Source organism: Rhinichthys klamathensis, unplaced genomic scaffold (genome assembly GCF_029890125.1).
Source record: "Rhinichthys klamathensis goyatoka isolate OS25496 unplaced genomic scaffold, OSU_Roscu_1.1 h1tg000305l_1, whole genome shotgun sequence".
NCBI classification, from domain to species: Eukaryota; Metazoa; Chordata; class Actinopteri; order Cypriniformes; family Leuciscidae; genus Rhinichthys; species Rhinichthys klamathensis.
In genome coordinates this window covers 533170-677348 of record NW_026606824.1, presented here as the reverse complement: position 1 = coordinate 677348, position 144179 = coordinate 533170, and the positions used below count along the sequence as shown (strand labels likewise).

Genomic DNA, 144179 nt, shown 5'->3' with positions numbered 1-144179 from the left:
AATAGGAATGATACATGCGTCAGTGTACAAAGTCATTTGCGCCGGGTGCAAGATAGGGCCCTCAAAGTTTTAGCTGACTTTGATTCCAGTTTCCTTGCTTCAATTTTATCTCTCAAATTCTGTAACAGAGATTCTTTATCCGAACAGGCCGCTGTTTGTTGACAGAAGGAGAGGACAGCCAGTCGGTCACCATATGATTTGATATACTTTGCCATTTGCTCATCAGTCATGACAGAGAGCACAGACTTGTCCATCTGAAAGTGCAAAGATCTAATTTTATAGATTGGTTCTTGAAAGAACAAATGCACTCATGATATGTTAACACAGTCTAGATTTATTAATCTGTTTTCTTTTTACAGTAAAAGACACAACTCTTTATCTACATGCCATCCTGGTTCCCATTCAGGGACTACCTGTCACAGTGTTGTGTTATGTTCCCTGGTGTCCACTTGAGGTCCCCTTCCCCCACGGTGTCATTCTCATTAGGAACTACATTCCCCATAATCCCCATCTGCACTTATCACAGTTCATTACACTCAGCTGTTCCCTGTCATCATTTGTCCCAGCTGTTTCTTGTCTAGATCATTGGTGTCTGTGTATTTATACCCTGTCTGTCTTATGGCGCTTTTCCATTACCAGTACCAGCTCGACTCGCCTTGGCTCGCCTTGACTCGGCTCGCTTTTCGCTCCGTTTTCCATTGCAGAAAGTACCGCCACAAATAGTACCCGGTCGTCATAGCGACGCATTTCGTTCCTCGTTGCCCCATCAAGCTCTCGCTGGATCCTCTCTTCGGCAACCAAACAAAGGAATGTCTGCACCTCCTCGTTTGACCACGGCGTATTCTTCCGAGTTGCCATAATAATAGTAGTAAGTTTAGTAACTATCTCTGGCCAAACTATTTAAAAATGGCGGGGTTATTCTGGATACTCCATCTGGCGCGTGCAATGATGACGCAGATTCTCTGTGACCAATCAGCAGTCGGCATTGTTTTCACGTCACATTTTAGTATCGGCTTAGCTCGCCTCAGCTCGCTTAGAACCTCGCCGGAGGTGGTACGAAAAAAAGTACCCGAAAGCAGGTACAGGTACAACTTTTACACAGTGGAAAACCAAACAAAGGCGAGTCGAGTCGAGCCGAGCCAAGCCGAGCCGAGGCGAGCTGGTACTGTGTAGTGGAAAAGCGCCATTAGTGTTTGTCACGGAGTCCTTGTTTTATGTCCCACACTTCGGATGTTGGCTCTGTTTCTTGTTTCTCGGATTGCCTTTGTTTGGATTTTGACCTTTGCCTGGACTGATTGTGAGTACGGATTACCCATTAAAATATACTGCACTTGGATCTACATGTCTTGTGTGTGTGTCGTGACAGAAGGACTCCGACACAAATGTATAGATCCAGCAGTTCGGGATTCCGTAACTCTCCTCCTATGAATGGGGGAGGAAGGGGACCACAGAGAGGAGGTTTGCAGACCGAGGAGGAAGCGCCCTGGTTAAACATCTTTCAATGTTTTGCTTTATGGGCCCGTCAAACTGAGGAAGCTGCGGCGGCAAAATCTCCAGTGACCACGTCCGTTAGAGATGGTGAGTCGTTCGAGGGGACTCGTCTGGCCAAGTTCTCCGGAGCTCGGGGAGGTTGCAGGGGAGGAGGTGGTCGACAAATTCCACGACATCGTCCTCCGCCTTGCCATGTTCCTGATCCGGAGCCGCTGGTCTGGTCCAGCACAATACCTTCGCCACTGGTTCTGCCCCGCACAAATCCATCACCGCGGGTCTCATCTAGCACAAAGCCCTCACCACTAGTCCCGTCCAGTACAAGATCCTCGCCGCTGGTTCCGCCCAGCACAAGATCCTCAACGCTGGTTCAGCCTAGCACGAGGTCATCGCCGCTGGTCCCGTCCATCATAAAGCCCTCGCCGCTGGTCCCGCCCAGCACAGGGCCATCATTGCGGGTTCCGTCCTGCACAAAGCCCCCGTTGCTGGTTTCGTCCAGCCCAAGGTCTTCACCGCTGGTACCGCCAAGTCCAAAGTCCTCGCTGCTGGTCTCATCCAGTACCGAGTCTGCACCTCGCCATCAAGGACGGAGGAGAAGGAGAAGGAGAAGGACTTCTTACCTCCCCAACGCCCCGGTGGTCGTTCCCGAACAGCCTGCTGCCGATCCTGAGACTGTTCACGTCACGTCTGCCCAGCCAGAGACTGTTCACGTCACGTCTGCCCAGCCAGAGACTGTTCACGTCACGTCTGCCCAGCCAGAGACTGTTCACGTCACGTCTGCCCAGCCAGAGACTGTTCACGTCACGTCTGCCCAGCCAGAGACTGTTCACGTCACGTCTGCCCAGCCAGACTGTTCACGTCACGTCTGCCCAGCCAGAGACTGTTCACGTCACGTCTGCCCAGCCTGAGACTGTTCACGTCACGTCTGCCCAGCCTGAGACTGTTCACGTCACGTCTGCCCAGCCTGAGACTGTTCACGTCACGTCTGCCCAGCCTGAGACTGTTCACGTCACGTCTGCCCAGCCTGAGACTGTTCACGTCACGTCTGCCCAGCCTGAGACTGTTCACGTCACGTCTGCCCAGTCTGAGACTGTTCACGTCACGTCTGCCCAGCCTGAGACTGTTCACGTCACGTCTACCCAGCCAGAGACGGATCAGGAGAGACCCATTCTCGCAGCCGGGGGTATACTTATGGACTATTTGGAATGTATGGCTCGGATCCTGGACATGTCAGTATCTGCTGTTCCAGAGCCGGAGCCAGTGCCTGTTCCAGAGCCGGAGCCAGTGCCTGTTCCAGAGCCAGAGCCAGTGTTTGTTTCTGTGTTTGTGTCTGTTCTTGTGGCTGTTACAGTTATGGTGTCTGCTGTTCCTGAGCCGGTGTCTGCTGCTCCTGAGCCGGTGTCTGCTGCTCCTGAGCCGGTGTCTGCTGCTCCGGAGCCGGTGTCTGCTGCAGTTCCTGAGCCGGTGCATGTTGCTGTTCCTGAGCCGGTGTCTGCTCCTGTTCCTCCGCCCTGGCTGCCCGAGGGGTCTTCACCGCCCTGGCCGCCCGAGGGGCCTTCACCGCCCTGGCCGCCCGAGGGGCTGTCTGCTTCGCCCTGGCCGCCCGATGGACTATCTGTTTCGCCCTGGCCGCCCGATGAACTTTTTGTTTCACCCTGGTTCCCGGTTAAACCCTCACCCTCTGTTTCTGTTCCCCTCCATGGACCTGGTCCCCCATCCCGCCCCTTGGTCCTCCACCATTCCATCCCCCGCCTGGACTCTTGTGTTGTTGATGTCTAGTCTTTGTAACGCTTTGACCAGGATAGCTCTCACGAAGTCAATAGAAGAAAGAGTTTAGAGGCGTAAAGGCTGTATCACGCACATTTAATGGCAGGTAACACAGGCAACGCGATCCTCTCACACATGAGAGATTACTCTTTCAGCGTCACAAAATAAAACTAGTGAAACAATCAGTCTCTTAAAGGGGCACACCACAAAATAATGTGATGCATGTAAATACACAGTTTCGTTCGTTACAGATTCCCCCCGGAAAGAAAAAGGCTGTCCCCAGCAGTACACAACATAAGGACAACATACACATCCAGCCCCATACATGGAAACATGGAAAACCCATTAACCAAACTATGTTTCACATACAGAAGCCAATAACTGGCATACATGTCAGTATGAGCTACACATAACACTGTATGCACCACAAAGACATCTCAAAAACAAAAACCTGTGAAAACCAAGCCATGTGTACAAAATACAATTTCTTGTTTTTCTTTTTAACATAACGTACGAAAACTTAAGAACCAAACTTAAATGTACAAGTTCTTATTCTCTTGTCAGAAAATAATATCTCAGAAGAACCTTTAAACACAGATGTTCAAACCAATAAACTCAACATCACTTTAGGTCTAATCTGTCAGTATGATACTCATTAGTCCATCCACTATCTGACCAACCTGACGTGATTCTAGGAGCCAACCTAGGTCTGAGATTGTAACGAGGGCCCTGAGGGACAAAGTCAAGGTCAGGGAGGTCTGTACTACCTGTAGACACGTCAATGTCAGCGTCAGAGATGTGAGTACAACTCGTGTATTCTCTGGACATGTCATGAGCATTTTCATTGAAATCGTCACAATCAACAATAGTCTCATCAGGCAGAGCAGCGCATGTCTCCTGAGATATATCTTCATTCAACTGTGTTGTTTCCAGACAGTCCTCAAATGGATCATAGGGCGTTTCAGACGCATCCTGAGGCACACTTATATTACTGCCGCACGAGTTCCAAGTGTGAAAAGGCTGCATATTGACCACATGAAAGACTCCAGCATCCTCACCAGTGTCCAACTTCGCAAGTCTATAGTTCACACTAGACAAGACTTGAGTGACACGATATGGGCCAGAGTACAGGGGCGCTAATTTAGCAGTAAAGTTGGCCAAAGCATCCAATTTAGGATGAGTCCTCACTCTGACAAGGTCACCAGTGTTATAAGTAGCCGATCGGCGTCTTTTATCATAGTGCAGCTTTCTTTTGTCATGACTGGCTTCCAGAGCTGCCTTAGCATGATCATGTGCTTCACGCAGTGACAACCTCAAACGCTCGAAGTATGGGACTTCAGTCTCCTCCATCCCATCCCAGACAGGCTGAGTGACCAGATCCAGAGAAGTGTCCAACTCCCTCCCGTACAACATCCAGTAGCGCGGGAAGGGGGGTGCTGCGGGGGCTGCAGACCCCCTCCTCATAGCCACAGCCCCCTTGGTGGGGGCTGTGGACTAACATAATATTGTACTAAAAAACGTGGGGGAAAAAATGAAAATAGACATGCTGTGTTTGAGTGTTCAAGCTACGGAGAAAATGAAATAAAGTTTGAATTTGTCATGCTTAGTTTGTTCCGATCAGAGCATGTGAGCGGAGAGCGCATTTCTGAATCCCTCCGCTCGCTCATTCCGCTCAGGGTCGCGCGCTCAACCCAGAATGGCCTGTTGGTTCGAAAATATGTGGAATAAGGGCTGCCTCCGACTAAAGTTTTCTTCTAGTCGATTAGTAGTTGTTCATTTTAGCCACTGTGGACACATCGCCCCTTTATATTGATTTAATTACTTAAATAGGCTACAGGATGAGCGTTTACGTAGCCTAATATAGCCGCACTCAAGCGCACGCCCGCACTCATAAACCTTGCCACAAAGAACCGGCGAAAGTAATGATTATTAATGTGTCAAAAATAGCAAGGAGACATTTAATTGTTTATTAATAAACAGGTGTTTTCTGTGTCGCTGCAAAAAGATGAAGTTATGCGGACTCGCCATGAACGCCAGAGAGAAATGCACATTTGATTACATAATCAGAGAGTAGGCCTAGTCTATTTCTTTTCGTTTTGAATAGTTTCGTTTAAAAGAAGACATTTCAAGCTAATAGATATCCTATATTTATAAAATCTGTGAGGCACAAGCTGAGTTTCGGCGCCCTCCAGTTTACGTGCAATGCAAGTGATCGCCGGCGCCTTACATTGTCTGATATATTTGCTTCTTATTTAGCTATTAAATACAGGCAATTGTTTGATAAAACATATCAAAATTAAGATACAATTTATACTAAACGAAAATATTTTTAAAAGAGTCTTTCTACAACAACAACAATAAAAAAACTTAGTGAAGGTAAAAATCATGTCTTACCCACTCCTCGTGACATGTCTCCAGACATTTTGGGTATTTCATGATCTCATGTATCATGTCTTTCTCACGCTGCGCGCTCACTTTCATAATCAACATTGATTAAAAAAAAATAATAATATTTAAACATAAATATGAAACTAAATATGTTTTCTTTAATGGCTACAACATATACAGAGAAATGTCATGTCTTGTCGTCAGCCATAACACAATGACGTCACATATTTTCCAACCCAGCCCTCAGCCCCCCTCGCATGAAACAGCTTCCAGCGCGCCTGACAACATCATAGACGGTGTTTGACCCGTGCTTTCATGTGGCGCAGTCCGTAGTGCAAAGCAGATTTGTGGGATATATCGGTCCCATGAGGTGTGCTTTTCATCCACGTACGCTCGAATGGCCGTCTTGAGAGTACGGTTAACCCTCTGTTGCATTCGTCTGTGGGTGATACGCCGTGGTTAACCGATGTTCAGTTCCCAGGGCAGTAAGCATCTGTCCAAACAGCTCACTCACAAAAGGGGAACCTCTGTCTGAAATTAAGTAAGTGGGGGCCCCATGACGGGAAAAAACTTCACTCAGCAGTTTGCCGGCTGCCACATGAGCTGTGGCTTCTCTTACTGCCACGATCTCAACCCACTTAGAAAAGTAGTCGACAAATACCAAAATGTGAGCATTTCCCCTGGAGGTACGAGGCAAAGGGCCCACAAAATCAACACCAACATACTCCCAAGGTTTCTGAGGTCGAATCGGGACCATTAGACCGGCAGGCTTTCTTTGGCTTGGTTTTGTCAGTTGGCAAACTGTGCAAGAGGTCACGTATTCTTTATCTCAGATGCCATTTTAGGCCAGAAAAACCTGAGTTTCAGTCGGGCTAAAGTCTTAGTTATTCCCAGGTGACCCGCAGTTGGATGATCGTGATAATACCTCAGCAAGGTACCTTTGAGAGACTCAGGAGCATACAGCTTTAATCCTTTCAAAGGATGGATACCGCAAGCAGGTTTGGGGTCGTTGAAGTACAATAGACCATCTTGAATGCAATACTGAGAGCATCCTTCAACTTCATCCTCCTGTTGAAGCGCGGCCTCCATTTTTCGGAGAAGGTCACCCGTAACTGGATCATCGAGCTGTAGTTGTCTGACATGAGAACGGTCCGTGAGAGTCACAGAAGAAAGCGTACGGAGGTCAAGACCACCAATCACAGCGAACTCAGGAAGTATGTCCATTGGCGGTGACTCAACTGTTAGAGGATTCCTCGACAGAGCATCAGGCACCGTGTTTCGAGCACCAGGCTTGTGGACAATGTCGAAATCGAAGTCCTGAAGGCGGAGAGACCATCGAGCGAGACGGCCAGTGGGATTCGGGCGGGACATCAACCACTTAAGTCCACTGTGGTCAGTGAAGATTGTGACGTGGAGACCCTCAACATAAGGCCTAAAGTGCTCCAGGGCCCAGATGACAGCAAGGCACTCTTTCTCGGGCGTGGAATAAGGTTTCTCAGCTTTATGCAGGGCCCGACTAGCATATGCCACAGCCACATCTCTACCCTTCTGATCTCTCTGCATCAACGCAGCTCCAAGACCTGCGTCACAGGCATCAGCATGAAAGAAGAACGGAAGAGTAAAGTCGGGGAAACTCAACACAGGTGCCGAAGTTAACTTTCCTTTAAGCAGGTCCATAGCCTCCTGGCAAGCCGTGTCCCAGACAAAAGGAACGTCGTTTTTAGTGAGGTTGAAGAGTGGCTCAGCAAGGCGAGCATAGTCTTGCATAAAACTACGATAATAGCCTGTCAAGCATAGGCGGAGTTTGGGGGGGGCTAGGGGGGGCACTGCCCCCCCAGACCAGAGCCAATTAATGCCTGCCTTGTGCTTTGAAAAAAAAAAAAAAAATACTGTATTCATATTTTCTCATTTTATTTGTCTTATCTTATCATTTTTGCGGGTATAATGAGTAAGTTAAGGCTAAATTATTTTTAATTACTGTATTGAAAAAGAAGCTAATTTTCTCACGACTGGCGGATCTCAAAGTATCGCGGTAAGTGAGGAATTTCCTGTGTGTTTTTCGCGTACAGACACGTCCGTTCACATGGATCCCCAAAAACGACTAAAACCGCTGTATTATTCATGCCAGGCCGACTCTCCATGAGAGGATAAAGAACAGGCTGCGGTTGACGATGGGAGCAGCCAGGTTTTCTTCTCTTGCGATCCTTCACATCGAAAGCGACATTACGGCCAAGCTCTCACCTGAGACCATTATCGACGCAGGACGCAAAAAAACGAAAATTACTGTTGCACTAGTCTGAGCAATATCTAGGTCTGTAAGTTTTATTTCTCTGCCAAATAACTGCTTAAGATGGAGAAAAACTCAACACACTGCTTTCAATATGCTGTTCAATATGTTTCAAAAGTGGAGAGTAGGCTATGTGACCGTTAATTTTTCCCGTGTCTCAATGTTTTAAATGTTTCATGAAATGGCTACAACAAAATGCGAAATAACTTTTTTTTTTTTAATCGCTCTCATTGCCACAATTGTGTTTCAAACGTGGAGAGTAGGCTATTGTGTGACTGTTCATTTTTCCCGTGTCTCAAAATGTTTTAAATGTTTCATGAAGTACAATAAAATGCGAAATATAACTTTAATCACTCTCATTGCCACAATGTGTTTTGAAAAAAGGAAAGAAAAGAAAAACTAAAAATCTTTTTGTTTTGGTTGAAGATAATATTTTAACAGTGCAAAAGTGGTCCACATTTCATTTATCCTAATTGTGTCCGAACGACAATGATTGCTACATGAATGAATGAATGAATGCTACAATGATTTTTTTTTTTTTTGCCCCCCCTGGCTCGAATGTCAAACTCCGCCTATGCTGTCAAGCCTAGGAACTGCCTCACTTGCTTCACATTGACAGGGGGGTTAAAGTCCGTCACAGCCTTTACTTTGTCTTGTTCCGGCAGGATTCCACTTGCACAAACCCGATATCCTAAGAAGGTAAGCTCTTTGCGACAGAACTGGCATTTGGCTAGTTTAATGGTCAACCCGGCGGACTGAAGCCTTGAAAACACTTCCTTGAGATCATCAAGATGTTGTTTGAAGGTGGGCGAAGCCACAACAATGTCGTCCAGGTAGACCGCACAGGACTTATATATAAGCCCAGCCAAGACGCTGTTCATAAGTCTTTGAAAGGTCGCCGGTGCATTACACAGACCAAATGGAAGCACTCAGAACTGAAACAGCCCACAATGTGAAACAAAAGCAGTCTTCGGTTTTGAGCTTTCTGCCATGGAGACTTGCCAGTATCCCCGAGCAAGGTCAATTGTGGTTAAAAATTTTCCTCGGGAAAGGAAGTCAAGGGACTCATCGACTCTCGGCAATGGGTAAGAGTCCTTTGTGGTGAGCTGGTTTAACCCACGATAGTCCACGCAAAAACGTGGTTCACCACAAGGTTTCTGCACAATCACAACCGGGGCAGCCCAAGGACCAGCCGCAGGTTCAATGATTCCTTCGTGCAACATTTTCCCTGTTTGGTCCTCGATCAACCGTTTTTTTTGCTGGAGAAGTTCGATAAGGAGGAAGGTGAACTGGTTTGCCATTTCCAGTGTCTATGGAGTGCTCGGCTAGAGTAGTACGGCCCAGGTGACCATCGAAGAGGTCCGGGAAGCTTCCAAGTAGTTCTGACAACTGTTCCTTTTCGACAACACTCAGACATGCATCTTCTATTTTTTCTCGAAGTGCTGAAGATGGAATTTCCATGAACAACAAACTGTTATCCAACTCAAGCCCTGCTCCGCCATCCAATTCCTCCATGAACAAAGGATTTTCACCCATGACGACAGTTCTAGATGGGACGTGAATCGTAATGGACGCACGCAACATGAAGTCCATTCCCAAGACTACTGTTGAGGGAAGGCGTGGGACAATAGCAAAACGGTGGTAAAAACGCTGTCCCATAAAGCCAAAAGCCAGCCACGTAAGCCCCACGGGCAGGCATGCTCCACCGTCTGCCAGTTGTATAGGGGAAGAGGTCCATGGTTGAATCTTAGCCTTCAATCGGTCATGATTTTGAATGATGTCTGCCTGCACTGCAGAAAATGATGCGCCAGTGTCAAGTGTAGCATCCACCACCTGGCCACATAGGTTAATTTTAACTCTAAATGGGGTGTTCCAACAGGACGGGGATGTGGGATCTTCCACATGACAAAGGACAGGTTGTGCAGGAACAGTCAGTTGAGGCGAATTCATCTTCTGGAGGGAGGATTGCCTCTGCGAATCATCCTCCCCCTCTGTAGTTTCCCCTCTGTGCGACAAAAGGAATGTTTTCCCCTCCATTACTGCTTTCGCCGTTGTTTGTATCCTTTGTATCAGGATTCTGTCCTGAATGCACATCAGGGGACTCGCTTCGTTGTGAGCTCCTTCTGGGAATTGGGTTGCAATCCGGGCATGTGCGAGAAGTGAAGTCAGGACGTGAGCACTTGTAACAGTAAGTTCCTTTGTCAATTTTAGCTTTACTCTGCCCTGAAGTTGGGAAACAATTACTTGGTCCAAGAACCACATGGAGCTCATGAGCCCTCATGAGGAGATCCATGACTGAGGAAACAGAGGTTCCATAGAGTGCAACTCTGTATTTCTCAAGAGCATGTTTAGAAATAAGGTCGATTTGTTCTTGCTCGGGTGGGGGGGTTTTCAGCTTCCTGAACTCACTTAGCATCTGGGCCACAAAAGTAGGGAGGGGCTCTTCAGGACTCTGTATACGGTCTATGATTCCCCTCATTATTTGTTCTTGACTATTGGAGGGAAGGAAGACTGTCCTGAAGAAATCACAGAACTGGGCCCATGTGACGACATGAGAGTCAAGGACTGTGAACCATTTTTTCGGTTCCTTTGCCAAAAATCGAGGCAGCTCGAGGAGAATTTGGGCATCGGTTAAGTCAAGTGAGGTCCTGTAAACATTGACTGACTGGAGCCAGTCCTCTGGGCTTACACGTCCATCTCCTGCAAATACAGGTGGCTCAAGCCTTGACTGGTGCAGTACGGATGCAAGGATTCTACTAGTATTACTCACATCAGAAGAATTAGCCTGTGGTGAGAATGTCACATTTCTGAGGGAAACATTATCAGTAGATGTACCTTGTAGTGGCACCTGGCTTGGTGAAACACGGATGTGTGGCGTAGAACTGGCCATAGAAGGCAGCTGGTCGTGTGGCGCTGCAAGGGTGACCACATTCTGAGGTCCAAACCTTCTTAATATGCTCTGCTGCAACTGGAGAGAGTCATTGAGACACTGTTGTAGCACCGATACTTCAGCTTGTAGAAGTTCCACTTGCGTCTCCAGACTCACTGTAGCAGGCTGCGCTGACTTTTGTCTCCGCCTGGGAACAGAGTCTGGCAATGAGTAGGTCAAGTCAGTCTTAAAGTCTGGGTAGTAAGCCATCACAGTAACTGTGCATTCACATAAACAGCGGTACAACAACTGTAAAATTCACAATGTAACCCGGAAAAATAAATTGACATTAAAATGCACACACCATCTGTGAAACTTTAAGAGAAAAAAAAATCCTACATTTAACTGAAATAGCGAATGTCACCAAAAACATACAGATTTACTCCCTTTTATAGGAGTTCAGTTATTATATTGTCCATCAGTATACCCAGAGCAAAGGAACACGCTTTTTCAAAGTGAATATAATGTTCTCAAAGTCACTTGATCATCCAAATGAGTGCAAAACGTTAGAAATCGACCAGTTCGCGCAAGCAGTTCAGTTCACAATGACTTAGGAAAGAAAACTCCCAAGAAAACTGTTCCAAAAGAAATGTTCATTTCTTCGTGCTCACAAATTCAGTTCAGACAAAAAAAAAATGTTTTTTTTTTCTTCGTTTGTGCAGAAATTACATTCAAGTTCCAAGCACGCAAAGCAAAAAAAAAAATGATATCCGTGCTCACAAATTCACAGAAAGGTAAAGGTCCAAAATGTCAGTCTGCGTTTGAAAACAGTGAGGAAAAAGTTGGATCACTTCCAAAAAATGATGGGGAAAAATTATAATCCTCCGTTCCCAATCGATCTATCTCACTCAGTCCTTTACCATCGGCAAAAAAATAAAAATAAAAATCTGACGAAGCACACAGTCTTTTTTATCAAATTAAGCAGCTGTCACTTCCAAGAAAAATATCAGGTTGAAGTGGAGAAAAGGAGAGAAGAGAGAATTTTCCTTTTTTTTTTTTTTTTATCGCTCAGCTGTCATTGCACGCGGTCCACGCACACGTGTCACCCAGCGTTAGCAAGCTAATCTCACCAGTCTCTGCCATGCCAGTTGAACACTTCCAAAGATCTCCACACACGATCGGAGTTGTAAATTATCAGGTTCCAAGTAGATGACGGATCCAGATTCAAGTTGTTCGGGCGCCAATTGTAACGCTTTGACCAGGATAGCTCTCACGAAGTCAATAGAAGAAAGAGTTTAGAGGCGTAAAGGCTGTATCACGCACATTTAATGGCAGGTAACACAGGCAACGCGATCCTCTCACACATGAGAGATTACTCTTTCAGCGTCACAAAATAAAACTAATGAAACAAAAGTATATAAAGATGTAGAGCACGCTTAGCATCTACGGTGGATCTCACTCACACTCAACTCAACAGCGTCATCACGCATAGCGCATTCATGAATGACGTGATCAGTCTCTTAAAGGGGCACACCACAAAACAATGTGATGCATGTAAATACACAGTTTCGTTCGTTACATCTTGGAGCGTCTGGTACCCGCTCCGTAGAGGGGGGTTATGTCACAGTGTTGTGTTATGTTCCCTGGTGTCCACTTGAGGTCCCCTTCCCCCACGGTGTCATTCTCATTAGGAACTACATTCCCCATAATCCCCATCTGCACTTATCACGGTTCATTACACTCAGAGCCATAGAGAGAAAGAGTTGCGACGCGCTTTGATGTCGCCGCGACGGCTGTCACTTGGTTCATGTAAGCCCCAATAGTTCCAAAACATACGCGGGCTGTCATGTTCTTCTATGGACAGACAGCAGTGATTGCATTATTAAACGGTAAATATAAAATAAAACACACACCCAAGTACTTTTTCAGCTGTTATTGCATTTTGTTAATGTCAGTTTTGCATTTGGAGAGGCAGGGTACAACTTAGATCAGTTTAAGGCTATATTTTTGGAGGGAAACGCTAGTGTTCATGTTGGCATGGGTAGTATCACTGGCTTTAGCGGCTCTAACTTAACTTTTCCATGTCATTCATCTGATGATGGACATCTCATGATATTTATTTTAGCAGAACTGGGCTGTATTAGGCTATTGATTCCCGTGATCTTGCTTATAAATTCCGCTTCGTGATCACGCAAAGAGGTCTGCAGTCCGTTCAGAATTCCAACCAACATAAAATATAAATAATTACGCTGTGCATGTACAAATGAATGATTTAGGAGGGAAATAGACTGCTCCCATAACGTGGAAAGCAACGACTATATACAGCAATGTTCGGTAAATATTTAACCGAAAAGTATTTTTCATAAAATTAAACCGGAGAGATAGTTAATGAGTGAACTAACTATGTTCCTAAATACATATAAGCACATACACTCACCGGCCACTTTATTAGGTACCCCATGCTAGTAACGGGTTGGACCCCCTTTTGCCTTCAGAACTGCCTCAATTCTTTGTGGCATAGATTCAACAAGGTGCTGAAAGCATTCCTCAGGGAGTTTGGTCCATATTGACATGATGGCATCACACAGTTGCCGCAGATTTGTCGGCTGCACATCCATGATGCGAATCTCCCGTTCCACCACATCCCAAAGATGCTCTATTGGGTTGAGATCTGGTGACTGTGGAGGCCATTTTAGTACAGTGAACTCATTGTCATGTTCAAGAAACCAATTTGAAATGATTAGAGCTTTGTGACATGGTGGAAGTAGCCATCAGAGGATGGGTACATGGTGGCCATAAAGGGATGGACATGGTCAGAAACAATGCTCAGGTAGGCCGTGGCATTTAAACGATGCCCAATTGGCACTAAGGGGCCTAAAGTGTGCCAGGAAAACATCCCCCACACCATTACACCACCACCACCAGCCTGCACAGTGGTAACAAGGCATGATGGTTCCATGTTCTCATTCTGTTTACGCCAAATTCTGACTCTAACATCTGAATGTCTCAACAGAAATCGAGACTCATCAGACCAGGCAACATTTTTCCAGTCTTCAACTGTTCAATTTTGGTGAGCTCTTGCAAATTGTAGCCTCTTTTTCCTATTTGTAGTGGAGATGAGTGGTACCCGGTGGAGTCTTCTGCTGTTGTAGCCCATCCGCCTCAAGGTTGTGCGTGTTGTGGCTTCACAAATGCTTTGCTGCATACCTCGGTTGTAACGAGTGGTTATTTCAGTCACTGTTGCCCTTCTATCAGCTCGAACCAGTCTGGCCATTCTCCTCTGACCTCTGGCATCAACAAGGCATTTCCGCCCACAGAACTGCCGCTCACTGGATGTTTTTTCTTTTTCGGACCATTCTCTGTAAACCCTAGAGATGGTTGTGCGTGAAAATCCCAGTAGATTAGCAGTTTCTGAAATACTCAGACCAGCCCTTCTGGCACCAACAATCATGCCACGTTCAAAGTCACTCAAATCACCTTTCTTCCCCATACTGATGCTCGGTTTGAACTGCAGGAGATTGTCTTGACCATGTCTACATGCCTAAATGCACTGAGTTGCCGCCATGTGATTGGCTGCTTAGAAATTAAGTGTTAACGAGCAGTTGGACAGGTGTACCTAATAAAGTGGCCGGTGAGTGTATATGCATAACCCTAACCCATTTAAATAAATGAATTGTGTGTGTGTGTATGTATATAATATTATATATAGGCTATATATATATATACATACATATAAAATCTTATTAAAAATATATTATATACATCAGTTACCGTAAGTCAGCTAACGTTAGTGAAGTGTTGGTCACGTAAGCTTTAGCTGCAATTAACCTATTATCTTACAATAAACATTTAAACAAACTGGCTACATAAAATATAACTACAGACTAGATTCACGAGAGGTCGGCTAATGTGTGTAAAAGTAAAAAAAATACAGTAATTTCATTAATTTACCAGCGAGCGTACTTCGGAAGCACTGAAAATGAATGGGGTTCAATGGAGAAATCTCAGTGTTTGGAACTATTGGCCGCTCCACGACACGCGTTACTTCCGCATTCCAAAGTTCCTATGGCGGTCTATGGGAGTGTCGCAACTCTTTCTCTCTATGGCTCTGATTACACTCAGCTGTTCCCTGTCACCATTTGTCCCAGCTGTTTCTTGTCTAGATAGTTGGTGTCTGTGTATTTATACCCTGTCTGTCTTAGTGTTTTTCACGGAGTCCTTGTTTTATGTCCCACACTTCGGATGTTGGTTCTGTTTCTTGTTTCTCGGATTGCCTTTGAATGGATTTTGACCTTTGCCTGGACTGATTGTGAGTACGGATTACCCATAAAAATATACTGCACTTGGATCTACGTGTCTTGTGTGTGTGTCGTGACACTACCACTGCGTGTAATCGCAATGGGAACGCCCCCCAGCGCAACGCGTCTGAAGCATGAATGAAATCAGTCAATGGAGAAATGGAGCGTCACAGCAAGTGACGTCATCAACCAGGAAGCTATAAATATCCCCTGAATACACAAGCCGCCAGCTTCTGTTACTTCAGCAAGCGCTCTGTGTGTCTGAAATCTTTCGATTGTGTTTGTCTGTTCTGTCAGGAGTTTATCACTATATATATATATTTATTATATATTAAAAAACCAATATGAGCGAGCAGTATAGGAAGTGTGTTCCCCCCTGTACACGATACATCACGGGTAGGGATTCACACGAGCTATGTGTGGCTTGTTTGGGAGTGCAGCATGCCCAGTCGGCTCTCGAGGGAGTCGATTGTGAGCATTGCGAGCGCTTTCCTCTGAGAACTCTGCGCTTGCGGTGATCGCTCTTCGAGGAGGGTGGTAAAAAGTCGAAAAAGTCCTGACGGGCTGAACGTCAGGACTCTGAGGGTGGTCCCCATCGAGAAAGACTTGAGTTCACCGCACAAAAACACGGTGCCCTGTCTTTCTCGATGCCCTCAGGGGTCTGTTCTACTAACCCTGCCTATACAGGGCGTAGAGAGACTCGGCGAGCGATTTCCCGAGGGACGCTCGCCCCCTCCGAGGAGGGTTGTGGAGTGCTCAGACCAGCTGTTTCCTGCCAGTATGTTACAGGGTGCTGTGTCTGTCACTCGGGATGTTCATCCAGAGGCCAGCCTCGAGAGGCTGGTTCCCTTAGTAGAGTTCCTGGCGGAATGGGAAATGCTTCCCAATGTTTCTCAGTGGGTCCTGAACATTATAAAGAATGGGTACGCTATTCAATTCAGAACGCGTCCACCTCGGTTCAGAGGGGTTCTGCCCACTGTGGTGGGCCCCGAGCAGGCTCTGGTATTAGAACAGGAGGTAAAAACTCTGCTGCAAAAAGGGGCTATAGAACGGGTTCCTCCACCCAGCAGGGAGTTAGGATACTACAGCCGGTACTTCATCGTTCCGAAAAAAGATGGAGGGCTGCGTCCCATTCTAGATCTGCGTCTCTTAAATCGCACTGTAGGGAAGCTCAAATTCAAAATGCTCACTCTCAAGCAGATCGTGTCACAAATCAGATCCGAGGACTGGTTTGTCACGATAGATCTAAAGGACGCTTACTTCCATGTATCTATCCTCCCTCAACACAGGAACGCCAAGAAGAGTGTTCTTTCTCCATTACAGAGAACCACTTTTCTCTGTGTATTGTGGGATTCAACGACGATGCAGGCACAATTGTCACCTGCTCGTGTTGCTTCGATTCTCACCGCAGTAGATCAAATCAAGCTAGGCTGGTCATCCCTTGTAAAACAGTTCCAGAGACTGTTAGGTCTCATGGCAGCTGCGTCCAACGTGATACCTTTTGGCCTCCTGCACATGAGACCGTTACAGTGGTGGCTCAGAACCAAGGGATTCTCCCCGAGGGGAAATGTTCGTGTGTTGAAAACACGACACCGATCGTGCGTGAACATGTTGTTAATTTAAAATCTTACTAAATTACTGAAGTTGAAAAACATTCTGTTCCTTTAAAAGTGTATAAATTAAAATATATCATATATAAATAGTTTACTAATTTAACTAAAGTTGAAAAGCATGTTGTTCATTTAAAATCTTACTAAATTACTGAAGTTGAAAAGCATTCTGTTTATTTAAAATAAATATTTTACAAATTTACTGTAGCAATTATGTTAGATAAAAATAAAATCATCTTACATTTTTACCAGGGTTGAAGTAGCTCCTAGCACATAGATGTCCATATTGACCATTTCAAGTTGAAAAGAACCCCCAGATTATTTCTCTTTCTCACACCAGCGTTTGACAGTCAGAGGGGTGTGTTCAGTGATCAGAATGAGACTGTGAATGTTTTGCTAAATTTATTTTCATAGTGTATAAGCATTAAAAGTTTGAAATAGACCTTTTTAAAAATATGATTTTAATTAAATTCATAAAAAACAAATATGCTATATCGATGGTCTCTGGCGAAAACTTGACTATATATTTTTATTTATCAGGCTGCATGTAAAGAACTTTGAAATTTGTGGCTCTCACAACTTATCACACACATTGGGCCCTATTTTAACGATCTGAAACGCAAGTGTCAAAGCGTAAAGCGCAAGTAACTTTGTGGGCGGATCCCGGCGCTGTTGCTATTTTCCCGGCGGGATAAATGCCTCTTGCGCCTGGCGCAAATCTAAAAGGGGTTGGTCTGAAGTAGCTTCATTATTCATAGGTGTGGTTTGGGCGTAACGTGAAATAAACCAATCAGAGCGTCATCTCACATTCCCTTTAAGAGCAGGCGCGCTTGTTCTAAAGCGGATTCCTATTATAACGGCGGATTTGCCAGGCGCGCGCCAGGAGCGGTTCACAGCCGAGGAGAGCAACGTTCTCCCGTAAAACACAGAGAAGTGACATTGGGGATGGAGAAACCCACCCAAATTAACTTCTGTTAAATAGGCGTATGATAATTTGGGTAAATGTGTAAGCTACATGCTTTTATAATAAATTGTCTATCTATCTATCTATCTATCTATCTATCTATCTATCTATCTATCTATCTATCTATCTATCTATCTATCTATCTATCTATCTATCTATCGTAATAATGTATGATTTGCAAAAATGAAAACTGCTGCTTAGATGAGAGAATCAACGTGTATGCATTGATTACATTGATTATGGCCAAGCATGCGCCCTTAAAATAGCATAATGAACAACGCGCAACGCGCCACTGACTTTAGACTAGTTTTTTTCTGGTCAGTGGCGCAATTGTTTTATAGAACAGCAAAATAGCATGAGGGAAAGTTTGCGCCGGAACACGCCTCCTCTTTGCGCTGAACCGCCCCGGGGAGTGCAAGTGTATTTCTTAGTTAACCGACGTGTGTCTCTGGAGGGAAAAGTCCGCTTTGCGCGGGTGCAAAATAGGAATGATACATGCGTCAGTGTACAAAGTCATTTGCGCCGAGTGCAAGATAGGGCCCATTATGTGAAATGTTTAATAATTCCTCAAGTAGTATCTGTGAGAAAATCCTCACATAGGCCTATCTGTAGTGAGAGAGCCGCATTGATAGCCTGCTTATAAGCTCCTTCCGATCCCCAGCACATCTTCAGAGAAATACGTTACTTTACAATAATGTTAGCTTCAGGATATAGGGTGACAGAGCAGATGAGCCTCTGTGCATCATGTAATGTTAGTCTGCTAAAGCCTTTCCAGAGCCAAAGTTTTGTTCGTACTAAATTTATTTCAAAGCATAATCGTAAAAGTTTAAATATGATCTTTTAAAAATGAAAAGATTGTTTAAATTAAATCTTTATAGTTTTAATACATTCGTATCTTTTACAAGATTACTGTAATGATTTTGTTTAACGGCGACCTAAAGTATAATTGTTATTAATATAGCCATAATGATTTTTGAACTGTAACAGTATATTCTACCCCGTACACCTAAACACGACCATCACAGAAAACTGCATTTTTACATTGTTTTTTACATACTGTTTTGCACTAAGTTGGTTCCATAAAATCAAATAAAGTATATAACTCAATGTATAATGACAAATGTATTCAAACAATTTAACCTTAGTTTTAGCTAAGTTAATATAGCCTATATACAAATTATATATATAAATATAAAATATAAAAACTCCTTACATTTTCATAGAACTGAAGAAGTAGTAGAAACTAACAATTAGTTTTAGATGTCATAAACAAAAACCCTCTCAGATCCTTCAGGGATAAACTACAGGGTGAGATGAAGCTTCACACCGTCACAGAGACGAGAGGAGTGACAGTCCAGATGAGCCTCTGGGGTCACAATGCCCCAGCATATGCAATGCTAGTCTGCTTTTCAGAGGTTTATTCATATTAAACTCGTTTAAAAGCATAATCTTAAAAGTTTAAATTAGATCTTTTAAAATTAAAAGACTGTTTAAATCAAATCTTTAAAGTTTTATTAAAACCGTATCTTCTATTTATCTTACAAGATATTCAACTTCTCTACTTCTGTATGATATAAATGATTTGCATAAATTTAACCTAAGGTATTATTTTTTACAAAACATCGTTTGTTCAAAAATAAAATCAAAAATGTTATAAATCAAGAACTGTGCTTTGGAGTCTTAGATCTCATTTCAAATAGTTTTTTTTTGTACATGTTTAAACATGTTGTAAGGACTGGGCCAGGGTGAATCTGAATAACTAAATACCTTCGTGCTAAAATCCCAAAGCCTTTAGCCCCAAAAGGCCTGGAACTTGAAAAAACACACACAAACACACACACACACCTCCCCCACAGCTGACACCCACACTCAGGACAGAGCGTGGTGTCCGCTTACAAGACATTAAGACATTTTATGACATTTTTGGAATGTCCCAAAGGAACTTCTTTTCTTTAAAAGACATTCAACCAGATATATTTGATGTGTTTTTATGTGTGTCCATTTGCCCATGTCACATTGGAATAACTGTGACTTTATCATTATGCATTTTTACATTTAACTGTCTATTCCCAGTATTGTTATACGTCGTTCTTGGTCTTGTTTTAATTCTCATGATCCAGCGGAATTAATCAGATACAAGAAATTACAGTAAAAGTTATGATTCTATGTGCACCAGCTTTTGGGGACAGTAAGAACCAAAACTTAACATACTGTCAGAGCCTGGGGTCTTAGATAACAGCATTTACGACCGCACCAGGAATGTCAGAGAAGTATGTCTCTCTCTCTCTCTCTCTGAATTCTAACCAAGGAGGAGAAATGAATCCTGTATACATATATATATGCTATTATATATCCACTTGAGAATTGTATGAACGATGTATCTAAGTTCCCTATTTCATGAGTTGCCTTTCTGTGGTTTGGTCTATGTTTCTCGACAACTCTTAATTGGATAATGTTTCAAACTTTGCCAACTAATGTTTAACCAAATCCATTTGTGGCAAGTTTGGTCTCGATAAACTCCAATCTTCGTTCCCCATTTGTTAATTGACATTACATTTTGCTAAACTTTGTGACACATTAGTATTATAAGAATTGTGAAGATTCTTCTCTTAAACAACCGACGAGATTAGGGTTTCAGATGTCTCTCTCTGGAGACAAAGGGCCATAAACCCAAAGTCCCGCCTGTAAACTTCCAACCCTCTAATTGGCCAAGCCAACAGGAAGAGGCTGGATTTCTCCGAAAGTGATAAATGACGCTTCTCCCCTTCGCTCGCTCTCTTCCTCCCGTGTCCTCGTGTCATGATGTAACGTCTCGCCTCCGGGCGAGCTCTTCGCCTTTCTTTTATTTGTTTCTAGTTTAGTTTGTGTTTTTCAGTTGTAGATAAGTCTCTGTGTTTAATTCCAATCGACGATTGAAAAGAAAACCCCGTGACATATCTCTTCAGCAAATCCATCCACAAGGGACCTTTAAACGAGCGCGCGCTCGCTTTGAAGGAGAAACACGCGCACGTGACCGCGTGACGCGCCGGACCGAGCGAAGCACGCGCTTCTTCGCCAGCCATGCACAGATGGAACATTAACTCCTCGTGATTCCTCCGTTCTACGAAGTGAAACGAACTCAGCCGAACTATTTCCCTTTGGTAATGTTACCCCAAAGACTGTGAACCTCCGTTCAACACGCGCGCCAAGCAGCCCACGTGATGCTTCCTCACACACATAGGAATCCTCTCACGCACGCGGCCAGACAAGGCCGCGCAGGATTGCCGCGATACAGAGAGACCAAGAAACTTGCGCAAGTATATCTCTTTATAGAGCTTCTAAGAAGTTTTAAGATGATGTTTCGTGTTGTTATCAGAGAGGTGAATGTCTTCCTGCCAATGAAATTCTCCCAATTTCTCTGTTCTCTCTCTCCCCATCCCCTTTCCTCTCTCTCTTACTCGCTCACGCGTGTACGTTATCCATTGTCCAAACTTTATGCATTTCTCGTTCATTGATGTCTTATTGTATTGTTCATTGTTGTCTATGTGTTTGTAAATACATATATCCCATGTAACCGTAGTAAATACATAAGTAGTCATGCCTTTATTAAATCCATTATATTCATTTTGATTGATGTTACTGTGTCTGCTCATACTCCAGGTCTCTGAAATGAATAGATCAAGCTACGGCTTTATAAATTAAAAATACTTTAAAGAGTATGTGTTTATAGGGCAGAAAACCCAGTTCTTCTGGCCAGAGAATTGCGTTTCCTGAAATCCTATGAAGTAAGATGATATGTGGGATTCCCCCAATATTAATCTGACAATTGAGCTAATTAAATTTTACCTGTCTGTAAAACGTGATCTATGCAATCAACTTGTAGTTAAAATGCAAGGATACACGTATGCATGCAGGTAAAATGATAGATCCTCCCTTAGAGGGAGAGTAAATTCAATGTAAGATTGATCTAATCCAAACATGTATGAATAATTATTAATTACCAATTATTAATTAATTTATGCAAATTCCCCACGGATTAGATCCGCCCTGAATCCTTACAATGTTGTCAAAGTTTGTCACAATGTTTTTGTTTTAAAAGAAATCCCAGGACTCTACATTGCTCTTATTTAGATTAAGGTGTATCATTTAGAAAATCACCACACATTTTCAGAGATGCGATGTGCCTCTGTGCTCCATGACGCAGCATAAGTTTGTCTTGAGCGAATATTTAATTTTACTCGTCTTAATTCAAAGCATGATCTTACTTTTTCTGCGGTAGCTATGACCTATTGTACGTATAAGATATATCATTTTTACTTTTCTTGCATCTCTCAAACTATCCTAATTCATTGTGGAAGCACACAGGGTGAAACCCTTCACTGAGAATATACTATCGGTTATCTACTCAAAATATATGTAGAAGTTTAAAATGTTAGCATTTGTTGATGCGACAGGCCACATGAACAGACTTTGGGGAGAGCTGATGATACTATAGCAGGAAACATGCCCCTTTAACCTCCTCCATTTTTGTAGGCTTTTTGTTAAATACCCTATAGCTTAGTCCTTAAAAGGTACGCTGTGTAGGAATTCCCCCATCTAGCGGTGAAATTGTATTTTGCATTCAAACGCATAGTGCTCTCTAGCACTTCGCTTTTTCAAATGCATGTTGCAACTACGGTAACCGCTACGTGCCAAGAAGCTACAACATGTCGTCTAATTGCACTTCATCAAGTTTAACTATACACATTCTACCGTTATGTTGCCTATATAATGAATTACACAACCACGGAATGAAAAAGCTTGTAATTTAGGCCATAACACTGACTTAACTGTCGACAAGAAAGCAGGACTTCAGTGTCCCTTTCAAAGTCTTTCTCCTTCATTAGCTCTATCCACCTGGGAAAAGCTATCCCGGTATTTACCCTCGTTTTGAATTTGCCGGACACGTTTCACTTTAAATTAATTTTTAAAGTTTTATCATGGCTACGGGGATTGCATTATGAAGTGCCGTGCAATCTTTCAAATTTGCAGGGGTAGTGACAAGCGCCTCTCACTGACCTTCTTGTGTCCGTTTCAGATGGTTTCAGTCAGCCGGCTCTGAATGAAAACGTGTTGTAGAAACGTGTTGAGGTAGCCTAGTGCTTTTTTGTCCCCCTTTCCGCTATTATAGTTTTTCAAGATGGCGGAACGACATGGAGGCCTCCATGGACTCCATGGACAACGGTCCCCCCAAAATCAAATACTTTATACGATTTGTATTACACTTTTCAAAGGGTAATCAAAGTTTGAACAAAAATGTAAAAGCACTTCTTCATGTTTGCTGCGTTCTGACACAATGTCATTAATTGGTACTTTTTTCCTTTAAACTTCTTTTAAAATATACTTTTCTTATTTATACAAGGGTTTAATTTCAATTCTTTTCAAAGCAAGTATAAAGAAAAAATATGATATATGATATGTCTGATGTAAAGTTTTTTTGCAAAAGAAATATGTGCTGCAAAACACCAAACAGTTCAACTCAGACGTAGACTAAAAATTCCCTTGGCTAGAAAAAAATCTCTACAAAAGATCGTTTCTTCCTATGGCAGTCGTACAGTGGAGGTGAATCGTACAGTGTTTTAATTGAAACAATTGTCACAACCACGCCAGGCTCCACCCTCACACAATCACAGCGCACTCCCTCTCCTGAGTACTGATTACACACCTGCTCATCACACACCTGCACATCATCAGTACTGCAATCACCTCCTGCATTTAAACCTCACTCTCGCTCTCAATCTTTGTCCGGTATCGTTTGCATCAAGACGCTAACGCTGTGCTTACCTCTTGGACCCCAATATCTGCAATCCAGTCTCCGTTGGGGTTTCTCCGAGTCTTCATTGATCCTAAACTCCTGAGTCTCCTTGAATCCCAGTTTGTCTTCAACTATTCATCAACTGCAAGTATTCGAACTGTGATTATCCAAAGTAGATCATCTGGATCTCTTATCATCATCTACCCATCACCAGCACTGCCGAACTTTCACCTGATTGTTTAATAAACATACTTTCACTTGCATCCTTGTTTCAGTCCCTTCTGTCTTGTAACAGAATACCGGACCAAAAAACAAGATGGAGTTTGAGTTCATCGCCCTAGCTCAGAAGAGCCAGGAATTTTTGTCTTTCACCACAAACTTCTTTTACCTTGCAGTCACCAGCCCCCTCGACGACGAAACCCTGAAGACCCTGTTCTGGATCGGGGCAAACTTCCACAATCCGATCGACCTCCCAGACACCTCGAACCTGAACTGGAAGGAGGCCATCATCAGGTGTCTGGAGAGCGTTGCAGCCCGATCCAGAACACAGCCAGACCCAGAGCCCGGATTACCACCCTCGACCGCGGAGATCCTGTGCGTGCCCCCCACAGACGGAGAGCTACCACCCGCCGCGACGCGTCAGCCAGAGCCTGAGAAGAAGAGGACAGAGCTGACCCTCGCCCTGGAGGAGGAGCTCCAACAGGAGTCTGACCAGGGGTGTGAGCCCACAACATCTGCGGACGAGGGGACCCAATCTATGGAACAAGAGGACTGGCTGATGAACTTCAGTGACGAAGCTACTTTTCCCGCCCTATCCCACCCGTCATCTGCATCTTCGTCGTCTTCCGATTTGTCCAGAGACTGTATCTGCCCTGTCATCTGTCAGTTCAATACCATCTTGACACCCATATCAGTCAGTCCTCCAGCCCCGCCGCTGCTGGATGTGCTCTGCCCTGCACCGTCTCCGAGGAGTTCCCCCGACGTTGAGCTGCAGGTCAGCCCACCATCCGCAGCGCCTGTACATGAGGATCCTATGGCTTCGCCTCCAGCCTCGGTCCTCTGCACTCCATCTTGGCCTGTCGACCTGCCGGCTTCGTCTTGGCTCCTCCCACCTACGCTTCCACCAGAGACCCTCGAACCATCGGCTGCAGCGGGTTCCCTCGTCCTGCCGGCTCCCCCTTGGTCAGCCGTCACTCTGCCTTCGCCACGGACTTACGGTCCGTCCGCTACGCTCCATCCCTCCACCCCTTTGGCTTCAGCGGGCTCCTCCTTCCCTTCGGCGTCACCTCTGTCCTCCCTCACTCCACCTCCGCCTCTGCTCTCAGGCACTCTGGCTCCATCTCCAGCACTCGTCGCCGCGATGTCGCCGGGGTCTCCTAATCCTGCGACGTCGTTGGAGTCCACTGGCTCTCTGTCTGCACCTAGGGATCCTGCCGTCGAGTCTCCGTCGGTCATTCCCCAGCTACCGTCAGTCTCCTCGCCATCTGGTCTCTTCCCTCCATCTACTCTGCCGTGGGCTGTCAGTACTGGACGGCTCTGGGTCTGCGCCACCAGGCCATCTCCATCTGTGCCGTCAGGGAATCGTCGTTGTCCCTTCACCACCCTGTCAATCCAGCCTCTCTCCTGCACTTCCTCATAGTCTCGTCCACCACCAGAACCTCCTCCGGTCCCCCCTCCGTCATTTTGTTACGGCGCGAGGACGCGCCTTGCCGGAGGGGGGCGTTATGTCACAACCACGCCAGGCTCCACCCTCACACAATCACAGCGCACTCCCTCTCCTGAGTACTGATTACACACCTGCTCATCACACACCTGCACATCATCAGTACTGCAATCACCTCCTGCATTTAAACCTCACTCTCGCTCTTAATCTTTGTCCGGTATCGTTTGCATCAAGACGCTAACGCTGTGCTTACCTCTTGGACCCCAATATCTGCAATCCAGTCTCCGTTGGGGTTTCTCCGAGTCTTCATTGATCCTAAACTCCTGAGTCTCCTTGAATCCCAGTTTGTCTTCAACTATTCATCAACTGCAAGTATTCGAACTGTGATTATCCAAAGTAGATCGTCTGGATCTCTTATCATCATCTACCCATCACCAGCACTGCCGAACTTTCACCTGATTGTTTAATAAACATACTTTCACTTGCATCCTTGTTTCAGTCCCTTCTGTCTTGTAACAACAATAGAGCGACTGGTAATATTTTTTAATTTTTCTTTTTTACAGTGTTTAACTATATTATTTTTTGTATTTGTGTTGTTGATATGTGATGTGTCTTATGTTACAGTGTCAAAGAAAAAATTTCCGCTCTGTGAAAACAGACTGGACAATAAAGTTCAATCAATCAAACGTAAGGTGGTTTTTCAGATTTTCCACCAAAAATCAAATACTGTATTAACCTTTTCAAAGATTAATCTAGCTTTTAAAGTTAGAATAAAAAACCAAACATATACCTGTTGTGTTCTGACACAAGGACATTAACCGGTTCTTTTTTCTTTTATAAATTTACTGTCTAAAAATATCAGCCTGATAAATATGTACTTAATACACGATTAAACGAGGCTACCAAATACGTCTGACACAATGTTTTTAAGAAAAAGCAGTGTTTAAAACCAGATGATTTTTCTTTTGACAGACCTACAGAAATGCCTGTTGATTACTAAGTTTCAGGCATAGCTCAACCATGCAATGTTTGAGAAAGCCAATATTGTTGTAATCTTTTCTCGGTCTCACCCTCACGTTGATCCAGGCATAGCTTTTTACTAAAAGAAAATATTATGGAAGTCATTATCAAACTATTTTATTTATTAATAGGGTTTCGTGATTTAAAGTTTTTGTTTGTTATTAACTAATACCTATATTTTTTTACATCCAGGACAATTTTTTTTTTATTTTTTTTATTGTTCTCTGACCCCAAATAAACAGATAATGGAATGTTCACAAGCTACAGTTAGATATTATTCTGCTTAGTATGTGTGTAAATAGTTGTGCTTAAATGTTTGGATGTATTTTTACACGCCAACATATTTTGTCACACCGTAGTGATGCAAAGTTCCACACTCTTGTAAAGACTATGGTCTAACTTTAAAACATAATCTTTATAGGCCTACATGAATTCAAAAAGACCAAATCACTAAGAAAAGCACCGTTTATAATAATAAATATACAAAAGTTCACAAATGATGGTTTTATAACTATTACTATTCAGATAGCAGACGACACTGGTTCACATTTTGAAGAAGTAGCTCCTAACAAACAGATGTCCATACAATACATGAATGGGGTACAAAAAAATGCAATGAGTTTAAAGTTGAAAAGATCCCATGTTTCTCCCCCCACACAAGCGTTTGACAGTCTCTGAGTCAGAGGTGAGGGGGAGAGTGTGTGTCTGTGTGTTCAGAGATCAGGACGAGACATTGTGAATGTTTTGTTAGTGGTAAAAAAAAATTTCAGAATAATAATCTTAAAAGTTTAAATTATATCTTTTAAAGATAAAAGATGTTTTAAATTAAATTCAATGAATTATTTAAAGTCTTAATAAAACCGAATATGCTACATTGATGGTCTGTGGAAAAACTTGACTTGAACTTAAAGTATTTTTAAGTAATTATATATATATATATATATATATATATATATATATATATATATATATATACACTCACCGGCCACTTTATTAGGTACCCCATGCTAGTAACGGGTTGGACCCCCTTTTGCCTTCAGAACTGCCTCAATTCTTCGTGGCATAGATTCAACAAGGTGCTGGAAGCATTCCTCAGGGACTTTGGTCCATATTGACATGATGGCATCACACAGTTCCCGCAGATTTGTCGGCTGCACATCCATGATGCGAATCTCCCGTTCCACCACATCCCAAAGATGCTCTATTGGGTTGAGATCTGGTGACTGTGGAGGCCATTTTAGTACAGTGAACTCATTGTCATGTTTAAGAAACCAATTTGAAATGATTAGAGCTTTGTGACATGGTGGAAGTAGCCATCAGAGGATGGGTACATGGTGGCCATAAAGGGATGGACATGGTCAGAAACAATGCTCAGGTAGGCCGTGGCATTTAAACGATGCCCAATTGGCACTAAGGGGCCTAAAGTGTGCCAGGAAAACATCCCCCACACCATTACACCACCACCACCAGCCTGCACAGTGGTAACAAGGCATGATGGTTCCATGTTCTCATTCTGTTTACGCCAAATTCTGACTCTAACATCTGAATGTCTCAACAGAAATCGAGACTCATCAGACAAGGCAACATTTTTCCAGTCTTCAACTGTTCAATTTTGGTGAGCTCTTGCAAATTGTAGCCTCTTTTTCCTATTTGTAGTGGAGATGAGTGGTACCCGGTGGAGTCTTCTGCTGTTGTAGCCCATCCGCCTCAAGGTTGTGCGTGTTGTGGCTTCACAAATGCTTTGCTGCATACCTCGGTTGTAACGAGTGGTTATTTCAGTCACTGTTGCCCTTCTATCAGCTTGAACCAGTCTGGCCATTCTCCTCTGACCTCTGGCATCAACAAGGCATTTCCGCCCACAGAACTGCCGCTCACTGGATGTTTTTTCTTTTTCGGACCATTCTCTGTAAACCCTAGAGATGGTTGTGCGTGAAAATCCCAGTAGATTAGCAGTTTCTGAAATACTCAGACCAGCCCTTCTGGCACCAACAATCATGCCACGTTCAAAGTCACTCAAATCAACTTTCTTCCCCATACTGATGCTCGGTTTGAACTGCAGGAGATTGTCTTGACCATGTCTACATGCCTAAATGCACTGAGTTGCCGCCATGTGATTGGCTGCTTAGAAATTAAGTGTTAACGAGCAGTTGGACAGGTGTACCTAATAAAGTGGCCGGTGAGTGTATATGTATATATGTATATATAATATGGTTTAAATTCAATGAATTATTATAAGTCTTAATAAAAACAAATATTATACATCGATGGTCTGTGGAAAAACTTGACTTGAACTTAAAGTATATATTTTATTTATCACGGTGTATGTAAAGAACTTTGAAATGTGGGCGTCTCACACGTCATCACACACATGTGAATATATATGTTCAATATACAGTGTTGTGCAAGTTACTTCCAAACTGTAATACATTATATATTACTTGTTACTGTTATTTAAAAGTAATTCATTACCTTACAATATTACTGTCTCAGAATTGTAATGCGTTACATTACTCCTGTATTACTTTTGAGTTACTTTCACCAAAATAACTATACAGAAGTAGAACTTAACATTCTAAATGACTAGGGCTGTAACGATATGCGATATGAAACCGAAATCGCGACACTCAGATCCACGAACCTGCAGAATCGCGACACACCCCTTTCAACTCCCAGCGTTATCCATACCGTCCAGATCCAATGCTACCACATCTTTAAGGTATGAAGTTTTTTTGTTCAAGAATTTGTTTTAAAAATATGTCATTTTGGTGCAATTTCAAATGTTAATTAAAGCTTTTGTTATATTTAAGACTTTATATGACCTTAAATTTGCAAAAGGTGACCTACTTCTTATTCACACACATAGCCTATTCCTAAATACATTTTACAAAATGCTTACACTGTTAATAGTCGGGGAGCCAAAGTCTCAAAAATGGGTTGACCCTGACATGGTCTGCCACACTTTTTATTTGTGTTTTTTCTGTTAACTTTGACCCTAAGAACCAATAATTGGAGGGTCTGCTCTGCCGGAAATATCGCAAAAATATTGCCGCTTCACTTTGAGGATAACTTCTTATTCATCCGTATTTAAGGGTGTTTGTAAGCTCTCATAGTATTCTAAGAATGGGCTCCAAACCTTCCTGAATGTTTGCAAGGAGCCTGTAAGGGTATACCTGATCTTCTCCAGCTTCAGGAAATGCATCACATCCTTAACCCATCTAGTGAAGCTGGGGGGTTTTTGCTCCTTCCAGGAGAGCAGAATGAGACGTCTGGCAATCAGAGAAGTGAATGCTGTAATGGGGCATGTTTGGGGGTGATTTTCAGAGGTAAATCCAAATAGGGCACATACTGGGTTGGGGGTAATGTTTTTTTGAAGTATCTTAGAGTAAGCGCTAAAGATGTTGGCCCAGAAAGTATAAAGTTTAGGGCAGGACCAGAACATGTGTATGTAATCCGCTGGTTGGCCTTTACAGCGAGGGCACGTAGGGTCTATATCAGGGAAGATTTTCACCAGCCTTGTCTTGGTCAAGTGTGCTCTCAGAACTATTTTAAGTTGTATCACATTATGTCTGGCACACGGAGAAGATTTATAAACTGAATCAAGTACAGCCTTCCAATGATCGTCTGTAAATTCCTCCCCAAGATCGTCCTCCCAAAGTCTCTTGACCTCCTGCAAAGAATGCGGGGAGACATTGCCTATACTATTATAGAGATTTGAGATTAAACCTTTGTGTGATGGGGATAGTGAAAGGATATAGTCAACTATATTGCTCGCTGGAAAATCTGGAAAGGAGGTTATACTTTTCTGGACAAAGTGTTTAATTTGGAGAAATCTAAAGAAGTGAGACATGGGTAAATCGAAAAGTTGAGAGAGTTGGGCAAATTATCCAAACTTGCCATCTACATAAAGATTGGAAATAGACTTAATACCCTTCGAGGACCAAGTACTAAAGGTAGAGTCTGAGAGAGAAGGTGGGAAATTATAATTTTCCTTTATGGGAGAATGCACCGACATTGTCTGCAACTTAAAATGTCTTCTAAATTGAGACCAAATTCTAATAGAGTGATAGACCACTGGGTTAGTGCAGAATTGGCTTCGAGGGGGAGGAGAAGGGGCACAGAGCATGGAGCCTAGGTCAAATGAGCTAGAGGCAAACTCCATTTGCATCCAGGCCTCGCTCCCACTGGAGCCCCCTCTTCCCATCCAGTGTAACATTGTCTTTATATTGCATGCCCAATAATAGTAAATAAAATTAGGTAGAGCTAGGCCAGCTAGCTTTTTAGGTCTTTGGAGGGCGCTTCTTTTGATTCTGGGTGGTTTACCGTTCCAGATGAAGGAAGATATACTACTCTCTAATGAGCTGAAAAACGATTTTTTTATCAGGATGGGAATATTTTGGAAGAAGTAAAGAAATTTTGGTAACACGACCATTTTAATAAGATTAACTCGGCCTGCTAGAGACAGCGGAAGATTCATCCATCTAGCCATATCTTTTTTACATTTTTCGAACAAAATATTAAAATTCTTAGTGAAGAGGGACAAAAAAGCAGGAGTAATCTCTACCCCAAGATATTTAAAGCCCTTGTTGACAATTCTAAATGGGAAATGTGATGCAGAGATTGAAGTGGCTGCTTGATTGACTGGAAACATCTCGCTTTTTTCAAAATTGATTTTATAGCCAGAAAGGCTTCCAAATTGTTTTAGGATATTGAGAATGGAGGGAACAGAACTTAGTGGGTCTGATACATATAGCAGAATGTCGTCTGCATATAGGGATAATTTGTGTGTGAGGCCCCAACGCTCTATGCCCTGGAAATCCCCTGATTGTCTAAGAGCAATGGCTAGCGGTTCAATGGCAATAGCGAAAAGCAGTGGAGACAAACTGCAGCCTTGGCGTGTGCCTCTGCCAAGAGAGAAATACTCTGATTGCTGTCCATTAGTAATTACTGTGGCTGTAGGATGAGAGTAGAGGAGTTTTATCCAGGAGATGAAGGTATCTCCAAATCCGAATTTTTTTAAGGTTGCAAACAAATATTGCCATTCAACTCGGTCGAACGCTTTTTCAGCGTCCAAAGATATAACCATTTCCGGGGAGCAGGATGAAGGGGAATAAACAATATTGAAAAGTTTTCTAAAATTTGAACTAGAGTGCCTATTTAGGATAAAGCCTGTTTGGTCTGCTGCAATAATTTGTGGAATAACGGTCTCCAACCTAGCCGCCAGAACTTTGGATAAAATTTTATAATCCACATTCAGCAGGGAGATCGGGCGGTAGGAGGAGCACTGAAGTGGATCTCTTCCACTTTTTGGTAGAAGCGTAATCGCGGCTTGTCGTAAGGTTGGTGGGAGCTGACCGGACGACAGGGATTCATTAAACATAGCTTGGAGCAGCGGGCATAACGTGGGTGCAAATTTTTTATAAAATTCGGAAGAATACCCATCTGGACCAGGAGACTTGTTGCCTTTCAAGGAATTGATAGCTTTTAGAATCTCTGACTTAGAGATCGCATCTCCTAGTAATGAATTTTGTTCAACTGGAACAGAAGGGAATTGAAGGTTATCAAAGAAGTGGTTGAGCTGTGAAAAGTTACCATCACATTCAGAGCTGTATAATTTATTGTAGTATTGTTTGAAGGTATCATTAATTTCCAAATAGTCTGTCACAATCTCCCCTGTTTGACTATAAACCTTAGGTATAAGGCGAGATGATTGGGCTTGGCGAGCTTGTTGAGCAAGTAGTCTGCCAGCCTTATCCCCTGAATCGTAAACTCTAGATTGTGCTTTATTGAGTAAATAAATGGCCTTATCTGTGGAGAGTAAGTCGTATTCTGTCTGTAATCGCAGTCTCTCTTTGAAAAGCGTTGGAGATGGAGAAGAGGAATAGTAGTAATCAATCTCTGCAAGGGCTTGCGAAATGTCTTTGAGTTTTGAGTCTCTTGCTTTTTTTGTCCTAGAAGAGTATTCAATTATTTGCCCCCGAAGATAGGCCTTGAGAGTCTCCCAAAAGGTTGACTGGGAAACTTCTGGCGAGGCGTTCGTTTCAATAAAAAAGTTAATTTGAGAAGAGACGTGATTTACAAATTGTTCATCAGCAATGAGGAGGGGATTAAGCCTCCAATTGCGGGAGGGTCTATAGCAGTTGGGTAGAGCTATGTAAAATGAGACCGCACCGTGATCTGAGATAGTAATACTATGATATGCGCAAGAGCTAACATGTCCCAGCAGTCTATTGTCTAGGAGAAAATAGTCGATGCGAGTGTAAGTGTGATGGACATTCGAGAAAAAGGAGAATGTTTTGTTATTATTAAATTTGAATCGCCAAATGTCTGAAACACCATTGTGAGCTATGAAATCATTGACAACTTTTGCAGATTTGGTGAGGGTTTGGGGTTTGTTAGATGATCTGTCTAACACAGTGCTGAGTACACAGTTAAAGTCGCCACCTATTATCAATTTATAATTGTTATCACCGGGAATGGCAGAGAACAGTTTGTTAAAAAAGTTGTAATCATCATAGTTAGGAGCATAGACATTGATCAAAATGACAAGACAGGTGAACAATCTGCCTGCTACAATGACAAATCTCCCATTTTTATCAGAAATCACTTCCTCAGCTTGAAAGGGAATGTCCTTGTGTACGAGAATTGCTGTCCCTCTGGCCTTAGCATTGAACCGGGAGTGGAACACTTGACCAACCCAGCCTTTTTTAAGATAGTTGACATGGTCATTCTTAAGATGGGTTTCCTGTAAAAAGGCTATGTCCGAATTTAATTGTTGCAGATATGATGTTATTTTTTGCCTTTTCACCCAGGTATTCATACCCTTGGTATTAAGAGAGACAAAGTGAATGGGCCGACTTTGATTGCAAATGGATTTAGATGTCATAATTTAGAAGAATATGGGGATGTGAATAGTGAGTGGCGGCATGGGAGGGGGATAGGGAAGAGAGGAAAAAAAAAAAAAAAAAAAAAAAAAAAAAAATTTAAGAAAAAGGGGGGCAAATTGAAAAGAAATATCTGGAAAGGGACAGGGATTCCTAACAGAACTCAGAGCTATCAGCTTAGAGAACATCAATCTGACACTTGAACTCTGTTTTACAAAGGAACAAAACAATCACATTATTACAGCTTTTAACGTGTAACTGTGCAAAGGCACTGTGTTTCAGGTAAAAACAAAACAAAACAAAAAAAACAAACAATTTAAACAATTGTACATTATAGTCATGCTGTATGTGGTGTGTGTAAATGTGGGAACTGTAGCCAGAGCAGCTACAGCAGAGGGAATTATAGAGTGCAAAGAAGGGTTTCCTCATTTCCGTCTGCCTGTGCTCTATGGGCTTGTGATTATGTATGTGTGTGCGCGTACGTGCAAAGGTGTATGTGCGTGCAAGGGTGCATGTGTGTAAATTATACTGTATGTAAAGGGAAGCGCTTCTATCTTAGTGGGCGACAATGTGGTTTTAATACCAGAAGACTCACGGAAGTCCATAAGACATTGAACTTTAAGCAGCATTGTAAATAAGGTGTTTTTCAAATTAGACCGTGTATTCAACTAATGATAAAAGTATAAGCAAAAAGCAGATGTGCACGTTTGAAAAAGAAATAGTAATAATAACACCGATAATAATAAAAATAATGATTAATAAAAGTAAATAAGTAATACTAAAATAAAACATACCATAAAGGAAACTGCTATATTGTTATATGAAAAACAAACAAACAAACGAAACAAAAAGATAAAAAACAAAACAAAAAAAAAAACACCAGGGGTAGCGTTAAGCTATAACAGTAACAGAGCTTATAGAGTTTGCAACACTGTCCAACCGGAGGTTACACGACAGTCAACAGACTTAAACATCGCGGAGCAATGAAACGCAAAGCTCACCAGCAATTGGATGGCTGCCTCCGAATCAATGACTCATGAAGTAGAGGGAGTAAAAATTATTTTTTTCATCAAATCCTTAGTGGGTTGGATAGGCTGTCAATAAATGCATTCCAGATACACAGAACACATATGCTGACAACATCCACTGAAAAAAAAACCCTCTTAAAACACATTTCTACATGATTTTGCATAAATTTAATGCAAAAAAATTAGGCGTTTTCTCACTTTTTCCCAATATTTGCATCTTTACTCTATTGGCAATCAACTATTCCCCTAAGTTACTACATCAGTCAATATGCCATTCTTTTCACCAAACACTATACTCATGTCACAGAAAAAAAATATAAAAATCCAACCAAAATCAATGGATCTGTGATGATTTCACTACTAGTTGGTGATCAGTTGGCAATCAGCCTAGTTGGCTCAGAACTTCAATAGAATTTTAGATTACTGTCAAAAATTATTAAAAACATGCTGGATATTTAGCATCATGGCACACTTACAAACACACTTACAAACACACACACACACACACACACACACACACACACACACATGATCTTAGTAATTTTAATGAGTTTGGAATAACCAACCAACGGTTACCAACGGACTTCGAAGCTGCTGATCATTGTCTGTGGTAAGTGACAGTGACTTTAGTGAATATCGGTAGGTCTGCCCCAGCGTTTTGGGAAAAGAATGGTAATATGGATATTGTAATGGTAATTAACTGAAAGGACCACGCCAGTCTTCAAACAAGTACATTTCTGATGATTCCTCATCCCAAACGTATCCCTGTAGCAGCAGCATTCATTTTCAATTAGTTTACTTAGCTAGCTTTAGCCGTTTTAGCTAATTTTGGTGGTTTCTTTAAACGGCCATAACTCCTCACATGTATGGGGTAGAGACTTACTTTTTTTTTAAATGATCTTATGCTCTAAGAGAGGTATGTGCCCTATATGTCCATTTTGCTTCGACCGGAAGTTGAGAAATTGCGAAAATTTCAACTGGACTTGTTAGGTAAAGAAATAGATATGAGAATAAATGCTGCTACAGGGATACGTTTGGAGCGAGGAATCATTGGAAATACACTTGTATGAAGGCTGGTGTGGTCCTTGAACTGTTGTTCATGTCAGACAGATAGTAGGCTAGTAAGGATAACTAAAGGCTACACTAAACATTAGCTGCTGTTAGCAATTAGCTACATGGCTAGTTATTACGTTCAGGATTAGAAAAGTTTTAGCTAGTTAGCTAGTGGCATGAATGGTCACACAAAAAAAAACGATATATAGCTATATTGGATATCATACTCTACACAATACTGAACAATACATATGTTCTGTAATATGTAAACATACTATATATTATGCATAGTTTGTTTTTGTATGTACAGTATATAGAGTGAGTGATTTGTCAAAAGTTAGTTAGCTAGTAGTAATAATAATACATTTTATTTGTGGGTGCCTTTCAAGACACTCAAGAACACCTTACAATAATAAAATACATAATTATACAGAGGAAAACAACAACACAGTAAACAATACAAACAAAACAAGTAAAAGTGATTTGTAAAATCAATGACCCAATAACATAACTAAAATCAATCAGGATAGGCTAATCTAAAAAAATATATAGTTTTAAAACTTGATTTAAAAATTGAAAGACTATTACGTATATCTGATGGTAAAGTGTTCCAAATTGCCGGAGCAATACAACTAAAGGCTCTACTTCCCATGGTAGTCAAATGCACAGATGGTACAACAAGAGTCACAGAAACAGAAGACCTGAGGGATCGGGTAGGTACATACACATGAAGAAGTTCACTCAGATATGAAGGTGCTAGATTATGAAGAGCCTTATAAGTAAAAAGTAAAAAATTTAATTGAATACAATATCTGATTGGAAGCAAATGAAGGTGCCCTAAAACTGGAGTAATATGCTCATTCAACGGTGTTCGTGTATTGATCCGAGCTGCTGAATTCTAAACCATCTGAAGTTTATGAATAAGTTTCTGTGAAACACCACTGAGCAGAGAGTTACAGTAGTCAATTCGAGAGGTAACTAATGCATGCATGAGGACAGCAGTACCATTAGCAGAAAGAGATGGTCGAAGACGTTTAATATTTCACAGATAGTAGTATGCGGACCGTGTAATATTATTTACATGAGCCTTGAAAGACAGAGTACTATCAAGGATGACACCCAGACTCTTGACCTGACAAGAAGGAAAGATAACAGAGTTGGTGATAGTAAGTGTAAAACTTCCACAATTACGCAGTTTTGATTTAGTACCTACTAATACAATTTCAGTTCCCTTTCAGTCGCTCACTTGCGACGTAACATCGACGTGATGACGTAATTGGGATCACTTCAGGGAGCCCTATCAACTTCGAGTGTCTACAGAACGAGCCAATGAACGTTGGCGAGCGTGAAACGCGTCATGCGCCCCGCCCACGCACACATTGTCTTTCACTTCGGAGCCGAGCTTTCGTTTGACTCTGAGTTCTGCAGACTGCTGCAACATTGAAGACCCCAGAAAAGAAAGACTCTGTATCCAGTGCTGGTGCGACTGTGCGATCAGCGGTGGCCTCGAGCATTTTACAGCTCACAACTGCTGTTTTCACAGCATTGCTTGTGTGTGTGTGTGTGTGTGTGTGTGTGTGTGTGTGTGTGTGTGTGTGTGTGTGTGTGTGTGTGTGTGTGTGTCGGTCTCGGTGGACGTTCCTCTTTGAGTGTGTACCCTGATTACACCGTGGTTATCCCTGGGTGCTTCAGCACTGAAAGAGTTTCTACTTCTGTTTTTTGTTTTCGCTAAAAGAGCAACACAAGCGTGACCCTGCGTCCTTTTCAGGATGTCTTTCCGATCATGCGTTTCTGGATGCGGTCATTCCCTGGCGCCAGCAGACGGCCACAACAGTTGCTTCTCGTGTTTGGGCATTCAGCACGCTGAGGCAGCTTTTGTGAATAGTTCATGTTCCCATTGCGGGAATATGACTATGACAGCGCTGAGATCGAGACTTGCTTATCTCAAGGGAGGTGCAGTCCCCCTCGCCTACGCCCCGATTTAGCGTTTATTTTGGACCTCAGAATAAACCTACTTCTGTGCATGGTCAGGGTGATCTGAGGGTTATCTGAGGATTGACGTGAGGGCTTCCCCGCCGAGGCAATCTCCTTGGGTCCCTCACACCTCACAAGCACTGCCGCCATTGGATCCCCCAAAGGAACGCGCTGGTCCTTCTCATGGACGACCAGCCGTGTCCTTTGGGGCTCCGCCTGACGATCAGATGTCGATCGGAGCATCGGAGGGGGAGCTTCAGTCCTCTGGAGATGAGGATTCGGCTGTGTTGCCCCCTTCGAAGGAAACCGCACGTTCCGTTGGTCAGGCGATGTCCACCTTGGTGGTCCAGGAGCACCACCTTTGGCTCAACCTGGCCGATATGAGGGACACCGATAAGAATTGGTTCCTGGATGCCCCTCTGTCCCAGCTTGGGTTATTCGGCGACGCGGTCAAGAGCTTTGCCCCACCCGTCCCCCAGCCGCAAACCCTCCATCCGCTCGTCACTGAGGTCGACCTCCTGCGGAATCCTCCGCTCCCGCGAAGCCCCCGCAGCAGCCACCATCCAGGCCTCAGTGTGGACCGCACAGGTAGATCTGTTTGCCGCCCCGGACACGGCTCACTGCAAGTTGTTCTATTCCCTGACCGAGGGGACCCTCAGCACGGATGCTCTGGCACACAGCTGGCCCCCGGGCCTACGCAAGTATGCGTTTCCCCCAGTGAGCCTTCTTGCACAGACCTTGTGCAAGGTCAGGGAGGACGAGGAGCAGGTCTTGTTAGTTGCGCCGTATTGCTCCTCGCGACAGCCCCTCCCTGGCCCATTCCTCTGAGAGAGGACCTGCTTTCTCAGAGACGGGGCACCCTATGGCACCCGCGTCCAGACCTGAATGCCATATTCTTCGTTACAGCTTTGATGGATGAATTTCGTAAATACTTGGAAAGCCATGGAGTTCACAATGTTACCTCATAAAGATGTCAGTCCTTGATTGCCCGCCTTAGAAGGCACTATGAAGTAGGTGGCAATTGTAAAATAATGGTTGTGCCACAGAAAGTATGTTCTACCCTGATTTGCTCAGCAGAAATAAATGTTGCCTGCATGCTCTCAAAGTTGAAGGAGAAAGTGATGATGAGTTGACACCAGATGACACCAACATCTCTTCCTACAACACTGCAAAGAGAATATGGAAGGAGCTCCAGGACCAACGTAAGCAGGCAGCTCAAGCCAGAGGAAGTCACCAGATGCCTGGAAGTATGACTGAAGACCCGTCACTGCATCAAGAGATATCATACCTGGAGGCATCCTGAAGAGTGAGCTCTAACCTGTATTCACCTGGCATGGATGATAACAGATGCATCTCCAGAGTAAGGTGAGGACGGCCGGGTGAAAGTCAGTCCTAAGCAGCAAGAACAAGTTCTCAACCTTGCCCAGGTTGTCTGCCAAGCAGTTGCCAAGATCCCAACACCGAAACACGTTGGGACAGCCGTTAAGGAAACCAGAAGCAAGTCGACTGTGTCACTCCTAAATAGATTTGGGAACAGCATCAGCTACAAAGAAGCACAGAGATATATTACAACAATGGCAATGGCAATTGAAGAGCAGACAACTAGGGATGGTGCCTTCATACCAACGAACTCAAAGGTTGGACGATTCACACAGTTTGCATTTGATAACCTTGACTTCCCAGAGTACACAAAGGATGGACAGACACTGCATGGCACAACACACGTCATATTCCAGTACAAGAATCCAGATGACCAACACCAGCGGTTAGTTTACCTCTACTGAAAACCCGCCAACCAGCCCTGGAATCTTCTCAGCCTTTTCAAACCAAGGAAAGCCACCTCAGTCTAAAAGATTGTCAAAAGAGTCGCTCCCTGGTTGGAGTTGAAACAGAGCCTAAGCTTCCTGTATGCTAGCAGAACCTCTTGACCACCTGAGCAACCTCTGGCATTTGGTGCATAGTTGTCCTATTGTACTATTGAAGGACCTGAAACCAAGTTGCGCTGCTCCAACATGGAGTTCATTCCAAGCATTTCTCATCCCAGATACCATCCCTGCAACTATGATCAGCTATGGTCCCTTCTTCCCCAAGTCACCAACAAACCACATCTGATCAATTCACTCCTCTTTTTTCATCCACTATTATTCTCTCTTGTTCAGTCACCCCTGTCCTCTTAAAGGGGGGGTGAAACACTCAGTTTCACTCAATCTCATGTTAATCTTGAGTACCTATAGAGTAGTATTGCATCCTTCATATCTCCAAAAAGTCTTTAGTTTTATTATATTTATAAAAGAAAGATAGGCTGTACCGAGTCTTTCCGGAAAAACCCGAGCGGGTGGAGGCGTGCCGTGTGGGCGGAGCTAAATAATCACGAAACGCTTTTGCGTTGAGAGTGTCTGGAAGCTGTGAATGGACATCCGAAAATAAACCATGGCTAACAATCAGATAGGCTAGTAATCCCATGCAGAACAAGGATCTAAACAATACTAAGGGCTCGTTCATACAGAACGCGTTTTTGCTCACAAAAACATGAGATGGGCAGTGAAATGGGTGAAAACCATAAGGTCTCGAGCGTTTTTTTAAAAATAGAAATGATTTGAACTTGAGCGCAGTGTTTTTAGAACACCATGTCATGCGCGAGTTTTATAACATTTGTGTGTTGTAAACAGACAGACTCGTGGTTTATGAGGACATGATTTTATTTTTTACAATAAACAAACTGACACCTACAGTGGCCAGCTAAACAAATGTATTTAAACACACACACACACACACCATACATCGCATGCTCCATAGATATACATTAACTGTATGTGATCATGTTGTTTACTTGCTGTGCTTACACGCCGATAGTTAACAACTCACAGACATTTGAAGCAGTTTTACTCACCGCCTGCGGTTCCAACGCACGACCGTGAACCTTTATCGTTGGGACTGCTCCACCTTTAAGTATTAGGCGATCTGCAAATCCGGCGTTGAACTGGGCCTTGTTTATAAAACTATTACCGTCGAAATGAAGGGAACAAACAAAAACACTTGCACAACTCCGTTGCTGCTCTGGAAAAACAAAATCCATCCACAGGTCCCTTAACGCTGGGTTCTTTGGAAATTTGTGCAGTGTTGTCTTGCCCTGGCAACCAAAAACACACTTTTTTGGTGCCATTTTTTTAATTACAGCGCAGCCGACCGAGCCCAGCGCTCTGATGGGCATAGGCGTACTCTCGCACGCACTAGGCTACAGATGCGCGCGCGCCCTTCCGGGAGAAGTGCCCTGAAGACCCGTATAAGGAAATTCCGGCGACTCTGACGTCACACACGCCCGTATTCGAAAAAAAACTTTCCGAAACTTGTGACAACCCGGAAGGAGTATTTTTGGAACAGAATTACTCCATCAAACTTACAACTTCATTTTTGAAACTTTGTCCATGTTTAGCATGGGAATCCAACTCTTTAACAGTGTAAAAAACTCACTATGCATGAAACAGCATTTCACCCCCCCTTTAACTCTTCTCTACTCATTCCACTCTTCTCTTCTGTTTAATCCTCCACTCCACTCCACTCCTCTTCACAGTCCTTTCCAATCCTCTGCTGCCTTCTCTTCTCGTTAACTTTTCCTCCACAGCAAACCCAATAAGATCAGAACCAAATCTGCCAATGGGAAATATTGTGCATTCGGGTGAAAGAAATCTAGATGTTTGTATTTGTACATTTGTATTGTTCAGTATTGTGTACAGTATGATATCCAATATAGCTATATATTGTTTTTTTTTTTGTGTGGCCATTCATGCCACAAGCTAACTAGCTAAAACTTTTCTAAACCTGAACGTAACAGCCATGTAGATAATTGCTAATGGCAGCTAACGTTTAGTGTAGCCTTTAGTTATCCTTACTAGCCTACTATCTGTGTGACATGAAAAACAGTTCAAGGACCACACCAGCCTTCATACAAGTGTATTTCCAATGATTCCTCGCTCCAAACGTATCCCTGTAGCAGCATTTATTCTCATATCTATTTCTTTACCTAACAAGTCCAGTTGACATTTTTCGCAATTTCTCAACTTCTGGTCGAAGCAAAGTGGACATATAGGGCACATACCTCTCTTAGAGCATAAGATTCGGATCATTTAAAAAAAAAAAAAAAAAAGTCTCTACCCCATACCTGTGAGGAGTTATTATGGCCGTTTAAAGAAACCACCGAAATTAGCTAAAACGGCTAAAGCTAGCTAAGTAAACTAATAGAAAATGAATGCTGCTGCTACAGGGATACGATTGGGATGAGGAATCATCAGAAATGTACTTGTTTGAAGACTGGCGTGGTCCTTTCAGTTCATTACCATTACAATATCCATATTACCATTCTTTTCCCAAAACGCTGGGGCAGACCTACCGATATTCACTAAAGTTACTGTCACTTACCAAAGACAATGATGAGCAGCTTCGAAGTCCGTTGGTAACCGTTGGTTGGTTATTCCAAACTCATTAAAATTACTAAGATCATGTGTGTGTGTGTGTTTGTGTTTGTAAGTGTGCCATGATGCTAAATATCCAGCATGTTTTTAAGAATTTTGACCGTAGTCTAAAATTCTATTGAAGTTCTGAGCCTGTTGATCGCCAACTAGTAGTGAAATCATCACAGATCCATTGATTTTGGTTGGATTTTTATAAATTTTTTCTGTGGAATGAGTATAGTGTTTGGTGAAAAGAATGGCATGTTGACTGATGTCATAACTTAGGGGAATAGTTGATTGCCAATGAAGTAAAGATGAAAATTTTGGAAAAAAGTGAGAAAACGCCTATTTTTTTTATTTTATTAAATTGATGCAAAATCATGTAGAAATGTGTTTTAAGAGTTTTTTTTTTTTTTCAGTGGATGTTGTCAGCACATGTGTTCTGTGTATTTGGAATGCATTTATTGACAGCCTACCCAACCCACTAAGGATTTGATGAAAAAAATAATTTGTCACATTTTTCTGATTAAAAAAATAAAGGATGCATACACTAAAATGGCCACAATTTTTTTAGCGATATTTCCTTAGGATATTTCCGGCAGAGCAGACCCTCCGATTATTGGTTCTTAGGGTCAAAGTTAACAGAAAAAACACAAATAAAAAGTATGGCAGACCACTAGGTTCAACCCATTTTATTGAGCTTTTGAGACTTTGGCTCCTCTGCTAATTCTAGTTAATTATCTATCTTTACTTATTTTTTCACAAACTATTTAAATCTTTTCACCTTGCTTTTCCAGTCAGTCATCGTGTCTGCATGTGCTTTAAAGGGAAAAGTACCAAAATTTGAATTCAGCTTGTTTCACCTTAAACGTAAACATTTCATCAAATTTAACTTTTTTGTACATTTATAATGTATAATAATTAGTCACATTTCCAAATATTTAGGACACACCTTCTGTCAATTATACCGATAAAGTGTTTTAGAACATTGTGAAGTTCTAACTTGTTTTTTATTATCAATTTTACAACAGCAAGTGAAAGCTGAGAAAAGGGAGGTCTGATAGTTTATCTTTGCTGTGACGGTGCAAAAATGTATTCGTTAAGCTCGTGAACGGCTTGGGGGAATGGCTTGTGTTGGAAACCCCTGAGTTTAGAGAAATGCTATTCATAGTAATGTTTCAGTCTGTAGTACTGCGCTGTTTCTGTCTTTGTTGGTGTGTTTCCATTTACATCCATTTTACAGATCAGGTTCAGGTTGTCGTGTTTTTCCAGATATTGTCATGGTTTTCCAGACTCTTCTTCTGGTATTTGCTTTATAAATTACATTATGATATACGTTGTATAACAAATCCATGTAATTGTCACTTTGTCATTCATTTATTATAGTCTGTAGGCCTACTATATTGTATTTTAAGCTCCATATGTTTTAAAGTCACCACGAAATGCATTTTTTTCTGAATGTGATGTTATCCTGTTCAAACAGTGTGGGGGCATAAATAAATAACATCCTTCAGTTTACATGCAAATGTAGGCTGTTTACTTTGAGTGACTTTTTGAATCAAAACCATAATAATTGTGGCCCTACATGGTGTCTGTCTGATTGAAAGGAGAAAATTAAAAAGACAATTGGGCAAACTGGCATATAATCCTGCTATACACAAAGCAATAGGATTTGATATTATGTTGATTAAATGTTAAACAAGTGATTTAATTTAAGTTGAACAAATATTGATTTTTATGTCCATCTTGATATAGGCCTACTTTTCATCGTTGAAATAACATTATTTCAGGGTGCAAACCTGATGAAGAATCAATGTTAAATTTCAACATTATTCAATGATAATTTGGTTGATGCTTGTTTAGTGTTGGTCTATCTACGCCAATTGTCATAAGAATTCAAATTCAAATTCTCATAATATTCCATATCATTAATAACAACAATTACACAAATGATCAATTATTGAATGATTTTAAATAAAATTATTTGTTAAAAATCACACACAAAAAAGGAAGCTTCCACCACGGAATAATTTTTTTTTGTTTTTTTTTTAAAGGTAGGCTATTTGTGGCTTTTTATCTCAAAATTCTAATTATTGTTTATACAATTGCGAGTTTATATCTCATAAATCCCACTTTCTTCTCAGAATTGCAAGACAAATTAAAGATATGACTTCTGAATTGCGAGAAAGACAGAAATGTTAAAATATAAGTCGCAATTACCTTTTTTTTACAGGCTTCCATAGAAAACCTATTGTAGTAAACGGCCAAATTAACTGGGTCATTATTTAGTGAAGAAAAGAGAAATGACTGTATCTCTGGCAAACTGCTGCTCGTGAATGTGTGCTCAGCGGAAGGGGAAATAGTTCCTGTCCTGCACAACTACTCGCCGACATTTCATTATTTTAATTCCACCACTTGTGATATGCACTCATTTCATGCTAAACAATGATTAAAATAACCACTTTGAAATTTACATCGTTATCATTAAATGAGGGTATTTGGAAATACCCTCGAGTATTTACGTCAGTATCAGTATTACTATTTGAAGATCCATCCGCCAATCCCAACTGAAATCTAGTAACTAACTAACTTACACACACACAATCAGCTACTCAAACGCGGCAGCTGCAGTCCGAATGAACGTGAGCCTGTCTTAAACTTAAAATCAATCTGCTAATTATTTGGTGAGGATCAAACAAGACTTTACTCTGGAAAATCCTCGATAGTTGTTCGCGTCCTGACTGAAAATGAAGGCTAGGCTTCATTCTGGCGCTGACTCGCGCCCTCAAAGTTGCTCAAAAAGCGATGAGGACGGAACAAATCAATGTATCATTGTCAAGCTGGAAGAAGAAGATCCAGAAACTGAGATGGATCTGAGTATATTCGCTCCTGTCGAGTCCGATAACTCAAATGATGATGATGATGATGATGATGATGATGAACTCTCCTGCTCATCCAGAGCTTCTACATGGAGCAGAAGAAACATCCGAGAGCGAGGTTTGGCTTGTTTGACCTACATCTGATTCTTTAAAATCTTGTATCTCTCTGTCTGCCTACATATCAAATCTAAAGACATTATAGTACAAGGTTTTAAAGAAAACAATTGCTTTATGCTAGCATATCTTCTTCACTTTTCTGAGCCATTTTGCAATAGTGTTCTGGTGATTTTTTTTTTTGGTAACGTTAAGTTACCGTTAACTTAGATGAAGTCAGTTCTCCTCAAATTCACACATGTGTAACTCAGCTAACGGTAGTTCATCACATTAACCATGTCAAACACTAATTTTTAACAACCACAACGTGTCACACTTACTATACAACACTATATTGTTTTATCACTTAGAACCCAACACATTTCCTTTAAATGTTTTGCTCCAACTTTTTTTATATAGCCTAAATGTCATATGGTTTATTTCGTATCTAATGCAGAGTAACATTAAGTAACTTATCTGTGTATGGACAGATTTGTGTCAGTTACATATTTTCCTCACTGTCTGTCTCAGAAAACCAGGAGGATTATGCGCCCCTGAAACAGTCTCCCAGGAGGAGTTTAAAAGGACACCATGAGAGCAAACAAACCTTTCTGGATGAGCAGGGCCCAAAACAGAGTCCTGACTGTAGTGCCGCACACGGGGTATTGTGCCACAGCCCTCCTTCTCTCTTTCATGAAAAGTTTAGCAGTTAATAAATGGAAAAATAACTAAGCCAGATGCTCATATCATTACATTCATAGTGATTAAATTGTCATAATTTATGGGTCATTCGTTTCTACAGAGCCCCTGAGGGGACATAGAGATTGAAAAAATAATAATAATAATAGGAGATGGGAGGAAACATATAATGCTTTTGCATTCACTCCCAAAATGTCTTTTTGGGACTTTGATGTCCCAAAAACAGCAGTCTTTTTTCTGTTGTTTTAAAGGGTTAGTTCATCCAAAAATTTAAATTCTGTCAGTAATTACTCACCCTCGTGTCGTTCCAACCCCGTAAGACTTTCGTTCATCTTCGGAACACAAATGAAGTTCTTTTTGATGAAATCCGAGAGGTTTAAGAACCAGCCATAGGCAGCAATGTCATTGCAACTTTCAAGGCCCAGAAATGTAGTGAAAACATCATTAAAATATCTTCATTTGTGTTCCGAAGATGAACGAAGGGTTTGGAACGACATGAGGGCGAGTAATTACTGACAGAAACTTCATTTTTGGGAGAACTAACCCTTTAATATAAAAAAATGTATGAAATTTGGTATTACTTGATGATAGTATTTCCACGTCAACTAGCAGCAGCAGCAGTATCATTTAATCGACTAGTCTCGCACATCCCTAGTAGAGAGAGTGTGTGCACATGGTTGCCAGATTGCTTTTATTCAACAAAAACAGAGAATTTGGTAAAGTTTTTATTTTTTACAAACTACATTTTAGTCTTATCTTTTTTAATCAATGATATTGCATGTTGCAATAGTCAGTTATTGTTTAATGACATTGGTGTTGTCTCATCATCATCTCGTCTTAGTTATGGAATAAAATGTCATCAACGTACAATTTTTTATTTATTTTTGTCATAGATTTCAGTAACAAAATTAATTACAGGGAAGAAATTTGAATTGGTTTGGAACAACATGAGGATGAGTAAGAGTAAACATCTTTTAACTTGGAGAATCAGATCATTTGTTTTGCTCATGCCAGTAATGATCATTCTCTTCCAAAGGACATGAACGTAGGACTCCCTTCTGAGGAGCACACATTTTACCAAGCTGTGCCTCCGTGTGATTCGGCCAGAGGTCCTGTAGAGATGTCTGGACTGAACATGGCAATCAGCCCTTTAGCTGCCATGGAGCCTCCAGTATTTCCAAATGCACCAGAACAGGTTTGAGTCTCATAATAAGTGTTGATGTTGACACTACTTACTTACGTTCATGCAAGTGCCCATTCTATGCATAACTTACCCAATTCACCAATAAACTGTTACACAGATCAAGGTCAGTTTCCTTTTTCATTAACGTCCGAATTGTCTTCTAAACCAGAGCAAATCTGCTGTCGGGGAGGACCAGCAGAATATGCTGCTTGAGGTCCTGAACTATTGTAGGGTAAGAGCTTCTGTTTTCAACTTTATAACGCATTCAGAATCTAGGTCTTTTTAATTCATCTCATCTGTTTGTTGTCTTTCAGTTCCTGCATGCAGCAGTGCAGAGGCTTGAACAGAAGATTGACATACAGATGTCAAATGAGGTGCTGTAGACCTTTTAACCTCAGTGATCCAGGGCTTGACAATAAGGATGACCAAGGGCTAGCTGACAGAACTGCCACTTGCCCAATTCATGCTGCCAATTATGTTAGTCCAGAGGTCTTCAACCCTCCTGCTCACCCACTGTCCTGAAGAGTTCAGGTCCGACCCTAATCAAAGGGTCTGTTTACACCTGGTCACCTCATGCGTCTTTACTGATCGGATACTGATCTGATTTATTAAAACGGTTCCATTCACACTTGGCAGCATAAATGTGTCTCCGCAAAACAGATATTAATCCGATATTCAATTCCTGTTCTATATGTAAAATGAATGGAGTTCACATCAACGAAAGCTACCGATATGAGCTGCATTTTATTTATCAGCTAATTTCAAGATCAAAGACAATAGGAGAGAGAGCGGCATCAGCACTGGTAAGATCATAGTCTCACTACTTCTAACAGATACTCTACTGGTCTGCAGTAGTGCTGTCACATCTGGCTATAACACGCTCTCACTAGTTTATTTTTTATCATTTTGGGAGGAGTAAAACTGACACATGTGCTTTCAACAACCAGATACCTTTACACTTGTCTGGTTTAGACCAGACCACCTCCTGAAGTGGTTTGAGCGATCGGATTTAAGTGACCAGGTGTAAAAAGCGTTAAACACTTCTGAACCAGCTCTTCATGATGGCTTGAACATTGCAGAGCGGTGTGCTGAAGCAGGTTGGGAATAAACTTTGCAGGACAGTGGATCCACAGGAGCAGGGTTGAAGACCTTTGTGTTAGAGGGTTTTACAACTGCTATCGCACAATATGAGCCCTTAAAAAGCTAAAATATTAGATGTGTATTGTGATATAATTTTTATATTTAGCAAAATAAATCACGTTTTAGTTTAAAAAGATGATGCTATAAATGTTTAATTTTTGCCCCAGGCCCTGTAAAAGCGTCACCAGAGCAAATTAAAATGAACTTCTGCAGCGACTAGGCCAGCAGAAAAAAAAATCAGATTGTCGAGCCCTGAGACTGACCATATCTATATTTTACTGATGCACTCAATGACAGCATGCCTGTACAGACCTTTTATGTGAGATTTTTGAATCTTGTCGAATCTTTTGTCTTTTCCTAAAGCCGTCTTATGTAAGGAGCTCAGCAAGACTGAAGAATGCTTCAAAGGTTCGTATGTAAACCATTTACCACTGTGTGTTGTTGTTGATGTGTCACTCTTATGCACAGTTGAGGGATTTCATTCGGTCTCACCTAAATCAATTTTGCGTCCTGCATGGGGTTAGCCTGGTTAAAACCAGACCATTCTCAGTTGTAACTGAGTTATGGTCTGGCAAAGCTTCATAGACAAATCATTTCCAGAGGGGCGTCACCAACGGACATAGCTCAAATGCCTCTGGGCGCAATTGGATAGACCTAAAACCAATCAGAGCGATGAAGGAGATGACGTATGCAGAGCGACGTTCGTCTGTTATAGAACAACTCAGTTTGAATAAACGAGCACACACTGATTAGCTACTTGCTCTACGTTTATTTAAAATTAACAGTAAGACAACTAGAAGTGAATGTGCTTTCTATTAAATAAATCACACACAGTAAACAAAACCTTAAAGGAGTCATAATGTGCAATTTTCACTTTTCCATGAGAATCAATGTATGTTATGATTGACTAACGATTATACATTGGCCGGGAAGCCGATATTCAAAAGTGAAGCGTTTGTTTACCCCAGGGTTCTTAAACTAGCCAACGTGCACGCGCACTCAAATACGAGATTTAATTTCTCCCCCGACTTGACGTCAAGACGGGGCCGGATATACCATATATGGACACCGCAGAGGAGGCCCGCCCTGCCCCTCTCCCCATCATATTCAGTCAAGAAAGATGCAGAAACGTAGTGCACACGTGAGTTGCTCTGTGGTTGACTGTCATAATCCACATTCTAATGTTTTTTCTTTACCCAAAACTGACCAAACTACAAGGGACAAGTGGGTGAAATTTATTTTTAATGACGCTGTTCCAACAACCATCTCAACTTGCTCAACGTTAGGTGTCTGCGCTAAACATTTCACAAAAGAATCTTTTACAAATTTGGGGCAATATCAGGCGAAGTTGGCAATTATGAAGTTTTCCCTCAGTGATAAACAGACTAGAAAATGATACAGCTATTATTTAATATAATCGGAAATAATATAACAATGACAACATATCATTGTATTGATTTTTTTATATAATAGATAAGGATAGATACATTTAAAAAACAGTCAAGAATTAATAAACATAAAGAAAAACATAACGTTACATGTCTGCAGATGAAATTTATTAAATATCTAAAAAAACACAACGTCAAAAAAGGCAAAAACAACACATTATAGCAAACGTTAATCTCTATAACCACTGTAAGCTGAAAATAAAGTAGACTACATCTCCGTTAATGTAATCTACATTAAATTAAAGCTAAACTTATGTGGGAGAAAATAGCAAAAAACCTTTTCAGCTCGTTACTGATGTTAATGTATGTCTCAGTCAAAAAAATGGTCTTTACCATTCAGAGACATGTTGATGTAGACGTCCTTCAATTGACTGTTGTTCCTCTTCCGTTTCCAGCTCTGGTTCAGAGTCTGGCTCAAACATATACGGTTGAATCCCGTAGGTCGCGGCCAGGTCGGGTTCATTAACAACTTGCGCCATGATCTCTTTTTGGAATGATATGCTGAAGTTACCTGCGGTGTCAAGCCGCCCCCTCCTTCCTGCCACCAATCAACGCGCCCCTCATTTGCATTATTAAAATGACCGTCCACGACAGCCAAAACCTCGCATCAGATCTCGCGAGACAATAATGCATTCAGAAATAAGGGTCAAACGAGCTCTGTTTATTTTTTTCCAATTTTTCTTTTTTTGGAAGGGCATGAAATGACTATAATAGAGCGTGGGTATCAAAGTTAATACTACATTATGACTCCTTTAACAAAAAAAACTTTTGCAATGAACTTTGCAATTTAGACGCGCAAACTGGGTGCCGGTGCGGTGAGAGTGACACGTGCATGCTCGGGCAGATTCGGCTTGAGGTCGTTCATCCTCGGACGCAGCGCTGTTACAAAAAAAAGCCGTGCACACAGCCAGGCGAAATGGGGTCTTGCGCACCGAACGCATCATTTTTGCCGCGCGCACCTTCGCGCTCGTGCGGACGCGTCGAGTATAAACAAGGCTTTACTCCGCCTCCGTTTCCCTCATAAGCTGATATTAGTATTTAAACATTCTCTATGATACAATTTTTTTGTGAATTCTTTTTTAATAACATGGTTTTGGCGTTTATAGAGTTCTAATGACGGTGTTCAACTATAACCGTCACACCCCTAGTTCCGTCGCTGTGCTGTCGTCATCGTGTAAAGCCCGCCCCAACGTTTCTGATTGGTGCCGTGATTTCGACGGATTGGAAATGGGCTTGAATGAGCTCTTTGCCAGACTAACTTGCAAAGCAAATCTAAATTTGCCGGAAGTTGTCTGGGTTTTCCCAGGCTATCATGGGGTGGGCGATATGGCAAAGATATCATAAATGATTTTTTTGGGAAAATCACGATTTTATCACAATTCTTTTTTTTCTCTCTTTTTTTTCTTTATTTATTTCGAGCAATATATAATTACACATGACAAGGCAATACGAAGTATTTTGATTAATCTATACAAGCCTTTAAATTCATCATACTTTCATCAAACTTTAACAAATAATTCCATCTATTGCTCGAAACGGAGTGGGTAGAAGTCAAACTTATAACTATTATCACGATTCTTTCTCATGTTGGTTTTTACTATTTTACAAGTGACTGAGCATTACAGCCAAACTAATGTCCCTATTTTAAAAACAAAGCCTTGGGTAACAAAATATAAAATAAAAAGGAATGCAGACATTTAGGCCAAAGTGGCGAAGACAAAAATCTTTGTCATTATTTTCTTTGTTATTAAAAAATAAGAACAAAGATGCACATTACACAAACACAACTTAATATAAATGAATCGCATAAACACATCAGAGATGCTTCTCTCTTCTGTATGTGCAGTACAAGAAATCACAGGGAAGATTGCAGGAGCCTTGACTCGTGTCATAAACTACTCCTATTTTCTTTGAAATATGCGACCTGCTGACAGTGGCTCTGATTTTTGGCAACCGACTGCAATTCGAGACAAAAATCTGTGCAAAAGTCATGTAGTGTATTCTAGTCTTTATTTGGATCCGTTTGTTCGTCTCAACATTAGAGCGTAAAAAGGATGTATCTCCTAGTACATAAATACTTGGGTCAAAAATGCACAATCCTGATACTTTTTAATATAATCATCAACCAAAATTCCTGTATTTTGGAGCAGGACCTTAGAGCATGTATCAGGTCTCCATCCTGCCTCTCACATTGGCAAAATTTAGACCCAGTCGGAATAACCTGCTTGGTTATTCAAAAGGACTTTTTTGGGGATACTCACCAAGAGTGTTTTTGTCATTAATTTTAGCTGATAATGTGTCCCACATCTCTCAGAGACAGGCGTCTCCACCTGTTGAAGATGGACAGGTGTCCAGCTCTTTGGCCCAGCATCTTGGTCCGGCAGTCCAGACAAACCCATGGTGGATCCCTCCTTGGAAGCGAGGGCCGGACAGGACGGGTCTCCAGCAAGCTGACGACAACAGCCTTCAGTCGGGCAAGCCTCTTGGTGCGGGACGAGGCAGAGGCAGAGGCCGGGGCAGGGGACGGGGGCGTGGACGTGGACGTCGGGGACGCTATAATGGATCCCAGCGCCAATCTCAAACTCCTGATCCTGCTTTACTCGCGTTAAAGCCATTCGGAGACGAGACAACAGATGATCCACAGCCATCCCAGATAGTGAAGAAAAGCTCTTCGTGCAACACGGGCCCAATGCATCAGCAGCAAAGAGAGAACGGCTTGGCTCCGGTGGATGAGGAGAAAGTTAAATTGGAGAAGATGCCCAACAATAAAGAGGCCACACTTCAGGTTCAGGAGGACCCCAAAGGTAGGATATGGACTTGACAGTATGATGTGATTACTTGGTGGGCAGTGTGTCATGATAGGGTATTGAGGTCCATGACAAATAAGACTGTTTGAGATGATACAAGGTAATTATCTTTTTTTTTAAATGTCATCTTAGAAGTCATGTTGGCTTATGCTCAAAAAAGATTCCATTTTCAACAAAAGTATTGATTTACTTTTAATGATATAGCTGGCCTTCACTGATAATTTGCAGTTAAACGCAAGTAGTTGACAGCTTTTCTTCCGTGTTGTGACATGGATTATCAGAATAAAATGTAGAACTAAACGTTCCAAACTAAACTCCCTTTGTGAAAGCACATTAAATATTAAGCAAACTGTGAAAGTTGATTGATTAACACCATTCACTCCAAACTTCTGATAACTGATCTCTATATTTAGATCTATTATTTGAGATGTATATTATAGATGAATGTGTAGATGGATCACATTTAACTCCCCTTCCACTTATGTATCGCCTGAACAGGGGTTCTCAAACCTTTTGGGGCCAGGGACCCAGGCAATGTTCCCTCTATGCTGTACAGGTCAGGTATAAAGAATATTTTTGCTCAGGTGGCGAAAAATGTCCACCCAATAGAAAAAAGTTTTGCTCAGCAAGAAAAAAAATTAGAGGGAACATTGCCCACAGGGTAGAACATTTTCCATGATTTCACATGATTATAACAGTGAATAAACCCAAAGTGAATGTGGGTGGGAGTAATGAACACAGTATGCTCGTTTTATTGACAAAAATCTGTAAATATAAAAGTAAATGCGCACTTTTCAATAATATATAATTTTATGGACAATAAGTTGCAGCTGATTAGTCGCACTGGGTCAAACGCAAGTTGTTCAGAGGAAAAACAACAACAACAAAAAACATTCAATTAAGATTACATTCAAAAATACTTGTAGCACAGACATGAAAAAATGTCTATAAAAACGTAAGTGTCTATTTTTTGGACATTAAATGCATTATACAAGTTATTTTGGAATATAAGCAGCATGTTTTAATTTAGATGATACAAAAATGCTAAATATAGTCTATTTAGTCTGGTAGACCTACAGCAGATTACTTTGCGGACCCCCTCTGGCTATCAGTGGCTGGTCTAGAGGTTTCCCACTTGTAAATATCAGTTTGCTCAATCATTCGCATGCTCAGAATTCGTAATAACGATATTTCCGACTGCTTGAAGGGCACTACACACTAAATTAAAATGTATGCCAAACTGTTGCTTATACTCACATTTTTTACTTAAATATAAAAATAACAAAAAGTTCCTTCAATAACTTCAGTTTAAGTGCCAATCTTGTAAGAAATTGATTAGTGAATGGCCTTTTTCCCTCAGTAATGATCGGGAGCGGCTTGCGTAAAGTGTGGATCCCATTGTCCGTGTACAAGGAGGTGTTTAAGGAGGTGGAGCCGCAGAAGGCTGTGGAGCCGGTGCTTCACGCTCTCTTCCCCATCAGCACACTGTCCTGCAGTGCGGTCACAGGCAACCCCGCAAAGGGCATCCAGCAACTCGACCCTAACAAAATAGAAGCCCTTCGAGGTAAGTGCAGTCCCTTCGAGTTTCGTTTTTCTCCATGAAACGCTCAGTAATATGAGATGCTTATCCAGAAATATTTGTTTATCGACTTCAAATTAAATATTAATCTGTAGATTGTTTTTTTTTATGTGCAAAGTCATGTTGTGTGCAAAAAAGTATCAAGGTAAAGATTTTAATTTAGCATGGCAATGATGAATTAAAAAAATATGATAGACTTTTTATGCATAAACGTTTTTTTCCAGGAGAGCTTATTTCCAAACTTGAATTTGTGCACCATTAGCATTTCTAAATGGAAATGAAAAATATATATACACTTTGTATGTTTCAGAGTTCCTGGCTGAGATGTACCCACAGTTTGATGTCGGCGTGAGGGGTGTGTCATGGGCACAGTGTCTTGGAGTGATCAACAACATCACCAAAAACCTCAAGAAAAGAACTGAAAAAACATCATATCTGCCAAAGGAGGTGCGTTTATCCATCATGCCGGCTGGGACTTATTTTACCTACATAATATACTCTCGTTCAGTAGTTTAAGGGGCAAAACACATGTTTAAAACAGTGCTTCTGTGCTTTATTTCAGGTTGAAGGAGACACAAAAAATGACCCTTCATACTCACGAGGGTCTGTTTTGTGTTGTAATCCCGATACACACATACTTCATTTCAATTAATCATCTGAACTCTTGAACTCTAGAACTTTAGTTCAGAACTGAAGTGCAACAGCTGTGTTTCTCTTTTCTATGGCTGCTATGTTTCTAAGGAAAGAGAAGTTTTGAATACATAATATATTAACATTTTTGTTCTTAATAAATCCATATATTAACACTTTTTTTTTTGTTCATACACCTGTATATTTTTTACATTGCCAAATAAAGTTTTTTTTTTCAGATCTGTTGAAAATGATCTTATTAAAGTAACAACCAGTATAAATCACAACTGAAATTAAATACTAGTCACACATTCTAGAAGAACCACCAGTAACAGCAACTAGCTAGACTTGTTTTGACAAGTCACTCTTCACAAACACCTCTGCAAATTAATATTTCACTTCAATGTCATTGAGCCGTTTTTAACTGCTCTAGCGTATCCCTCTCTTTATGCCCATCTTGCGCTCGTATCGAAACTTGCGGATGGTGCTGTTTATAGCTCCAACGCACACCTTCCAGTCACTTCCGTCTTCCTCCAGCTTCATCCAGGGGAAGCGCTCCAACAGGTGCTCTGAAGAAGAGAAGAGTGAAAGAAGCTGTGACTGTGGTTGGGAACCGAGAACTAGTCCTCGTTGGTACCGGAGCCGGTGCCCAATCTTTCACCGTTTCCTAAAGTAGCGGATTATCGGACATCTCACCTCTTAGTGCAGAGATCTTGTTGTGGTCGAGAGCCTGAATGCCGCGCCGCACCCCGCCGTAAACATTACTGCGCACCAGCACATCCTCTGGGAAGATGAATTTAATGAGATACCGCGCGATGAGCTCAGGACGTGTGCGCAGATGTGCTGCAGACAAGGCAAACCCAGGAACCTTCACATCCCGATGAGGGGGGCCCAGATACACTGCTCAGAGGAACACACGAGAATGAGGAATCAGACTGAGTGGCTACGTTACATGGTCACTCTTTGTTTCAATTGATTTGAATGCTCGTTTGTCACAAGCTTCAATTCTGATTTGAATGCCGTTAGTGCAAACTAACCATCATCCTGCCATCACTTCTTTTCTTTGATTTAAAAAGCAGACTTAATATTAATCTATTTTGTCTGGGGTTTCGGAGTCTGGTGAGGGAATTTCGAGGCAGGACAGCGTTCCAGTTCAAATTGGTTGATTTTTTTTTTAGGGAAATGAAAGGGATTATATTCACTCAATAGCCTACGAAAGTGATCCAAATTCAGCAATAAAATGTATTGCAATAAAATAAAATATGGTTGGTGTCGCAATATCGACTTTCGTGATTGGCTGCAACCTGTAGATATCATGGCCAAAGTACATGCTTCTCTATCAGAGCACAGAGGATCATCAGAGCAAAACACTTCAGGTAAATTAAGTGGGATGAACTGAGATTTGCCTGTTTCTTTAATAGATTTGATATGGATGAAGCTGCGTTTGCGTATCTGAAATTATCCAGGTTTAGTAGGATTTAATGTAAAGCTGCATTTCCATTTATAAGACGCAGATATTGGAAAGCTGCATGATTAATCGTTATAAGATCGCAATCTAGATTCAAACACCCATGCGATCTTATTGACAATGATTCAACGGTCTATTAAACCTTTTGACAAGTACGATCACAGTGAACATTCAGAACTGTTGGCGCTGCTGCTGATCCAGAGAGAGCAGTTTAGGGAAGAAACGCCATCACAAACAGTCTTTTCAACTTCACAGTATCATCATTTCTATGGGAATCGGAATGAATTTGCCAAATCCGATAAAAATTTCATTAGAATTGTATGGGGTGGGTTTTAAACCTTTTTTCTAATGCGAGAGGACATCTAAACACTTGATCGGATTGAAAACCGAAACTGCAATGTTCTGCACATGTGCAATAATGTAGAAATGTATGATGCGTAGAATGTGTTGTTGAATGAAGATAAATGACTAGTGTCATTGTAAACTTCTCCTTCCACTCATCGTTTGTGAAGTGGAGGATGACAACGTCATCCCATCAGTCCTTCTTTCCAACTCATCTACAGACGCCTTGTTTAGGGCGCACAAATGCTATGCGCAAACAGTTTAGTTCAAATGACATGTTATTTTGTTTAGTTGTCTATTCAGAATCAAAGGAAAATCTTGATCTCTATTTTAAACAAAAACTTTGATTTGTGAAAACAAAAGCTCATTGAGTGAAAACAGTATCATAACCTCATGTGATGAAGCCAGGTTGTGAGATCAACAGTTGGGATAAAACATTACTACTCTTTAAAGCAGGGGTCTCAAACTCAACTTAACTGGGGGCCGCTGGAGGTAGAGTCGGGGTCAGGCTGGGCCGCATCAAGTATTCCAAAAAAGGAGCACAACTGATCCAATCTTCTCAATCTTTATTATTAACGTTTCTTCTGAACTGTTCCTCTGCATTTGAACATTCCTTTCTGTACATGATTGGTTCTTCATGAGCTGTCCTTCTGACAGTTGAAGTTCATTTTACAAACTTTCTTTGTCTATAACACATATTTGTAATATTTATATTTGCTTATGTCCTTTTTATTTTCTTTATAGGCTACAACACATTAATGATATTGAATGTTTTTTTTGGAAGGCACATTTCCTTTTATTATATACTTAGAAAAACAATTATTGCTTTTGAAATACAAATATTTGCAGTCATGTCTGCCCGTCTTATTGAATTCTTTCTACACATGTATAGTGTCTCAGGCAAATTACTGACTGCACAAATCAAAGCAAACCTTCTTATCAACCTGTTGGACACAAATTGCAAGCTCAAAATGATTATTCTCACATTGTTTTAGAGCAGTGTCTCTCTCCAACACGTCGCTCGCGAGCTGCCAGTAGCTCGCGGCCTGATTGGTGGTAGCTCGACAAGGGGCCGTTCACATATCGCGCTCACATATTTTGCGCGCTCAAGTTCGTTATTTCAAATGTAGGTGCGCGTGCGCGGCAAGCGCGCTCATAATTGAAGCGACGCGCTCATTTTTTCCAGGCGCGCAGTATGTTTGTACTTCGCGGTTGTCTATGGCAACTATTGACAACAAACCCACCGTAAGGTAGCCCATTTAAAACGCGGCACACGCAACGACGGGCCGCACTAACATTACACTTTATTGTCAAGTAGGGGGCCACAAAATATCACCCCGCGGGCCGCGAGTTTGAGACCCCTGCTTTAAAGTCTTTCAAATTTCAACCGATTTGAAAAACAATTTGTTAAAAAAAATTTCAGATAATTCTCAGTGTTTCCTCTAGGATTTTTTCCAGCCGTGGTGGCAGGCCCATTTCGCATGGGGGAGGGGGCGTGGCCCATGAGTGATATTCCCTTTGGCCACGCCCCCTTATCTCAGGTGTTTAAACCTCCCCTAAGCATTATAACATAAAAGGCCCCAATAAGAGCGGCAAAGCGATTCTGCGCATCCCGTGCGCAGAGTGATGCACTTGAAGCAACGCGAAGTCACAGCGTGCAGCGCTTCGCATTGAAAAGTTCAAAGCACAAAGCGAAGAGATTATATCTATCTATGCTTAATGTATTATATCTATGCAACAGTTTATTGAGCCTTTTCTTTTAACAGTTTTAAATTTCAGTTACAGTGTGCATGAAGAACAATTCATAGTGCTCTCTACTCCAGTGCTGTAGTAACAGACACCCGGGAGAAAGGAATATGATTTAGAAAGCGCTATAAACTCCAGCAAGATAAAGTAATTTTATGCAAACTATAGACCTTTATCTACAAATAAAGTATAATAATGGGAACATTGATCTTGAAGAGAGTATCGTCGTGTTACTGTCGTAACCGAACGTGATGCGCTGTTTGAATGCTGAATGGAGAATGACTGAGGAGATATGAGTTTCCATTAACTTTAACTTGACGACTTAAATATACATTTTTACCTCACATTATGCTATTGAATGACTTTAGAAGTCTTGGAATATAGTGCGAAAACTTTATGGTGCTTTACAATGTTTTGTATGCCTTTAGTGGGGCTTAACAATAACACATACAATATCGGACCGAGAAGCTGCAGCCGTGGCGGGATGATTTTAGGTGTGGCGGCCCGCCACGGCAGAATGAATGTAGCGGAAACACTGATTCTTATATTAGAACTGTTTAGTTGGCAATGTGGTTTGAAAAAAAAAAAATGTCAAAGGGTTTTATGAATGTGTTTGTGCCACACAATTTATGAATGTTGTTCATGACCTTCCATGTGCCTGTATTGGCACTCAAGAAAAAACTGTTTGGAGGAAACGAAATACGTTTAATGTTAATTAAGATCATAAAAGATTTTATACACTCACCTAAAGGATTATTGGGATCACCTGTTCAATTTCTCAATGTAATTATCTAATCAACCAATCACATGGCAGTTGCTTCAATGCATTTAGGGGTGTGGTTAGGGTCGAGACCAGGGCTCGAGACTAACGGCGTCCTATCGTCCGGGGACGATAGAAAATGTTTAGGACGAACAGAAATATTCTCCAGGACGCCTACAGGACGAAAGATATTTTTTTTATGTGTGTTCATTTATTTCTAGCCTATGGGCTAACTTACTTAGAAAATGTCAAAATTAACCGACCAAGTGCTGACTACAATGGAGCGCGTCTTCTCATGCTATATAGCCTAACGTTACTATCACTGGCCGGCTACTCACCCGGAGACTTGTTCCGCGGTACATCTATCAAATGGCTTAATGACATCGTAAATATGTTGCGCTGGTTAAACAACAGATATTCAACGAATAAAAACTAGACAAAAATGTTAGATAGTGACGATTTGGGAAGCGATCCAGTCATAACTGATGTTCTGCGTGTAGATGCGCACATTTGAAACGTGCTGATCTACCCAGCGGGACACGGGTTGACATGCGCTGCATGTTTCATAAAACGTTAAAATATGTAAACGTCTGGGAGAATGAGTAGAGCAGAGATATATATATCTGAATAAGAGTGACGACGCAAAAAATAGCTCTATTCGGTTTTCTGTGCGCACACACACGACCGAAGCGTGCAGCCATGCACATAGACGCCCATACAGCGCGCGTGGACTGATTGAGCTCTCTTTCGTGTCTGAGTGGACAAATACACACAACATTATGTCTAAATGTCCGTTTTGGAGAGTATTCATGTAAACTATGTTGGTTATGTCTTAAACAGTTGTGAGAGAATCGGATGTGCATCAGTGCAATTGTATCCGCATGTCATTAGACATGATCCGACGTCTTAAAGTGACGGTGCGTAATAAACCTAATGCGGTCCGTGTCCTTAATATTGATCAAGCAACAAAAGAAAAAGAGAAAAGCATTCACTGCTCGTTAATAGCTTTAATGTTATATTTAATATAATTAGTTCATACAAATAACTATGTCTGCTGCTTGAAAGAATAAAGAATTATGTATGCAAGTAGTTATAAAAAATGCATATATCATTAATTGAAAAGAAGACTGTTCTATTTTAGGAAAAGTGGTTTTATTTAATTTTAAGATATTTTAAGCAGTTAAATCTGTATCTGTATTGCATGTTCAAACTTTAAAATCATTCATATTAACAGGTTAATAGATGTTTTTTCCGGCACGAAGATCTCAGTACAAAGACTGAGATGGAGAATTCTGTGTTCTAGGGAAGTCATATTACACTTTTTAAAGCCCTTTCTCTTAACACGTTTCCAGATGATCAGCTATGACACATTACCACTTTGAGATATTTAGTCACCAGTATGTATTTGTTATTGTTTAATCCAACCAACTCAAAAACGTTTTGAGCTGTGTATTTTTCTCTTAATTTTCGTAGCCTATATGTAAAAAAAAAAAAAAGGAAAAAAAAAAATGTATTCTGCATGAATACAAAAAAACTACCAACAACTATAACTATAGATCATAATAACAAAGTACAGAAACAACAGTTTTATTTTGGGACGGTTGACATTCACTTTAGGACGGTTCAAATTGGTTTTCAGGACGGTTCCAGGACGTAGGTGAAAAAAGTTAGTCTGGAGCCCTGGTCGAGACAATCTCCTGAACTCCAAACTGAATGTCAGAATGGGAAAGAAAGGTGATTTAAGCAGTTTTGAGCATAGCATGGTTGTTGGTGCCAGACGGGCCGGTCTGAGTATTTCACAATCTGCTCAGTTACTGGGATTTTCACGCACAACCATTTCTAGTTTTTACAAAGAATGGTGTGAAAAGGGAAAAACATCCAGTATGCGGCAGTCCTGTGGGCGAAAATGCCTTGTTGATGCTAGAGGTCAGAGGAGAATGGGCCGACTGATTCAAGCTGATAGAAGAGCAACTTTGACTGAAATAACCACTCGTTACAACCGAGGTATGCAGCAAAGCATTTGTGAAGCCACAACACACACAACCTTGAGGCGGATGGGCAACAACAGCAGAAGACCCCACCGGGTACCACTCATCTCCACTACAAATAGGAAAAAGAGGCTACAATTTGCAAGAGCTCACCAAAATTGGACAGTTGAAGACTGGAAAAATGTTGCCTGGTCTGATGAGTCTCGATTTCTGTTGAGACATTCAGATGGTAGAGTCAGAATTTGGCGTAAACAGAATGAGAACATGGATCCATCATGCCTTGTTACCACTGTGCAGGCTGGTGGTGGTGGTGTAATGGTGTGGGGGATGTTTTCTTGGCACACTTTAGGCCCCTTAGTGCCAATTGGGCATCTCTTAAATGCCACGGCCTACCTGAGCATTGTTTCTGACCATGTCCATCCCTTTATGGCCACCATGTACCCATCCTCTGATGGCTACTTCCAGCAGGATAATGCACCATGTCACAAAGCTTGAATCATTTCAAATTGGTTTCTTGAACATGACAATGAGTTCACTGTACTAAAATGGCCCCCACAGTCACCAGATCTCGACCCAATAGAGCATCTTTGGGATGTGGTGGAACGGGAGCTTCGTGCCCTGGATGTGCATCCCACAAATTTCCATCAACTGCAAGATGCTATCCTATCAATATGGGCCAACATTTCTAAAGAATGCTTTCAGCACCTTGTTGAATCGATGCCACGTAGAATTAAGGCAGTTCTGAAGGCAAAAGGTGGTCAAACACAGTATTAGGATGGTGTTCCTAATAATCCTTTAGGTGAGTGTATTTAATTACACCTGAAAGGTCAATGAAAGTAAAAATAATAATAAAAATCTTCCCAACTAGAGTCCATTTCCAGCCCTAGTTACATGTGACTTTTTTTTATGTTTTTGTTCCGACTGTTCTACTAGTCCAGGGGTAGGCGTGTTCGGTCCTAGAGAGCCGCTGTCCAGCAGAATTTGGTTCCAACCCTAATCAAACACACCTGAACAAGCTAATCAATGTCTTCAGGATTACTAAGGCTATAGGCAGGAGAGTTTTTTTCAGTGTTGGAGCCAAACTCTGCAGGACAGCGGCTCTCTAGGACCGAACTTGCCTACCCCTGCACTAGTCCAATTACAAGCAGATTATTAGGGTCCATGTAAGTTAGTGTCATTTCTGGGAGGATACTGTCAGTAAAGCAGTTTCAGGTCAAATCCAAAGATGAGAACTAGGGCTAGCCAATATGAAATAATTACAATGTATTTGCAATGATTATGTCAGTGATATAAAAGTATCACTATTTGCAGTAAGTGTAAAAAAAGATGCTATTGCAATATTCACATCTACAGCAGTTGCCATAAAATTAAGTGATAATCATGATTTCATATATTTTCAGTGATTTTTTTTTTTTTTTTTACTAGAGAGTCGAGACATTACCTATGTTTCCATCCAAAGTTGCAAATTTAATTCACGTGCAAAATTTGAATATCCCATCTTATGGGATCAAGAGAACAAAATCGTCACTTCCTGGAAAATTGGCGCAAAATATCTGTAATAAAAGTGTAAGTTGCTGCGATCGGGGAAGAATCTGTGGCTCTTTTTTCCCCTGCGCAGACGAAACGCAATAAACGCTGTGATGTTATCTTGCGCTTGGATGCTGGTGTTTGTGAACGCAATCGTGTGAGACGCTTCTGTGAGGGAATTACACCAAATCATTCTGATGACAGACTTTGGCTCAGGCATTTCAGAATGAACAAAACCAATATTTGAGATGCTGTGCGATGTAATTGGTCCACTGGTTGGTCCAGTTATCCAATCACATCAGTTTTTTTGTTGTGCAACGAGGAATTTATTTGGTAAATATGTTTCCGTTGTAGTTTATGCGCATATCATCTTATCGGATAAAAAATCTGCCTATAGAATTGATGTGCATCTTGGCATCATTTCCAGTCAGGTTTTTTTTTAATGCGATATCCCAACATTTGCATAAAAATAGACGGATGGAAACATAGCTACCGTATTAACAAACGTAATTTTAAAGGTGCCCTAGAATGTTTTTTTATTTTTTTTTTATAATGTTTCCTGGGTTACCCTTATAATGTTAGTATGTTTTTTAGATAACAAATAATCATAATTTAGAAATAAATGGCATTTTTCCTAGCCTGCTTTTAGCCTCTGATTTGAACACTCTGTTTGAAGGGGCGTGTCTGCTGTGGGATTCAGTGTAACCGCGGCCACTGCTGTGATTGGCTGACATGCTTGCATATGAAATAGCTACGCATTACATGTGAAACTCTCTCCCGAATACTTTTACTACTGCTATTATACGTTTTTACTATAACAGCTATCGAGATTAACGAATCGTGAGATGTTTTTAAAGTATTTAGATCTATTCCCATTACATAAAATGTTGCTGTGATGAGCATTGAGCAGACGACAGTGTGTTGATCGCGAGAATGAAGATCTTATCATTGCAAAGCAGTTTCTGCACTCTCTCTGCTTTCACCAATGCAAACACGATGATGTAAATACAGTAAGAGCTTCGTTGTGCAGTGTAACGTGCGTCATTGATTTCATAACGAGTTTGGCAAGTGTCCAGATAAACTCGCGCTGTATTCTTTGATCGCTTTCTGTATATAATTTGTTCACAATTTAAATACGATTATTTTCATCCTACTAAAAGAAACAATGTGAAGCTGATATTTTAGTCACTGGCTTGACTTACTGATGCATAAACAGTATTGAACGATTTTGAGAGAAAGATTACCTGTCTGAACTTGAACAATTACACATCAGAAAGTGATGCTTGGTAGCTCGATCCGAGGCCAGCTCTGTATTGGCCCAAGTTGAGGAAACAGTCGGTGAAATGTTTGGAAATTTCCAGAGAAAATAAAATTAACCCATTGTTTCTTCAGAGGCTCAGATGAAGGAACTAAAAAATACTTTTGTGTTCATGTGTACATCCACACTGAGCCACTGCCTTGCTTCGGCTGCGCAGTTCCGCCTGGCATTGAGGGCTGGCATTATGCAAATATTTGGAGGCGTACATATTAATGATCCCGACTATTGCGTCACAGTCGGTATTGTGTGGAGAACCGACCGTTTTTCAGGGGTGTTTTTCATAAACGTGAATTAAATGAGAACACGAAAACAGTCCAGTTTGAGATTCACTCTGTCATGTCCATGCACTGAACTCTTGTTATTTGACTATACCAAGGTAAATTCAATTTTGAATTATAGGTCACCTTTAAACAAATGTGTGATCTCTTGACCCCAAAGCACAGCCCTAATAGGAACTATATTTGATTGACAGATGTGATGTTTCAGTGCCCACTGACCGCCGTTAGATTCCCAGTCGTCGGGCATGTCGTATTCCTCAGTGATGTGGCTCATCAGCACTTGCTGCTGTTTCTGCTCCGTGTCGCTGTCAGACAGTTCAACATCGATCTCTGCAGCTGCTTCACACGCAGCTGCCTTCAGCTCTGATGCCACTGATCCACTGTTCTCCGCTTTTACACTTTCTTCAATCTTTAGCTGTGAACGAAACATCAACTTACTAACAAACACACCACTCCAGGAAAAATCTGGTCATGTATGGGAGCGGACTACTCTTTCACCATTTCTTTGTCACGCTTTGCCTTTTTGTGCAGTTCAGTTAAATAACCCTGCAGTGCGGCAAATCAATTTTAAAAGTACTTTCAACTAATGAGGTAATTTAAAACCAACATTTTTTAAACTAATTTTACAAAAATTAAAAAATATTTGGTTTAGTTTTAGATGAATTATAGCATGTCAGGTACTCCTACACAAATATCAGCATAAAATGACTTAATCATAAAACACTTATGCTTAAAAAAAAAAAAGAAAAAAAAAAGAAGATAAATATTAGTGCAGAAAACAATCAAAAGGGACCAATGACATTTGGGAAAAGCAGTGGTAATAATGTCATGGAAATACTGCAGATATATTGTTTTTAAATGGTTTTAATAGGAAAAAAAAGAAAAGAAAACGTCTCGGTTAAGGATGTAACCCTCGTTCCCTGAGTAGGGAACGGAGACGTTACGTCGGATGACGGAGAATGGGGGTTTCGCCAGAAAGCCTATCATCTTCGAGTATTATAAAACGAGCCAATGGCAATGAAATGCTATGGGTCTGCGGAATTTGCATAGCGTATCTCCGCCCCACCGCGTGGGTATTTAAGGAGAGACACCGGCAAAAGCAGATCATGTCTTCGCTGAGGAGACGAGACTGAACTCAGGCGTCTACCCAGCGGTACAGCGGAGGTGGCAGGGAGACGTAACATCTCCGTTCCCTACTCAGGGAACGAGGGTTACATCTGTAACCGAGACGTTCCCTTTCGTAGTCACTCCCGGGTTACGTCGGATGACGGAGAATGGGGGTCCCCGTGAAATCACGCCACCTTCACAGCTGTCTTCCAGTGCCCTGCGAAGTCTGACCTCCCTGTCGTGAAAATAGGCACGGACGAAGGAGTCCTACTTAACATAGGAGTACCAAGGTACACTGGGAAGCATATCTCAGGGGAGATATGCCGCAGCACGCCTACCCGTAGGGAGGACTTAAGAATACACATATGGCCCGAGGGGGGCTACATATGGAGGAACACTGGAGTGACCAGCCCGTGGGGTGGCAACTTTTAACTCCAGGAGTGGCAAGGTGGCTTGCCGAGGGAAAGACACATACTCAAAGAGGCTTACAGTGGAAATACACATGTGGGGGTTACTCAGAGGAGGAACCATGCACACGGAGGCACCTAGCCGACGCACAGGCAATAGACACTGGCGCCAGCGTCAACAGTGCTGGAGGAACTCAGGGCTTCAGAGAGGAAGGCTCACCTGAGGAAATATCGCACGTATCCAGTCCGTGGAGTGGAATGGCGAGCAAGCGAAGACACCCGAATGTGTTGGGTGTCGCCCAGCCTGCAGCTCTGCAGATGTCTGCCAGTGATGCGCCATGCGCTAGAGCCCAAGAGGAAGCCACACTCCGAGTGGAGTGTGCTGTCACACCAAGGGGGCACTGTCGACCTTGCTGCTGGTAAGCCAAAGCAATGGCGTCCACTATCCAGTGAGACAACCTCTGCTTTGAGAGAGCCTTTCCCTTCAGTCTCCCACCATAACAGACAAAGAGCTGGTCTGAGGTCCTGAAACACCGCGTTCTGTCTACGTAAGCACGGAGTGCGCGTACTGGACAGAGCAGTGCCAAGGCTGGGTCTGCCTCCTCCAGGGGCAGCGCTTGCAGGTTCACCACCTGGTCCCTGAAGGGAGTGGTAGGAAACTTGGGCACATATCCAGGCCGGGGTCTCAGGATCACGTGAGAGTAGGCCGGCCCGAATTCCAGGCACGCTTCGTCAACGGAGAATGCGTGCGGGTCCCCTACCCTCTTGATAGAGGCCAGTGCAACCAGGAGCGCCTTCTTAAGAGACAGATATTTAAGCTCAACTGATTGCAGAGGCTCAAAGGGAGCCCTCTGCAGGGCATTTAAGACCACTGAGAGGTCCCAAGAGGGAACGAGAGGAGGAGAGGATTCAGTCTCCTTGCTCCTCTCAGGAACCTGATGATCAGGTCGTGCTTTCCAAGAGACTTACCTTCAACTGCTTCGTGATATGCGGCGATGGCAGCCACATTCACCTTCAGGGTGGAGGGAGACAGCCTTCGCTCCAACCCATCTTGCAGGAAGGAAAGCACGACACTGATCGGGCATCTCCTGGGGTCCTCTCGGTGAGAAGAGCACCAGTTGACGAAGAAGTTCCACTTCAACGCATAGGCATGTCTCGTGGACGATGCTCTAGCGGAAGTGATGGTAGCCGCCACCGTTGGTGGCAGGGTACTCAAACCTGCCTCGTCCCGTCCAGGAGCCACACGTGGAGGTTCCAAAGATCGGGACGAGGGTGCCATAGGGTGCCCCGTCCCTGAGAAAGGAGGTCCTTTCTCGGAGGAATTGGCCAAGGAGGTGCTGTCGCGAGGAGTATCAGTTTGGAGAACCAGGTCCGGGTGGGCCAGTACGGCGCAACCAGAATGACCTGCTCCTCGTCCTCCTTGATCTTGCACAGGGTCCGTGCGAGAAGGCTCACTGGGGGAAACGCATATAAGCGGAGGCCCCGTGGTCAGCTGTACGCCAGTGCATCCGTGCCGAGCGTGCCCTCGGTCAGGGAGTAATACAGGGCGCAGTGGGATGAGTCGTGGGAGGCAAACAGGTCTACCTGTGCGTCCCTGAACTGGTCCCAAATCAGCTGGACCGACTGGGGATGGAGTCGCCATTCCCAGAGATGGGCCGAAACCGTGACAGCTCGTCGGCTGCAAAGTTCCGATCTCCCGGAATGTAAATAGCACGAAGGGACCTCAGGTGCTTCTGACTCCATAAGAGGAGGTGGCGTGCGAGTTGCGACATACGGCGGGAGCGTAGACCACCTTGACGGTTGATGTACGCTACTGTCGCGGTATTGTCTGAACGGACTAGTACGTGTTGACCCTTGAGCAACGTTCGAAAACGGTGCAGGGCAAGGCGTACTGCCAGCAACTCGAGGCAATTGACATGCAGAAGGCGCTGGGGTTCTGTCCAGGAGCCCGCGGCAGCATGTCCGTTGCACATGGCGCCCCAGCCCGTGGACGAGGCATCTGTGGAGACAACAACATGCCTGGAAACTCATTCTAGGGGAACTCCGGCCTGTAGAAAACTGAGGTTCCTCCACGGGGTGAAGGTCTGACGGCCGGTCGGAGTCACTGGGACTCGGAGCGTGCCATGATGCCATGCCCACCTCGGGACTCGATCGCGAAGCCACAGCTGAAGCGGTCTCATATGAAGCAATCCGAGCAGCGTTGCCACGGCTGCAGATACCATATGCCCCAGGAGCCTCTGAAATAATTTCAGTGGGACCGCACTTTTGCCCTCGCACGCATTCGAAAATGTGTTTGGCCGTGAGCATCTTGAACGGCAGCCTGTGAAGGGAGCGGTTCAAGACACGCAGATCCAGGATTGGCCATAACCCACCGGTCTTCTTGGGGACAATGAAGTACGGGCTGTAAAACCCTGACCTCATTTCGGCCCGACGGACAGTCTCGATTGCACCCTTCGCCAGCAGGGTGGCAACCTCCGCTCTCATGATCGGGGCATTGCCACCGACCATAGTAAGCGGACTCCCCTGAAGCGGGGAGGAGACCGTGCGAATTGGGTCGCATAGTCGAGCCTGATAGTTCGGGCGACCCAGCGGGACAGGTTGGGAAGCTCTAACCAAGCTCCCAAGAACTGATCCAGCGGAATCATCCGAACCACAGACGTCCCCCTGAAGGGGCAGCGAAGCGGAATGATCGGCCCGGACGTGGGTGGCATAGCGGCCCGGTGTGGGGGCGCGGTCATGCTCCGCGTCCTGACAGAGGAGACCAGGGAAGGACCAGCGTTCCACGGGGGTCTGCTCTACCAGGGGTCTGGCGACAGAGGGGGACGAAAGCGGCGAGGCCCGGGAGCATCGCGCACTGTCGTCCGGCCCTCTGAGGGCTCAGAGATGGGATGCAGCTCTTTGGTTTAGAAAAGATTCTCCCCCAGCCCTCCACCGGGGGAAGGAGTGGCCCTGCAACCACTCCCTGAAGAACTGCAACCCACGTCTGAGCTGCCCATAACGGGAGCGCCGCAAAGCCTGGCGTTAGCGGGGCTGGTATGGGCAGGGGCGCCTTCCTGCGACCACCTCCACGGCGTGGCCCGGTGCTGCTGGGGGCCGGGCGGGAGGGGGCGGAAGTCGCAGGAGGCAAGCGGACTGAGGCGTCTGAGCCGGCGGCTGGAGGCAGCAGAGCCGCGGGGTCAGACAAAATAGCCACAGTCCACTTCTGGGCGGCCGAGAACTGTTGGGCAGAGTCCTCAAACGCGCCGCTGAAGAGGCCAGCCTGGGATATGGGGGAGTTGAGGAAACGTATTCACTCAGCCTCGTGCACATCAACCAGGTTAGCCAGAGATGTCTGACCACCTATGTGGACATCACCTGACTCAGGGAGCGTGCGGTCACCTACGTCGCTCATAGAGCAAGGTCGGTGACGGCAGGCAGCTCAAGGATGAGCCCTGAATCAGCCCTACCCTCGTGCATGTCATTGAACACCCAGAAGGATGGCAATAACACGCAGTGAGGTGGCAGCCTGCCCCGCAGCTCTATAGGTCCCCGCCACCGGAGTAGACAAGAACCTACAGGCATTGGAGGGGTGCTTAGGGTCGCCACGCCAGGTGGAGGCGCTGTGGGGACACATAAGTGTTGCCACAGAACACTCCACAGGGGGAACCCCAGTGTACCCTAGGCCGCGGCCTCTACAAGGGCAGAGAAGACGGAAGAGGCCACTGAGCAATCGCGAAAAGTCAAAGGAGACTTCCACGATCTCATGATCTCTTCATGCACGTCCGGGTAGAAAGGATTTGGGTTCGCCACCCCCAAAAACCAATCATCAGCCTTAAGTGCTCGGGACATGGCAGAAGGTTCCACACAAGCCCGATACTCGCGGCAGCCTGGGAAAGCATAGCTGTGCACTCTGGATCAAACTCGTTATGCTAGCACATCCGAGGACGGCAGCACAGACGAGCCATCATCTCTAGAGAACTCCAGCTCACCTTGTGATGCACCGACATACATGATTTCATCAGCCGGGGGACCGAATGAGACCACGGGCGGGCCGGCGAACTCACTCGGGACCACGCGGGTTGCAATGTGAAAGACGGGGTGTGGACCGAGGAATTTTCGTCTGCTTAGTTCCAGACCTGCCATCTTAGGTCACCCTGGCCACCAGCCGAAGTATTATCTCACGTGGAGAAAAATAGATCGGGGTGTGGATGAGGGGACTCTCACTCTATTGAGCTCATCGAGTCTCGACCGTTACATTGCGATGGTCACATTCCCACTGAGAGAACGTGACACACCCACGAGCGCTGTCTGAGCGCGATCAAAGCCCAAACACTCAGAACAGCGCTCGCGCCCATCAGCTGAATCTATCAGAATACCACACTCAGAAATACACGGGCAGATCGTCTTTAGAAAGACACGTCTTTAAAAAGACATGCCGCGTGCAGCTCTTTAGTGAGAGGAAAAACTCAGCGGATGTTGAAGCGACCAGGGAGAACACAGACTGGCAGACCACTGCTCAGCTCGCAGGCAATGTGAAACTCGCTGGATACCGCCGTCACACCAACACCGGAGAGTTTGCTCGTCTCGAAGAGATGTAGTAACTGAAGAAAACTCAGGATTTGGCTTGTGGAGTGAAGAGGTGCTCTTGGCTCCGAAGCGAAAACATGATCTGCTTTTGCCGGTGTCTCTCCTTAAATACCCACGCGGTGGGGCGGAGATACGCTATGCAAATTCCGCAGACCCATGGCATTTCATTGCCATTGGCTCGTTTTATAATACTCGAAGATGATAGGCTTTCTGGCGAAACCCCCATTCTCCGTCATCCGACGTAACTCGGAGTGACTACGAAAGGGAATGAAGGTTGCCTTGTTCTGAGAGATTCTGATATTGGTGAAAAGTTGTCATTAGGGATACACTGAAATTTCTACCAAAATCTTTGGGCCGAAACAGTTATTTTCGGTTTTGGATTTTTATTTTAATCGGCAAAGACATGATTTCTTTAAATCTAAAATATTTTAGATTCAGTACAAGATACAGTACAACTTACTGAGAATAATCCTGTCTCAAGTAATCGCTCAATCAGTGTTTGAAACGGGGAAAGACTAACGTTAGTGTTAGTTTTTGCTGATGTTAGAGAAGAAGAGTTTCTGTCATTCTCACCTTCCGTGTCTTGTCCATGAACCGATAGTAGCGGGCCATTGAGTTTATTACAGACAGACACACTTTCCAGTCTTTGCCTTTCTCTCGAAGATCAAATTTTGGGTATCTCTTTACAGCCCACTCTGTGGAAAAACACAACACTGTTAAAACGAGTGACCTTCATCCAGCTCAGTAAACTGCTAAACAGATATTGATATATGAAGCTGAGCAAGTCATGTAAATCTTAAAGGCACAATATGTAATATTTTTGGATTAAAATGTCTATAGAAGCGTCTTATACAGTAACTGCCATGCAAACGCACAGAGTAGCATTATAACATAACTTTCCACACACTCAAATGTATCTAATATGATAAAACAGCGCAGCATGACCGGAAGAAGCGGAAGCGTCCGTGGGATCATAAAAGCTCCACTGTCCTCAAGCCGAGTGTCGTGCTTGTCTCTCATTAGCAATCGCTCCAGCGGCCTCGTTACGCTCCAACGGCTTTCGTAACGTTAATAAATCTTTAATACATTACCGCTCATCCTTGAATTTCATTTCTGCCCGAGTCCCGTCATATTCTCCAACCGGTTGTAGAGGTGAAGACAACAACTCCCATGATTCAGCGAAAACAAAGCGTCATCAAGCTAGTATGGCTGGGCGATATGAAAAAAATATTTTAGCAATAATCGCCTTAAAAAATATCGCGATATCCGATTATATCGTCTACAACACGCCCCGCCGGACACAACACTACGGACATACACCGTTCACACAAGTAATGTTGAATTGGCTGCACTTTATCTAATGATAGCCTGCGGTTTAGTTAGTTTATTTAATGATTGAAACGTTAAAGGTTTTGCCTTGGTTAGTTTGAGCTTAAACCAGCATAAAACAGTAGCTTTGCTGTTATGTTACTGTCGCTAATAATTTTCACACTGTTCTTATCGCATTTGTGTTTGAAACGAATTTCGTTTCGCGAGGAGAAATGTGAAACAGCTGAACAGAACAGACACCAATTTGGTGATTGTAAGAATAGTGAATGCATGTTGATGTTATAGCGAGGTGTCTTGCCTATTTGTTTTTCATAAGGTCCGATGTTTTTTTCTTTTTTTTTGGTGGCATCGCCTGATTTAACGATAATAAAGTTTAATTTCCTAATAATGTGTAGCGCTGTTTTTTAACTTGTATTCAAACTATAATATATTTGTTATTTGTCTAAAATTAGGAATTAAAAACGAATTGTTTTGTTCTGCATGAGCAAAAAAGTTTTTTTCCTCCTCCTTTTTGGTTTTAGAGTTCCAAGGTCACCTTAAGCCGCTTACGAAACACAAATTACAGCTTTATTTACTTAGAGACAGAAGTCATTAAAAATTATATTTGGGTATTTTTTTGTTTATTTTTTAATCTAAAGCAAAGTATAACGCTCCCAATATAGCCTAGTGGTTCTCAAACTTTTTTCGTCGCGCCCCCCTTTAAAAAATCTGCCGCCCATGAATATATAAAAAAAAAAACCCGGAAAGATAAAAAAAAAAAAAAACGTGCTTGAAGCTACGCGTTTGTTTTGAATAAACGACCTCTAGTGGCGAAAAGTTACATAGTGTGCCTTTAATATGTTTGAAATTTAATGATTTTCTTTCAAAAAAGCACCTAGCAACAAATCTAGCAACTTTTTAGACTTCTGGTCACTATATAATATTTGTTCTGTTGTCTGACAGAAAATATGTAAATGAGAACGACTTTATTGAACATTTGGCTATATTTTATATTAAAATACAGTGTGTGAGCACAGATTAGGAGAGGAAACAGATGTAAATGGCCTACAATTAGCACATAACTTCTTCTCTTGCTCTCAACGGAGGCGGTGGCATTTTCTCTCCCTCTCCCTCCCCTGCTTTGCTCCTCTCGTCACGTCTAGTCTACTGTCTTGTACTTTGAGAGACTCTCTCAGCACTGCTCTCCAAACTAGGAAATATGGATTTGATCAACTGGTCTCTCAACGCAACTGACACCATCTTCTCGACGAGAAGCTTGGGTTCGGGGGAACCTGACTGCCCAGCTGGCTACGCGATGGACGCGTGGGAGAGGTGGCGGGTCGTGTGTCTGGCGGCTCTTTCCGTGGAGGACGTTGAAGATATCTACTAGGCCTGTCACTTTACGTTCGAAAATTGATTGCACAATCGATCGGACCAACCAACACAAGTATCGAAAACGAAAATAGGGAATCGATTTTAACAGCCTTCTCTCGGAGCGCGTCCAGCTCGTCACGACACGCCCGCAGCGAACGCGCGTCACACAGCAACTGCAGGCTCTGACAAACACACATATTATCGAGGAATTAAGAATCAATGAATGAATGAATGAATGAGACATTTATATAGCGCTTTCATTTGTACTACTGTACACCCAAAGCGCTTTACAATCATATCAGGGGTTCTCTCCTCAACCAGCACCAAGAAGACGGTGACAGCTGTCCAAAGCCTCAATAGGCTGCCCGTCATGATTGAAGCAGTGGGCCGAGCTCTCAGCACTCAGACTGCGACTATGAACCAGAATATGGATAACATGAAGAAGCTTACAGCTTTGCAAAGGCAAATGGATCGTTTAGGAGACCAAATTGGACCATGAGAATAGCCGTGTAAATTGGAATGTGGCTACTCCCCCCAAGACCAAATGATCCCAATCTTATCTGTTTCGGCCGCCCTCAACCAGCACTGGCCTTGGCCAAGGCAGCTGTTGGATCAACAACTCCCCCGGAAGAGCACTGCAGTGAGCCGCTCTTGCTTCCTTCCCCGACTCCCCAGACACCTGGTGATTGTTGACTCTGTCTGGGACCTGATCAAGGTTGTCTCCATGGCAACTCGCTGTGTATCGCTATGACAATCCTGCGGACTGAGGCACCTAGATTATGATGCCAGGCTTAGCGACTCTCCAGGCCTACACATACATGAACTCTTACACATATATATATACAGATATGCAATCACTCGTCCCATACCCCATCCCTCGCCTTCGTCGCTTTGTACCCCCAGTCTGACAGGCGGGTCTGTGACCAGCGCCTGAAATGGCTGCAGGACCGGATGGCTGCTTGCCTGTGCTGGGCTACCTCCATCCCCTACCTCCCACCCCTCACCCCTCACCCCTCACCCCTCACCCGTCACCCTGTGTTGCAAGTCTTGTTCATGTAAAGTGTACTGATTGTGTGCTAATTAGGGATGGGACGATACACTTAAACTCACGATACACCTCGATATGCCAGGGTCACGATACGATATCAAAAAAGGAAAAAAAAGAAAAAAATATTACTGTATAACAACAACTTATTTATTTTTGTTTCAGCTGCACACAGGGAAACACAAGGCCTAACTGGCCAAACACAAACAAGAACACTCCCTTAGTGCTGCTCTAATCCTAGGTTAAGTTATCTCAGGACTGGTTCTTCTTCAAAAAAACTAACATATCAACATGTTCTGGTGTAATCAGTGGTCTTTGAGCTGACACAATGTCTCCTGCTGTGGAAAAGACACGCTCACTGGGCACTGATGTAGCATACCGTAAAACTTCAAATAATAGCCGAGTCCCAAATAGACACCTGTCTCTTTTACACGCCTGGTGTGGCTGCAGGTTTGGGTAAATAGAGGCCGGGTCTGTTTTTTAGTTTTGGGTTGTATTTAACCTTCTAAAACCCGTCAGATCGTCCGCTTTTTGGCGGCCGCCAAAGCAAATGTGTGTCCCGCCAAAGCCTATTTTGATCGGCGAGTGATGAATAGAATGACTGCTGCGCTTGACAGGGCGCATAACGAGCAAAGAGAGAGAGAGAGAGAGAGAGAGCGCCCCAGCCGCGCGCGCGCACTCTCACGTCTTCAAACAACACGAGCGCTGTCTTGCTCTCTCTCCCTCGCGCATATTAATCAAAATCAATTGACACGATAGTAAAAGGTCGGAAGACCGCAGTTTCACGTGGAGCATTTGGAGATTTTTAGAGATTAGAGACTCTAGGCTTACTTAGACTCAATGAACAACATCTCAACACTAAATTATAAAGGCCGGTCTCATATAGACGCCTGTCTCAAATACAAGCCGGTGCAGCTCGACGATTTGGGAAAATAAAAGCCCGGGCTATTATTTGAAGTTTTACGGTATAGATATACATTTGACTCCATAATCGGCTGTTTGGGGGCAAGGCAGTTGGTACTGATGCTAATATTTGTTAGCTCGCTGTAGACTGCAGTGTTGTTGTTGCAACATGCGCTGCCTTGACGTGATGACGTACCGCACCGTTCCCCGGATATATATATTTTTTTCAATTAGTTTTACCCTGCTTGATCAGCAGATGGTGCTGCCAGCCTGCCACCATAGACTGTATGTCTGCCCCATATACATACACACACACATATAATACACTAAATTATTTATATACTACGCAAATCATGCAGCAGTGCCATCTATCTTTATTTCGCGATCCATTTTTTTTCGACCTCGATGCGTTTCGTCACGTTTTGTATCGCGATATTTTGTCAAACGATATTTCGTCCCATCCCTAGTGCTGATGTTGCTGAGGTGTTTTTTTTCCTGTCCCCACACTGTACTCCTAGAGGAGCATAGTCTGGGGGTTGCCTTTTTTTCTCCTCACCTCTCCTCATGTTATGCTGTATTTTTCCTTGGAATTTCTCACTTGTGAGACGAATAAAGGCAATATCATCATCATCATCATCATAACGTCATCTAGCGACATTTCACAACTTTTTACAACACAACACGGCTTTAGCAACTTTCCATTGAAGCTAGTTGGCAACACTGCACAGAGAAGGTCATTCATGAACTATAGATCAGCTCACCTCTCATGGCATTGATCTTGTTTGGGTCGAGTCTCTTTAGGCGTCTGGTTGGGTTTCCATTTGTGCTGCTTTGAGAAAGTTCCTCCACTGTGAAAATGTTTCGTGTGAGGTACCGCACCGCCGCACCAGGACGTGCCATTTTACCAGCCCTCTGTAGGATACAGTTTGACAGGAACACCTTCCTATCGGAGCTACCCAGACCACCTACAGGAGTAGAAGCAGACACAGATGGCAGCATTAAATCATTGGCACGAACTCATTCAATTTAGTCAGGTTCAAATGCCAATTTAAAAAAATGCCAATGGGGTAAGAAAACACTCTATTTACACCTAAAGTGCCCCTATCGTGCTATTTTTAAGGTTCCTAATTTTGTTTTAGTCTCCAACAATGGTTTACATGCATCCAAGGTCAAAAACACCAATTGAAAACCATTGGCTGCCATTATGCGAAGTAGTTACAAACCTAGATAGGTGAAACTGGAATTACTGATGACTCATTTTAGGCCGTTCGGAATCGTTTTTTTAATTTTATTTTAGGAGTCAATAACTACATTTATCATGTCCTTTGAAACTTTGCAGACCTTTTACATTTAAAAAACAGCTATATTACACACTACATGAAAGGTAATATTGGGAAAAGCATAATAGGGGCACTTTAAAAATATTCTCTGAAAGCAAGTCGTAGCATATTACGAAACTAAAAACAAAATGAAGAACTTTTAGATATTTTTCTGTAAAAGGACTCTCTTACTCGTCTTGTAAAGGTCTGTGGTTGACGCTGGGCTGATTTCAGCAGGACTCTTCACTCGCTCCTGATGTTGCGGCATTAGACTCGTCTCATCCGTGCTGAGAGGCTCTTGTGTTGCGTGGGTTGGCGCCGGGTTCTGGATGAGGAGTCGTGGAGGGCTGGGCACCTCTGGGCCGGGGGAGAGGGCAGGAGGTTTCCAGCTCTCCACAGATGGAAGGGGAGATGTAGAGGAGATATGAACGAGACGGGGCATCGACGCCTCAGACTTGGCCTGGCAGCGGTCTCTGTAGCTGGATGACAAATGTGTCCTCTAAGATGAGAGGGAGAAAGTTAATTTACAGTCAAGCCTGCATATGGATCTCTCTTCAACTGCAGACACTTTTATGTCTCCAGTGTTTTTTATTAAAACTAACAGATTATTTTATTTATTTTGACAAAGACGTATGTGGCAATACAAAGCTGTTAATTATAGTCTGCATTATTATTATTATTATATACTATTATATATATTTAGGCAAAAGTGCTATAATTCATCTAAAACTTCTTCTTTTTTTTTTTTTTTTTTACAAATTTTTGTATAATTAGTTTAAAAGTTCGTTTTTAATCACCTTGTGTTGTTTGGGAATACTTTTGAAAATTCATCTCACACTGCAGGATTATTAAAATGAACTGAAATTAACAAAAACTAAAAGGTGATTAAGATATGGTGAAAATTGTAGTTAAAAGCCTGTTTTAGGACTTATGAAGTGGTGTTTGCTAGGCATAGGGTTAGTTTTATGCAGGTTAGTGCTGTTTATGGCTTTCAAGCAACATCACAACTTGCCACATTAACAAAATATTCAACTGATATGGTTACAGATGATTTTACAATATTAGTTTCACTGTTTTGAGTAAAATCAGGTGTAGCTTGTATAATATTATTTGTTATGAATAATCATGTCGGTGTTTGCATGCAATGTCGGTTTGCATTCATATAGAAAATAATCAAATTAAAATATTCAATTATTAAAAAAAAACATTTATTTAACATAAAAAATAAATATACAAAAAGGTTAATTAAATACCCCCGCTGTTTGGTTTTAAATAGGTAAATGCTTAAGAGTCTATGATCGGATCATTATTGCAGTGGTTATTATGTTTCTATCATGTTATATGTTTGGCAACAGTTCCTCTAAAATGATTCTTCATGCTCCCTCCACACCATTCTTTCACACTTTGAGCCTGATGAATCTTGACATTGTCCTCCTGGAATATGGCCATGATGTGTCTTCCTACATGGTTGTTTAAAGGACAAGTTCGGTATTTTACACTTAAAGCCCTGTTTTAAGATGGTTTCTGATGAAATAGAGCGGTTAAGATTGAAATTTGGACACATGCTGCTGCCCCGAGAATTTTCGGTTTCTGTGGTTGTGGAAATGGGGTTGTTTGTATTCTTCTACTTCTTCTGTGTATTCAATGAAATGCCAGTGGTTTGCTTGCAATTGGCAAAGGTGCATTATCGCCACCAACTGGGCTGGAGTGTCTATTATTCAAGCTCTCAACAGAAGAATGTACGGGTGTGAGACGTTTGGAAAAATAGGTCCACAGTTTTACAACGATTGGTAAAACTCCTGTTAGAAAGCATCTTTTGCAGCGATTTTTTTTATCAGTGAAAACCCCAGACCACTCGGTGAGTTTCACGTCTTTGAAAACTAAAGTTAAATGCCTTTTATGAAGGATTGTTCCAGTGCACCTATGCAACCATTGTGTGGGTGGGGGGGTGCAACCAAAGAAACCGAAAATTCTCGGGACAGCAGCATGTGTCCAAATTTCAATCTTAACCGCTCTATTTCATCAGAAACGATCTTAAAACAGGGCTTTAAGTGTAAAATACCGAACTTGTCCTTTAAGAAATGAAAAGCTACACATCTATAGGGTTTGAAGAACTGTTGCCAAACATATAACATGCTAGAAACATAATAATCCCTGCAATAATGATCCAATCATAGACTCTTTAGCATTTGCCTATTTAAATCCAAACAGCGACTTTTTTTTTTACCTCCCCGTCTCTCTCTTGAAACCAACACGGAAGTGAATTAAACTGCAATTCATCGACTGGCCGCTTGAGGCTGGCAGCAAAAGTGAGTCAAATCTGTATCTCCCCCATGTTAAAATGCCCAACTTTACAGCATAAAAAATGATGTTTACAGCCTGGAGCAAAAAGTGGTTTTGGTCTATATAGCTAATTTTGCCCTTCATGACAACTGTGAGGGGGTGAATGTTTTTACAACTCATCCGTTTAAATTATATTAAGCTTTAAAGTTCTGCATAATTAAGGGCATGGCCACTTGAGTGACAGGTGGATTCCTCTGCTATCACTGCTAGTCGTTTGTCTGCTGTCTGTTAGCGTCACCCTCCAGCAGCTGCTGTACTTGCCATCTCTGCCGTGTTTGTGCTTTTTTCGGGATTATTTCATACAATACACGCATTATACCTTCGCCCACGCCGTTGGATTCCATCGTTGTCGAGTATGGAGAGAACAACCAGCGCTGTATTTCCAGTTGTTTTTCCTCGCATGCACTAATGGATGTCTGACAATTTAGTTACTTTTTGGAGTTTAGATTTAAATATAGATATAGATATAGAGACCACACTCGTTATGCGGTAACAGATATGCTTTTTTTACTTTTTAGTGTAAAATAAAAAGTACCGTCAGATGAAATCCTGCAAGTGTCAGTGCTTTCTCTCAGTCCATGCAATAGATGCACACCCTTGAATGAGCGCGGATTTCTAATGCATTTACTTGTACTTCTGAGGTAATATCTTTGGTTTAACCCTTTTGAGAAATTAAGAGGAGGCCAAAATCAGATTTTAAAATGGACTGAATAAAGCCCTTTACGAACTTGACGTGCGATGCCATGCTGACTCGACTGACATGTATGCGCATGAATCACTGTCACAAGCTCAGAGCAATATTCTAAGTCACTGCATGCTAAAACATTTTTAACTAGCAGAATAATAATGCATCACGATACACAGTCTCACTTTTAGTTACGTCTCTTAACTATTATAGTATTTCGAAGGGCAAAAACATGAACTTTAACTATTGGCTTTACTTCTTCAATCAGCTGTCACTTTAGCACGAGGCCAGTAGCATATAGCATTAGCACCTCAGCTCCACCCACGTCACGCCTCTTTGCCCATTTTATTTTATCCGGGAGTGACGAGAGGTGACGCACTGCCAAGATGGCGACGGCCGGCCCCGCCCACTTTAGGCTTCAAAAACGCTCTTCAGAAACCTACGGGTGATGTCACGGACACTACGTCCATATTTTTTTACGGTCTATGGTATAGCTGTTACTGTAATACACTCAATATTTATATTTATGATATACGAGTAAAGTGTGTTATTACTACCTGAGAGAGGACAGCTGGATTCTGGATGCTTGCTACTTTCGCCTGGAGCATCTCAAACTTCTCATCGAGTTTCAGAATGGCTCCATATGTAACCTGCACAAAGACACCTGAATGTCATACTGCCTTTTAAAAGACAACTCAACGTTTAACAATCTTTGTTAAATTCGTAGTAAAAAAACAAAACAAGAAGCAGAATTGACCCTTCGCTGAGCTCTGCCCTCCTTTACTACTGTTACTCGAGTCGCAACAGAACGTCTCAAAGGAGATTCCTGTTGATGAGCATTTTCAGTAAAATGTGCTCATAGAAACTATTGATTGGATGTGATTTGGGCCAACATGAATTTCTGATATTGCAAAGGCATTTTATGTGGAGAAAAAAAAATCGAGACAAGAAAATGGGGGGAAAAAAACCTCATTCGAAACTAATAATAACATTAGTGTGAGTGAACAAAACTGTTCTTAAAATGTCTACAGGCCAATTCACTCTGCACCGACAGACTCAGACCAACACTGACAGTCCCCAGATCACAGCATGTCACTTCTCTGATGCTGAATCAGCATGTTCAGTCGGAGAGAACAAGCTCAGACAGACGCTAACACACTCCGGCAAAACCTGGCGAAGTGTCTGTTGCGGTCTGTCGATACACTGTGATGGCCTTACAACACACAGCAGAGAGGATTGGTCAGAATGTTTTTATGGGCGGGGCTTAGCGATGACTCAACTGCCTCATCAGTACCTGACAGTATGCAAGAATCTCTCCCAGAGTTCTTTGCAAATCAGCTCCATATATCTCAGTCGAAATGACGCTCTCTGCCTTCATGTACAACAACAACAACAAAAAAGGCTTTGAGAGAAAAGTTAAGCAAAAACAAGAAATCATGGCAACTTATTGAAGCCATTATTTATTTCAAGACTGAAATATGTTTGTAAACAGCCATCACCTCATGCGAATCACATGGTATTTCATGTGTGATTTCATTGATGAGACCTTCATCATCCGCCTCGGACACCTAGCAGAACATATGACAGGAGGGGACCGTTTCATGTCTGCATTTGCTCCATCAAATGACCAATAGACATGAGTCCACATATTACACATATTATTGCCTGTTAGTAGAGTTTAAAAAAGAAAACAATCCAAATCAAGGCAACATTTTGTGAACAAAATAAATGAATACACGTGGAACTGCCACAGATGGTTTACTTACCATCCTGAGCAGCCCTGTTGTATTCTCCTCTCCAATAAGTATGAAAATGTACAGTGTGATACTCTACCATACTGTCACTGAGGGGACTGGGGCCTCTGGATCTCATCATCACTGCCGTCCCGTCGTTGTCCATGCTCTCCAGACTGTCCTCTTCCGCCTCATCCTGCAAACCGCACAACACACTTCTCCCCCTGTTAACTGGCGGCAGGAAACATGGGTAAGTGTGGATTATTTCACTGCGCCAAAGTCATAGTTACTTATAAATGCTTGTATAGAATTTCAGTTGTGCTAATTACAAACAAATGAGAGGTTAGACTTCTTTAGTTTGACTGTCAGATGATACACTGCCCTTCAAAGGTTTGGAGTCATAATGATAAGTGTTTCTTGAGCAGTAAATGCATTAGAATGAATCATGTGACACTGAAGACTGAAAATGCAGCTTTGCTTCCCGGGAATAAATTGTATTTTAAAATATATTACAATAGAAAACAGTTATTTTAAATTGTAATAACATTTTACAATATTACTGTTCTTCTAATGCAGTATTGGTGAGCATAAGAGACTTCTTTCAGGAGTCTTTCCGTGTTCCATGGGGTTTAAAGTGACTTAAACTTTTGTACACTTTATGTTATGAATTATTATTATGAATGAAGCGCCTGAATAGTGTTACAACAATACTAACTCTATTAAAAAAAAATGTTAAAAGTTACCGTGGTTGTAGCCTACCTTATTATTTTTTAAGGTACCTTTTAGTATATGGAATATAAACTCAGTAAGTGCCCTGTTATTTTTTTAAGTATACTGGAGTAACGTTAACTTACCATGGTATTAATATAGAAATCATTCGGTTTCATAGTATTTGTTATCACCATCTGATATGGTAGGATCACAAAACCCCATAGTTAATACAAGAATAGAAAAGACTTGGTTTTAAACATGTGGACATAGTTGAAATATCTTTAAGTACCATGTTAATACCATTTCTAAGTGGTATTTGGTGTTAAAACGGACATTGCAAAGCGTTCCGAACGTTAAACAGCTGATGTTCGTTACTTCCGTTCTCCGTTCATTTCGCAGTAAAGGAGGAACGGTGTGTTGAATAAACGCACAGAGAATATGAAGCTACTTCTGTTTTTAGAGCCAGCAAAACACGATAAAGCGATAAACAAAACCACACAGTGTCATATTGTTCTGAGTCAGTCACATTTAAAGCGTTCGGTTCAATGTGTATTATCGTTGTAAAGAGATGCACTTGTACCGTGAACAGACATGCTCGGTCCGCCGCTGTCACTCGCGTAGTGTTTATCGTACAGCTTTATTGTAATTTATCACCTATTACTTGACCTTGTTGTTGATAATTGAACGGTTTACTTCTGTTAGGCTGTTGTTGTTATTGTACGGGATTTTTAGATTACATTCAAACCACGCCCGTTCTGCAATGTCATTCCTCTCTGCGCATGTCTGAACGCAGCGTGGCGTTCACTTTACAAAGCGTTCCCTTCCTACGCCCCTCCTGTCCTGACTGAGAAACAGCTAGAAGCAGGATGGGCTAGAAGAAACGTTGGTGCCCTGACGTTTTCACAGACGAATTCACTGTTCATTTCGGTTAAATGGCTGTTAAACTTTCAGTGTCATTATTCAGGAACAAACGATCATCTAGACCGGAGGCTGAAACGGCACATGAACGCGCTTAGAGCGCCGTGGTCACGTGGTATCTGTTACTCTTCTCAGCGCTGGGGAGGATGGAGCAATCGCATTTGGCGATGATGGCTATAGATATGACATTTTTAAAATCATTTTATGCAGAATTCATAGGGCAGATTTCCCTGTTTTATGTCAGGAATATTTTTTGTATGTACATTACAATTCATTTATGTCAAAATATACCCAGCAAAAAAAACACACCCTGAGATCTCTATGCAACCAAATGGAGGATTCTCTGAGCCGCAACTGCTTTTTTTCATTTTTTTTATCTAATCATAATTTTATTTATGTCTCAATATACTGGATGTTCTTCTTCTTCTTCTTCTTCTTCTTCTTCTTCTTCTTCTGCCATGGGAGTCTGGCATTTGCAGCCCATAGAACCGCTCTCGAGAAAGTTATGAAATCAGGCACACTAGTACTATATAGAGGTCATTCTCAACATTTAGCAATTTTGGAGACTCAATCCCTCCAACTGTCCAAATTTGCACTTACGTTTATGATAATAACTTTTTAACCGTAAGCCCTAGAAGCAAAACCCTTTCCCCCTCTGATTCCTTAGCTCAAGCCAAGTCGAATCCCATTTTATAGGTCACCATTTTTCGCCATTTTGAATTTTCTGGAAAAACCTATTTTTGCAAACTCCTCCTAGCCCACAGGATTTCAAACCCTGGGTCGTGACCCACTCGAATAAAAAAGAAATTGGTTCACCAGGATGATTTAAGGAAAATGGAGTTACATTAAAAATAAAATAAAAATAACAAAATTTGTTTTCATGCAATCACAGACTATAGGCCAATATAAAAGGAATACGCAAAATATATTTGAGTTAAATAATTAACAGATTAACAAACTACTGCGACAGTATGCTGCTGAGTTTGGTTCATATTTGTGAGGCGATATATATATATATATATATATATATATATATATATATATAAACTAAGATATTCATCTCATATTTTCTCATTCATTTAATTTAAGGCTCCACTGCTCAGTCTTCAGGTCATCACAGTGGGCTTGTGTACAAATTCACTGTCTTCAACAATAAACTTCAAGAGAATCCCTGTCATCCTTTAAATTGTCTGATTTGAAATGTTCCCATGTTGTGGTAAGACTAAAGGACAGTATATTATTAATTACAATATATTGATCATTTTATCAAGATGATTAAATTTTTAGTTTTTTATTATTCTTTTTTTATATGTGCTGGAGTTCTTTAGTGCTTATTTGCAGCAGGGTCCTACACATGTTCTTCTGCAACAGACCTGAAAGAAGAGAGATGATCATGAGTCTTGGCATACAAAACCAGTTTACCAATACTACATAGCCTAAATCTATACCATATATAGTATAAAAGATGGAACCTAAGAGTGAGAGAGAAGAAAGAAGACTGACTTCCTGCGAAGACATCTTGCCTGGTGACATTTAGTAACATAATAATAAAATGTAAGCAGATAGCTTAGCTGCTGAGATCATACCTGATGGATGACACAGGTGAATTTGCCCTCTTGGCTCCGCCCACACTCAGACTGGACGGCAGCGCTGGTGGCGGGGCGCAGTCCCCTGTGGAGAACGCGTCACAGCGGGGTTCGGGAGGGTACATGTCGGGAAGCAGGACCGTGACACTGTCTATAAGGTGCTGTGTAAGATAAGTGCACAGCTCCTGTTCCACTAGCTTGATGCAGCTGTCAGGAACACTGCAAACACAGGACACGAGGGAGCACTTTACAACAAGGTAACATTATAGTTAACATGAGCTAACAATAACAATACTTCTAAATAATTTATTAATCTTAGTTAAAAGGTTAGTTCACCCAAAAATGAAAATTATGTCATTAATGCTTCACCCTCATGTCGTCCCAAGCCCGTAAGACCTCCGTTCATCTTCGGAACACAGTTTAAGATATTTTAGATTTAGTCCGAGACAGGGGCGTAGCCAGAATTTTATTTTTGGGGGGTCCCGTCTTTAAATGAGGGGGCAACATACATATACATATATATATATATATATATATATATATATATATAAATTTTATACAGACCTATTCTGGTGGGTGCGGTGATGTGGTGGCGACTCATGCAGGGGTGTAGAATTTAGTAGGGACGCTAGGGACGTGTCCCTACCAATATCCAGTGACACTGATATATCCCTAGCAATAATCGATCAAAACTTAAAATATATTTGATGTCCCCGTCCCCACCAATTTCAAAATCAAACCTACGCCACTGGACTCATGTAACATGTAAGGGTGGCGCTGCCAATAAAGCACCTAAAAGCTGTCACAACCGGCAAAAGTACACTGTAAAAAAAATATGTAGAAATTACAGTATTACTGGCAGCTGCTTGCCAGTAACTTACTGTAGTTTTAAATTGATGTTATTTACTGGCAACAGTTTGTTCAAAGTTAAATGAACATTAAACATTAACAAGTCTTTATCTTTACAGAATAAAACTAAAATAACAGCCTCATGCAAAGCATTCTGGGAACCAAAATCTGAAGGAAAAAAACAGAAAAAGGTTGATGAAGATTTCTGGTTCCCAGAATGCTTTGCATTAGATTGTTATTTTATAATTTTATTCTGTAAAGACAAAGACTTGTTAATGTTTAATGTTCATTTAACTTTTAACAAACTGTTGCCAGTAAATATACATCAATTTAAATCTACAGTAAGTTATTGGAAAACAGCTGCATAACTACAGCAATTTTTTTTTTTTTACAGTGTAATGATTATGAATATGTAAAATATAGCAAGGAGATATTTTAATTGTTTATTAATAAACAAGTGTTTTCTTTGTCGGCTAAGATGAAGTTGACGATGCTGACTCGCGATCTTCAGTAGTGAACGCGCCAGAGAGAAATGCACATTTCATACGGATTACATAAGCAGAGAGCAGTCTGTAGTCTGTTTTCTTTCGTTTTGAATTGTTCTGTTTTAAAAGTAGACATGTGAGGCAAGTAGGCTACCTTATATGCTGAGTTTCCAGTTCACGCGCCGGCGCCTCCGTTTCTTATCTATCGTCTGCTATATTTACTTCTTATTTATTAAATCCAGGCATTGATGAAACATTGATTAAAATTAAGATACAATTAATACAAAACGAAATTCAGGTTAAAGAAAGGTTTTGTGCTTTCTGTTTGATGTCTCTGTGAAAGTTTTAAAGCATCTTTTAGTGCCGCTTTCAGAGCGCTCACGTCCGTTACATTTTTTTTCCTCATAAATGCAAACACGAAAAATAAAATAAAATAAAATGAATATTTTATGTAGGCCTATACTGTGGAGACTGAGAGCCAACCCTTCTTCATCCGGTGGGTAGTATTACTTTGGTTTGCGCAGTGTAATTCACATAATCACTAAAAAATATTTTGCCTCCTAAAGTTTTTTTTTTTTTTTTTTTAAGCAATCAGAAAACCTAGGCCCACCCAGGCCCCCTCGTGGCTAAGCCACTGGTCCGAGAGTTTTCTTTCCCTCCATTGGAAATGTATGTACGGTATACTGTCCTTGTCCAGAAAGGAAATAAAGACATCATCAAAGTAGTCCATGTGACATCAGTGGGTTAGTTAGAATGTTTTGAAGCATCGAAAATACGTTTTGGTCCAAAAATAACAAAAACTATGACTTTATTCAGCATTGTATTGTCTTCCGGTTCTGTTGTGGATCCGCGTTATACAGTATACCGTACATTTCCAATAGAGGGACAGAAAGCTCTCGGACTAAATCTAAAATATCTTAAACTGTGTTCCGAAGATGAACGGAGGTCTTACGGGCTTGGGACGACATAAGGGTGAGTCATCAATGACATAATTTTCATTTTTGGGTGAACTAACCCTTTAATGTTAATTTCAACTTACTAACACAAAGCATTGGACTATACTGACCTGCCGACCAACCTGTGTTTTTTCCTCTTCAATTCTCCTGCGTCTCTAATCACCAGTCTCATGTGTCTCCTCCTCGTGAACCGGTAAGGCAACACCAAACTACTATTAATACAATTACCATCAACGCTAACTTGGACTCGGACTGTCTATGCATTCTTTCAGTTATAACTGAACTATAGTTACTATAGTTACCTGTGATCTGCATTGTCACATCTCATATTCACTCTAACTGTTTAATAACCCGGTTGAGTTTTACCCACCATCCGTATCAGTCTGTGTTCCGTAACACTAGCATTAATAAAGAGTAATATACTATAACTAATATGTTGCTTATTGTAAGTTAATGCTAGTTAATGCATTCACTAATGTTAACTATCGAGACCTTATTGTAAATTATTGTAAATAAACATATTCATGCTGGTTTTTTTTTTTTTTTTTTAATCCTAATTTAATTGACAAAGCAGCATAATATATACATTCAAACACTCACTGAAAGATGCAGGGTCCAAAAACTTCAGACAAGTCCTTTGATGAAATGTGGTTGACATGACACTGGGCAGTGACCCGGGACAGGAAGTGGAAGAGCAGGGACAGGATGTTGAAGGTTTCAGGTGCATAACTGTACAGGACTTTCTTTGCACGCTTGAGGTTCAAAGCCATCCCTTTGGTTTCTGCATGGTCGACAGAGAATCAAATCAGATTTGGTCTTATTTGCAGAAACCTTGGTGCGATAAGAATATTCTCAATGTGAACGCACTTGTATAGACTCTCAAGAGCTTTTTTGCGTCCCTGTATGGGATGAGTCCATTGGGCAGTTCTCCCAAGAAGAGAATCAGCAGAGAGGCCACGGCGTGGACATCATCGCTGCGAAAAGCTGGAACTTCACCACGATCCAGACTTTCCCTCAACGCGATGCGCCGTGCCTCTGATCCGCGGGCACGGAACAATTCACGCTGATGGAGACCTCAAATACAAATCATATTTCATTTCACATTAATTTGTATAGCGCTTTTCACAATGCATATCGTTTCAAAGCAGCTTCACAGAAAATGCTTAAGTCTGCATAACAATTTAGAGTGATCTGTTTATCAAATGTGACTGTGTCCAAGTTATGCATTTCAGAAATGTCCAGTTCTAAGATAATTCAAAAACACTCACACCTCTTACCATATTGTTCCAAAAACTCCACCATCTGCATGAGCACCACAGGAACGCCCTGCCGCATCTGTCCCGTGCACCTCAGTATTTGAAGGGAGACACCAAATACAGGCTTTGGCTTGGGTGCTGTGTCATATGCTGGATCGTGATCATTAGTCTGCAAAGAAATGAGAGCAGCTGAAAGTACAGTATGCGATTCAAAGCAACAAGATGAAACTCACAAAACGTACAATAACATTGAAAGACATATTTCACCCTAAAAAAGGTTCATATTTCACCCCCAAAAATAAAATAAAATTAATTAAGGGATTGAATTTTGCATAAAGAAAAGGAGGCCTAACGACTAGATGTTTCTTGACATTACACCAATGATAACATTTAAATTGTAAAGTATTTATAGCCTACATCATTGTAGTATTAACAATGAGAGTAAAGTCCATCTAAAATAATTTAATGGTCCTAAAAATAGGCAAAATATACATTTTCTTTTTTTAATTAAAGGTGAAATGTGACCTTGATATTTCTTTGCGAGATTCAATCAGTTCTGAAGATTAATTGATTAGTTAAGAATACTTGGAGATTTAGGTCAGGTACTTACCCAGCAGCCCAATGGCATTACTTTGCACATTATTTGTATAATTCCCATAATATGTTAATGATTATATAAAGAGACAAGACTGTCCGTCAGCACTCCAAGTATACTAGCTAAAAAACAACTGTAATCAAAAAACAGGCACTGTTCATTGTGACATCATAGAATGCACAGGCGTTCCGTCATGACAGAGTAATGGAATGTGGATCCAAGATTTGCATAGAAAACTACATGAATATGTGAGTGAGAACAACAACCAATGTTTGGCCTCTATTATCATGTTTGACATTGTTATGGTGTGTTCACACCGAACGCGAATTTAATTATTTGCGCGAGTAGATACATACAAAGTCAATGCAAAGACGCGAATAGACGCATCATTCGCACCGGGCGTTGCAAATGACGCGAATTTGGCGACGCGTTTGCCGCGATTGTCTTCCGCGCAAGTTGAAAAATTTGAACTCGAGCGAATGTTCAAGCGTCATACTATGAAGGACTTAAAATGACATAAGGAATAAATAAATAAATAAAAGTAGAAATAAACAAATAAATGCAGAAATATAGTGAAAATAAATACATTTTGGTAATATAAATGGCTATTTCTGTATTTTTACATGTATTTATTTATTTATTTATTTATGCATTTCTATATGTATTTATTTATGTATTTATACATTTATTTATACATTTATGTATTTATATATTTATTTATATATTTATTTGTACATTTATTTATTTCTGTATTTCCACATTTATTTATTTCTGTATTTCCACATTTATTTATTTCTGTATTTCCACATTTATTTTTCCCTGCGCCTGTATGCTAATTGAGTGGGGGGTGCCAACATCAGTCTGAAGCAGGATTGGTTAGCTGGGGGCCGCATCGCTAACCAGACAGAAGCAAACGATCCATCTATCCATCTCTGGACGCAGGCTACTTATGAATGCTGCGGCTAGTGTGTGTAATACCACTGCCAGTGAGTCGGGCGGTGCTTAACTGTGGATCGTCAGTTTTCAACAGTACACTGAAATATATTTCTGAAAAGATTTAAAGCGAGAAATAGACAATCCAGCAACAGAATCTTGATTCATATTTGATCAGCATTGCCTAGTTTAAGTTTGTTGTGAGCCTGATGCTTTGCTTTGGACGAGTCCCTCATGCACTGCCGGTGTTGTGCCGAATTTCGACCCCCGCCAAATTATTACCCCCCTAGCATTGGTAGGTTTAGGATTAGTTGTGGGGGAGGGGGTAGGATTAGGGGCGGGGTTGGGATTAGGCAATCAGGTACTGACTTCAACGAGGGGGGTAATAATTTGGCAGGGGGTCGAAATTCGGCACAACACCGGTTCTGAAAGGACCCAAACTTTCTCTAAAATCAATAAGGTCCGAGCTTATCGGATACTGCTACTGTTTCTAATGATGGCACCGAAACGCGGTATTAAACGGGCTCGGGACTGTTTATTATCAGGCTGCAGCTTCCCCTCCATTCTGTCGCGCACACAGCGCCCTGCAGAGACGCAGACGCCGCTGTGGAGACGGGGAAGTTAAGTTAGCTCCAAACTACTCAATTTGCCGACAGCTACGCTCCTTACGTGCAATAAAACCTTCGCGAGTAAAAAGACAATACTTTATAATTATCAGTAGTACACCTGTGTGTAAGGTAAACATGTAGAAAGTGTTAATTATCTCTGTCCTCAGTCTCTCATCCTGTATGTTCTAGCACCAAGGCGAGTAGGCTTCCTTGTACCAGTGAAATCAAGGCAGTAGTAGTAGATTCGATCACATCTCTCTAACCAATCCTGGTTCAGACTGATGTTGGCACCCCCCACTCAATTAGCATACAGGCGGAGGGAAAAATAAATGTGGAAATACAGAAATAAATAAATGCAGAAATGTGGAAATACAGAAATAAATAAATGTAGAAATGTGGAAATACAGAAATAAATAAATGTAGAAATGTGGAAATACAGAAATAAATAAATGTAGAAATAAATATATAAATAAATATATAAATACATAAATGTAGAAATAAATGTAGAAATACATAAAAAAATACATATAGAAATGCATAAATAAATACATGTAAAAATACAGAAATAGCCATTTATATTACCAAAATGTATTAATTTTTTACTATATTTGTGCATTTATTTATTTCTACTTTTATTTATTTATTTATTTATTTTTCCTTATGTCATTTTTAGTCCTTCATATTTAACTAGACGCGATAGACGCGTATTGACGCTCTATTCGCGTTCGGTGTGAACACTTCAACACACCATTAGAGTGAGTGTGTGAACCTTTTTAAAAAATCTGTACGAGTACAAGTCAATTATAATATGATACATAGATGTTACATTATGTTACATATTCATATATCTAATTATCTATACACAACATTTAATAATAACTATTTAAAAACTATTTTATTTAAAGTCAAGCTATCAATCTTGTTTATCTATGTGGTGTTTTTAATATTCTTTATGAAAAACCATGTGCAAATTCATTAAGAGTATTTTCTCCTTAAAACTGCAGTGAACCAAAGACAGTCTCAAAAACACGGTTTGAAATCGCTGGTGTTTCTGACGTCACAAACGACCTTGTAACCAATCAGATCAACGTGTGATCGTCAACGAGTGGATCTCTGAGCTGAGTGAGTGAGTGGAGCCGGGGCTCATTTGCATTTGCATAGAACTGCATGTACAAAATGAGGCAAGGGTGTAGAGTTACATTCAAGCTATGTTAAGACGGTCTTCCTTTCGGAGTCACATCCTGGGCCTACCCGGTCAGAAGTGACCGGAGACCTAAAAATTAAACTTCCTCCTTCCCAGTAAAACCAATGCAATTTATTTTTGTTATATAATATTTATTCTTTTTAATTTTGCATTTTGAGAGAATTTGATTGAATTTATTAATATTTATGCAATATTTATGGTCTATTTTTGCCATTGAAATTAATAATAAAAAAATTTATATATATATATGATTTTTTTTTATTTATTTTTTTTATGCAGTATTTTAGTTTAAAATGGAGTCTATCTAGGCCTTCAAAAAAATGTTTTAAGCAGATTAGCACCATCTTGTGGGAGGGAGTATGGACAGAAAGAGTAGGACCATGGTGTAACCACTAGATGGAATCTACAGTCTCTATGGAGAGGCATGTGAATTCCCCAGCTGTTTATGGACACAATTACCTTTTTTGTCCCACTTTATATTAAGTGGCCCTGATACCTGTGAACTTACATGGTTACTAGATATGTACTTAGTATGTAACTACAGTGTAAATACACATTGGTACATAGTATTTACAACTGTAATATTTGTGTAACTACACATATGTAACAACCCACGGAAAGGTATGTGTAAGTACAAATGTGTAACAGGACATTGGTAACAACACTTTTTCCACTACAGTAAGTACACATGTGTAACAGGCATTATGTAACTACATTTTGTAACAACAATATCTATTCACACAAGTTGTTCCACTTCCACACGCAGTCTTCCATACTGTAGTTACCAGTTAAGAACACACTGAAACCATGACGTTGCAATTAGAGAATTGAGATGTCCTTCAAGATGGCTGATCTCGATCGGTTTCCGAGTCATAGGATGAAGGACGCAGGAGAGAGGAGACGAGGAGGGGTATTGAGAAGCACCCCCTGACTGACGCGACGGAAGGGTAGACTGCTCCTTCTCCTTCACCAGGGTATCCTTAGAAACGGCACTATCCACTCGCCATACCAATTTCGGCTGTTTGAAGAATTTTTCACTGCCGTTGTGCTGTAGGCTACTCGAAGAGTCGCTGGATGTATCATGGCGAAGCGAATTCCTCGTTCACTTAGTCATTTCTTCACATTTCCAAAAGCTTGTCTTTTCCTCACTATATCCACAGAAAAGTCTTCAAATACAGATGTTATGGCGTTTGTAGACCAGCTGACTCGCGGCGATCGCTGCCTGCAGGATGCGCGCCTTGTCTTGAAAATGATGTAGTTTTGCCATCAACGCTCTCGGTCTTTCTCCTGACGTGGGAAGACGTGAAGGGGCACGATGTGCGCGCTCTATCTTTACCTGGTGGTTCTTCAGTTCGGTAGATTGGGCAGCCAGGTCCTGATGAACGAGACCGGGGTCGTCCCTTCTTCGGGTAGGCCAATAATTCGTAAATTGCATCGCCTGCTCCTATTTTCCAGGTCATCTGTCTTTTACAGGGCCGCGCTTTTTTTCTTCATTTCGTTCAAGTCTGCGCTGTCTCTTGAGACCGTGTCTTTCATAGCCTAGTTTCAGCTTCAGTGACTCGGTTCTCCATCTGCTCGACATGTGTCACTACCGCTGACAATTTCTTTAGCCTTATCGACGCCCTCCAGGACTTCTGTTGTTATTTTCTTCACACGTGCGTCCATGTCGCTAGGATTCATTGGAGCATCCGCCATTTTCGGAGAGGAGCGTGTGTTAAAGTTCATTAATTTTCTGTGACTGGAATCAAGTTGTTTCTTTGGCATGTCTTGTCACTTCTACATTTAATTTCTGCTCCCTCAACGATAATATTGAGTTTTAGGAGGGAGATTTTTGAAGGCTTTGCCGGAGTTCGTCGTCAACCCGGCTACTCTATTGAATTGAATTGAATTGAATTATTTAAATATTGCAGGTTTGCATTCCACTGTTTTCATTCATTTTGAGGAATACAGAATGTGTTTTTGTGCAAGTGAGATGAGTAAATGCTCACATTCAGTCTAGATCTACTCTCTGCACTTACTCACGATTTCTCTCAATATGGGGACAGCAGAGCTCGGTCAATAAATAGGAAAAAGTATTTTAAAAAAGTAACAGATATTTTGTTTTGTAAATTTAAAAGTAATGTGTTACTGTACTAGTTACTCGGAAAAGTAATCTGATTACGTAAGTCTAGTTAGCTACTTGTAATGCGTTAACTCTCACTGTCATCCAGCAGTGATGAACCGGACAGCCAGTCATGGTGACATGGTACTGGAAGATGTAAAAGATGGCAAATGTTTGGCTTGATTTACAGATGATTACTACTACAACATTGAACTGGATCAACACCTTTGATTTTAAAACAAAAGCTGTCAAAACATTAACTGACTTCCGAAGGTATTTCTACATATATTGACAGTTTATAATAGTTGCAGGGCAGAAAGAAGAAAAGGAGAAGGATAAGAAATGGCAGATGGCCTATATCAGATTCATTATTAGTTATTGAGAGGGACATTGGCTTCTTGATATGTGTGAAAGTACTGGCACAGGGATGGTAATACCTTATTATTCAAAAAGTAAATAGCAGAATCATTAAACACCAAAGTTTAACATTCTTGTTTAATTTAAACCGATTAAATAACCTAATATTCTTGTTTAATTTCAACAGATCAACATGTACACATCAAGCCAGTTAAGTGTCCATGTACAGCTCATTTACCCCTTGTAAATGTTATAGAAAGACTTAGTTTTAATAATTTAAATAACCAAGAGAGACAAAGCACAGTTCAGTCAATACGCAGATTATGAGCAGGGCTGCAGGTGCAGTGTTAGCGCCCCCTGGCTGTGGAGCTGTAGCAAGCGGAGAAATTCCTCTGGCATGGAGTGAATACCAATTTTGGGTCCTATGTTGTCAAAATAGTGATGTGGAACAATCTGCTTTTCCAGATTGATGTCAAACGGCCAGAATCCATAAACGTGCACATGATCACACAGCTCTAGTGCAACATTAATTAGCATAAAACCTGTGGAGAGGCGTCGCCCATTCAGGCCACGCCCTTTCCAGAAACGGTCCAACTTCTTGAGGTAGCTAGAGCTAAAGAAGACCACCTGCATCTCAGGGTTGGGAGGCCAGAGCGCTTTGAGAGTGCTGATTGACAATCGAGTGTTTAACGGGCTTGCAAAAGCAGGCATGATCAGAGATGCATCCCCGTAGACAGTCACACGCCGCATTAAAGGACCTGGCTGCTTTTGAGCATTTCTGTAGCTGAAGAGACACACACAAACCACCAACATATTAAGGCACATACAACAACACAAGATGTTTAAGAGTTGTAAGTTATGAATTAAATCAACCAGATACAGGTTAAATCACAACATTACAAACTTAGAATTTAAGCAACAACAAAAAAGTGCACGATTGTGTACTTTATGGCTTTAATGAGAAAAATAACTACAATGCGAAACATGAAAAACATTGCAAATGGCAACTGAATTAAAAATGAGAAATATATAATAATTGATCTAAAAATGTTGATTATATATGTAAAATCAATATATTTTTTGTTTACTGCAAAATATGCATATGCATACAAATATGTAATTTGAAATTCTGTGGAAATTAATTGGTAGTGCTTCACAAAAGTGGGCGGTCGTTGTGTGTGTTTTGAGAGCTGTGTGTGTTTTGGTTTGCTTTGCTTGTCTTGATTCTCTAATTGGTGGAGATTTCTTTGCAGAATGTAGTTTTTCAACCAAGAATTTGGCTATTAAACACTTATCTAAAAACTGAAATAATGCGGCTGATGGCTTCAACAAAAGCATATAACAGGGGTCGGCACCCTATGTAGGGAGGGACAATCACTGGCACGTGACAATAGCTTAAGAGGTGTATGTTTTTATTTAAATTAAGTCCCTCTATTATTCTATCCATTAAAACTCATCTTTGATCACCAAAATGACATAAAAAAAAATCCTGTCAAAACATTTCATCAAAGCTTAAAATAGCTTGAATTTAAAGGGTTAGTTCACCCCAAAATGAAAATTCTGGCAGTAATCACTCACCCTCATGTTGTTCCAACCCCGTAAGACTTTCGTTCATCTTCGGGACACAAATGAAGATATTTTTGATGAAATCTGAGAGCTGGATCACTCCTCCAAAAAACAAACAAAAATAACGACTTTATTCAACTAATCATTTCCTTCTCTGTGGGCCGTGATATTTCACGTAGTGAAACTACGCAAAGCTTCTAGGTTGTACGTCACACATGACCAGTGGCAGCGTCGGCCAATAGTGAGCCTGCGTGTGACGTGCAACCTAGAAGCTTTGCGCAATATCACTACGTGAAATCTCACGGCCCACAGAGAAGGAAATGATTAGTTGAATAAAGTCGTTATTTTTGTTTGTTTTTTGCGCACAAAAAGTATTCTCGTCGCTTGATAAACTTTTTGAGGTTGAGCCACTGTAGTCACTCGGACTATTTTAACGATGTCTTTCATAACTTTTGGGCCGGTCAGTTTCGATCCCTTAAGGAGCCTATGGAGGAGTGATCCAGCTCGCAGATTTAATCAAAAATATCTTAATTTGTGTTCGAAGATGAACGAAAGTCTTACGGGGTTGGAACAACATGAGGGTGAGTGATTACTGACAGAATTTTCATTTTGGGGTGAACTAACCCTACACCCTTGCTTCGTTTAGTATAAGTGGATTCATGAATAAGCAAATTAGCCCCGCCTCCAATCACTCACACCAACTTGGACTGCCTGATCCACTCGGCCAACTTTACTGTAGTAAACGCTGCACAATGGCAAGAGGAAATACTGGTTTATTTCAGCCATATATATTTGAACAAGAAATTGATTCAGAAGAAGAAGTGGAAGAGCGAATTATACAGGCTCGTCTACACATTGATGTATCAGAATGGTAACGCGTTTTATGTACCGCTCTCTACAACGTCGGACACATAATGGTAATTAATATGATTAGCCACATATGATTAATAATGTGTTGCTAATGTTACACACAAACAATGTTCTTCTTCGCCATCTTCATCTGCCTTATAAAAATCAGCATCCTTAGAAACGCTTTGAACAACTTCAGTGGAGAAAGTATGAGTGAGTGGAGGCGGGGCTCATTTGCATATTCATAAATCCGCACATACTAAATAAAAAGTTTAAATATGCCATTTTGGTGATCAAAGAGGAAGTTTAAGGGATAAAATGATTGAATACAGGGGGACTTTAAGGCATATTAAAACACCACATTGACATATAAACAACATTTAAAACTTGATTTTCACCACAGTGTGAGATTTTAACCTGAGCTACCATACAGATCCGACAAAACCATTCGCTTCAGTAATGATCCGTCCACAAGGTTGCTGACCCCTGGCATATACCACTGATAACAGCCTCATAGCTCACAGTGGGCCTGTTTGTAAAGTTCTGAGTTATCGTTGAAAATCACGACAGAATTTAAATTTCTGAGTGAACTATCTTTAACATTTTACCTTCGTAAGCAGCTCACGAAGTTTTAGATTCACTATCAAGAACATAATATAAACAATTATATATACCATAAAATGTTTCAATTGTGTATATTCTTTTGTAAATTGTTTCTCACCCTCTCCGGATCTGACTGGGATTGACTGTGATTAAATCAGTTTTTAGCCCAACATCACTGTCATTAACGGGTGCCATGTTAAACCTGCAACAAACGGGGGAAAGTTCATCAGTTAAGATAGATCAAATACTACAGAGCGGAGAGAAGTTCAGTATGTTTTACTGAAAGAAACTTTTAACAAAGCTTTCATTTAAAAAAAAAAAATGTCTGCCATTGTATTAATGTCTTGCACAAAACAACATGGCCTTTCAACAAAAGACTAATGCCTGAAAGAGACGAGTACTTCATTGCTACACCCTGCTTTACCAAACATTCCTCTAAAATGTAGGGGTGGTTGAATTGACCTTTGCTGTCAAAAACCAAGGCTAACATACTCAAAAATGTAGTCAAGTTAACTACTACTTTTATAAGCTTACGGTGTAGAGTGCAACAGTGGGGTTGTACCTGATGACATAGTCAGCGCTGTCAATCTCTCTTCCACAATTGCTGTTCTTCAGAATCCCTCCACTGCCCACCACAGCACATCGACCCAGAGGACGCTCACTCCAGGGAAAGGCCTTCAGACCAAACCAATGAGTCCATTAAACACATTATGTAGATTTTATATCACTGTGGCCTGATAAATATTGAGTCACATTTAATTGCAGTGGATCATGGGTTTTAAAACTAAGGTGCTTGGAGGCCTAAATATTTTACAACATGCAGTCTTGGGCTGTCAAATTATTGAGTACTTGATGCATGAATAAAAAAACTACACAAATGCATAAAGGGAGTCAAAAACAACCGTTTTGGAATTAATGGTTTTCTTCAAAAAAAAAAAAAGAAAAAAAAAAAAAAAGTGTCCTATTAATGAAATGACTAAAATAACTGACAACACACAAATGTTTTAATATATCAAACCTGTTAATTTGTCCACTTTCCTTGTATGAAATTTATTCTTTTAAAATGCACTTCCTCTGGACTAGTTTAGATCTACAGCAAAGCTTATTCTAGTCTGAACATTCACTCCCCACATTTTTCACATACCATGTGAAAATGATCTTTTCAGACAGAGACAACATTTCCCATAAGACTACCACTTTTCAAAACCTAACTTTTGGGCAAAACCTAACCTTCCTTTGTTTGTCTGTGACCTTTCTCTTCTCTTCTCATACTGGATCTGAAATCACACACTGTCTACATCTGCCACCATGTTAGCATTATCATGTGAGCTACGAGTGAGTTCTGTCGTTTCCCTGCCATTCATGACTCCTCTCCCACGGTCTACGGACAGTTACGTGTCCACTGGATGTGAACTTCAGAATCGTGGCAGAAGTAGTTGGTCACCCGGATACTTTTTTTGCCTACTGTTTAATCAATGAATACTGTGAATTCAGACATACTACTCAATTCACATACTGCTTTTCACCAATATATAGTATGGAGATTCAGACACTGGGTTGGTGTCTAAGGCAAATTCTTAGTTCAGAACAAAAAAAAAAATCACTACAGATTAAGTAATCCATAACGTTTCAAGAAAATAAATATTATTATTATTATTATTATTGACAAAAATGTATACACAAATACTGCATTGAGTCAAAATTACATTAGAAAATAATACAGGTCAATTCAACCCCCTTTATGCTTTATGGTAGTGATTTATTTTATATTTTATTTTTCCCATCCTATGACATTGAAAATGACATTGATTCAGGTCAGATGCAAGTTTTTTGAAGAATTTATGGAATATCTAATAAATACATGTTTTCTTTGATAAAATATTTTTAAAATATTGCCGGGTCAATATGACCTCCTCAATACATTGGGTTAAAGGGATAGTACATCCAAAACTGAATTATCCCTTTAAAGGGATAGTTCACTTTGAAAATAATTTTTGGTATGTTTTAGCTTACCTCAAGGGCATCCAAGATGTAGGAGTCTTTGTTTCCGCTGTAGTTTCAATTTTGATATTTTTAGGTCAAACCGTTCTTGTCTGTCAGTCATATAATGCAGGTCTATGGTCACCACCTCAAAGAGCATGCACAGAGAAGTCCAAATTAAACATGATTTAATGACTCGTAAATGTAAGCACACATTGATGGCCTAAGACACGAAACGAGCGGTTTGTGTGAGAAAACGAACAGTATTTATATCGTTTTTACCTCTTGTAAACACAGCCACGTTCAAGTGATCTGAGGGCGCGGGCGCTTCGGTCTGCGCAAGTGCCGGAAGTGATCTCTTGCACGGTTGCGAAAAAAATTCAATGTTGTCAATGTTGAGGTGGTGACCATAGACCTGCATTATATGACTGACAGACGAGAACGGTTTGACCTAAAAATATCAAAATTGAAACTACTGTGGAAACAAAGACTCCTACATCTTGGATGCCCTTGAGGTAAGCTAAAACATACCAAAAATTAATTTCAAAGTGAACTATCCCTTTAAGACATAATTGTGATTAAAAGTTTTTGAAGCATAAGAGATTAAAAACATCTGCACACAGTCTTGTGAAGAAAACATCAACGTATATCTACACAGTGTGTGCAGAATTATTAGACACATTGATTTTCTGATCATATTTTCTTCCAGGCACATTTTACCAATTCAAAACCATAAAAATCTTAATAACTCCTATTAATTTTGTATTTAATCATTTATAAGTGATATATAATTGTGCTGGAAATTAAAAACGCCTTATATCCAGGTGTGCAGAATTATTAGGCACGTTTTCTTTTACAGATAAAATAAGCCAAAAAAAATAGATTGAACTCAGACCGAAAAGTAAAAAAAAGATTAAATGCCAATGAGAAGGACACAATACTAATGCAACACTAGAAATTACAGTCAAGGCATGACCATTGGACGGTGAAATGCTCATTGGGTCAGCCGAAAACATGTGGAGAAGTTATATAGATATATATATATTCAAGTGTTTATCTGGTCACTGTCACCTTTATGATAATATTTTATTCTTTGTGAAAAGCATTATACCAAAACGAAAAGAAAAAAAATCTGAATTGAAGAATTCTCTATTCAAATATTATGATTAGTATATTAGTAATTTATTTTGACATTGGAACAATGCCAATATAATAGCACAAAATTAAATTTTGGGAACAACATATTTGTTTTCACGAAGTATAAATATATATATTCTACTAAGTATAGACCTTATGCACCAGAGAAACGAGGGCGCCGCCATCTTTAGAATATTATCTTTGAACTTCCGTTTTTGCGGTTGCTCTGTATATTTCTATGGCATCGCCGTCCAGGAGTAATTAGCTGGTGAAGTTGATTTACTTATTGTAGAGTTAACGAAAGTTATCATGAGCATTGTAATGTTTATGATAAGCATTGTAAAACATATCTTAACAAATGGACCTTGGGAATTTTTTTTTAACGAGCCGTTCATTCATAACTAGGCAAGATCGCTGTGAAAATACAGACCGGAAGTCAAAAGACAATGAGCTCAGCGCGGAAAAGGGGCGTCGCTACATAAGGTCTGTAAAAGGAAGGATTCTTTTTAGGAAGGAATATTTTGGCTGTATAAGACACATACCTCAGGTAACATGTTGTGAAGTGCTTCATTCATTGTGTAGTTGGGATATACATCAGACTCATAGGGAATTATCTGATGCACAGCTGTGTTTTGCTTCGTCAGGTATAAATCGCCTGAGGCATTACAACAAGAACGCAACAATACTCTTACGTAGAGAGGAACAAATAAAAATAAAATATTAAATCTTTATAATGTTTCAAATGTATCATTTAAATTGCAAATGTTGCCCTACAATGTATACTGGCATATTGTCTAACACTCTGTTGCAAAAACCGATGAGCCGCCTGCAGCATTTTAAAAGAATAGTTTATCCTTACATAATTTTTTTTGTCATCACCCTCTTTCTTGAATGGAACACAAAAGGAGATATTTACCTGAATGTCTGTGCTTTTCAAGGTACCACTTTATACTGTATAAAGTGGTTTATCTACTGTGTACTAAGATTGAAATAAATTATTTGATAATGCACATGTGTACATACATGTTTTTACATTGTACAAATATTTTTTTTTTTTTAAATCCCTGCATTTAATTACAGCTGTAATTAATTTCTGTAATTACACAATGTGGAAACTTCCCCAACACCTTAAAGGGTTAGTTCACCCAAAAATGAAAATGATGTCAGTAATGACTCACCCTCATGTCGTCCCAAGCCGTAAGACCTCCGTTCATCTTCGGGACACAGTTTAAGATATTTTAGATTTAGTCCGAGAGCTTTCTGTCCCTCCATTAAAAATGTATGTCCGGTATACTGTCCTTGTCCAGAAAGGAAATAATGACATCATCAAAGTAGTCCATGTGACATCAGTGGGTTAGCTAGAATGTTTTGAAGCATCGAAAATACATTTTGGTCCAAAAATAACAAAAACTACGACTTTATTCAGCATTGTATTGTCTTCCGGTTCTGTTGTGGATCCGCGTTCAGTGCCGCTGCTGATGTAAGACGCTGCTGACGTGTGTCTGGTGTGTCCGTGTATTCGGGTTAAAATAAATATGGCTGGACAAAAAAATGCAAGTCTTTCTCTGTGTCGAAATCCTGAGACATGCTTGCGAAGATTGTTTTGTTTCCAGTGTGCGTCTCCCTCAGACTGTAAACGAAGCTCGGGCGCACCAGACACACGTCAGCAGCGTCTTACGTCAGCGGCGGCACTGAACGCGGATCCACAACAGAACCGGAAGACAATACAATGCTGAATAAAGTCGTAGTTTTTGTTATTTTTGGACCAAAATGTATTTTCGATGCTTCAAAACATTCTAGCTAACCCACTGATGTCACATGGACTACTTTGATGATGTCTTTATTTCCTTTCTGGACAAGGACAGTAAACCGTACACATTTTCAATGGAGGGACAGAAAACTCTTTGACTAAATTTAAAATATCTTAAACTGTGTTCCGAAGACGAACGGAGGTCTTACGGGCTTGGGACGACATGAGGGTTAGTCATTAATGACATAATTTTCATTTTTGGGTGAACTAACCCTTTAAGAGCCACTCTTAAACCTAACCATACCACCAAACCTGTAATACACAATACAAGTACATTATTCTGAATTATCAAGTGGGATAATGATGTCACGCAGGTGGTGGAGTAATATGTAAAAGATAATGTACATCCAGCCGGTTGTTATCTCAGAATAAACCCCCGACAGGGTGATGAGGAGCCAGACGCGAAGCGAGTACACAATACTGGATGGCCATTAGAAAAACTAGAAAATCCGTTCCTAGCAAGCGTATATTATTCAAGCGCAATTAATCACCAAGGACCGCGGTTTCAGCTAAAAAAATCTTCTTTACTCTTCAACGGAAGAAAAAAAAAAGTCACCTACATCTTGGATGGCCTGAGGGTGAGTAAATAAAGAGCACATTTTCATTCTGCGGTGAACTATGTAGAGCACTCCAAATCAGCATGCTTATGAGGTTTCAGCTATGCTGCCTAACAAGAAGTAGCTGCCAATATGTGAAAGGCAGCAGCTCAGTAGCTTTTGAAACAGAGTCAGTATGTGTTGATGTGTGATATGGTGACTAAATGAATTGATCAAGCTGTCTGTTTGACAGAGAGGGAGATCCACTCACCTATTCAGCTCCTTCTGGGTGATATTAGACTTGTATGGGCAGCTCAATAACTCAGAGACTTTCTCAGAGAAGCTCGTCATATCAGTACTCAAATTACTGCTAAAATAAAGAATGAGAGAAATTATCTATAGGATGTTAGCTGTAAATTGATAAACATTGAAATAATTACATCACATTAGTAATGGGAGATAGAAACGATATGCAATATAAACTATACAAAATTGGCCTACAATAGAGATTTTAAATCTATTGCACTATCGCGATAATGCATGTTGATGACGCAATCTACCCGTGAAATTTAGAGCCACGAGCTGCAACCGGCTGCAACGCATCATCGTATTCGCCATCTTGAGTAAACATGGCTGAAAGCGAAACGGAGGAGCTGGTGAAAAAGACTAGTGGATCGGTTCGGATTTAAGCGGCAGCAAACTATACTCTGTAGAGTGTGTGGGGCAACTGTTCCGGCTAAGAGAGGGAACATGACTAATCTGGAAAAAAAAAATGATTGTGCTTTCATTTTGCACTTCATTATGTTTTCATTTGAAGTATCTGTGGACTACACTTGGAAGAATTTTTGGTAACGCTTCCTTTTTACAGTACAGTACTTACGTGTCCTTACAGTGTACTTACCTAGAAAGTACTGGCTAATATAAGGTAAGTACATGGTTTAGGGGTAGGTTCAGGGTTAGTACCTAGTTATTACCCAGTAATTATAATTACTATAATAAGTACATAGTAAGTACATGGGTAACAGGACTGTAAAAGGAAGCGTTACCGAATTTTCTTTATTTAAAATAGCCATGCCTAATACTGGAAGTATTTCCCTAATTCACAGTATCCGTTCCTTTATTAACAAGACATCAGTTTTCATTTCATTAGGAGAACAAAATGTTTAAAACCAAATGCGTTACATTAGTACGGAAGCCCTGAACCACAATGTAAAAAAAAACTAAAAAAAATCTTGCGATTAAAGTCGAAACATTTCGAGAGTACGAGAATACAGTCTTCCGTAGAAGTTGCGTGTGTGCTTGCCATTGTTTCACATTGCCGCAAATACAGGCATTCATAATGGTGCATAGCGAGTGTTTCACACTGTGTGTGTGTTTGTGTGTGTGTTTTGTTTCAACAAAAGGAAATTCAACAGGTGCCAATCTACCAGCATTAGGCTACCATTATAAGACGTTATAAAATATACTGCGCCGGAATAGACTTTTGTCACGGTAGACGTATTCACTGGTTCCTTCTAGTCTTGTGTTTATATTGTTGTATGAGTGCACGTGTGTAGTGGGCGTGAATGTATGCCATTACCTGATCCGCTCCAGCTGATCATCGTTGCATCACCAGCTGCAATCAATCTCACCACTCCATATATACTCACCGCTGTTTTATCATCCTTGTCAGATCGTTGTTTGATGTACTCCGTGTTGGTGTTCTGGTTTCATGTTCCTGCCTTGTGTTCCTGTTCCTCGTCGTCGTCTGGATTATTCGTCGTCTCACCATCACTGCTTCACTTCATCACTTCACTGGATCTGGCCATCGAAGTCCCTGCGTCACCCTTCAACATCGGCTGTACTGTTTACCACTTGATTGTTCCGGACCTTGGCGGCAGAGTGTAGATGGAACGAGGAGGCGCAGTGGGACATGTTCCTGCATGGGTTGGCTGACCACGTCCAGAAGGAGAACTACACCCTGGATCTTCCTACAACACTGAACGGACTTATCGATTTAGCCCTGCGGGTGGACGCGCGATTGTCACGGGTCGAGCGTCGAGTCCCGTCCACCCGCATGTTCGGAGGAGTTGACGGTCCACGATCCAGCGGCAGGGACGTGGTCAGCCCCGTCTACGATCACGAACCCATGCAAGTAGGGCGAGCTCGGCTTTCCCGGGAGGAGAGGGAGAGGCGGAGGTCCCAGGGCCTTTGCCTTTATTGTGGAGGAGCGGGACATTATGCATACAACTGCCCTGTAAAAGGCAAAGCCCGATAGTAAACATGAGGCTACTTTCGGGTGGGATCTCCGCCAGGAAGAACTCATCCGCGATTACATCTACCTCCACGCTTCTCCCGGTAAGACTAAGATGGTCAGTCCACCAGTACAACGGTCAAGCACTTCTGGACTCCGGGGCTGAAGGTAATTTCATGGACTACACTTTCGCACATAGATTTCAGATTCCCCTCAAGCCCCTCACTCACAGGATCGCGGTTCACGCACTCAATGGCCAAGAACTACCCACCATTTCCTTCTCCACTGAAGACATCACCCTCATCATCTCTGGCAACCATTCTAAGACTATTTCATTCTATATCCTGGACTCACCCCTTGCACTCGTCGTCCTTGGACACCCTTGGCTCATCCGACACAACCCCCGAGTGGACAGGCATCATAGATCTGTGCTGGAGTGGAGCAAGGAATGTCATAAGTCTTGTCTCGTGTCTGCCTGTTAGTCTGTGCCTGTTTCTGTGTTTCAGGAGGAAGCAGGGGATTTGTCTAACGTGCCCACGGAGTATCTAGACCTGAAGAGGTGTTCAGTAAGTCTCGTGCTGCTTCTCTTCCTCCGCATCGTCCCTATGACTGTGCAATAGATTTACTGCCAGATAAGTCTCCGCCTAAAGGCAAGTTGTATTCACTTTCTGTTCCAGAGAGGGAGGCTATGAAGAAATATATTTCTGATTCTCTAGCAACCAAGTTCATCCGCCCTTCCTCTTCTCCAGCGGGGGCGGGATTCTTTTTTGTGGGGAAGAAGGACGGTTATCTGCGACCTTGCATTGATTACCGAGGGTTGAACAACATCACGGTAAAGAATACTTATCCTTTGCCATTGATGTCTTCAGCTTTCGAGAGGTTGCAGGGAGCGTCTACCTTCACAAAACTGGATTTGCGTATGCGTAATGCTTATCATTTGGTTCGCATTAGGGAGGGGGATGAGTGGAAAACTGCGTTGAACACCCCCAGGGGGCACTTTGAATATTTGGTTGTGCCGTTCGGGCTGTCCAACTCCCCAGCAGTTTTCCAGGCATTGGTCAATGACGTGTTGCGAGATATGTATCGATCAGTTCATATATGTCTACCTGGACGACATATTGATTTTTTTCTTCTTCTCTCCAGGAACATGTGCAACACGTCTGACGAGTGCTTCAGAGGTTGCTAGAGAATGGGCTTTTTGTCAAGGCGGAGAAATGCGATTTTCATGCACAGTCTGTTCCTTTCCTAGGGTACATCGTGTTGTCTGAAGGAATGCGGATGGACCCTGAGAAGATTAAGGCTGTGGTAGATTGGCCAAACCCAGATTCCCGCAAGGCCCTGCAGAGGTTTCTGGGGTTCGCCAATTTTTACCGGCGGTTTATTCGTAATTTCAGCCAACTAGTCGTGCCTCTGACTGCCTTGACCTCCCCAGAACTACGTTCAGGTGGTCAGACACAGCGGAAGCTGTGTTTGCCAAACTGAAAGCCCGCTTTGTTTTAGCCCCCATCCTCATCGTTCGTGGTGGAGGTCCACGCGTCAGAGGTGGGAGTAGGGGCAGTGTTGTCTCAACGCTCTCCTGTAGACGACAAGATGCATCCTTGCGCGTTTTTGTCTCATCGTTTATCTCCAGCTGAACGTAATTACGACATTGGTAACAGAGAGTTCTTGACAGTCAAGTTAGCATTGGAGGAATGGCGCCAATAGTTAGAAGGGTCAGGGGTCCCTTTTATCGTCTGGACCGATCACAAGAACCTAGAATACATTAGAACCGCCAAAAGATTGAACTCCAGGCAGGCTCGGTGGGCACATTTTTTCGGTCGTTTTGATTTTTCTCTCTCATATTGTCCGGGTTCCAAGAACATCAAACCCGACTCTTTATCTCACATATTTGATCTTTCCGAACGCCCGTCTACTCCCGAGTGTATTTTACCCATTCGTTTCAACACTCACATGGGAGGTCGAATCGAGGGTCCAGAAGCCCTTAGACGTAGATCACGTCTTTCGCTTACATGGCAGTGGCTCAGTGGCTCAGTGGTTCATGTAGGTTGTCTGCGAACCGGAAGGTTGGTGGTTCAATCCCCGGTTCCACCTGGCCAAGTGTTGAGGTGTCCATGAGCAAGACACCTTACCCCAGTTGCTCCCGACGAGCTGGATGGCGCCTTGTATGGCAGACACCGCCGTCGGTGTATGAGTGAGTGTGTGAATGGGTGAATGTGAGGCAAATGTAAAGCGCTTTGGTGGCCATTGGGTCTGTGAAAAGCGCTATATAAATGCAGTCCAGTCCATGGCCTCCCGATAGATGTGGTTTCCGACAGGGGACCCCAGTTCGTGTCCAAATTTTGGCGAGAGTTTTGTAAATTACTGGGGGCGACGGTTAGTCTGTCCTCAGGGTTTCATCCCCAGAGCAATGGCCAAACCGAGAGAGCCAACCAGGATTTGGAGAGAGTGTTGTGATGTTTGGTCTCCAAGAATCCTTCCTCATAGAGTCAACAACTGTCTATGGTGGAGTACGCACACAACACGTTGCCAGTGTCGGCCACGGGCCTATCTCCATTTGAGTGCAGTGTAGGTTACCAGCCACCAATTTTTATTAGTCTTGAATCCGAGGTTGCGGTTCCCTCCGCTCACGCCTTTGTTCAGAGGTGTCACCGCACTTGGTCTAGAGCCCGTGAGACTCTACTCCAGGTGGGGGCGCGCACCAAGGCCAAGGCTGATCGCCACAGGTCAAAGCCTGTGAATACGTCGTTAGTCAAAAAGTGTGGCTTTCTACTAAGAACATTCCTCTTCGCACTGTTATGAATGCACACACTTCTATGGAAGACTGTATTATCGAAATGTTTCGACTTTAATCTCGAATGCTGGGATTTTTTTTTTAAAGATTTTTTTTTTTTTTACGTTGCGGTTCAGGGTGATCCGTACATTAGGCTGCAGGTAAGAAACTTTGTTTGAAATATGTTTTTATTTAAAGTATCTGTGCATTACACAAAATAATTTTCTTTGCCTAATACTGAAAGTATTTTCAGAACAGTGTCTGTTCCTTAGCTAAAAAGACACCAGTTTTTCCTTTTCTCTGCATCTTGGGTGGCATTTAAGAACTAAGGACTTAAACTAAGTGTCACATGTGTGAAAAGACATGCAAATGAAATTGGACTCACCTTGCTGGAGTGATGATGGAAAATGCCTGACGGACTGTTTTGCAATGCAACTGTGAAAAACCTTCTCCCGTCTCATCTCTCATGAAAAACAACAACAAACATCTCACAAACACACTCATAACAATATTAGACAAAATTTATATTCCTGCTAAATGCAGTTTTTAAATGCTGGTTTGTAGGGCTCAATTTAAACTGGAAGAAGTTAGTCAAAGGTGTAGTGTAGGTTTAGATTTAACATTGGTAGGGACATTTTAATTTAATGAAAATATAAAGGCACAATGTGTTCGTCTGATCAGTGAAATTGCCTCTTACAGTTGATTAGTTGTTCTTATTTAGAAGTAGCATTTATACACGTTTCAAAATATCTGTCTATCTTTTGTACAATGATTAAAATCTTCCAGACAAGCTGGAGAAGTCTTGTTTCTGCATCTTAGGTGGTTTTATAGAACATAAAATAATTTTTCTTCATTTTAATTTCATAAAATGACTGACAAGTAAGGGATCGTGTAGTTTCTGGACCCTGATGTGAATATTAAGACTTTCATTTGTGTTTAATTTTAATATTAGGTGTGTGTGGCGAGCAGGACGAGGCCGAGTGACGTGAGAGCGGCGCGAGGCCGGTGGCGTGAGTGGTAATGAGCGACACCTGTGAGACGCACCGGTCTCGCATCTCTCACGGAGGAGCGGAAGCGTAAAGGAGGAGCGACGACGGTGAAGATCGAGAGAGGAACAGGCCTTATTTTATGTTGTGTTTTGTTTCTGTGGCCAGCAGTCGTCCGTGAGGGGCTGCTGGCTTTACTTTCATTTTTGTATTTGTTTATTTATTAAAATCATTGAACGTTCGCCGGTTCCCGCCTCCTTCTTCCCATAACAACGAACCCCGTTACAGTGTGATTAATCACAAAAACCAGTGCAATTAATTACTTAAAATACATAATCGAGATTGTCATCATAGAAATTTTAATGTAGAAATTTAGACAAAGTACAAATAAAGAAAATAATTGTTTAATCTGAAATAACTAAATTAAATACTATTTTAAAAATTAATTTATAGACTATAAATGTATTATACAATTTACAGGACCCATGGGATCTTAAAGGGATCACCCAAAAATGAAAATGATCCCATGATTTACTCGCCCTCGAGCCATCCTAGGTGTATATGACTTTCTTCTTTCAAAGTCAGACGAACACAAACGGACACATAATGTCCTGGCTCTTCCAAGCTTTATAATGGGAGTGAATGGCTGTCTGTCTTTGGAAGTCCATCAAAGCCTTCCATACTGTCTAGGGTTTGAACCATAGATATCCATAATACATGTTAGATGTCTCGTCCGCGCTGCTGGCCAATGGAGGTCGACGTCCGCACCTGGCGCCAATCTTGTCACAGGCAGCTCGCTCACTCGTAACAATGTGTTTTAATGGTGCATGTACTTTTTAAATAACCATAACTTGCTCAATTTTCTACCGATTTTTAAACGGTTTGGTTTGTTATGAACGTCAGAGATGTAGTTATTGTCACGGTTTATGAATTCGCTGTCTCCTTTCTTGTCTCGTGTTGTGCGTGGGCGGGGTCGCTGATCATTGCAGCTGATTATCACCAGCTGCGCTCGATCAGCGCGCCAGCTGCAGCTGATCAGCGAACCCTATTTAGTCCCTCTGTGTTCTCCTTGTCTTTGTCAGATTGTTGTTGGATGTTCCTCCTTGTCTCCTGTTCTCCGTGTTCCTGCCTGTTCCAGATCGTTGGTTGTTCGTTTGTCCTGGTACCTTCATTTGGATCATCACATTCATCTGGTTCACTTTCACCTGGACTTCTGACTGTTCCTCGCTTCACTTCCACTACTGATCTGGACTGGAAATACCCACAGCGTCCCTGTGCTACCAAGTGCCTTCCCACGGGCAGTCTTCTCATTTTCCTGTGACTTCAATAAACATACCTTTTTACTTGCACTTGAATCCTCCGTCTCGTATATCCCTAACAGAACGATCTGACCATGATGGATTCAGCAAGCAGCACGCCGGAGTTGAACGAGTTCCTGTCTCGTAGCATTGCCAGAATGGATCAACAGGAGGAGAATCTGGCTGTCACTGGACGCGCAGTTCAAGCCTTGGTAGCCGTAGCACAGGTGTCCGAGCTCACCCAACAGCTTCAACACCTGGCTGTTCCCACTGCGCCCAGCCCACCGCCGATTCCCCTACCTCCACCAGCACCCGATCGTCAGCCTGAACCACGTCTGCCTGCTCCGGAGATGTATGCTGGTGAGCCGAACTATTGTAGAGCATTTTTAACAAAGTGCTCTATATTCTTTTCCTTGCAGCCACAGACATTTTGCACTGAGAAGGTGAGGGTTTTATTTTAATTTTATTCTATTTTATTTATTTAACCTTTATTTAACCAGGAATAGTCCCATTGAGTTACAGTAACTCTTCTCCCAGGGAGTCCTGGCCAAGATAGGCGGCCAAAAAGTTGCACAGAAAAAAAAACATTAAAAAAGACAGGACAAAAAAATTACATACTACACAACAAATCTCTATACATAGACTATACTTATACATACAAGACATTTTGTTTAACTTAAAGGAGTAGTTCACTTTAAAAAAAAACTTTTGCTGATAATTTACTCACCCCCATGTCATCCAAGATGTCCATGTCTTTCTTTCTTCAGTCGAAAAGAAATTAAGGTTTTTGATGAAAACATTCCAGGATTTTTCTCCATATAATGCACTTTACCGGGCACTAAACGGTCCAAGGTCCAAAAGACAGTTTCAGTGCAAACTGCAAACTGTTCAAAGGGCTTTAAACGATTCCAGACGATGAATAATGCTGCTTCTCTTCCTCCGCGTTGTCCCTATGACTGTGCCATAGATTTATTTCCAGGTAAGTCTCCGCCTAAAGGCAAACTACTCACTTTCTGTTCCTGAAAGGGAGGCCATGGAGAAATATATTTCTGATTCTCTAGCTTCCAAATTCATCCATCCTTCCTCTTCTCCAGCAGGGGCAGGATTCTTTTTTGTGGGTAAGAAGGATGGATCTCTGCGACCGTGTATTGATTACCGGGGGTTGAACAACATCACGGTAAAGAATACTTATCCTTTGCCACTGATGTCTTCAGCTTTCGAGTGGTTGCAGGGAGCATCAGTCTTCACATCAATCCATCTGCTTGGTTCGCATCAGGGTGGGGGATGAATGGAAAACCGCTTTTAATACCCCCAGGGGGCACTTTGAATATTTGGTTATGCCGTTCGGGCTGTCCAACTCCCCAGCGGTTTTCCAGGCACTCGTCAATGACGTGTTGAGAGACATGGTAGACCAATTCATATATGTTTACCTGGATGACATATTGATTTTTTCGTCATCTCTCCAGGAACACGTTCAACATGTCAGACGAGTGCTTCAGAGGTTGCTAGAGAATGGGCTTTTTTTCAAGGCGGAGAAATGCGCGTTTCATGCACAGTCTGTTTCTTTCCTAGGTTACATCGTCTCGTCTGAAGGAGTGCGCATGGATCCTGACAGGGTTAAGGCTGTGATAGATTGGCCAAGTCCCGATTCCCGTAAGGCCCAACAGAGGTTCCTGGGGTTTGCCAACTTCTATCTGCATTTCATTCGCAATTTCAGCCAACTTGCCGCGCCTCTGACCGCCTTGACCTCTCCCAGAGTGATGTTCAGGTGGTCGGATACAGCTGAGGCTGTGTTCGCCAAACTCAAAAGCCGCTTTGTTTCGGCTCCCATCCTATTCGCCCCTGATTCATCACGTCAGTTCGTGGTAGAGGTCGACACGTCAGAGGTGGGGGTAGGTGCAGTGCTTTCCCAGCGCTCTTCTGCAGACGACAAGATGCATCCTTGCGCGTTTTTGTCCTATTGTCTATCACCTGCCGAACATAACTATGACATTGGTTACAGAGAGTTGTTGGCGGTCAAGTTAGCGTTGGAGGAGTGGCGGCATTGGTTAGAGGGTTCGGGGGTACCCTTTATCGTTTGGACCGATCACAAGAACCTTGAATATATTAGATCTGCTAAAAGACTCAACTCCAGGCAGGCTCGATGGGCACTTTTTTTTTTGGATGTTTTGACTTTTCTCTCTCGTACCGCCCAGGATCCGAAAACATCAAGCCCGATTCCTTATCTCGTTTTTTTCTATCCATCCGAACGCCCGGTTACTCCCGAGTGTATTTTACCCGAGAAAATACTTATCTCCACACTCACATGGGAGGTCGAAACGAAGGTCAAGACGGCCTTAGAAGGGGTAACGCCTCCGCCCAGTTACCCACCGAATCGATTATTTGTGCCGGAGGAGTTACGGTCCGACGTTATTCGATGGGGTCATTGCTCCAACGTGGCTTGTCATCCAGGAGTAAACCGCACCCACTGTTTAGTCAAGCAACGATTCTGGTGGCCATTGATGGCTCGTGACATTCAAAGTTTTGTGTTGGCTTGCTCGAGTTGTGCCGTTGGTAAGACGTCTAACCGTCCTCCTGATGGGTTACTCCAACCGATGTCTGTCCCTTCGAGACCCTGGTCCCACATAGCGCTAGATTTTGTCACCGCCCTCCCGCCCTCTAATGGCATGACAGTTGTTTTAACCGTAGTGGACCGGTTTTCGAAGGCGGCACATTTCATCCGCTTGCCCAAATTACCCTCTACCAAGGAGACAGCGGTAACTGTCGTAGATCACGTCTTTCGTCTACATGGCCTCCCGATGGACGTGGTTTCCGACAGGGGTCCCCAATTCGTGTCCAAATTTTGGCAGGAGTTTTGTAGATAACTAGGAGCTACAGTCAGTCTGTCTTCGGGTTATCATCCCCAGAGCAATGGTCAAACCGAGCGAGCCAACCAAGATTTGGAAAGAGTGTTGCGATGTTTGGTGTCCAAGAATCCTTCATCCTGGAGCCAACAACTTTCTATGGTGGAGTACGCACACAACTCGTTACCAGTGTCATCCACGTGTCTCTTGCCGTTTGAGTGTAGTCTAGGGTACCAGCCACCTGTTTTTCCAAGTCTGGAATCCGAAGTCGCGGTTCCCTCCGCTCACGCCTTCGTCCAGAGGTCTCACCGCACATGGACCAGAGCCCGCGAGACTCTGCTCCAGGTGGGGGCGCGCACCAAGGCTAAGGCCGATCGCCACCGGTCAAAGCCTCCCGTATACGTCGTGGGTCAAAAAGGGTGGCTTTCTACCAAGAACATTCCGCTCCGCTCCGTGTCTAATAAGCTAGCTCCTAAATTCATTGGCCCGTTCCCTGTCATCAAAATCCTTAGTCCAGTGGCAGTCCGACTCAAACTTCCTCTGGCGTACAGGAGAATTCATCCCGCCTTTCACGTGTCCAATTTGAAACCTGTATTTCGTTCCCACCTTAATCCGCCGGCCCCGGTTCCCCCACCGCCGCGACTCGTAGACGGGGAACCAACATATTTGGTCAACCGTATTCTGGACTCGAGATGGAGGGGACGCGGTTTTCAGTATCTGGTTGACTGGGAGGGTTACGGTCCGGAGGAGAGAAGTTGGGTTCCTGCTAGGGACATACTGGATCACTCCCTGATTGATGATTACAATCAACAGGTAGGTCCGTCTGGGAGCGCCAGGAGGCGCTCCTAGAGGGAGGGGTACTGTCACGGTTTATGAATTTGCGGTCTCCTTTCTTGTCTCGTGTTGTGCGTGGGCGGGGTCGCTGATCATCTCGATCAGCGCGCCAGCTGCAGCTGATCAGCGGACCCTATTTAGTCCCTCGGTTTTCTCCTTGTCTTTGTCAGATCATTGTTGGATGTTCCTGCTTGTTTCCTGTTCTCCGTGTTCTTGCCTGTTCCAGTTCGTTGGTTGTTCGTTTGTCCTGGCACCTTCATTCGGATCATCACATTCATCTGGTTCACTTTCACCTGGACTTCTGACTGTTCCTCGCTTCACTTCCACTACCGATCTGGACTGGAAATACCCACAGCGTCCCTGTGCTACCAAGTGCCTTCCCACTGACATTCTTCTCATTTTCCTGTGACTTCAATAAACTTACCTTTTTACCTCACCGGACCGTAACCCTTTACTTGCACTTGAATCCTCCGTCTCGTATATCCCTAACAGTTATGACACTGCATACTTATGAATAATAAGTGTATAAATAAATAATCATCCAGAATTATAGCCATGTTAATAACGTTTGTAAGAAACCAAACCATTTGTAAATCCGTCAAGATTTCAACGAGATAAGAGTATTTGTGTTCGTGCTGATCACTCATCTTACATCAGGAACAACAGAGCCCGCCAGAAAGCTTGCCTGTGACAAGATGGCCGACGGTGATGACGATAGAGACTCCGCCGTAAGACATCTTGCCTTTATTATGGATATCTATGGTTTGAACCACGAGAGGCGTCATTTGACCCTTCGCAGGGAGCTTGATTGACAGGTGATCTGACCAATCATACTTCGCCATCTGCCATTTTGTCTGACAAAGCAGTCAGGAGAGTTAGTAGATTAACATGGGAGGATTTGAACGGTATTTATTGTTTAAATTTCTTTCTTTTTTTAAAAAGACCAAATTTGAAAGGTGAGACTTTGTTTAAGATGTTTAATATCAAAAGTAACCGAAAAGTAACCTGGTCTGTCCTGTCTGTCAGCGTGTTGTCAGTCCGCGATGTATTTTTCACTGCATGAGAACATGGTGTGTGTGTAGGGCTGGGAATCGATTCCAAAAAATCCGGAATCGAACAGCCCTATGTGAGAGCAGCGTAGCTTGTCGGACATAGCGACAGTAACTAAGGGGGGCGGGTCTTTGCATAAATCGATGCGTACGGAAGCTAGATTTTTTAACCATTTAGTCCATAAAGTTTTAAATATGGATATTTTTCTTACACAAACGCATCGTTTTACTTCAGAAGGCCTTATTAACCCCCGGAGAGCCGTTTCGAGCACGTTAATCATGAATATTGATTGACCATGAATAATGAATTAATATTTTAAACAAAAGTCTGAAAATTCCTGTATAAAATCCTTATTATATTTAGAAGGGCCAATATATAATTGCACCCAATTGGTTCTGTAGAGTTCAGTTGAAACAGTTGCAATTCAAAACTGGTAAACACTCTGGTGTGAAGAAAACGCCAATTAAAAGTGTTCTTAAAAATAGATGCCAAACCACCTCCACGACCAAAGCCAGAGGGGAATTCAGAAAACCGCAGTTAGGAGGGAGAGGAGGGAACCAGTATTTAGCCAAGTGTCCGTCAAATATAAAATATGCGTGTTAAAGTCACTTAAAAATAAATTTGTTCGCGAGAGATCGCGCATTTATTAAAGCAAACCTTAGTTCAGTAGAGAACTCCGTTACAATCAATTCTCGGCGCATAAATCGTAGATTTTAAAGCTACTTTAAGGGTCATTCCAGAATTGGAGGACATTTCATGTCCCACCTATGAAATTTCAAATAATCTATGTACAATATACAAAAAATGCAGTCACTTTGTAAAATACACTTGTCTTGAGACCAAATATAAATAGACTTGAAGATTTTTTCCCAAAAAAATATTATTGAAAATCAAAAACAGTCTCTAGTACCCACTTAAGTGTCATTTTTATCTTGTCCCACCTTGTTAAATACAACAATTATAAATAATTATAAATTACTTTTTTAGCACACAGGGGCTTGAGCTATTGTCCTTATCGTAGTTTGAAGGATTATATGCATTATGCATTTGAGCAAATACTTAAAAATATATACTGAAACTCAAATTAAACATGTCACAGTTTAAAACTTGGCAAAGGTGGAACTCAAAAGTTACTAAAATGGATTTAAATCAAGATATCTAAAATTAAATAGTTATATAGAGTGATTGTGACTTTCTTTACTTAATGGCAGGAAATTATTATTATTATTATTATTTTAAACCAATAAATATACATTTTTTAGGTTCCTGAGTATTGGTAACAGCACCGAGCACCAAAGAATGACCCTTAAACTTCAAAAAAGTTTGTCTCGACGAGTTGTCTTTTCACCTTTTGTTTATAGCCTTTAGATTTTTACTTCTACTGATTGTATTTAGGCTTCAGAATTTTCTTCAAAACATTTGTGAAAATTATATTGATGGGCAAAACATGTATGTATCATAAACTTTTGTTGATCACAGAGGTTATTGTTTGCGATAATCCAAAAGCCAATGGAAATATCCTATTGGGTTTTTGTCGAGGGAACCAGTGAAATCATAAAATTAGGATCAAATTGATTACTTACCCAGAGGTGTTGTGCTCCTTGTAATAGACCAAAACCACGCAATTCAGTATTAATAAAACAGTAAACAGCCTCAAGACCCACTTAATATATGTCATCTTCATCTGTAACTTTGATTTCGGTGTAAGAGAGGACCTATAGGTGCAGGTTTCAGAGAGAGAGTTTATTTTTAAACTATAGGTGCAGGTTTCAGAGAGAGAGAGAGAGAGAGAGAGAGAGAGAGAGAGAGAGAGAGAGAGTTTTTGTTTTTAACTCTCACAGAGTGTTTGGGTCAGAGATGGGTGGGGTCAAATGACATGACTGAATTTGGTCTTCTTAAAACTGTCTTAGTACATAAAGCCTTTTCTTCATAGTTTTCTGGGAGAGAAAAAGCTAAACATACTGAAAAAAAAAAAAGTTGTGTTTTATTATTTAGAGCAGTGGTTCTCAAACCTGTCCTGGAGGGCCACCAACACAGCACGTTTTCTTGGTCTCCCTAATCAAACACACCTGATTCAACTCATCAGCTCATTATCACTTGGGTTAATTTCTCCTCCAGGACAGGTTTGAGAACCACTGATTTAGAGAGATGTTTTCTTTTGGTTGAAAAAAATGTGACAAGTAGCTAAATGTGATTGAAACTAAATGGCAGATATTTACTTTCCTAAACATGTTTCATTAGGCGACTTATTTGACTAGAGACTTCATATCATGTGAGTGGGCATGATTTCAAATATATTCTTTCAAAGTATGCTTACTATCATTTTTTTTAGGGGTAAAACATTTTGAGAAAGAATTACAAAACCAACCAGTTCAAAGCACAATGCATATGATGGTTCATTTCACATGTTAACAACACAAAAATGTGGTCCAGCCGGTTAATCTGTACAAACAGGTACCATGTCAATGCCAAAAAGCTACAATGTGATGAAAGACCACAGACCATGCAGAGACAGTGCCTCAACATGACATTTATAGTTACTGTATACATTTAACCTTAAGATATTGTTGTTTAAATAGTTTAATACTGTTGTATGTTTTGTTAAATTTCAGTTTCATGGACTTTTAAGGTGTGTTGGACATCGGCTGCGGCTGGGTTTAACCGTTCGGCGAGAGTTGCCGCGTGCAGGCGGGAGGAGTTTAAACCGGAGACGTGAAGTCGGACACTTTCTGCTTCCCGTAGTGACACTCATGCTGCGTTTGCATACTTTACCACAGCTGAAGTGAAATAAATGCAATATTTGTCAAATAGCAGTGGTGGGCCGTCAGGGCCAGCAATCTCTGCTGGCCTAAACACTATCAGAATCACTGACTTGCACTTTAATATATTTTTTCCATGAATGAGTATTAAATTATTCCCAATAGTCCATTCTCTTAATTTCATAGCTTTTCTCTTGGTTGCGCTGCTTCCAGTAGTGTATATTTATCTTTAATGCTTATAAAATAAACAACTGGTTTCATGAGTCAACTTGCTTGGTTCTAAAGCAAAATGAACACACAGATTAGTGATAATTCTGAAATGTGTATTTTTCAACTCAAACTAGCAACAACAACTAAATGATTGATAACACCTATAATGATCAATAAGCCATTGATGTCTGGATAAAAATGACCCCCTACCCACCCCCCCCCCCCCCCTTCCTGTCTAACAGGTAGGACATATACAGAAATTTTCTCTTTTCCCTTTGTTCTTTGATTAACTTTACTGACAGAAAGCTTTATTGGCTGCTGGCCCTTTAAGAGCAGCCGTTGCTGACAGAGACGCGGATCTCACACGCGCCTCATTCTCTCACAACTCTTTACGTCCATCATGAGACTGCTCTTTTGTTTTGAAGATACTCGACAAACTACATTTTGGCATAATTGTGTGTGTTTTTGTTCGTTCAAGCGCGAAAGAGAACTGTATTCTGGCGCGCGTCTTTCTGTGAGTCGTCAGGACATTCACAGGCAGCGTGCTCTCTTTTGACTTGTCGCGCATGAATGGTTTAAAGCATTCGCACGAATGAATCGCCCAAAAAGGCGCGACCTCACGCCGTAGAACATCAATAGGGGCGGGGGGGTCGGCGCCCTGGAGGCTGACGGGGGCGAGGCCAAACCGGAGCAGGAAGCCTCCAGGGCGGAGCAGGATGTGCTGGCGGCCAGGGCGGAGACTTTCCCTCGGGCAGCCAGGGTGGAGACGCCCCTTTGGGTGGCCATGGAGGAGACGCCCCTTTGGGTGGCCATGGAGGAGACGACCCTTCGGGCGGCCATGGAGGAGACGACCCCTTGGGTGGCCGTGGAGGAGACGACCCCTCGTGTGGCCATGGAGGAGACGACCCCTCGGGTGGCCATGGAGGAGACGACCCTTTGGGTGGCCATGGAGGAGACGACCCTTCGGGTGGCCATGGAGGAGACGACCCTTCGGGTGGCCATGGAGGAGACGACCCTTATACCCCCCAAAAAAAATTCTTGGGGAGTGTAACAGGCTCAGGAACGTGCTCAGGGACCGGGACAGGCTCGGAGCTGGACGGGACCAGCGGAGAAGGCTCAGGGCTGGGCGGGACCAGCGGAGAAGGCTCGGGGCTGGACGGGACCAGCGGAGAAGGCTCGGGACTGGACGGGACCAGCGGAGAAGGCTCGGGGCTGGACGGGAGCAGCGGAGAAGGCTCGGGACTGGACGGGACCAGCGGAGAAGGCTCGGGACTGGACGGGACCAGCGGAGAAGGCTCGGGGCTGGACGGGACCAGCGGAGAAGGCTCGGGGCTGGACGGGACCAGCGGCTGGACGGGACCAGCGGAGAAGGCTCGGGGCTGGACGGGACCAGCGGAGAAGGCTCGGGGCTGGACGGGACCAGCGGAGAAGGCTCGAGGCTGGACGGGACCAGCGGAGAAGGCTCTGCAGGGCTGACTTGAAGCTCAGGCTCGGCGTGGCTGACGTGAAGCGCAGGCTCGGCGTGGCTGACGTGAAGCTTAGGCTCGGCGTGGCTGACGTGAAGTGCAGGCTCGGCGTGGCTAACGTGAAGCTCTGGCTCGGCAGGCGTGACGTGAAGCTCTGGCTCGGCAGGCGTGATGTGAAGCTCTGGCTCGACAGGCGTGGACGAAACCAGCGGTGAAGACTCTGGGCTGGACGGAACCAGCAGCGAAGGCCCTGGACTGGGCGGAACCAGCGGCGAAGGCTCGGCAGGGCTGGACGGGACCAGCGGTGAGGGCTCAGCAGGGCTGGACGGGACCAGCGGTGAAGGCTCCAGTCCAGACCGGAGAGATCTAGAAGCTCCCTGGGATCAACCGTTCCAAGTGAATTCCAAGTGAAGTGGAACAGATCGCGACTATCCAGAGCCAAAGCCGCGATCTGTCCAGCGAGCTCCCAGCTCATGTTGTGGTCGGTTATTCTGTTACGTAACGTGATAGTGGAAGTAGCCTGAAGACGAAGGAGGATGATAATAATGGTCTTTAATGACAAAAACTCTTAACACATGTTATTATTAGCCTAACTTTCAAATAGACGGAAAAAACATGAATATCCGATTGGCGTCAATTAACACCAATTGTTTTTTACTATGGCTTCACACACATTCACTTTTTGAAACATTGAGGCACGGATGTACCTAATACAAATAAATAAAACATCTCCAGATTAACTAGCAGATCATTCATTTAGTTCGCTATTAAATAAGAGATCTAGCGCTAAAATCTGTTGCTTTTGAAATCAAGCTGAGCGCTCGTGTCCGCTGCTATCAGTTGCATGGACGACGTGCTGCGCGAGTTGCGCAATCTTCACTCGGACGCGCGTTTCAATCTATCGCCGTTGCGGAGACTCTCTATTCATTCCGGTGAAATCACAAAATAAAATGCACACAAACGTGTCCCTGCTTGATATAGGCTGTAACCACTGATGAACATAGGGTTACTCTTTTGATGAGAGAAAAAAAAAAACTGTAGCCTATGAGTGCAGGGATTAGAACCACTGATCTATATAATGAGATGTTCCTGATTCACCATCGTCCGTCGCGTCTGGCCTCTGAAAAAAGCTTTCAAGGCTAGCCTGCCTGGGCCTGGCTATATTTGAAATGTCTCACTCAATCGTTCTTTGTTTAGTTCTATATTACAGCCGTTTTAGGCGTGTGCTTTATTTGAAATGCAGCATGCGATGTTGTTTAATAACTTTCAAACGGTAGAACGGCCTGTTCCTTTATAACATAGCCAAAGGTCGGTGTATTTTTGCTTTATACATTTTTGGCTTATTCTCAAATTTATATTGTGTTAGGGGGGCGGGATTATTACACAATTTTTATCAGACAATTTGACCGGAGAGATTTAATTTTGTCGGACATTTCGTTTTTTTCCCGGCCAATGTCCGGTAAATACCGGACAACGGAAACCCTGGTTTGGGGTCCGTGTAGCCTACGCAAATAATAATAATAATTATCATTACATTATTATAACATTTATTAGGCTACATATTTAGAAAGCAATTTGTCAAATGTCATTCATAATACAGGTTAGACAATAATAATACAGGGCTAAGATTATCACAAATAAACACAAGATTGTGACGCATATCCAGTTTGTGCGGAGTGTGGAGCGCGCATGGCCGGGAGGCGCGGGCGCGAACGCGAACACTTGCATTTTCTTATCAACAGTGGAAACAACTTAAAAAACTCTATCATTTCTGGCCATACAGAAAATAATAATGCATTATTCGCAACTACTTTTATCTGCGTAAACTCAAAATAACAAGAAAACGTTGTGCTTTTGTAAAATAAAATAAAACAATCAGGTGTGGTTTCATGGTCTCCGTGAACTGGAGCACGAGAACTGAAACAAAATATAGCCTATGTGTCACGGTTTGGGTCTTGTTCCTTGTTCTTGTATGTCATGTGATTCCCTGTTTGCCATGTGTCTTGTCTATTGTTCCCAGGTGTTTCTCGTTAGCCACGCCCCCTTGTTATCTTGTTTAGCTTGTTTGTCCTTGTAATTAAGCCCTGTGTTTCAGTTCAGTCCTTGTGAGTTCTTATGTTGTTATCGTCGATGTTGGTCGTGCTTTCCCTGAGTCCTGTTCATAGCCTGAGTCTTTGTCTAGTTTCCAGTCTGTCTAATAAAGTGTGCTGCATGTGGATCCTTCTTCCTCCTCGTTTCTACCGCATCATGACAGAAGAACTCACCACACAAGATCCAGCAGTATGTTCACCAGTGTCTCTTCCCCAGCCACCGAGCGGGAGAGAGGACATTCCTTTGAGGGGACCCGATTGGTCAAATTTCGCGGGACCCGTGGAGGCCGCAGTAGAGGAGGTGGTCGAGAAGAATCCCGACACCACTCTACACTCTGGCCTCTCTTTAACCCTGGGTTGGTGATGTCCAGTCCAGGGCTCCATCCGCCACTGTTTCCGTCTAGCCCAGAGCCCTCACCGCTGGTCTCGTCCGACCCAGAGCTTCCACCGCTGATCCCGTCCAGCCCAGAGCTTCCTTCGCCGCTGGTCCCGTCCAGCCCAGAGCTTCCTTCACCGCTGGCGCCGTCCAGTCCAGAGCCCTCGCCGCTGGCACCGTCCAGCCCAAAGCCCTCGCCGCTGGCGACGTCCAGTCCCGAGCCTTCTTCACCGTTGGTCCCGGCCGATCCAGAGACTGTTCAAGTCACGTCTGCCGATCCAGAGACTGTCCAAGTCATGTCTGCCCAGCCAGAGACTGTTTACGTCACGTCTGCCCAGCCAGAGACTGTTCACGTCACGTCTGCCCACCCAGAGACTGTTCACGTCACGTCTGCCCATTCAGAGACTGTTCACGTCACGTCTGCCCAGTCAGAGACTGTTCACGTCACGTCTGCCCAGCCAGAGACTGTTCACGTCACGTCTTCCCAGTCAGAGACCGTTCACGCCACGTATGTGACCGCAACACTGGCCATTATGGCCACAGCCATGTGGTGTGGGTGGGCTGCGCACACACTGGAGCCAGTGTCTGCTGTTCCTGAGCCCGAGCCGGTGTCCGTTCCTGAGCCCGAGCTGGTGTCGGATCCTGAGTCCGAGCCGGTGTCCGTTCCTGAGCCTGAGCCGGTGTCCGTTACTGAGCCTGACCCGGTGTCTGTTCCTGAGCCTGAGCCGGTGTCTGTTCCTGAGTCTGAGCCGGTGTCTGTTCCTGAGCCTGAGCCGGTGTCTGTTCCTGAGCCGGTGACTGCTCCTGCCTATGACCCCGTAACTACCCTCAAGAACTTTTTTTTGGGGGGGCAGTAGGTCCTCGCCGTGACAACTTAGGGGCCCACGGCCACCAGAAAGATTCTCACCGCCATGGCCGCCCGAGGGGTCTTCACCGCCATGGCCGCCCGAGAGGTCTTCACCGCCATGGCCGCCCGAAGGATCTTCACCGCCCTGGTTGCCCGAAGGGTCTTCACCGCCCTGGCCGCCCGAGGGGTCTTCACCGCCCTGGCCGCCCGAAGGGTCTTCACCGCCCTGGCCGCCCGAAGGGTCTTCTCCACCGTGGCCACCTGAACTGCCTGCTCCACCCTGGTCGCCTGCACAGCCTGGTCTGCCCACGCTCCATGGCCCAGGTCCGCCATGACTATGTCCTGGTCCCGTTCCCCTGTGCGGGCCTGGCCCTCCATCCCTCCCCCAGGACCACCTCCGCGTCACCACCCTCCTGAACTATTTTTGTTTTGTTTTGATGGGCGTCGGGAGCCGCCCATAGGGGGTAGGCTATGTCACGGTTTGGGTTTTGTGTCTTGTTCCTTGTTCTTGTATGTCATGTGATTCCCTGTTTGCCATGTGTCTTGTCTATTGTTCCCAGGTGTTTCTCGTTAGCCACGCCCCCTTGTTATCTCGTTTAGCTTGTTTGTCCTTTTATTTAAGCCCTGTGTTTCAGTTCAGTCCTTGTGAGTTCTTATGTTGTTATCGTCGATGTTGGTCGTGCTTTCCCTGAGTCCTGTTCATAGCCTGAGTCTTTGTCTAGTTTCCAGAGTGTCTAGTAAAGTGTGCTGCATGTGGATCCTGCTTCCTCCTCGTTTGTACCGCATCGTGACACTATGTAGGCTAAAGCTTGAAATGTCCACTTTAAAACAAACAAATTCGCATCGAAAGCTAATAGGCTACCTTCTGATTATGTAATCTGTATGAAAGGTGCATTTCTCTCTAAAGGTGGATCCGCCTTACAGCGGAGATGGAGATATGTTTTAGCCGACACTAATTTAGAAAACAATAGTTTATTAATAAACAATTAAAATGCATCGTTATTTTTTCAGACACATTTATTATCATTAGCCTATAACTCGCCTATAAATCACCTTTCTGTAGGCTGTGGTTCCAGAGACATAGGCCTATGGCTCTTCTCATTCAGCACTGTGGGAAAAATATAATTTCTAGGTTCTAATTTGGCCTTAGAAAACCAGTAAAATCTAAAAAAAATTCATATTAATTTGTAAATATTTTAAATGTTTAATAAAGGGGCAAAAAGTAATAAACAAAAATCTGAAAATCCGTCAATATTTATTTTTTTGCGCAGGATTTGGTGTGTACAGTTCAAATAAAAATTTTGGTGTTCAACTTTGCGTTTTAAAAATACAACTACCCGTTAACGTTAACTACGGGTTAAAAAAGGAAAAATGATTGGACACAAAAGTACACTGACCATTTGGACAGAATACGAGACATAGTTATTTATTAAATTCATAAAAAAGAAACAATAATTACAGGAATAGGCTACTGGATTCTAAACCTCAAAGAAATGCCACAATCAAGACCTCGGAGCAGAAATGAGGGAGAAACACCCAGAAACTCCTTAGGCTATATGTGCCGTTCGCAGTATAAGGGTGTTTCCCTGCCATTAATGCTTGGATAACACGCCTCGTCTCCTTTCATTAATAATAATAATGTCTAGTGCGGTGGCTGGGATATATACAAACCTACCAACGTCCGTTGCCATGATTTTTGGAATGACTTATCGCGCGAGAAAAAAATCCCGTTTTAGTCGCATAACATCAGTTAACGGAAACGCCGTCATTTCACAATAGTTTTTTTTCGACATTTAGAAAAAAGCGCAAAAGTTTTGTGCAAATCTGTAATGGAAATGCGGCTAGAGACGGCAAAAAGACGTGTCTGTGGCGTGAAGGAAGAAGCAGATGTTGAAATGTTAAAATGGAGTGTTGATGCCGGTTCGGGAGTGATGCCCTGACAAAACACGTTTATATTATTGCACTTGATTGTTATCTGATTTCCCCATCATGCACTTTTATTTATTATTATTAACTGTTGGCAAATTAAAATCGTTTGTAGTTATTTTCTGTAACTCTTTCCCTTTTTTTTCTTTTCACCTGGGTGTGGGGCCTTTGCCAGGTCTGCTGTTTGCTTGTGCAAGCAAGGGCAGCTGGAACATTTTTGGTTCCTAATGTACTAAAATGTGCTGTCTGGTAAAGTAATGCAACCAGGACTTCTTCCAACAGCACACGACCATGCATAAGCTGCCATTTGAGGTGGATTGTTGGTTTCAAGTGTGATCTAAAGAAAGTGATAGAAAGACTTTCATATATTTCACATCTTTATTTTGGCCTATCCCTTGTGTGCTGTTCATTTAGGGTGTACACTGGGGCTGTTTAGGGTCTCCAATAATATATGGGAATATACTACAAAATATAATGTGATGTATTACATAATACATTTCCATATATGGGAAACTAGTGCTTATATTTTTCAATATACTGCAATATACGCATTGACCATGTATGGCTATATATTAATACACATAAAATATTCATAAATCCTTTATCCTTTATTGTGTACATATATTATACATACATGTTCCCATTTAAATGTGAATGTATATGTAAGGTTGACGATTGGCCGAAGAATACCCATTAAGACTATAATTATTATATTTTGAAAGTAATGGTTGTGTACTCCTCAGCACAGTGATAGTCTCTTGGCTAAATACTTTAGATTAAATGTATGCAGGTGTGCTTGTGTTCCCTATCAGGGAACTCGAGCTGCGTGACAACGCTTTGACAACGCTTTGGGAACCCCCCTGCGTGAGTGCGTCATGAATAACGTATGAAATCAGTCCAATGGCGAGACGGAACGTCATAGGCGGGTGACGTCATCGACCAGGAAACTATATAAGCACCCCAAAACACAAGCGCGTCAGCTTCTGAGTCTTCAGCAAGCGCTCTGTGTGTGAAATATATATCAGTCTGTGTCTCAAAGTTTTTTTGTCTGTCCTTAGTATTATCTAGGCAGGAGTTTTTTACATATAAAAAAACTATAAAGAAAGGAGACTTTATAATGATGGCGAGCGAACAGCAGTTCAGAAAGTGTGTTTATCCCTGCCCACGCTATATCACGGGTGGGGACACTCACGATCTGTGTGTTGTTTGTATGGGAATGCAGCATGCCCAGTCAGCTCACGAGGGAGCTGATTGTGAGCATTGCGAGCGTATGTCAATGAAAACACTCCGCTCCTGCCGAGCCTGAGGAACTACTAAGGGTACCAGTCTCTCGAGACTGGCCTCTGGAATATTTTGAGTGGCAGACACAGTGCCCTGTAACGGTGCACCGGCAGGGAACAACTGGTCTAACCGCTCCACACCGCTCCTCGCAGCGAGCGAGCGTCCCTCGGGAAAGCGTTCGCTGGGACCGTCTACGCCACAGCACGCAGGCGGGATTGGCAGAACGGGCCCCTGAGGGCACCGAGAGAGAACGGGTGCCGTGTACTGCGGCGGACACCTTTCTCTCTTTGTGGGGACCAGTGTTGGGAACGTTACTTTAAAAAAGTAATTAGTTATAGTTACTCACTACTTGTTCCAAAAAGTAACTGAGTTAGTAACTGAATTACTCTATAATAAAAGTAACTCGTTACCAGGGAAAGTAACTATTTGCGTTACTGTTAAAAAAAAAAAGTTGCTATATGTCAAAAATTTTAGATTTTTTTTTGCAGTTTTCACAAGTCAGTTGAAATGAGTAGAACAGACAGGTGTTTGTACATAACTTTCTATATTTATTGCACGTCGACACGACAGACAGCAAGAGGTTTATCCTGCACTTCACTTCACTGCACTTATTAACCCACCTCCTCACTAGCTGTGTGAGCCAGGGGTGCGTTCGGATTACACAGTTTATTCAATCAATACATAGTAACGCACAAAAATGCCCTCGCGATTTTGTCACGAGTCATTTTGTACCCACCAGTTTTAGAAACAAATAAATAAAACATCTCCAGTTAACTAGCAGAGCATTCATTTAGTTCGCTATTAAATAAGAGATGTTTTGGTTTTGACCTCAAGCTGAGCGCTCGTTGCAGCAGCTGCATTTGTTCTCTTGTGGCGCGCGCGCAGTATTCACTCGGACGCGCTCTTCAATCTATCGCCGTTGTGGAGAGACTATTCATTCCGGTAAAATCACAAAATAAAATGCACTCAACCGTCCCGTGTCTCTGCTTGATATAGACTGTAACCACTGATGAACATATTCAGTTTTGATGGGAGAAAAAAATAACCTTTTTGAGCGTGGATTAGAAACTGTAACCTCTGACACGCTTGGCAAAAGTTCTACCACTACACCATTCAAGAACTCACACAATGATTGTGGATCGATGGATTTATTTACGGGCTGAGCAGAGAGGCTCCACAGTTTGTAGGCTGCCCAGCATTTCTGAAAATGCACTTCCGAATGCATCTCTGTCTGTCCCCAGCACATTTCAAACCAAACTGACGCCCGTGGTAACGCATCGCATTTAACGTCCAGTAACGTTAACGGCTTTGTGACGACGGGAAAAGTAATTAGTTAGATTACCCCGTTACTGAAAAAATAACGTCGTTACCTAACGCCGTTCTTTTAAACGGCGTTATTCCAAACACTGGTGGGGACCACCCTCAGTACCCTGACGTTTCTGGCGTCAGGGCTTCTTCTTCGACGAACCTGAGTTCTGAGGAACTGGATGTTAAAAGTGTAGATACTGCAGAGACTGGGGACTCGTCACTTCAGTCTCCTGCTAGTGAGGAGCTAATGGAGGTGTTGACTCGTGCAGTTGAAAAAATAAGCATTGAGTGGCCAGCTGATAGACAGGAGTCTAGATCTAAGAGCAAGTTGGATGAGAGATTTTTGCCATCTCGCGCTGCACCTCCACGCCGGTGTCTGCCGTTCTTTCCTGATCTCCACACAGAGGTGTCGAGATCATGGAAAAGACCGGTTTCGTCCAGAATATTCACACAACAAACATCTACATATTCGAATATTTCTGAGGCTAAGACTTATGGCTACGGGGCGATGCCTAAGGCTGAGGAAGTGTTGGCGAGCCACCTTTCTCCGGACACGGCACAGTCCTTTAAGACTGTTGCGTTGCCCACCAAACCACTAAGAAACACCTAGGCTTTGGTGGGCAAAGCTTACTCGGCGGCTGGACAGGCAGCATCTTGTTTGCACACGATGTCTATTCTACAAGCATATCAAGCTGATTTATTAAAAGACATTAGTGAGGGGGAGGAAATAAGTGCTGATGTGATAAGGGAATTACGTCAGGCAGCCGATCTCTCTCTCCGTGCCACCAAGGAGACGGCCAGATCAGTAGGCCGTTCTATGGCAGCCCTGGTGGCAACAGAGAGGCATTAATGGTTAAATTTATCAAACATGAAGGAGAAAGAGAAATCCTCCCTTCTGGACGCCCCGCTGTCGACTGCTGGCCTCTTCGGTGACTCCGTAAATACGGTCATCGAGAGGTTTCAGGAAGAAAAAAAGCAGGCGGCGGCGCTCCAGAAGTTCCTCCCCCTCAGGGTGCATGTCCCCGGGGCTGCTGGGCGGGAGCAGCCCCGGCCGTCGAGTAGCTCCTCGCACAGGGAGCAACAGAAAAGGAGTGTCGCGTCTCGTGCTCCTCCCAAGCAAGACTGGGCCGAGGCGCGGCGCTCTCAGACGAGGTCTTCCAGGGGCAAGGCCGATCTGAGAAAGGTTATTGTCGCCAGGAAGGCTTCGTCGAAGAAGAAGCCCTGACGCCAGAAACGTCAGGGTACTGAGGGTGGTCCCCACCAAGAGAGAAAGGTGTCCGCCGCAGTACACGGCGCCCGCTCTCTCTCGGTGCCCTCAGGGGCCCGTTCTGCCAATCCCGCCTGCGTGCTGGGGCGTAGACGTCCCAGCGAACGCTTTCCCGAGGGACGCTCGCTCGCTCCGAGGAGCGGTGTGGAGCGGTTAGACCAGTTGTTCCCTGCCGGTGCGCCGTTACAGGGCACTGTGTCTGCCACTCAAAATATTCCAGAGGCCAGTCTCGAGAGACTGGTACCCTTAGTAGAATTTTTGGCGGAGTGGAAAAGCCTTCCAAATATATCTCAGTGGGTCCTGCAGACTGTCGAGCACGGGTACGCGATTCAGTTCACGCCCACCACGCTTCAGAGGGGTTCTTCCCACAGTGGTGGACCCTGAGCAGGCTCTGGTTATGGAACAGGAGGTAAAAACTCTGCTGCTGAAGGGGGCTATAGAACGAGTTCTTCCTCCCAGCAGAGAGTTGGGTTATTACAGCTGATATTTCATCGTTCCAAAGAAGGATGGGGGGTTGCGTCCAATTTTAGATCTGCGTCTGTTAAATCTCTCAGTAGGGAAGCTCAAATTCAAAATGCTTACTCTCAAGCAGATCGTGTCACAGATCAGGTCCGAGGACTGGTTTGTCACGATAGATCTAAAGGACGCTTACTTCCACATTTCCATACTTCCACAACACAGGAAGTTCCTGAGGTTCGCTTTCGGGGGCAAAGCGTACCGATATCGGGTTCTTCCGTTCGGCCTAGCACTGTCTCCCCAAACTTTCACGAAATGTATGGATGCAGCTCTGGCTCCGCTGCGACTCCAGGGCATCCGCATTTTAAACTATATCGACGATTGGTTGATTCTGGCTCAATCGGAGCATCAGGCGATTCGGCATCGAGATGTCGTTCTCCCCCATATCAAAAAGTTGGGGTTGAGGCTCAACGCCAAGAAGAGTGTGCTTTCTCCAGTACAGAGGACCACTTTTCTGGGCATGGTGTGGGATTCGACGACGATGCAGGCACGTCTGTCTCCTGCTCGTATAGCTTCGATTCTCTTAGCCGTCAAACAGGCAAAGCTAGGCCAGTCACTCACTGTAAAAGAATATCAGAGAATTCTGGGTCTGATGGCAGCAGAGTCCAACGTTATACCTTGCGGCCTGCTGTACATGAGACCACTGCAGTGGTGGCTCAGGACCAAGGGGTTCTTCCTGAGGGGAAACCCGCTCCGCAAGATCAGGGTCATGCGACGGTGTCTCCGTGCCCTGGCTATGTGGAAATAACCTTGGTTCCTGTCTATAGCGGCTGTAGACAACGCAAAACAAAAACTTGCAGCCGTGAGGGGCTAAACACTGAGAGATGGAAAACACTGTGACGCGCAGAAACTCAGCTCCACTCGACGATCACCTTTCAATCATTTATATCACTTCAACACATAAAAGTACAACTGGCACTGCAGTTACCAAGTCATAAGGATTCCGTGTAAGTGTGGAAGAGTGCGAGTGCAGGTGCCGATGCGGGTGCGGTCAACAGAAAGTGTTCGCTCCCAGGCTCACCCCCTCTCTCTGTCAAAGCCATAAAACCCAGGTGATCCAGTGAAGCAAACATATAGACCACTATCACTTCCGCCCAAACTCCGGTGGACACGCCCTACACCTAGTGTTGTGAATATTGTGAATGAGACCATAAACATAGAACACATGGGAGACTTAATAATTATACAACTGCACATTATGTAGGAGATCAATACATTATGTAGGAGATCAAAATTATTTTTTTATTTTTGTAGGATAAGGCAGTCCGTTTAAAAGTGTCCTTTCTTCTTTAGACCAAACGAAATAAAGAGACAGAGTCCTTTGTCTTTGTAAAGAATAATCTTCACAATCACCTAGTCAGTCATGTAAAAGAAAAAGGCCCGTATGACAGTCAAGTTTAAAGTCAAAGTCTTTGAAGTTCAAAGGTCAGTTGGATATCCTCATGGCTCCTCTACTTCCTGTAAAAGGCAAATCTTAGTAATAGGCCTGTCCAAATAGCTGGTCTTCGTCCTAATTCGCACTTGACGAACAAGTCCTCTTCTGTCAGAGATAGTTTGCACAATCCTTCCTGTAAGCCATGAGTTGCGAGTCGTCAACTATGAGTACAATATCTCCAGTAAGGAAGTTGCGCTTGACACCAGACCACTTCTGACGCTCCTGAAGAAGAGGCAAGTATTCCTTAATCCAACGTTTCCAAAACAAGTCAGAGATGTACTGAACTTAGGGCTGGGCGATAAATCGATTTTATCGATTAACTCGAATGTGTAGTTTACAACGATTTTTTTTAATGAAAATCGGTTTTCTCTTTAACAACCGCTGACGCGCCCATCTGGGCTCCCGTAGTTCCGACCGGGCTCAGCGCTTGCCATGATAGAGATACACAAACAACATGGCAAATGAACAAGACCGCGGCAGCAGAAACACACCCGCCGAAAACATTTACAAACTGAATCTGCAGGGCTGTCAACTCTCACGAGTTCACTGTGAGAGACGCAATTGTCACTTTTTACACGCTCTCACGCACACATGCATTTTCTCACGCAGAGAAAAATCGCGAGGCAAAGAGCACACTGACACCGACAGACTAGACAGAGCAGGTTACTATTGATATGAAACAGATTCTCAGCTCTCAGATTCTGTCAATTTTATTACGAAATTCAAACAATAAACACCGTTTTGGCGCTTGTAAATGTGACGTGAAAGATCGCTGACAGATCTCAGTTCAAGCGGCACATGAACCGATCATCTGTTACTCCTCACTACTAACTTACCGAAATGTAATAAAATCGATCGATCAGTGTTTTTCAACCGCGGAAAGATGTCCATAAAACAGCTGGAGAACAACATATGCCACGTAACGTTACATTTACCTCAGGAATGCCTTTTAATTACCCATAGCACGCATGTTAGTTGGACTTAAAATAATTGCTATAGAGAGGAGTATTTTGCTAAATATGATAACTATATTACACATTTATTATATTTTTTACCTATATCATTAAAATATTATAACGTTGTTTGTTATTATAAAAACACAAATTATATTTAATTTGAGTTAGTTTTAACCTTTAATAATACCACCTGACAGGGTCTCTCTGTATGTTTACAGCATTAGGTGATTTATTTTTGGAGAACAATTAACATAACACATTAAGGTAGGCTATCTACTGTACCTAATATTTACCCAAAGGAATTGATATTGAATCAGTATCCGAATCAAATCACAAGAATTGAATTGAAATTGTGAAATTTGTGTTAAGCAATAATAAAAACAGTAGCATACCAGTCTTTGTACCATGTAAACATTGTGTTTACATAGTTAATAAACTTGATAAAATTATGTTTAGTTACCAAATAATTTGACAATCACAATAAACATTGTGATGCAAGTTCTTTTTTTTTTTTACACATCCCCCCAATCCCAATCCCCCCATTTTATGTAATGTTACATTTACACTATTTACAATGACAGGGCCTGCCCTGTCTTTTTGACTTGTTGTTTCTGATTGCACTGTAATCCAGATAATATCCCAGAAGGGAATATCAAAACAAAATAAAGTTAAAACTTGTTTTGAACAATTTCTTTGTCATCTACAGATTGATTTTTTTTTTAGGCCATATCGCCCAGCCCTAACTGAACTTGTTTCCATCTGCGACGAGCGTAGATGTCCTCCTTTTTGAACTGACCCAGTGGCAAAGATGGCATGATCTTGAGTAGCAACAGATGGTTAGGGGTTAATGGTTCCAAGTCGTTGGGATCAGTGGATGCCTTGGTAATAGGACGGCTGTTAATAATAGCCTCTGCTTCACAGAGAACTTTGTGAAGACTTTCCTCATCAAGGGTCTGCAACTTCAGGGTAGAATTCAGGACCTTCCTCACAGACCTTATCAACCTTTCCCACACCCCTCCATGATGTGATCCTGTGGGAGGATTGAAAACCCACTTATTCCTTTCTGAAGGAGAGTGTTGTTGATTAAAGCAAGATTCCAACCTTCCATTGCCTCTCTCAATTCTCTCTCTGCACCGACAAAGTTGGTTCCATTGTCTGGGCGCAGCTCTAATACTTGTCCACGTCTTGCTGTAAAGCGTCGAAGAGCATTAATAAAGGAATCTGTGTCCAAGGATGATGCAACTTTGATGTGGATCGCTCTTATGGAAAGGCATGTGAAGAGAACCCCATACCTCCAAGGATCCAATATCTTTGGCGCAGGCTAGCTAGCATGTGATTACGACCACTGTGTCCTACCTCTTGATGTATGTGCTGAAGAATTATGTCAGAAATGTGTAAATCTTTTGTCAATATAACAGGATGCTTCGATTCTTCCGGCATGGCCGCTCTGCTAAGTCGTCCTCCAACTCTCAGAACACCATCTTCAAGTATTGGATTGAGCTTGTAAATGTGACTAGTTCCTTTCACACTTTCTCCCTTTTGCAAGCTGTTGAACTCTCCTGGAAACCTCCTTCTCTGACAAAACTTAAAAATCTCCATCTCAGCTCTTCTGAGTTCATCAACTGAAAGAAGACCACTACCAGTCTGAGCCTTGATACTCTGCATCTCCTTTTTTATTTCTTTTCCTTGTTGGTCCTTATCCAAGCCGGAATGAGCAAGAGTCATGCTCAGTTGCTTCCTCTTCCTCTATTTCAATAACTTTTGTTTGATTTGTTCATTGTAAACAGCTGAAAGTCTGTACATTTTGCCAATAAATCTGCATTTGCAATGGGGGTTGAATAATTTTGATTACAACTGTATTATTTTATCTGCAAAGGTTTAAGTACTAAACAAAATATAGTTTTGGTAAAAAAAAAATTACATTCTTGCCCAAAATCAGTTTTTTCTTTATAAAATCTGCACAAACCTATTTACAGCCTTGAGAACCATTCATATGGGTTCTGGAAGGAAGTGGTTAAATAATGACATGTTCATAATAGGACTCCTAATTTATCCCTGATTGGTGGAATTGGTTGTGTTACAACTCTTTCCACGTTACAACCAAACCCGGTCTCTCCTTATTTATATACACATTTTGTTTACATATTATGTGTTTACATGCCGGTATATCATTATATTTATATATATTACATATATATATGTGTGTGTGTGTGTGCGTGTCTGTGTATATATATATATATAAATATATGTGTGTGTGTGTGTATACAATATATACACACAGAGACATATAATATATATAAATATAATAATATTATACAGACAAATATATTATGTAAACAAAAACATTTATGTCATAGACCCGATTAGTTAATTCGACATTGCGCGCACACGAACACACACGCACGCGCACACGCACACGCACACGCACGCACGCGCGCGCGCACGCACGCACGCACGCACGCACACACACACACACACACACATATATACACTCACCCAAAGGATTATTAGGAACACTTGTTCAATTTCTCATTAATGCAATTATCTAATAAACCAATCACATGGCAGTTGCTTCAATGCATTTAGGGGTGTGGTCCTGGTCAAGACAATCTCCTGAACTCCAAACTGAATCTCAGAAACCCCTTTTCCACCAACGCATTTTGAGAGCCGGTTCGGAGCCGGTGCCTGCGCGCGAACCAGTTCTTTGTGTTTCGACAGCCAAAGAACCGGTTCTCGGCCAGGAAAACTGGTTCCAAAGCGGCACCAACTCTTTGCTGGACTAGAACCGTTCTTTTACCACGTCATGCTTACGTCGGGGGCTGGGGGCAGGTTTAGATAACATATTTTCTGACATAATATAGGATCGCAAAGCCAGGAGAAACATTTGCAGAAACACGATGTAGCCATTGTAATTGTTATGCTTGAAGTTGGCGCAAGCGTTTCTAGTTTTTTTAATTAATTTTTTTGTTGAAAACGTTATGTAAGCAAAGGAGAAAACAGTCACAATATAGAACAAATAAATGGAAAGAAAAAAAAGACACAAGACAGGAGTACATAACTAATCAGAAAAGATTACATATCAAAGGAAAAGATTAAAAGACTTACATATTTCAATTGTTTTTAAAGCCTTCTTGGTTCACAAGTTAGAGATAATCCCAAAAGTAATGTTGTACTTGCAAGCGTTTCTAGCTAAGATGTATGGCGACGTACACAGTGACGTAACGACGTCGTTCGCTGGGCGCTCTAGTCAGTGGAAAAACAAACTCCGAACCAACTTTGAACCAGCACCAGTTCCGAACCAGTTCGTTTTTGGTGGAAAAGGGGTAAGAATGGGAAAGAAAGGTGATTTAAGCAATTTTGAGCGTGGCATGGTTGTTGGTGCCAGACGGGCCGGTCTGAGTATTTCACAATCTGCTCAGTTACTGGGATTTTCACGCACAAGCATTTCTAGGGTTTACAAAGAATGGTGTGAAAAGGGTAAAACATCCAGTATGCGGCAGTCCTGTGGGCGAAAATGCCTTGTTGATGCTAGAGGTCAGATGAGAATGGGCTGACTGATTCAAGCTGATAGAAGAGCAACTTTGACTGAAATAACCACTCGTTACAACCGAGGTATGCAGCAAAGCATTTGTGAAGCCACAACACGCACAACCTTGAGGCGGATGGGCTACAACAGCAGAAGACCCCACCGGGTACCACTCATCTCCAATACAAATAGGAAAAAGAGGCTACAATTTGCAAGAGCTCACCGAAATTGGACAGTTGAAGACTGGAAAAATGTTGCCTGGTCTGATGAGACATTCAGATGGTAGAGTCAGAATTTGGTGTAAACAGAATGAGAACATGGATCCATCATGCCTTGTTACCACTGTGCAGGCTGGTGGTGGTGGTGGTGTAATGGTGTGGGGGATGTTTTCTTGGCACACTTTAGGCCCCTTAGTGCCAATTGGGCATCGTTTAAATGCCACGGCCTACCTGAGCATTGTTTCTGACCATGTCCATCCCTTTATGGCCACCATGTACCAATCCTCTGATGGCTACTTCCAGCAGGATAATGCACCATGTCACAAAGCTCGAATCATTTCAAATTGGTTTCTTGAACATGACAATGAGTTCACTGTACTAAAATGACCCCCATAATCACCAGATCTCAACCCAATAGAGCATCTTTGGGATGTGGTAGAACGGGAGCTTCGTGCCCTGGATGTGCATCCCACAAATCTCCATCAACTGCAAGATGCTATCCTATCAATATGGGCCAACATTTCTAAAGAATGCTTTCAGCACCTTGTTGAATCAATGCCATGTAGAATTAAGGCAGTTCTGAAGGCGAAAGGGGGTCAAACACAGTATTAGTATGGTGTTCCCAATCATCCTTTAGGTGAGTGTATATATATACTTACAAGTTCCCCCTCCAGTGGTCTCGGGGCATGACTGTCAGAAGGAAGTTAAAGCAGATCAACATGGTGAATTTCATTATTAAAACACTGTTAGACAACTGGAGTGCACACCATTAAGATGACTCTTCACAATCACAATTTATTTCACTTGCACCTTTAAAAAAGAAAAATTCACAGAGATCACAGAGTACAACTTTAAAAAAGACACTAAACAGGAATAAATAGGAAAAACAACCTGAAATTAAAAAAATGAAACCTATAATAGCATTGGTCTATTCTCACAAATCCATTGTATGTCTGAAAACTAATATACTGTAACACATGAGTCACGTGTACTTGTGCAATATTTTTTGGTGTGTTTCTAGATTTTTGGAGAATGCCAGAAGTGATGACTATGAATTGTTGTTGTATGGAAAAGAGTGTTTGAATAAATCTTTTGAATGAAAGATATGACTTACACACACAAAAGACACTGGCTGCCACCTACTAGTGTAATGATGTAAACACAACAAAAAACAAGTCACTAAACAAAACCATGAATGACTGTTTTTAGTGAATTGATTCATTGAATCAAGTACAAAGATTATTTGATGTCTTCATTGATATCTTTCATTTTATTTAGGGTGTTGTGATGTGTAGTAATAATAATAATATGTTATATATGTATTAATATATATTATTTTCTTTCTATTTTCAAATAAATGATATTCTCAATTGTTAAAGTAAGCCATTTAAAACATAAACAGGTGGTTATTGTACTAAACTGTTAAAAATGCAGCTGTTTTCTTTCAAGTATAATGTAATGCCTTGAGATGTTGGAGCAAAAAGGCATTTTCTAGAGAGAAGCAAGTCTTCAGACATGGCTAGGAAAGATTTTCCTGGATGGAGATCTTCCAAATGAGATTCAGAGCCACTGAAGTTCCAGTGCAGTGCAGCTTTCTCCTCTTGAAGAGATTGTTCACATTGCTTTGACATCGATGTTGGCGACTCCATGCACCTGAGGTAGTTGACGGCAGTCGAGTGAAGCTAGAAGTTTCTGTGGCCCAGCCTCAGAGGGAATAAACTTCTCTGTCAGTGTCACCGTGGCCAAGCTTTGTATATCTCTGAGAAAACATATAAACAATAGAGAGTGAGAAAAAACATGTTTCCATGAGTTGAATTGATTTGTTACACTACATATTTTTGCTTAATATTGTTATATCAGTTACTAGGCTGTGAAACGGTTAACAAAATGTATTAAATGTATACCTTGTGTATGCTTTTGTAAATATAGTTTGGCTTTTTCTGTTTTGCCATCACATGAATAAATTGCATTTTTAAAATATATTCAAATAGACAACTGTGTATTGAAAGCAGTCACAGACCATAATGAGGACAACCACATCTGATGTACATTTGACATTGAGCATCTTACCCGCAGGAAACCTCCCTGACACTCTGCAATCCCAACCCTTCAATGCGAAACTTCACGTTCTTCAGTGTGCGCTTAAGTGGGTTCTGGAAAACGATCGTGACCTTGAACTCTTTCCCAACTACTGCAGCATCTCCACCGGGCTGAAAGGTAGAGGAGCTCACATTTACAACAAGTGTCATGACAATAAATGAAATTTCAGAGTTCAGATTTCATAAAACCTAATTCACCAAATAAAACCAAATTAGGCCTGGCTTGTTCTAACCTTAATTTACCACACATATTAGTCTTCATATAAACACGTGAATCATTTTGAGTTTAAAACAGAGAAGTCTTTTAAACTCACTTTGATGACTATGTCTGGTGTGCGCAGTCTGAAGCGAAACTGGGTAGCCAGAACCTGTTTGGTCTGTGTGACCCGTCCAGTAAGAGTGACCATCAGCATGGCCTGGTCCACCAGCTGGTCTTTATAGTGCTCATATGGCAGACACCACTCCACAGTGTCAACTATGACAAGTAAGTGCGAAAAATTAATCTCTAATTGCCATCAGTAATCCAATATGAACTAAACGCTGCATTATTGCACTCTGTTAAGGTCTCTCACCTTCATTGGGTTGGAGTTCGATGGGTATCTCGTCTTTCTTCACTGTAGATTTATACACCCCAGTGTAGTATATAACAGCCACCTGGCTGTGGAGGTTGAAAGTGCGCTGTTCTGCACTTGTGTTCTTCACCGTGACGGCCAGTTTGGCGTCTGCTCCAAGCTGAGGCTCTTCTCCATCGATGGTGATCTGAACGGTGACGTCATCCGCACTGGAGACATCGTACATCCCTGATTTAGAGCCATACTGACAGGCTGTTTCCACAGCAATGCGTTCTTCCTCTGAATCTAACAAAGGAATAGTGATGTAACGCTCATTGTTTTGTCTAGATTTTCTCATTTATTCAGAAGTACATTAAAAATGCATTTAATTCATACAAAGACTTTTTATGATGAGTATGTTTTTATTTTCTGATTTCAAATTCAAAATGACTTAAAATACCACAAAATTTTTCTCAGGATGTGTCATGTGGAGCGACTTCCCAAAAACTGAATGTATTAATAATTTATGTTATATGCTAAAATCATATTTTTTTATAATATTTATATTTGTAAAAAAAAAAATATATATATATTTAAAAACTGTTAATGATTAAGGTATGTGCTCTTGCATGTACTGTATTCAAGGTGAAAGAGAAATGTTATTATTACTTTTTACTTGCTGGTTACACCACATGACATTTTTAGAGCCACTTAATTGTAACTTCTTGAAAATGGTGTAAACTATTTTCTATGGAGAACAAAACAATATTATTACTTTACTATACTTAAGTTTAAATACTTAAAAAAAATTTTTTTTTTTCTTTATTGGAGTATTTTCTTAAGGAAACTTTAGGAAACTATTATCACACCTTCCTTGTTATTTAAAAGAAACCAACACCCTCTCTGAGAGATGATAATAATAATATTAATAATAATTAATTACATTTAGTTAGCGCTTTTCTTGGTACTCAAAGCACTTTTACATAGAAGGGGGGATCTCCTCAACCACAACCAATGTGCAGCACCACCTGGATGATGATGATGCGACGGCAGCCATATTGTGCCAGAACGCCCACCACACACCAGCTTACTGGTGGAGAGGAGACAGAGTGATGAAGCCAATGAGTATATGAGGATGATTAGGAGGCCATGATGGACAAGAGGCAAATTTGGCCAGGATGCCGGGGTTACACCCCTACTCGTTCAAAAGACATCCTGGGATTTTTAATGACCACAGAGAGTCAGGACTCGGTTTAACGTCTCATCCGAAGGTCGGTGGTCTTTGACGGTATAGTGTCCCCGTCACTACACTGGGGCATTAGGACCCACACAGACCACAGGGTGAGCGCCCCCTACTCTGGTTTCTACTCCTACCCCCTAACCTGGTTTCCCCAGGAGTCTCCCATCCAGGTACTGACAGGCTCAGCCCTGCTTAGCTTCAGTGGGGGACCAGTCTTGGGCTACAGGGTGATATGGCTGCTGATAGCATGTCCGATATACTTAATGATAGCATGTTCGATTCAAATGAACGAGCCAATTGTTTTCAATGAACCACTGATTTATTTGAAAATTGGATTGATCTGTTCTTGAGTCAACAACTCCAGTCTCCTCCAGTTAACTCACTCACGGATTCATGTCTTATTAAGCACATTACAAATAAAGTAATTTTGTACTTTCACTCAATTTGAAAATTAGCACATACTTTTACTGGAGTTACATTATATGAAGGTATCTGTACTTTTACTTTAGTACTTGATCATCCACCAGTGATGAATACATGTATAAGATCTTTGCGCATGTGTTTTAAACTAGATTTAAATTTGATTAGGATTCACAGTTGTGTAAAGAAACCTGGAAATATCTTTTTTTTTTCTTTATAACATCAGGAACATTCAACATTTCTCCACCCATCTTTTCTTCAGGGTTTATAATTGTCAATCAATCAGACTACTTAAGTTTTCATTTTTTACCTTCCGTGTATTTGTAGAGGTGCGTGATGTCCTCCCGTCCATCAGAGCCAACTGCTTTAGTGCTGATGCAGTGACCGACTGCTTTCTTCTTAACTTGGACGGGAGTGAAGGTGCCATCAGCAGTCCGCTGCCAGTAGACTTTATCACTGTTCACCTTGAACAAAAAAGAGTGAAACATTCAGTACCTACAAGCCTCTTCTTAAAAATGAAGTGATAAATCAGAAGTTTTAGGTATACCTCTGCAAATACAAATGGTGTGTCATGCTTGAGGTAAACTTGTCCATTCCGGATAGCTGCGACAGAAGCGGGACCACAGCGAAAAACGCCCTGACTGGTCTCTTGAGGCGTGGCATCTACTGCCTGCCAACCCCCCAAACCCTCGGGTAGATCTGGACGGGCCATCCAGCAGTCATTCCACACATGGAAGTTCCTGCAGAGACGAGACAGGGACATGTGTATGTTTACTGCCATGTTTTGTTTGACGCTGATCATATTACAGGTTTGAATGGTGCAGCATTTGGGAGTAACAGTAAAAGGCTGAGCTATTTAACATTACAGTGTACTCCATACTTGTCTAGATTTGTTTAAAGTTGCTTAAACTATTGTAAATGAAATTTGAGCTAACCAGACAGAATCTCGATTAAGCTCCTCAATCGGCTCATAATTCTCATCTAAATACACATCTGTCGTCAAGGAAACATCTGTGTCATGAGCAGACTCGAAGTTTGTAACGCTCCGGGTGGGAATCCCTAAACACCTCATCACTGAAAATGAGAAAGAGTTTAATTGTTATGCTCAAATCAAATTGACATTCGTTCTTGCACATCCTCAGACACATGCTCTTACCTGAGGTGGTGACCCCAGAAAAGACCCAGCACTGTCCGTATTTGACCGGTGTTCCTCCGTTCTCGTAGTACTGTCTCAGGATGTCACTGCTGCCGCTCCAGAACGTGGGGGCCATGCCATCATCGTACGTACCTGACCAGTTGCCTATCAACACACCGTTGTCATCAGGAGAGTTAATCTGTTGAACGACAAATTATTCTTTTATTGCATCTGGATATTTTTAGTGGGTTGAATTTATACATAGGTCAGTCACGATAACTGATATGTTCTTTCAAGCTGGTAGGAGCAGCCAGTCGATCTTTCTTTCCTGTCTATGCAACCTTATTTTTTTCTGTCTCGACTTGATCTCAGTAGTGTGGGCCAGGAGAACATCTTTACCCCTCCTCCTCCCCAGCACCACCTGTTTAGATCTGCTACTGGGTTCTCCCTAATTTACCTTGCAGCAGCAGCATGTTTCCAATCTAAGCTCATGCTCCACTCGTCACCATGATGGTAATCCCCCCTCCCCCCACCCCCAACCCCAACCCCCGCACAACAGAAATTACTTTTTTTTGAGCTTTTGGGTTTACAGTGAATGATAATGTTCACGAAATATGTTGTTATAGAGTGCAATAAGATAGGGTGCCCAGAGAAGAAAGTTGTCAGACGTGGACCCCAGTGGACAGAAATAATATGACCCCTTTAAAGGGAGCATTCAAACTCACCATTGCAGACAAAAGCCTGACCACATTGACAGGATCTCCCCATCCTGATGCTGGGGTACCACTGTGCTCCAGCAAATACAGACACGATGGAAGGATGCCATTATCAAACTAAGATACAGAAGAATGTGTTTTTTAAAAAATTGCATTTTATCTTTGAATGAAATTAAATATAATCCAATTTGAAATCTGTTTTTCTGCCATACGTTCTAGCTGAGAAGGAATGAAGTTTTTATGAAAACAATATATGTTTATATGGATGCATTGCTCTGACCTGGCCAAAATTCCACGGCCTGTCTCCGATCTGGTTGTCAGTTCCGTAATAGATTATTCCCATGTCATTTAAAACATACTCTTTCCTCTCTTCCTCATTATCCATGTACACAGAGTCGCCTAGAAGAGGAAGAGAAAGTGGATGAAGCAGAGTTTCCATTTCCCAGCATCTTGGAATGAGACAGACCGTGTCGAAAGAAAAGGACAAAAATGAGGTGGCACTGTCCATAAATGGGACAAAACAGGCACTGGAACTAATACTCATACTACTTCTTAATGACTTATTTTTCAAGACATGATATATATATTTGTCTTGATTATATACTTGATGAACATATATTTATCTGTCCAAATCATGGATGTCACAATTAAAGACGCTGTGCGCAAAATGTGGGACAGTAAAATATAATGATAATGGTAATTCGAATACGTTAAGAACTAAATGTTCTAAATTAATTTAATATCCTAAAGTAGATTATGTAAACGTTATGACAGTTATTGGATACAGATAAGAAGGTCAAGACATCTGAAGTGGGACAGGACAAAATCCCAATTTTAGGCGGGACAGACATTTGATTAGTTTAAAATAGGGGTGTCCAGTCCTGCTCCTGGAGGATCACTGTCCTGCAAATTTTCTCTCCAACCCCAATTAAACACACCTGAACCAGCTAATAAAGGTCTTACTAGAAACTTCCAGGCAAGCAGGTTTGTTGAGGCAAGCTGTAGCTAAACTTTGGACCCCTGATTTAAAACAAGCTGCTTTAGGTTAATTTAATGATATGTAATGGCTAACATATCCAATAGATTTAAAAAATAAACATGGAATTTGTGCTTTAATGTCTTTTAAAACTGTCACAGGACAGTATTTGTGGAATGTGCCAGATAATATCACACTACTATTTTCATTATGTGGACTTCCTGATGACACTATCATTCCCCCTATCTCTCTCACCCCGCCCTTGTTTTCACCTTCACACCAGGGGTTGAACAGCATGTAGATGTCATTGTCAGGACTGTACGGAGACATGGCCTCGCCCGTTGTGGAACGTGTTGCAACACCGAGCCTGTATTTGCCAATAGCAGCAGTTGGCAGAGAGTTGACATGCAGTTTGATTTTTTTGTCTTTCTGTTCAACTATCTTGGCCTCCCAGCAGTTATCCTGCAGATCCTCAACCAAAGGAACAATCACATGTGTGCCTTTGGACACATCTGGGAGATTACCTGAAAGACATATGCACTTTTTTAGGACCAAAACATAACCATGAGATGTGTACAAATCAAAAGTTTTAAGTCGGTGAGATTTTTTTCTGTTGAAAGAAGTATCTTGTGCTCACCAAGGCTATACAGTGAATACAATTTATAGGAACTGTCTGGGCTAAGGGTTGTAAGATGGCAAAACTGACCTAGTTTCAAATCTAAGTGAAGTTTATCTGTCTTCAAGTTGATAGGTCTTGAGAGCTCGATCAACATCTGAAAGGTCTGGCCTCTGCGGATAATGAGGTTTTCGCTGCGGTAGCGATCTGTGTGATGCTCAAGTCGGTTCGGTTCTTTGTTGGATTTGAGAAGGTCTATTGAACGCACTTCCAGTATGGTACCTGAAAGAGAGAGAGAAAGGGCTTGGATGTTGTGCATTTTATATTGATCCAAAAATAAAAATTCTGGCATCATTTGACTGTCTTCTGTGGAACATTATTACAAATATGTTCCTTCCACGGAGGAAAGGAAGTCACACAGGTTTGGGATGACATGAGGGGGAGTAAATGATGACTGAAAGTTCATTATTAGGTGATCTATCACTTTAATATTTGTTCAAGCTTTATTTTTGGAGCCTAAACACTCTCTGTCCAGTTAGGTTACCTGTCTCTGGCATCTCGGTGGTTTCTGTAGGTCCACCTGTGACGCCATCATCTGTTGTTTTGCGGCAGCAGCAGCGGAGGCAGCTCTGGCGCAACCATGTGCAACATGACCACTTCGTCTCTGGCTTCTTTAGCTTCACCTTCTCTGGATCCTCCGGTGGAAGAGTACCGGCTGGAAAGCGGCCAATGGCAGAACGATTCCTGATTGATAATGTGTCTACAGGCATACTGAGGAGTAAAACAGAAAAATTTAGAATTTTTGAGAGATTCAGACAAGCCCTCTAAATACTAACACCATTTGTCTAACTAAGACTTTCACATTCTGTTTCTGTTAAACAATCATCAACTCACATATCAGATATGGTAAACAGAAGCTCAAGCATGTTCTCTTGACGAGCAAGAACCATGTTCTGGAAGAACCAATGAGGTTAATTATCGTGTTACGCAGCACGTTTGAGCTTCTGGAAGAACCAATGAGGTCAATTCTCGTGTTACGCAGCACGTTTGAGCTTCAGCAAGAACCAATGAGGTTCATTCTCGTGTTACGCAGCACGTTTGAGCTTCTGCAAGAACCAATGAGGTCCATTCTTGTGTTACGCAGCACATTTAAGCTTCTGGAAGAACCAATGAGGTTCATTCTTGTGTTACGCAGCACTTTTGAGCTTCTGCAAGAACCAATGAGGTCCATTCTTGTGTTACGCAGCACGTTTGAGCTTCTGGAAGAACCAATGAGGTTCAAATTTTCGTGTTACGCAGCACGTTTGAGCTTCTGCAAGAACCAATGAGGTCCATTCTTGTGTTACGCAGCACGTTTGAGCTTCTGCAAGAACCAATGAGGTTCATTCTCGTGTCACGCAGCACGTTTGAGCTTCTGGAAGAACCAATGAGGTTTATTCTTGTGTTACGCAGCACATTTGAGCTTCTGCAAGAACCAATGAGGTTCATTCTTGTGTTACGCAGCACGTTTAAGCTTCTGGAAGAACCAATGAGGTTCAAATTTTCGTGTTACGCAGCACGTTTGAGCTTCTGGAAGAACCAATGAGGTTCATTCTTGTGTTGCACAGCACGTTTGAGCTTCTGGAAGAACCAATGAGGTCCATTCTTGTGTGCAGCACGTTTGAGCTTCTGGAAGAACCAATGAGGTTCATTCTCATGTCATGCAGCACGTTTGAGCTTCTGGAAGAACCAATGAGGTTCATTCTTGTGTTACGCAGCACGTTTGAGCTTCTGCAAGAACCAATGAGGTTCATTCTCATGTCATGCAGCACGTTTGAGCTTCTGGAAGAACCAATGAGGTTTCTTCTTGTGTTACGCAGCACATTTGAGCTTCTGGAAGAACCAATGAGGTTCAAATTTTCGTGTTACGCAGCACGTTTGAGCTTCTGGAAGAACCAATGAGGTTCATTCTTGTGTTGCACAGCACGTTTGAGCTTCTGGAAGAACCAATGAGGTCCATTCTTGTGTGCAGCACGTTTGAGCTTCTGGAAGAACCAATGAGGTTCATTCTCATGTCATGCAGCACGTTTGAGCTTCTGGAAGAACCAATGAGGTTCATTCTTGTGTTACGCAGCACGTTTGAGCTTCTGCAAGAACCAATGAGGTTCATTCTCATGTCATGCAGCACGTTTGAGCTTCTGGAAGAACCAATGAGGTTTATTCTTGTGTTACGCAGCACGTTTGAGCTTCTGCAAGAACCAATGAGGTCCATTCTTGTGTTACGCAGCACGTTTGAGCTTCTGCAAGAACCAATGAGGTTCATTCTTGTGTTACGCAGCACGTTTGTGCTTCCACAAGAACCAATGAGGTTCATTCTTGTGTTACGCAGCACGTTTGAGCTTCTGCAAGAACCAATGAGGTTCATTCTCGTGTTACGCAGAACGTTTGAGCTTCTGGAAGAACCAATGAGGTTCATTCTTGTGTTACGCAGCACGTTTGAGCTTCTGCAAGAACCAATGAGGTCCATTCTTGTGTTACGCAGCACGTTTGAGCTTCTGGAAGAACTAATGAGGTTCAAATTTTCGTGTTACGCAGCACGTTTGAGCTTCCACAAGAACCAATGAGGTTCTTTCTTGTGTTACGCAGCACGTTTGAGCTTCTGCAAGAACCAATGAGGTTCATTCTCGTGTCACGCAGCACGTTTGAGCTTCTGGATGAACCAATGAGCTTCATTCTTGTGTTACGTAGCACTTTTGAGCTTCTGCAAGAACCAATGAGGTCTATTCTTGTGTTACGCAGCACGTTTGAGCTTCTGGAAGAACTAATGAGGTTCAAATTTTCGTGTTACGCAGCACGTTTGAGCTTCCACAAGAACCAATGAGGTTCTTTCTTATGTTACGCAGCACGTTTGAGCTTCTGCAAGAACCAATGAGGTTCATTCTTGTGTCACGCAGCACGTTTGAGCTTCTGGAAGAACCAATGAGCTTCATTCTCGTGTTACGCAGCACGTTTGAGCTTCTGCAAGA

At 42.2% G+C, this 144179-nt stretch overlaps 5 protein-coding genes across 6 annotated transcripts; 2 read left to right on the top strand and 3 right to left on the bottom strand.

Annotated features, from left to right (window-relative positions):
• The first annotated feature begins 44110 nt into the window (after positions 1 to 44110).
• On the top strand, positions 44111 to 47935 carry LOC130104200 (uncharacterized). The gene is made up of 6 exons (XM_056270668.1): positions 44111 to 44508; positions 45015 to 45145; positions 46219 to 46377; positions 46535 to 46597; positions 46680 to 46739; positions 47869 to 47935. Exons 1-6 carry the CDS (start codon positions 44259 to 44261, stop codon positions 47923 to 47925), a joined length of 720 nt encoding a protein of 239 aa, XP_056126643.1. The 5' UTR covers positions 44111 to 44258; the 3' UTR covers positions 47926 to 47935.
• Positions 47936 to 51114: 3179 nt separating this feature from the next.
• si:zfos-905g2.1 (uncharacterized) lies at positions 51115 to 53991 on the top strand. The gene is made up of 4 exons (XM_056270706.1): positions 51115 to 51757; positions 53121 to 53324; positions 53650 to 53786; positions 53902 to 53991. Exons 1-4 carry the CDS (start codon positions 51115 to 51117, stop codon positions 53989 to 53991), a joined length of 1074 nt encoding a protein of 357 aa, XP_056126681.1.
• A 362-nt stretch (positions 53992 to 54353) lies between these two features.
• zgc:113423 (uncharacterized protein LOC569178 homolog) lies at positions 54354 to 81900 on the bottom strand. Its single transcript, XM_056270675.1, has 11 exons — positions 81478 to 81900; positions 80287 to 80417; positions 79953 to 80021; positions 79748 to 79825; positions 79011 to 79103; positions 75618 to 75924; positions 74868 to 75071; positions 70050 to 70171; positions 63616 to 63811; positions 54666 to 54869; positions 54354 to 54538 (listed from the first exon to the last, which is right to left on the bottom strand). The coding sequence occupies exons 1-11, from the start codon at positions 81488 to 81490 to the stop codon at positions 54399 to 54401; spliced, it is 1557 nt and encodes a 518-aa protein (XP_056126650.1). The 5' UTR covers positions 81491 to 81900; the 3' UTR covers positions 54354 to 54398.
• Positions 81901 to 92908: 11008 nt separating this feature from the next.
• Positions 92909 to 114956, bottom strand: LOC130104235 (alpha-2,8-sialyltransferase 8F-like). 2 transcript variants are annotated; one of them, XM_056270717.1, is made up of 7 exons: positions 114824 to 114956; positions 106615 to 106692; positions 101498 to 101596; positions 99423 to 99567; positions 96326 to 96438; positions 95882 to 95965; positions 92909 to 93529 (listed from the first exon to the last, which is right to left on the bottom strand). In XM_056270717.1, exons 1-7 carry the CDS (start codon positions 114922 to 114924, stop codon positions 93067 to 93069), a joined length of 1083 nt encoding a protein of 360 aa, XP_056126692.1. In that variant the 5' UTR covers positions 114925 to 114956; the 3' UTR covers positions 92909 to 93066. The 2 variants fall into 2 exon arrangements, with proteins under 2 accessions (XP_056126692.1, XP_056126693.1); XM_056270718.1 differs by having other exon boundaries at positions 101498 to 101593.
• A 19971-nt stretch (positions 114957 to 134927) lies between these two features.
• tgm1 (transglutaminase 1, K polypeptide) lies at positions 134928 to 141967 on the bottom strand. Its single transcript, XM_056270714.1, has 14 exons — positions 141719 to 141967; positions 141265 to 141456; positions 140831 to 141082; positions 139863 to 139981; positions 139592 to 139699; positions 138888 to 139065; positions 138667 to 138805; positions 138279 to 138471; positions 138042 to 138195; positions 136093 to 136377; positions 135835 to 135995; positions 135492 to 135631; positions 135031 to 135180; positions 134928 to 134995 (listed from the first exon to the last, which is right to left on the bottom strand). Exons 1-13 carry the CDS (start codon positions 141942 to 141944, stop codon positions 135036 to 135038), a joined length of 2292 nt encoding a protein of 763 aa, XP_056126689.1. The 5' UTR covers positions 141945 to 141967; the 3' UTR covers positions 134928 to 134995; positions 135031 to 135035.
• Between the last annotated feature and the right edge of the window lie 2212 nt (positions 141968 to 144179).

What these genes read in the sequence shown, in the direction of transcription:
- si:zfos-905g2.1 (XM_056270706.1), top strand. Translation starts at nt 51,115, where the DNA reads ATGTATCAGGTCTCCATCCTGCCTCTCACATTGGCAAAATTTAGACCC. An exon ending in CAAAATAGAAGCCCTTCGAG is followed by an intron (nt 53,325 to 53,649) that starts GTAAGTGCAGTC and finishes TGTATGTTTCAG; the next exon opens with AGTTCCTGGCTGAGATGTAC. An exon ending in CATCATATCTGCCAAAGGAG is followed by an intron (nt 53,787 to 53,901) that starts GTGCGTTTATCC and finishes GCTTTATTTCAG; the next exon opens with GTTGAAGGAGACACAAAAAA.
- zgc:113423 (XM_056270675.1), bottom strand. An exon ending in TACCATGTGATTCGCATGAG is followed by an intron (nt 79,826 to 79,952) that starts GTGATGGCTGTT and finishes TTGTACATGAAG; the next exon opens with GCAGAGAGCGTCATTTCGAC. An exon ending in AGATTCTTGCATACTGTCAG is followed by an intron (nt 79,104 to 79,747) that starts GTACTGATGAGG and finishes GTCTTTGTGCAG; the next exon opens with GTTACATATGGAGCCATTCT.
- LOC130104200 (XM_056270668.1), top strand. Translation starts at nt 44,259, where the DNA reads ATGAAGGCTAGGCTTCATTCTGGCGCTGACTCGCGCCCTCAAAGTTGC. An exon ending in AAGAAACATCCGAGAGCGAG is followed by an intron (nt 44,509 to 45,014) that starts GTTTGGCTTGTT and finishes TGTCTGTCTCAG; the next exon opens with AAAACCAGGAGGATTATGCG. An exon ending in ACTGTAGTGCCGCACACGGG is followed by an intron (nt 45,146 to 46,218) that starts GTATTGTGCCAC and finishes TCTCTTCCAAAG; the next exon opens with GACATGAACGTAGGACTCCC.
- LOC130104235 (XM_056270717.1), bottom strand. Translation starts at nt 114,924, where the DNA reads ATGAAGATGACATATATTAAGTGGGTCTTGAGGCTGTTTACTGTTTTA. An exon ending in TCCATCATCACTCCAGCAAG is followed by an intron (nt 101,597 to 106,614) that starts GTGAGTCCAATT and finishes TCTTTATTTTAG; the next exon opens with CAGTAATTTGAGTACTGATA. An exon ending in ACCCAGAAGGAGCTGAATAG is followed by an intron (nt 99,568 to 101,497) that starts GTGAGTGGATCT and finishes TCTCTACGTAAG; the next exon opens with AGTATTGTTGCGTTCTTGTT.
- tgm1 (XM_056270714.1), bottom strand. Translation starts at nt 141,944, where the DNA reads ATGCCTGTAGACACATTATCAATCAGGAATCGTTCTGCCATTGGCCGC. An exon ending in GGCCGTGGAATTTTGGCCAG is followed by an intron (nt 139,700 to 139,862) that starts GTCAGAGCAATG and finishes TCTGTATCTTAG; the next exon opens with TTTGATAATGGCATCCTTCC. An exon ending in CACCAGACATAGTCATCAAA is followed by an intron (nt 135,632 to 135,834) that starts GTGAGTTTAAAA and finishes TCTACCTTTCAG; the next exon opens with CCCGGTGGAGATGCTGCAGT.